This window comes from Symphalangus syndactylus, chromosome 7 (assembly GCF_028878055.3).
Source record: "Symphalangus syndactylus isolate Jambi chromosome 7, NHGRI_mSymSyn1-v2.1_pri, whole genome shotgun sequence".
Lineage (NCBI taxonomy): Eukaryota > Metazoa > Chordata > Mammalia > Primates > Hylobatidae > Symphalangus > Symphalangus syndactylus.
Window position 1 is genome coordinate 76,806,346 of NC_072429.2, and position 121,896 is coordinate 76,928,241.

At 35.1% G+C, this 121,896-nt stretch overlaps 1 protein-coding gene across 4 annotated transcripts; it reads left to right on the top strand.

Annotated features, from left to right (window-relative positions):
• The first annotated feature begins 28,505 nt into the window (after positions 1 to 28,505).
• PKIA (cAMP-dependent protein kinase inhibitor alpha) lies at positions 28,506 to 116,511 on the top strand. Of its 4 annotated transcripts, none has more exons than XM_055286569.2 (4): positions 28,525 to 28,660; positions 83,507 to 83,635; positions 109,602 to 109,779; positions 112,989 to 116,511. In XM_055286569.2, exons 3-4 carry the CDS (start codon positions 109,629 to 109,631, stop codon positions 113,066 to 113,068), a joined length of 231 nt encoding a protein of 76 aa, XP_055142544.1. In that variant the 5' UTR covers positions 28,525 to 28,660; positions 83,507 to 83,635; positions 109,602 to 109,628; the 3' UTR covers positions 113,069 to 116,511. The 4 variants fall into 4 exon arrangements, with proteins under 4 accessions (XP_055142546.1, XP_055142544.1, XP_063499413.1 ...); XM_063643343.1 differs by lacking the exon at positions 28,525 to 28,660 and adding an exon at positions 53,237 to 53,347; XM_063643344.1 differs by lacking the exon at positions 28,525 to 28,660 and adding an exon at positions 75,910 to 76,049.
• The last annotated feature ends 5,385 nt before the right edge of the window (positions 116,512 to 121,896 follow it).

Here is a 121,896-nt window from a genome sequence, read left to right on the forward strand (position 1 = left end):
TAGAGATCATTAATCACAACCCTTTCATTTCATAAATGACTAAATAGTAACCAAGAAATTAAATAACTTGTGTAAGGACTCTCCCAACTTTGCGACAGAAATAGAATCTGACCTCAAGTCTCCCTCTTCTCAAGTCAGCACAGTTTCTGAGTTCCTCTCCCCCATCCTGAAGAAAGCTCTTAACACATAGTTTCTCCTTATCTGCAGGGGATATGTTCCAAGACCCCAGTGGATGCCTGAAACCACAGATAGTATATACAGGGTTTGGTACTATGTGCAAATCTATTTTTTCCTTCCTCACAATTTCATGGCTAGAAGATTCATTCTTACCAAGACTTTAGCAACTTCACCATAAGATATTTTTTCTTTATTAAATTTAGAACTTTTACCTTTTCGGTTAAAAGAAGCACTTTTATGGCTTCTCTTTGGCATATACAAATTTTCAGCATGACTAATCTTGTGCTTTGGGTAATTTTAGGTAATTTAAGTAAAATAATAGTTACTTGATTACAAATACTGTGATCCCTCAACAGTCTATCTGATAATCAGGAGGGCTACTAAGTGACAGGCAGATTGTGTATGCAGCATGAAGACACATGTCCCAGGTGGGACGGAGCAGGATGGCAGGATGGTGTGCGACTTCAACATGATATTCAGAAAGTTGTGCAATTTAAAACTTATGTTTATTTTTGGATATTTCCATTTAAGGGAAGACCACTGTATGTGTGTATATATGTGTATGTACATATTTTCCATGCATTCCCACCATATTCTTTTTTGAAAATGTTTCAGCTGCCATGGAGTTTCTCTATTAATTACTCTCCAAATAACATCTCTAAAATTGCTTCAGATTCTTATTCGAATGTGTATAGGTCAACTATTAAATTGTGGCTTCATTCATTAATTGACATTATTGAGTATCTAGTTTATGCCACACACTGCAAGTAGTGCTTGATACTCAGAAATAATCAGGGAAATGGTACTTGTCATTGTAGTACCTTAAGTCAATTGAGGAAACAGATAGATATTAAAATATTTATCAAAAAAGTATGTGTAATAAAGCATTTGACTCCATTTATGTTTGACTGCTGACAGCTTTTGAAATGTACCGCTTCCTCTTCCCATTCTGCCCTACATCTGGGCAAGCAGATAAGAAAGCCCCAGTGCTCCCCGCTTTGGTGCCAGTGGGATACACCCATACCACCTCTGACACACACACACATTAGGCATACATATATACATGAAAATTGCCAAGAAGAAAATAGACTTCATTTTTAGCAACCACTCAATTATTCTAGAGTATTTTTGAGTACCTCCTATGTGCTGGAAACAGTACTAGTATGGCAGTTAGACAGTAAACAAGACAGACATGGCCTCTACCTTCACAGAATTAAGGAGGGGATTAAAACAAATCATTACAGTGGAAAGATAAGTGTTTTAATAGATACGTACAGAAAACTGTGGGAGCTTATACATAGGCTGGTAAGTCAAGTCCAAGAACTCATATTAGGCTTCCCAGAGGAAGTGATATTCATTTATTTATATGTAGCTTTTAAGTTCAGGGGTACATGTGCAGGATGTGCGGGTTTGTTACATAGGCAAACGTGTGTCATGGGGGCTTGTTGCACAGACTATTTCATCACCAAGGTTTTAAGCCTAGTATCCATTAGTTATTTTTCTACTGATCCTCTCTCTACCCCCACCCTCCACCCTCCAATAGACCCTACTGTGTGTTGTTCCCCTCTATGTGTCCATGTGTTCTCTTTATTTAGGTCTCACTTATAAGTGAGAACATGCAGTATTTGGTCTTCTGCTCCTGCTTTAGTTTTTTAAGAATAATGGCCTCCAGCTCCACTCATGTCGCTGCAAAGAACATGATCTCTCTCATCAACCCAAATGCCCATCAATGATAGACTGGATAAAGAAAATGTGGTACATATACACCAAGGAATACTATGTAGCCATAAAAAAGGAGGTGATATTTAGACCAGGACAAAAAGAGTAAGAAGTGGAGGAAGGATAAGAGAGAAATGCAGTAACTCTTAATACCTCCTTCTCACTGCCCACCCCCACCACCCCTAGCTAAAGTTTATTTATCTCTTGGAATTTTGCAAAAGGAAATTTCCTATAACAGTGTGGTGAACTGTTTTCCTGAGCTAGGAAGGAGGAAGGAATAGAGAAAGTCCCTAGTGGGCAAATGAAGAAAGAGCAGAAGATGAATTTGAGTGTGCCCAAATTCAAAATATAATTTAAAACATTGCTTTAGAGTGATGTCAGTAAAATGGTGGAGTACACAGCTCCAAGCTCTCATCTCTCCACAGAGATTACAAAAACAAGCAGAACAGTCAGAACCAATTTTTTCAGAACTTTGAATAACAGGCAAAGGTTTATTGCAACCAAAAAAAAAAAATGGTGGGAAAGCTTGGCAGCATTTTTACTTGCTTTTGACAAACCCCATCTTCTAATATCATTTAGAAGAGGAAATCTGGTATTCACAGGGTGGCAACTAGAAGGAGCAGAGCAGATCTGATTCACAAATGATTGTGTCTGCTCTAATTTGGATGGGCTACATAAAGAGCTGATGCAAGGTGTTCATCTCTGTATTACCTAATTTAAAACTCAGGCCAAAAAAAAACACTAGACATTGCTCAAAAGTACTGCAAACTGAACGAACAACCATCAGTTGTGTGGAACAGTAATGTTTTGACAATATAGTCAAAGCATTATTATCTTTGTGACTGTCTAAGGCCTGTAACAAGTGAGATTTATCCCAGGAAAGCAAGAGTGGTCCAACAAAAAATGTAATCAATGCAATATACCACATTATTAGAAAGCAGGAAAAACACCCACATGGTAATTTCAATTGATGTAGAAAAGAAATTGGCAGAATCCAACACCCTTTCACAATTAAAACATAAACTGGAAAACTAGGAATAGACAGGATCATCTTCAACATGACAAAGGGCATTTATGAAAATTACACAGCCAAAGTAATACACAACGGTAAAAGACTGAAAGCTTCTCTCCTTAGATTAGGAACAAGGCAAGGATGTCCACTTTTGCCACTGTTATTTAACATTGTACTGAAAGTTCTAATTGTACCCATAACTTATACCATATACAAAATTATGCAAACTGTTCAAAACTGAACTGTTTGTTCAGTTTGTAGTATTTTTTTAATCGGTGTCTACTGTTTTTCTGGCCTGAGTTTTGAACCTAAACATAAAAGCTAAAACCATAAAATTCTTTAAAATACATAGGGATAAATCTTTATGACCTAGGATTTGACAATAACTTTGGCAATAAATTCTCACCTCAAAAATGCAAGCAACAAAAGAAAGAAATACATAAATCTGACTTTGTTAAAATTGAAAACTTTTGTTCGGCAAAGGACATTACTAAGAAAGTGCAAATACTACCTACAAAATGGGAGAAAATATTTGATGTCATATATCTGATGAAGATTCAATATCCAAAACAGATAAAGAACTCCTACAACTCAACAATGAAAAGACAAAAAAAAATTAAAAATGGGCAAATAACTTAAAATATTTTAACTCCAAAGAAAATATACAAACAGCAGTAAACACATGAAAAGATGTACAACATTATTAATTATTAGGTAAATGCAAGTAAAAACCACAATAAGATACCACTTTACACGTACTAGCATGGCTATAATAAAATATGAAAAGGAAAATAGTAAGTAATGGCTAGGAGGTAGAGAAATTGGAACCCTCATATTTTGCTATTGGAAATGTAAAATGGTATAGCCACTGTGGAAAACAGTTTGGCAGTTCTTCAACAAGCAAAACATGGAATAACTATTTGACACAGCAGTTTTACTCCTAGATTATACACCAAAGAGTTGCAAACAAGGACTCAAACAGATATTCTTACATCAGTGTTTTGCACCATTACTAACGATAACCAAAGGTAGAAACAACCCAAGTGTCCATCAACAGATGAACACAATGTAGTATGAAAATATGATGGAATATTATTCTGAAATAAAAAGAAATTAGTTCTGATATATGCTGCACCATTAATAAACCTTGAAAACATGAAATATGCTAAGTGAAATAAATCAGGCACAAAAGGACAAATATTGTATAATTAAATAAAATATATAGAATATGCAAATTCATAGAGACATAAAATATTGGTTACGAGAGCCTGGGAGGAGGAGGAATAGGAGAGTTATAACTTAATGGGTATAGAGTTGCTATGTGGGGTGATGAAAAAGTTTTGGAAATGGTAATGGTTGCTCAACATTGTGAATGTAATTAATACTACAGAATTGTATATTTAAAAAATGATTAAAATGACAAATTTTATGTTACTTGTATTTTATCACACTAAAATATTCAAAATAAAAACATAATGGGTTTATACTATAAGAAATGTACATTTTTTAAGATCAATAGTTAGAGGAATAGGTCTCCTTTGAAAGTCTTTGTCTTCTTACTTGAAAAGTGTCTTCCCAATGTACACAGAAGCCCAAATGCAGTAGACAGTGTGTGTGGAACATAGAATAGAATATATGTAAATTATTTAAAAACTATATGAAGTATTTCAAAAAGAGATGACTAATCCAATGTAGGCTGACAGTTAAATAAAACATGTTGAAAATATGTAGGTCTCTGAGAACTCCTTAACAAGGTCTTAGGATCAAGACACTGAAAGGAATGTTCTGAGTTTTAGTATTGTCCTTTTTTAAAAAAGAATTAATATCCAGATGCTCATTTTGAAATAAAACTATTTATTATTACAAAGACCAATAAAAAGATAAATTCCCCAAATACCGTATTTCCAAAAGTGTGCTTGGCCAAATATTTCCTATAAAATTGCACTTACAAGAAAATCACAAATATAGTTATTATTTGTTATAAATTGTAATACAATTTCTACGTGCTCTGATTTAAAATGTAAAGGGCTTTTTAAAAAATGTTCAATACTGATATCTTAATTTTTTGCATTCTTTTCTTTTTAATCTATAAATATATTTTGACACTTTTTTGAGATATACATGTTTTAAATGTTTCTCTTGAAAAAACTTGTATCTAAACAATAAACACCATGTATCTATACGCCACAACACATTTGAGAAAAATTAATATCAGCAAAATCATACTGTTACTGAATATCTTTTCTCTGTGGGTATATCACTTAAGTCTATGTGTCTTTATGATTCTTAATAATAATGGCAATATAATTTTGTAAACCTATTTTATAAGGTAATTAAAAAGAATTTAAATTATGGCAAAACCACTGATAATGAGCATATGTTTGATAAAATATGTATACCCTCCTTTTTTTAATCAATATTTATAAAATTATAGCTTTTTTTCTTCTTTTTTAACTTTGCTGGTCTAGTAAATTTGGCAAGAAAACAATAAACGGATTTCATTCAATCATTTGTCAACACAGTAACGAATTCCTATATTGCTTCAGGATGTAAACCATGTGTCCTGTGAAGGATTCATTGACAAATGCATTTATGCTTTTCTGCTCTATTGACAAGCTTTTAAACATAAAGAATTGGTCTCTAGGATTTATATTCTGATTTCACATGGGAAGTAGGCTATGCTAGATAAAAATTTAAATACACTTCTGATGCTCGAGGCTAAATGTACATATCCATCTAAATGAAATTGTGCCTTCCCATTAGAATAGGTATGAATAAAACCTAATTGATATTAAAATATTCACAATTAAGGCAAATATTTATTTATATAAATAAGCATATTTTGAAATAGTACAATAAAGATAGCTAGATGGAAAATGATAAAAATTAAATTATCTACAATTTAATCCAGTTATAAAATATTAAGCATTAATCTGTGATAATGTTCACAGAAAGAGGAAAGAAGTATCTCTCTTCTGCAGCTCTCTCTTGGGATTGAAGGGTCGTTTCTCCAGAAGATCCCTTCAGATAAACATTTATTTCACATTGGACAGCACTGTCTTAAGACATGTTAGTAATTTTAGGCTTCATACCATGAAGATTTAAAATTAAAAAAAAAAAACTTGTTTTCTCTGTCACTTAAGCATTTACATGTAGACAATTTGAGACTAGCACAGTGATTCTGGTGTTGAATAAGACAGAGTCAACTTCAGCTTTTTAATCCATTCTCCCTAGGATGTGATTCTAATCCTCATGATCTAAGATTACTCTCTAGCTTTCAAATCCATAATGAATACACCAGGATGGAGGAAATGGGGATAAAAGGACCTGTTCCTCTCTTTGGGACATGACCCAGGACTTCTACAAGTCACTTCTGCTCACGCACTAGTGTCCAGAACATAGGCATAGGGAGATGCTAATTAAGAGGAGAGGCAAAGGGAAGTATCTCTATCCTGAGTATTTTTGTGTCTAGGTAAAAATTACAAATTTCAGTAAGCTATAATAAGATAATAGATGCTGTGGGGAAACCATTAGTCTTAGCCAGCCTGCTCCTTTTGTCATTCAATTATCAATGTGCATCGTTTTTTCTACAATAAAAACATTTTCGCTCCCTTTCTAAGAGACAAGCACCAAGCCTCATCACCTTAGTGCATCCAGCAAGAAATCCAGGATCCCGTAGTAATTCTTCCCTCCACAGATGCAGCTCTTTGTGGATAATTAATTTATAAATTAAACTTATCTGTTCCCAAAACAAATAAAGGATAAGAGTTCACATTTAGAAAAGCGTCATGGCAATTTGTACATCCCACAGGACAGCAGTAGCAAACATGCTCTTTTCTACAAGTAGAATCAATTTCTTTATTAGCTATTTGGCAGCTGCTGGTTCTACTTTCTGCAGATAACTCTTTGCCTATTATCTTCCATAGCTATATTTCACATGACCTTTAAAAAGAATGGTATTTTTAGGGATTTTTACAGGCCACTTACTGCTGGTGCAGGTTTAGGAATCAGACATTGTTTTAAGTCAGGCTTGTAGTGTCATTGGCAAGCAAATCCCTCAAACACTTTGATAGAGTTGAGATTTGTTTCCAGTTAACTCCATGTGCGAATTACCACAGGCAAAGTTCTTATCTAGCCACAACTTTTTCAACCTCAGGACATGTACTGGCCTCTGTATTGCACTCATTCCACTCCATCCCAACTCTCTTGAGGTTCTCTGAAAGTACAATTTTGGCTAGTGTTTTAGGCTAGGTCTTCCCTACCCCAACACAGAGCCCAAGATTTTTCTTATGTTCAAGTAGCTTATTTGGGAATCTGTTTGCAAAGTGCAAACATGAGGGATTGGAAATTGAATAGGGAAGGAAGAAAAGATAGATATGCAGATAGATATAGATGTATATCCTATTAGTTTTGTTTCCTTGGAAACCCTGACTAATACAGGTACTATCAGGCAAAGTGAGTTAAATCTTACACAGAAAGACTGGAATCAGAAGTCAAGTTAATAGGAGGTGAAGCACCTGCAGAGGTGAGGACTGACAACAGTGGTAAAGTACTATCCTTAATCTGATCTTTGCTGCTGAATTCGCTCCCATTGTCTTGTCTTAACTTTTAAAGGAAAATGCTTGAAAAAGTCTTTAGGCCACAGTGATATTTCCTACAAAGACTACTGCTTTGCAGCCGTGGCATGTAACTGCTTCCATTCCACGTAGCAAAACAGTCAGATTTTTGTGCCCTGCATGGTCCTGACTTATCATACTCTCAATCAGTTTCAGTTACAGGCTGCAGGCAGATAGCACCTCCTTTTATCAAAGCAATTATTCCCTTTCATCTCCGTTTGCAGGTTGGCTAGCTCTAGCCTGAGTTCATCTCACTACTGAAGAACTTGTTGCAAGCAATAAGAAACAGCATTCTGAAGATTTCCTTCCATATAGGGAATAAGAGTTAAATAAGCCCATTGCTATCCTTTAAAATGTGAGAAGCAATAGTTTTACTAACAACTTTGCCACAGGGTAACAAATATCACGAATTCTTCAAAACACTGTATGAGTTACATAGGGCAGGGCCTGTAGGTAAAGAGAAGAGGTCTAATGTTTGGAAGAGGAGAACTAACTAATACAAGAGCCCCAGATGAAGTGATTAGTGAAGTCAGAGGGAAACTAAGAGAGGGTGGCATCGAAGTTATAGGTATCAAGTGCTTCAAGGAGGGAGAAAGTGACTGTGCCAAATGCTCATAACAGGTTGGAAAGTGAGTTCTTAGAGCTGACTACCAGGTTCAGCAATGAGATGGCCATGAGTGACAATGATGGGAAATGCTTCTTACGAAAGTAGATTCCTAGGCTCCTTGTTTTTTAGGGAATATTCATTAATCCCATGGGAACTTTCTACACTGTCTCCTGAAATATAACAAAAAGAGTCCTTGCTTTTCAGCATAATTTGAAACAAACACTTCTACTAATAAGATTAGTAAAAAAGAAAAAAAAAGTCAATATTAAACCTAATGGCATTATTTACTCAAAATATAATTTCAAAAGAGCTATATGTGTAAAATAAACTATTGCTAATAGAGACGTTTTTTAAATCAAATATTTGCCAATAACAGGAAAGGGCATCAAGTTTTAAAATTATAAAATTTTAAAATTATAAAATCATTAATATAATCTAGTTTAATGAACCCAGTCAATATTTAGAAAATAGAAATTTTAGTAATGATGTTGACTTTATGAAGAAAGTCAAGCAAACAAGAAACTAAATTCTGATTTTCTAATACTCCTCTAAGTAGCTCAAGAATATTGTGCTATTCACAATTTTTCCTTTAATTAAAAATTTAAAATAATTATCATCACTCAGTATTTGGAGAGGAGGGAAGGGAAATGTATTGGGAGACTAATCAAAGAATTGCAGACTGGATTCCTTGTTGACATTGTATACTTATATAACTCTATACTACATTTATGTAATTACATATATTATGAAAAATTATGGTAGACTTTGAATTGGACCATTAAATGGGTATGATTTAGGCAGTTAGTAGATCTGCCCTACTACATGCAAATAACTCCCCTGGTCTCTCTACTCTTTTTATGTAAAGGACAGACCAGTTTTTCCAAGGGGAATTCTTAAACTCATTAGATACGTGGTATTCATTATAATTAGTTTCACTTAACACCACAAAAAGGACTTGTTCACAGGCTATTTTACCCTCTTCTTCCTCTCTAGTTGATTAGCTGTGTTCATTTTTAAATGGAAGATATACTCTAGATATTTAAATGTAGGGCATCTCTCCCTTTCAAATCTCAGAAAGAAAGGCATGCTTCAGTTTCTGTATGGAGAGCTCTGATATCCTGTCCCTCTTGTGACGGAGGAAGGAATGCTGCTTCCCCTATTCTTCTTTGTCTTCCTCCTTTCTTCAGCATTGAGCCTCTCTACGCTTTTTCAGATCAAAAGATAGTTTGTCTCATTCCGGGACAGTCAATATTGTGTAAAAAGTAAATGGAAAAGGTTAATATTTAATAATAAAAATAGAACAGCGATGGTATTAGTTCTTAAATAGTATAAAACATAGATGCCTTACTACATCAGAAAGCCTTCTTAGGACTTAAGGTTCAATGAATGGCAGTTAACAAAAATGTTTTGGCAACTTATTTGACAGTTTTACCAACAGGTTTTGATTAATGATGATGAATCTAGAGCATATATTGGTGCTAGGCATTGAAAATTAAATAATATCAAGACATTTTAAATTGCCTTATTTACATCTTAAAACTCACCTATAAGGGAAACTATACTTTTACAATTTATAACAAGAAAATCATGGAAACGTGTATATATGCAAAGAAAATGTAATTATAGTACCAACTAATGTTAACTAGTCACTTTGTTAATTGCCTGATGCGTACTCAGCACTAACACGCATTTCTTTCATTAAACCTGAATATTAATACTTTTAACATGTCCATTTTATAAATGAAGAAATTAAGGCAAAGAGAGATAAATGATTCACCTAAGGTCACCTTGTAAGGAGCAAAGTTAGACTCAACCCAGATGTCTCTGATTCTAATTCCCATGCTTTTAATCACTATGATACACTGCAGTTGATTAAAGTTAGAATTTGAATTTGAAAACTTAGATTCCAGTTTCTAGTGTGACTACATCACCATACATTCATGTTCCAGGAAAAAAAACTAATATGTACTGGCACTAATGACAATATTACTTTAGAGGGATGTTCCTGAGAAAAAGAATACTATCCAAATGTATTTTTAAAGCTTATTTTTTTTTTTTTTGGTTTGACTTTGTTTCTTTAGGTTTCTCACACTAGAATAAAAGGAAAAACAAAAACTAAAAAATTAACAATCGTGGGTCGTGTGTGTGTGTGTGTGTGTGTGCATGTGTGTGTGTATGTATGCTTACAAATATGAAAATACAACTTGCAAGAAAAGACAAGATCCAAGTTTGCATTTGTGCAAATAGTAAATACCTGGAAAATCAGTGATCTCCAGTACAATTAACTACCATTTTCCTTTTGTCATGAATCAAACTGAGTGTATTTAAAACTTACTGTATTTCAATTGAGGAAAGTATGTCTATGTTAGAATATTTATGAATGTAAAGTATGTTCATTCAGAAAATTTAGTAAATATTTAAAAATAAAGAAAATAAAAAATTATCTCTTAATGTCCACAATACATGCTATTATTGCCAACATATCATATATACTTGCATGTATAAACAAACATACATATACATAAATGATACATATACATACTTATACATTATAAATGTATATTTTTAGATATTAAAGTTTTATATACTTATATATTTTAAAATCATATTTATTGTGATTTATCTTATTTTTAGGATATTATTAGATGTGATTTTTTAAATTTTTATGTAAGAAATCACTTTTAGAGATGACTTTTAATAACTCCTGTATACGATCTAGTTATGAGCCCTCATGAAGATGTGTTTCAAATATGAAAAAATAAAATTTTCTAACTACCTGTGGTATAGATCCCTAGGAAAATAGTCAGTGGCTCTTGATCCACAGGAGCAAATGCCTAAAGAGCTCTAATTTTTTAGGTTGGTTGAGCCATGGACAACGGTTATCTGTGGGAATAAATTATGTGAACACTAAGAATTGCAATGCTGGGAGTCCAGTGAACACTGGTCATTCAATAAGAGATAAGCAAAACTCTCGAAGCTCAATGTGGTGGGTACACAAAGATCTGGATCAACAGGGGGGTCTCAATCAGTGGATAGCATTACCTAACTGGTGTGGAAGACCATATGTCTGCAGCTACCAATGTGGTATCAATAAGCAGTGACAGGAAGGACCTGATCAGAGTTCATCCTTGTCACACTTAAGCAAATGTTGGCCTGCTACCCTCTTGAAATGCATAAAGTCCAGAGTTTTAAAATCATTCAGAAGAGAAGGTTTCCACAAGAGAGGAATATTGACATACACAATCTGACAAATAGGAACCTGAGTTCATTTTAATGTGAAAAACAAAAGATACATGATGGTATTTCCCTCTCAAGTTAATGAACAGTTCAGAAAATTTATCATATAATGCTTTCACTAATATAATTTTTAAGAAAACTTTTGCTGCATTTTGATATTAAAAAGTATCTGTTAGTCTACACTTTACTGGTGGTAATGTAAAGTAGCAGAGCCATTATGGAAGACAGTATGGAAGTTCCTCAAAAAAGTGAAAATAAAACTACCATATGATCCAGCAATTCCACTGCTGGGGTTAGATCCAAAAGAAAGGAGACCAGCATATTAAAGAGATGCCTGCACACTCATGTTTATTGCAGCACGATATTCACAATAGTCAAGATATGGAATCAGCTTAAGTGGCCATCAATAGATGAATGAATAAAGACAATTTGGTGTATCTACACAATGGAATACCATTCCGCCATTAAAAAAGAATGAAATTACGTCATTTGCTACAACATGGATAGAACTGAAAGACATTATGCTAAGTGAAATAAGCCAGGTACAGAAAGACAAATATTGCATGTTCTTACTCAAATGTGGGGGCAAAACAAATGGTATCATGGAGGTAGAGAGTAAGAACGGTGTTTACCAGAGTCTGGGAAGGGAACAGCAAAGGAAGGAATAAAAATAAGTTGGTTAAGGAATACAAAAATACAGTTAGATAAAGAAATATAGTCCAGTATCTAATAGTATAGAAGGGAAATTTTAGTTAATAATTTATCGTATATTTCAAAATAGCTAGAAGTGAAAAACTGTAGTGTTTCTGACATGAATAAAAGTTAAATGTTTGAGGTGATGGATATCCCAGTTCCTCTGATTTGATCATTGTACATTGTACGCAGGTATCAAAATATCACATATACCCCAAAGTTATGTACAACAATTACATATCAACCTAAAATTCTACATTTTATTACTTCTATGAGCGGCTGAGGAGGACACAAACTGACTAATGAATGACTGAAGGGGTGGTAACCTGTTTCAGAAAAGGTGGCAGCAAAGGTCTTTAGGAGGAGGTGACATTAAAGCTGAAACGAAAGAGTAAGAAGCAAGATAAAGAGAAGGAATAAGAACATTACATGAAAAAACTAGCTACTAAAAAGCCCTGCAATGGAAAACCTTAGAGTGTATCTGGGTAAATAATCAAATACCCGCATGAAGCAAATGCAGACAAGATGCAGTTGGGAGGATTGATAGGGGCTAAAATCTACAAGGCTAAGGATTTTGATTTTATTTTAGATGCAAGTGAAAGCCATTAAATAGTTTTGAAAAAAAATAGCTGAAATGGTCAGATTTGTATGGTACAATACATAAAAATTTCTCAAAGTAGAACAAGGGAGAAATTGTGGTAGCATAGACTAAGATGATGACTATGAAAATGAAGAGAAATAAGAACATATATTTTATATAATATATATATACACTTGAATATAGATTATAGAGAACTCACTGATGTATTCTATGTTGAAAATGAAAAAAAGTAAAGAATAAAGGCTTATTCCTAGGTTTTGCTTTGAGTCAGTGTACAGATCATGATGCCATTCATTGAGAGAGAAAAGATTTGCAGAATATCAAATGATATAGAGTGATCACCACAATACCTTAAAGACAAAGTATATATGAGTATCTACAAATATATCACCTCCCATGTAACAAAAAAAAGGAAATGTAAGAAAATGGACATGTATCTGCTCATCTGTGCAAAAAGAAATGCAGAAAGGGTAAACCAGAAATTAGTGTGATTGATTATCTATAGGAAGCAGATAGAAACTGGGCAGAAAAAAAGAGTAGAATGAGAATGGAGTAGAAGGGATGAAAAGGAATGACATTTCTATTAGTATGCCTTTTTGTATAATCCTGAGATTAAAAAAATGGAAAATTGTACATTTCCAGGTAAACATTTAAAATCAAGCAGGTTTTGGAAAGATCTCAAAATGGAACACAAACCATGACAAATTAGCCTAACTTGATTACAAACAAATAACAAAATTACACTGAAGTGCAGAAAAATTAACCTAAACTTTAGGAAACAGTATCTTGACCATACATTTTTGAGCTTACACATACTGTAAGGCTAAAGACAAAAAGAACTGTACACAAATATTGTACTTGTGTGTTAGCCCATTTTCACACTGCTATAAAGAACTACCTGAGACTGGGTAATTTATGAAGAAAAGAGGATTAATTGACTCAAAGTGCCACAGGCTATACAGGAAGCATGCTGGGAGAACGCAGGAAATTTCCAATCATGGCAGAAGGATGATGAGGCAGCAAGCACCCTCTCCACATGGTGGCAGGAGGGAGAGAGAGAGCAAGGAAGTGCTACACACCTTTAAACAACAAGATCTCGTGAGAACTCACTATCACAAGAATGGCTGGGGAAATCTGCCCCCATAAGCCAATCACCTCCCACCAGCTCCCTCTGTAACACTGAGAATTACAATTCAACATGCAATTTGGATGGGGACACAGAGCCAAACCTTATCAATTTATTAATTTTTTTCACAATTCTTAAATTATTATGTGTATTCTAGGACTAAACAAGTAAGTAAATAGAATGTGGATCAGGAGAATCCATTTCTCACTGTTAATGAAAGAAGTATAAGGTGTAAGGAAGGGGTCCAGTTTCAGTTTTCTGCATATGGCTAGCTAGTTCTCCTAACATCATTTGTTAAATAGGGAATCCTTTCCCCATTGCTTATTTTTGTCAGGTTTGTTAAAGATCAGATGGCTGTAGATGTGTGACGTTATTTCTGAGGCCTCTGTTCTGTTCCATTAGTTTATATATCTGTTTTGGTACCAGTACCATGCTGTTTTGGTTACTGTAGCCTTGTAGTATAGTTTGAAGTCAGGTAGCATGATGCCTCTAGCTTTGTTCTTTTTGCTTAGGATTGTCTCGGCTATACGGGCTCTTTTTTGGTTCCATATGAAATTTAAAGCAGTTTTTTCTAATTCTGTGAAGAAAGTCAGTGGTAGCTTGATGGGGATAGCATTGAATCTATAAATTACTTTGAGCAGTATGGCCATTTTCACGATGTTGATTCTTCCTATCCATGAGCGTGGAATGCTTTCCCATTTGTTTGTGTCCTCTCTTATTTCCTTGAGCAGTGGTTTGTAGTCCTCCTTGAAGAGGTCCTTCACGTCCCTTGTAAGTTGGATTCCTAGGTATTTTATTCTCTTTGTGGCAATTGTGAATTGGAGTTCCCCCATGATTTGGCTCTCTGTTTGTCTGTTATTGGTGTATAGAAATGCTTGTGATTTTTGCACATTGATTTGGTATCCTGAGACTTTGCTGAAGTTGCTTATCAGTTTAAGAAGATTTTGGGCTGACACAATGGAGTTTTCTAAGTATACAATCATGTCATCTGCAAACAGAGACAATTTGACTTCTTCTCTTCCTATTTGAATACCCTTTATTTCTTTCTCTTGCCTGATTGTGCCGGCCAGAAATTCTTATACTACGTTGAATAGGAGTGGTAAGAGAGAGCATCCTTGTCTTGTGCCAGTTTTCAAAGGGAATGCTTCCAGTTTTTGCCCATTCAGTATGATATTGGCTGTGGGTTTGTCCTAAATAGCTCTTATTATTTTGAGATACGTTCCATCAATGCCTAGTTTATTGAGAGTTTTTAAAAATTAACTCAAGATGGATTAAAGACTTAAATGTAAGACCTAAACCCATAAAAAACCCTAGAAGAAAACTGAAACAATACCATTCAGGACATAGGCATGGGCAAAGACTTCATGACTAAAACAGCAAAAGCAATGGCAACAAAAGCCAAAATTGACAAATGGGATCTAATTAAACTCAAGAGCTTCTGCACAGCAAAAGAAACTATCATCAGAATGGACAGGCAACCTACAGAATGGGAGAAAATTTTTGCAATCTATCCATCTAACAAAGGGCTAATATCCAGAATCTACAAGAAATGTAAACAAATTTACAAGAAAAAAACAAACGAGCCCAGCAAAAAGTGGGCACGGATATGAACAGACACTTCTCAAAAGAAGACATTTATGTGGCCAACAGACATGAAGAAAAGCACATCATCACTGGTCATTACAGAAATGCAAATCAAAACCACAATGAGATACTATCTCATGCCAGTTAGAATGACGATCATTAAAAAGTCAGGAAACAACAGATGCTGGAGAGGATGTGGAAAAATAGGAGTACTTTTACATTGTTGGTGGGAGTATAAATTAGTTCAACCATTGTGGAAGACAGTGTGGAGACTCCTCAGGGATCTAGAACTAGAAATACCATTTGACCCGGCAATCCCATTACTGGGTATATACCCAACGGCTTATAAATCATTCTACTATAAAGACACATGCACACATATGTTTATTGCAGCACTATTCACAATAGTGAAGACTTGCAATCAACCCAAATGCACATCAGTGATAGACTGGATAAAGAAAATGTGGCACATATACACCGTGGAATACTATGCAGCCATAAAAAAGGATGAGTTCATGTCCTCTGCAGGGACACGGATGAAGCTGGAAACCATCATTCTCAGCAAACTAACACAGGAACAGAAAACCAAACACCGCATGTTCTCACTCATAAGTGAGAGTTGAACAACAAGAACATATGGACACAGAGAGGGAAACATCACACACCAGGGCCTGTCGAGGGGTGTGGGGCTGGGGGAGGGATAGCGTTAGGAGAAACACCTAATGTAGATGAGCGGTTGATGGGTGCAGCAAATATCCATGGCACATGTATACCTATGTAACGAACCTGCACATTCTGCACATGTATCCCAGAACTTAAAAGTATAATAAAAAAAGAAAGAAAGAAAATAAGAAGTTACAAATAAAGAAAGAGTGAGAGAGGAGCGCAAAATAAACCCTGAGTTGGACTGGAATCCAGGTGTAAGTTTGAACTCATACTTTTATACAGATAATCATACAGATATCTATATATAAACATATATTCACATAAATAAATATAAAAACAGATGTTTATGTGTGTATGTTAGTTTTGTCTGTAATTGGGTAACCTGGTTAGCAATGAATATAACTCATGCCAAGATGCTGGGGCTATGGACTACAGGTGTGTGCCACCACATCTAGCTAATTTTTTGTTTTGTTTTGTTTTTGTTTTTTTTTCTAGAGATGGGGTTTTGCCATGTTGCTCAGGCTGGTCTCAAACTCCTGGACTCAAGCGATTTTCCCACCTCGACCTCCAAAAGTGCTGGGATTATAGACCTGATCCACCATGCCCAGCCTGTAATTACTATCATATAATTCAAGGAACCAGAACTCCTTGGAGAAATAAGGGATTAAGAGCTGGGACAGGGAAAGTAAAAGATAGGACTGGAGCATTTTGTGGTGAGAGAAAGGAAAGTACTACTCAAAAAATTGTATGGCCCTGTAAAAAAAAAAAAAAAACACACAGGAGACGATTTGAAGGAGTCCAATGACCAAATCTGGAACAATTTGAGCAATGATGTAATTAATAATTGTAATTGATTTTAACACAGAGAATAAAATAAATATCCATAAGTATACACTGATATAAATAATATGCAAATGAGGGGAAGGAACAGTGCTTCCTTACAGTTAAATTAATAACTGTTGAAGGAATTATGAGAATAGAAAATGACCATTTGTGAAACAACAAAGTAACTGGTGGAAGCAGAAATTATTGGCAGTTGCTGAAATTGGTATGGGAGGATGAAACAAGAAATAGAATAATTGAGCAATCTAACATTATCTCCCCAGAAAAATCCATATTAAAGGGTAAAATAATAATTTTGCTGCTCTCCTTATAAACAAGTCACCCAAGTTAATACCACCCAGTAATGAGACATATGCATTTCTTTTATTCCCCAATATGGCACACTGAGAAGGGCATAACATCCTTTGGTGCTCCTGCCAGTTATCGCATAACCTCAGTCTAACCATGAGAACCTATCAGACAAACTCAAAGTGAAGGAGATTGTACAAAATAACTGCCTAGGATTCTCCATAAACTCAAGGTCATGAAAGACTGAAAAATTATCCTAGATTGAAGGAGAATGAGGAGGTATAGCAAATAACTGAGATAAGTGAACCTGGATAGGAACCTAGACAGAGATACCATAGGCAGTATTTGAGTACAGTCTGTAAAGCAGTTAACAGAATGGTACCAGTGCAAATTTTCTTACTTCCATAATTGTACAGTGGTTATGTAAAATATAAACACTTGAGAAAGCTGAGTAAACGCTATATGGGAACTCATGCCCTTATGTATGAAGTGTTTTGGTAAATTAAGCTTAATAATACAGTTGGTAAAAACTTAGTTTGAAAATTTCTGAACCTCTTTTAATTTCCTAGAAGAAAAGCATCTTGTTTAGGAATATTACAAATTTGATGTAGAAGTTAATATTTACAAAAGATTCATAATGTGTGGCAGAGGAAAATGTCAGCTTTGAATGATGACTTTTCAAAACCTTATACAATTAAGTGTCATGATGAGCGGAATGCATGAACTACACAAATTTATGAGGAGTTAGAAAACCATAGAATTTTCTCACTGTAAAGACCCTTAGAATTTACTTTCTCAATTTCTTAGCTTCAACCTCTGCTGAAATATTCAGAGACAGGGAGTTTATAATTTTAAAATGTGGTCTAATTTCTTGAAAGGTTCCAGTCATTAAAATGTTCGTCCTTTTATGAACTTAAGCCTGGCTCACGGGTCTAAATTCTGTTTGAAATAGCCTAACCCTTTTTTCATAGGACAATGCCTCAAATATTTTAGAGCTGCCACCTAGTTCCCATCTGGTCTTGTCTCATTTCATCTATTCCCAGTTCCTTTAGCTATTTTTCATTTATTTTAGATTCCAGACACATTATGGCATTGATTACTCTCTTTAGCATAACAACTCATTTGTCAGATATGGTATTTTAAAACTGGAAGAAGTTGTTTATTGTCATCTGTAGAAAATTCAAACATAGTATCTCCAATCAGGCAATAATTCTTCACCTAAAATGATTCATATACACCAGCTGACAAATAAAATGAAAAAAAAAATCCCAAAGGGTTTTATTCCTAAAGAGTTACAGTGTGCAGGTAATGTCAATTTTCTTTCCATGCATCGACAACATTGCCCTGTCACAAAGGAGAAAGGAACACTCCACTGATGTTGCCTAAGTGTGTTAGTATAAATATCGCGCTATGAACTGGAAGTTAGGTATTAGAAAGGATTCTTTTTTGCCACAATACATGCATAATACAATTTTCCCTATTCTTTGAGCATTTCTCATCTTAATTATTCATCCATAAGCCCTTAAGCATGTTCCCTAACCTCCTCATAAATATCAAAGTGGACTACTTTGCTTTGCTTTTTATGAAATTATTATGCTTACTAACCAGTATTTGAGCTCTTACTATGAGCAAATCATTCTAGCTAGCAAAGTGCAGAGGATCAGAGCATAAAGTTTAAAGTGTAACACCTAGGCTCAAGCAAGTAACTTAATCTAACTAAGGTTTCATTTTCTTGTGTGTGAAGTGAGAATAATTGTAATATAAAGTGGATGGTAAAAAACATTTAGGTACTACATATTAAGAGCTTATTTGACTTGTGGCAGTAAGTATGTATTCACTAGTGCCAGCATGATGACAATGATGATGATGATGAAGTTACCAGCAGGTGTACACAATAAGAACTGGTGAATAAGCCACAAGATTACCTCTGTGTATATTTCCTTCCTCAGGCTAAACTCCTCTACTTTCTATCCCTTGGCTCTAACTCTTCAACTATTAAACACTTCACAAGGCAGCTCAGGTCCTCTCTTCTATGATGCTTTCCTTAACTACTCTTCTAGAATTAAAATGTGTTGCTTATATTCATATTATGTACAAAACTCTGCAGCAAAATTTATAACACTTTATTGCAATTTGTTTGTTCCCCATCGGATTGCAACTATTTTGAGGAAAGAAACTGGGTCTTATCCCTGGAATATAAAATAGTTCCAAGCATACAGTAAGTGATCAATAGATAATGTTTTATAAATAAAATAGTAAATAAAAATTACTGATTTTTTTATGCTACTTCTTGGTCTCTAGGAGCCAAGTCACAAATGCTTAGTTAAGTGCATTAAAGATATTTTTTCTAAGATGGTATAGAAAACTATTAATAAAACGTCAGATTTATTGATGTATGCACAATATCAAGAATGAGATTTCTCATAATTTGTATAATTCCATATGTAACCCTAGCAAGTGAAGATTAATCAACTGTGGGCTGCCTTGTATTTATATTTATATAATCTCAAGCTAATTTAAAGAAAGCCATCATATCCTACTAAGTTGAAAAGTTTGAGACTTTTAATGTATAATAATGGTGAGACTAGCTTTTTTAATTCTGTATTCTCATATTATAAGATAATATTAACATTTTAACTTCTTTGACTATCATTTCCAAATTCAGTTAGTGGGGACCTTAATATAATAGTAAATTTGAAAACTAACAGAAGAGAGGTAAATGTCCAACAATTTGAACCTCTTTTGGTTAGTCTCCACATTTCTTTAAAAATAATTCCCGTTTACGACAATATCTACACTTTCAGTCTTTTTTCCTCCTAAAAACAAGAAAAAAAAATAATGTTGACAGTTCCGGAATCATCCACAAGGGGGCAAACTTACAACACATGCACAATGCAGGGAAAATTAGTAATAAACTGGATTCCTTGGAGAAAAAAAATGGAGTCATTAATGACATTAAGCCCATATTAGAAAGAAAACAATGCTAGTATAGCTCTTTGAGGATAAGATTTTTGTTTAATTTCTACTTTTTATTCCTATTTTCAATGCCAAAGGAGGTACGTATTATCTGGAAGTTGGAGTCAAATGTAACAAAATCATATAAATGTCTCTTTAGTGATAAGGAAAGCACTTGAAAACACTGTAAGCTCTCTTGTACTTATTTCTATTCTGACAGCTTTAAATTTTATTTTTAAAATATATTTCTGAGATTACTTTATCAAAAATGTATATATCACCTAAGATGCTATCACTGTCTTAAGAGACAAGAAATTACAGACAGGAATTCAACTAAAAGAAAAATAGAAAATTTCTGTACAACACAGTAAACTGAGTTCTAGTTGTGTTTGCCCTTAACACACTGTTATGAGTCAGGGTTTTCAGCCCTTGTGATTCATAAAGTTAAAATCAAGTATGAGACTATTGCTCACAGTCTAATGCTGTTCCCTGCTTACCCAGATCAGAGTCCATGGTTCCTATTGGAATCATTCGCTGTATTCACTCTAAGCTCCGACGGCCATCATTCTCTGTTGTACTGGCTGACAAGATGCCAACTCCAGTGGAACAGAACCCTAGGTCAACTCAGCACTCACACCAGGCAGCTAACCATGGCTGGAGAAAACCCAGCAACTTTGCTAATTTGTCTCGTTTGAATTCATAATCATAAGCCTAAGTGAACTTGCTAGTACTTATTAGAAAACTCAGTGCAAATCAGTTCTCTTTCACTCCCTTCTAGGCAACTGTTTCAAAACTTCTCTTTCCTCACATCTCCAATACCAATTCATCTTTCTAAATTCTCAGCTGCTTCTTATTTCATTGGGAATACAAGTGAGAGCAAGGCAAAATTCCCAGAGCTCTGAACATCAAGTTTACCAACCTATCTGGGTCTACTTGAAGCCAAATGCTCTGCCTCCCCTCTCTTTTGGGGGAAGAAATACTTGTCCTCTGATCTAAGGCCAAATCCTCTCTCCTGCACTAGAACCCTTCTGAGTATCTTTTTCCTGTGTCATCAGTTACTTGTTCTCTACTAGTTGTTCCCACAGCATACAAAAATGTCCATCTCAAGGAAAAAAAAAATCTTTTTATTCCTATATCCTGCTCTAATTATTATGCATTTCTTGCTTATTTTTATAACAAAACTACTTTTAAAAGGCGGCCTTTTATTTTTTCACTTCATTTACTCATTTACACTTTTTTTTGTTCCTTGATAAGAACACAGAAATTGTTCTTATCAAGGAAATTAGGTATCTCCATGTTGCAAATCCTACACTCAATTATCACTTCTCATATTAATCTACTAGCAGTGTAGGAGCAATAAACCCTCCCTCCTCCTTCTAACCCCTTTTCACTTTGCTTCTGGGACAACTTTCCCTATCTCCCTGCGCACTTCTTTTTATACCCTCTGCTGGATCCTCTGGCATGCCCCATGGCTCAGTCCTCAGACATCATCTATTCTCTTGCTACACCTACCTCCAAGGTGATTTCATCTGATCTAAAGACTTTAGGTACCATGATGATTCATAAATTTTCATCTACGGCCATGATATCTCTCCCATGAATTTCAGACTAGTACATCCAGTTGTCTACTTCACATCTCCACTAAGATCTGATCAGAAACACAAAGTTAGCAAGTCTAAAAACAAAGTCTTAATCCCCCAAATCTCACTGCCTTTTTAGGCTCTAAATGAACATTCACTCACCTACTTTTCTAACCTCATCTCCTAACAATTTCCCCCTTTGATCATTTCACTACAAAGAAACTAACCTTTCAGTTCCTGGAACACATGACGTATATGCTCACCTACTTGCATGTGCTGAACCTCTTCAAGTGTTCACACATCTTGCTTTCACATTGTCTTCAAATCTCTGGCCAAGTGTCCCCTACTACCTTATGTAACTACCCCTATACCTGCATTCTCTTTTTTTTTTTTTTTTTTTTTTTGAGACGGTGCCTCAGAGTCTCTGTTGCCCAGGCTGGAGTGCATTGGCATGATCTCCGCTCACTGCAACCTCCGCCTCCTGGGTTCAAGCAATTCTCCTGCCTCAGCCTCCCAAGTAGCTGGGACTACAAGCATGCACCACCATGCCCAGCTAATTTTTGTATTTTTAGTAGAAATGGGGTTTCACCATGTTGGCCAGGCTGGTGTCAAATTCCTGACCTCAGGTGATCCGCCTGCCTGGGCCTCCCAAAGTGCTGGGATTACAGGTGTGAGCCAGGCCCAGCCCTGCATTCCTACTCTGCTCCTTCATGGCCCTTTCCACCAACTATCATGCCATATTAGTTGGTGGAAAGGGCCATGAACGAACAGAGTAAAAATTCTGTCTCCTTTTACTTGGACAAAATATCCATGAAGAAGAGCTTTATTTGTCCGTGTTTGTACCTTCAGTGATTAGAACAGCAGTACTAGTACACTGTACTCAATAATCTGCTGAATGAATATCAACTTGTCTGATGAACACAGTTCATTGAAGCTTATTTTAAACTTATTTACCTTTTTAGTAGCCTAAATTGTATATAATGGATGAAAAATTTTTTCATTCATGAAGTATGAAAGAGACATAATTCTTTATTAAAATTATTTGATAATTTACTAAATTGTATATGGTAAGAAATTGATGAAGAAATTTGTCATTGATGAATGATAGACATAATTCTTTATAAATATTATTTGATAATCTACTCATTGCAGTAGAAAAGTTTTCATTAAATCATACTTTTCTTGAGAGGGAGATTTTATTGGTTTCATCATATTCTTAAAATAAAAGAAGTGAAAAAAATGTAAAGCATCACCTAAGTAGATTGTTTTATCCCATGCTTTCATAATAATTTTTTAAAGGTTTATTTGAGTATTACTTACACCACAGTATGAAATGCATCATGTGCCATTTACTAGGTATGTCATCTAAGCAAATAGACATTTCACAGTTAAATACAGAGTTCCGATTACAGCATAGTAGCTGTGTTACATAGACCTAGAATTTTATGTCAACTCCTTACCAGTATAAACAAAGTGAATTCTTCCTAATGTCAAAACAGTTTCTGTTCTGTTTATAGTCACTTCCTCTTCTTGCATTGTCCTATTTCTGTTCAATCTGCTGAAACTCTTCAAGATCTAATACCAATCTTCACATAAATGATAGGTTTTTGTTCCCTGTATCATATATCAAAATGTTTTCATATTAGTATAGAAAATTCTTAGCCTACCTATGATTACTTGAATGCAACTGTTTCTATTGCTAGCTTTGCATAATCAGCCCAAGCCTAGCAGACACACACACACACACACAGTACCATTACCATGGAAATCCTTCTCCTACCCTTTCTCTTAAGTCAAAATTATGTAAAACAATATTGATTATTATTCACTAAGTGCCCAATTCTTTCCTAGTAGACCAAGTTCCCAGTTTCAGGCAGACCCCTATGGAGTGATGAGAACAGGAGACCTGGCAGGCAATGGGGTGACAGATGCTGGGGCCAAATCACCCTGACAACTCTTCTCAATAATAAATCTGAGAATCTAATCTCTGCTAAATTGTTAATGGCTGCAAATGAGATACTCAGTTACTCCTCCTGATAGTGTATTTGCATTTAAATGAGTCCTTTCTGGAAGGACTCCCTTAACCCAAAGGAGTGGTTCTAAATGCTGACAGCTCCCAGCACACAGGGCCTCTGGCTCTGGTTTCACATTTTCCCTTGCTGAGACTCATGATATCACTAGGCCATTTGATCTCTAATTTGAGAATATCAGAAAGGAAGCATTGCAGACCTCAAAGTCAAGATCCAAGGTCTAGGGTTTTTTTTTTTTAAAAATTTGTGCAATAACAAGTCATAGGTTAAAAAAAATTACATATTGCTGTATGTAAAGTTCCAAGAAGACAGATTCAAACCCTATATGTTGACATAAGACATTTCCCAATATCTTTCCCCTTTTCTTTCTGGCTTCCCTATGCCTTTTACCATGCTGGAATATCAGAAGCAGTTCAATCCTGCCATTTAATGTCTTTGACTGTTGTCTTTAATACCATCAACACACTGATTCCTTTCCATGAATAAAAAGTACCTGGTAAGAATACTTTGATAGACGAACGTATCTATATTATCACAAGAAACTATCTTCAGTGAGTCTGGCTTCGCAGATGTAAACTACACTGGGGGGTCAAGAAAACATGTTCTGGGACTGTCCCAAGTCGCCACAGTTGCATCCCTACTGCCTCAGGCAACTTGAAGGAAAAGATCAAACATCTTTCACTCTTGAGACAATTGCTGTATTCATCTCAGAAACAAGACAAAGTCAGGCTGTGAGTGGTGGGGATCCAAGCCCAAGTCTGCTCAACTACAAAACCTCTAACCTTCACAGTCATCTCAACCTTCTGGTTCTCTTCACCTTCTCATCCTCCTGCCTCTTTACTTTATAAAGACTTTTATCGTCAACATGAGATACCTAGCAAATCCTTCAACCAAATGATAAATTATGAAGGCTGAACATGTTCTCTCATTCAAGGTATTTATAACTTTCAAAGGAGAAAGGGGACAGAAGCCTGCCCAGGTATGCAAGGATAACACTTACAGAGTATCAGCTCCCGGAAGCTCTGGAGTGGCAATTTCACGCCATCTCATTATAGCCTCACAGTAATAGTCTACAATTTCTATCCTAAGTTTTGCCATGGCTCCCTTTGACAATCTGAAGCAACCTACATAACTCTTCTTAAAATAATGCTTTTAAATGCATAAAATATAATATGTAGAATTGAAAAGGAAACTAATTAGCAAGTTTAAAATACTGTTATCAAAATATTTAAAAACAAAATTCATGATATACAAAGGTATGGGCATTTAAACTCATTAAACACAGTATAGGAGAGTTATATATATTTCTCTAAAAATTGTGATATTGTGGGAAAGGGTTAACAATTTTTATACTGCTTTACATGTACACTGAAATTGAACAATTATAACAGTGAATGGTGGGAGCCATGATTCTCACTATTGGAATAGGAATTTACAGACAAGCAAAGGGAGGAGGCTAGAATGATCTATGTGTTAAAGGATTAAAGTTGGAGACATAAGTATGTGCTCATATTTAGCTTAATAAAGAAACAGAATGGTCACATATAGAAATACTTATGTGTATATGCATGGGTAAGTATATACATATATTCACTGTCTTAGTTGAAAGGCCTAGACAAAATGACCCGCCAATAATGACCATGTCTAGGGCCCAGATCTTGATTTGTATTATCATTCTCCGGTAAAAGGAACAAGGGCTCCATGAAGAAACTGCTGATTCTAGGAATGAAGCAGGTAGTATACAAGTTGAGACTGGAGGAACTTATAATATCATAAAGTAAGGGATTGTTAATGGCCCTGCCACTCCTGCCACACACACACACACACACACACACTCACACATCAAAGGGGGTATGTCAAAGGAGCACAGGAACCTACTGAAAGAGCTTCCAATGGGCAAAACTGGAATAAATTGAACAACAAAATAAAGTAGTAATTATTACCAAAAGCATAAAATATAATACATCTCCATGAGTCTATAATATTGATACCAATAAGTAATTGAATACTTGGTAGAGAATAGACAGATCTCCTGTGCAGAATTCCATATACTTTATGTACACACTCTGCCCTCAGGGAGGTACAGCCAAAGTCCCACTTGTTAGGTTTGGGTTTCATGTAGTTACTTCCTACAAGTACAGTATGGAAGGAATGGGCAATAACGTTACAGTAGAGAAACCTGACAAACACTGCCTCAGTCAGACGATCAAGGTCAACACATCACCAGTCATAAATCACATCGATACTATAGCACCTTGATATGATGTGAGGAAAATGGGACTTTACCTCTTTCTCCTGCCAATAGTTCACAACTCCAGTCTTATCATAAGAAAAGCATCAGACAAATTGCAACAGTGAGGCCTTCTGGCAAATACTTGACCACTACTCCTCAAAACTGTCAAGGTCATCAAAAACAAGAAAAACGATCACAGCTAAGAGGAGCTTAACGGGACATGACAACTAAATTTAGTGTGGTATCCGATGGATGCCTGGAACAGATTTAAGGATATTAGGTAAAAACCAGGGAAACTTAAATGTAGTTAGACTTTATTTATAGTTAGTAATAATGTATCAGTATACATTCATTGATTGTAACCAAATGATATGGTTCAGATTTGTGTCCCTACCCAAATCTCATGTCAAATTGTAATCCACAATTTTGGAGGAGGGGCCTAGTGGGAGGTGACTTGATCATGGGTGAGGACTTCCCCCTTGCCTTTCTGGTGATAGTGCGTTCTCATGATATCTGGTTGTTTAAAAGTGTGTAGCACCTCCCCCTTCTCTTTCTCCTGCTCCAGCCATGTAGGGCCTGCCTGCTTCCCCTTTGCCTTCCACCATGATTATAGGTTTCCTGAGACCTCCCCAATCATGCTTCCTGTACAGCCTACAGAACCATGAGCCCTTCTTTATAAATTACCCAATCTCAGGTAGTTCTTTATAGCAATGCCAGAATTACACCAAGGTACCTTACTAATGTATGATGTTAATAGGAGACACTGGGAATGGGATATATGGGAACTCCTTGTATTATTTCCTCAATTTTTCTGGATACTAAAGCTGAAAAATATAGTCTATTAAGTAAAAAATGTAGTGATGATTTGATTATAACATCAGCGTAGTGATAGAGATATCTATAAAAACAGCAATAAGGAATTAGCTGTTGTTTCTATTGGAAACAAAGTCCCAGGTACTCCTAACATTCTTGTGGTTTGTTGTCTGCATTATGTTTAAAGGACATGCTAAATGCTAAATTTCAGTTAGAAGTTAGTGAAACTAAAATTTTCCCATTATACTTAATTTTTCCCATTATACTTAATCTGTATAAAAGGAGTATATGAATAGAATTCCATTTATACAGATTAAGAATCTCCTGCTCTACGGTAATATTAATGGGCTAATGTTATGAAAGTGAGTCTCAGAGCGATGAATTAAGCTGTTCTAGCCTTCAAAGAGCATACATTCTATGACCAAGAATTCTAACTAAGTTTTGTTGGAAAGCTGTTGGCTACATTACCACCTAACTTTGGGACTGATAGAGGGAATGGAAACATCTCATTTAGCAAAGGTGCTTCCCTGGCCTTGTGCAATTGCACTGTTTAGGTTGCTGGACAAATCCATAGTGTAAAACTGGCCTGTATCAAGTGATGGTCAATTCAAACAGCAAGGCAAGTTAAAAGAGGGAACTCCATTCCACAGAACCCTAGTGTCAAGGAACCTCCCGACTGGAAAATGACTCAACAGCTAGGGGGAAACCCTGGCTCAGCTACAAAGAGAGCAAATTTAGTCCCATTTTTCCTTAAACATTCAACCCTCAAACCTGAAAAGATTTGGGAAAGAAGCAAAAGGAAAGGGTGGGGGAGAGAGAACAATCTTGTTAATAGCTAGTGTCGATTTAAAAAGAGAAGGAAAGGGCTTATATGAATACATGCTTAATTTCATTCCCAAGGCAAATTTTCATAAATCCTTAGGGAAAGAGATAGTCATCTGCTAATGTAGATTCTGCTGTTTGATTTCCAAATGTTACAGCTGTCACCACAACAGTTTGCCCAATTATGTGGCAGGGAGGGGAGGGGGTCCAGAGCAAAGGAAGCAGGAGGAAGAGATCTTAGAGGGAACATCTGTGCACAAGTGCACCATAAACACAACAAAATCATGGGGCCACCCCACTGTTTCTTTGAGCGCTTTCTCCGGTTGGCCCCACTTCTCCAGTCTTTTGGGAGATTCCCGTTCTATTACGTAGGCGAGAGGGTGAAAGGTTCTAGCTTTCAAAATTGTGAGTGGTTTGGCTGTGTGCGTACGTGTGTGTGTGTGCGTATGCGTGTGTCTGTTCGCGGGGGGGCAGGGGTAATGGAGAGAGCTATGAAGGGCTTAGAAAGCTTCATTACCAATTTAAAATGTTTTTGTAGCGCTTGAATGTTTATCTTAAAAGACAATTCTTGCTCTCAAATTCATCCAAATGAACAATGCTGATAAAGAAGATGAAGAGGGTGGGAAACCCACAGGGGCAAATGGAACAGTCCATGCAGCCGGGGTGACAGGGGAGCGCTCGGAGGAAGAACGCTATGCAGAGAGAGCCCCCCTGGCTCTTCTCTCTCAGTCCATAATCCAGCGATGCTGCAGCTGTAAAAGCATTAATAGAAAATCAATCCACAACCTCGCGGGGCAGTGATCGTCGGGCGCCGTTTCCAGGCTGTCTTCCCTGGGGTCGGGAGCGGCCCCGCTCCCCCCGCGGCTGGTGCGGAATGCGGTGATCCGGCCCGGGGCGGGGATGACTTCATGAGGCCGGAGCTCGGCGGCGGGAGCGGAGGCTGCAGCTGGCAGGTGGGGCGCGGGCCGGCGCGAGCTGACCGAGCACTCGGCGGGCGCGGCGGGACTGCGGCCCGTGGCGGCGTGCGCGGGGACCTGCGCTGACTAGGTCCGGGGAAGGTAAGCAGCCCGGCTCCGGTGCGCCCTGGCCGCACTGCGTGGAGCTTTCCGCTTGGTTAATAATGGGGTTCGCAGCACGGAGGGAAGAAGGGGAGAACCCGGCTGCATTCTGCAATGAGAAAAGGAGCAACAACTAGGATGGAAATGTTGGGCGGCCAAGTGCAGAGGTTGGAGGAGCAGTGTTACTGGGCAAACAAAGAAGGCGTTCTTGCCTCTATACTCTTTTGAGCGTGATCTACCATTTCAGTGCCAGATTCGCGTAGACAGTGAAGAGGACTCAAAATGTAAAATAATTTGAGTTACTCTTTTGCTTTTTGTGCCTTTTACCTTCGCTTATTTTGAGGATTTGGAGCAGTAGGTCCCTGGCAGCAGCCTGAGGTAATCAGAAATCGTCCCTCTTCCTGTAGTCCTTGGTCCTCTCCCTTTCCAGTTATCAGAATGGGTCTGTGCCCCTCTCAATGTCAAAACACCTGCTTCAAGACTGAACCTTTAGAAAGAGCCTCTATTTGGAGGGGAAACTTCTCTTATCTTCTGGAGTTCAGCTTGGGTTGAGCAGCACTTGACATCGCTTCTTCCTTCATTTGCCATTTTCTCTGTCAATCATTTCATTGATCTTTTTCGGAGATGCTGTGCCCATTCACAGACCAACTCTTGTCAGCTCTTATCCACCACCTGGGTTCCATGACTGATTTTGTCAAGGTCCCAAAAAGGGCATTGCCTCACACAGATTTCTCATTCGGTATTCTCCCTGTATACTGTTACCTGTGTCCTTCCTCCAAATGCATGGAATGAAATATCCTGCTTGTGGCCCTGTACCAACATGTTATCCCATTAACTCCCTTCGCTGTAGTCACTGTGGCTACTTGAAAGCTAGAGAGGACAGATAGAATCTACTGGAGTGTGAGGGATGTTCCCTATGCATAGGCATAGGTAGAAGTAAAAATGTGAATGCCAGTCCATCCAGTTTTTCTTGAAGCAATTTTAGTCCAGCTAGATTTTGAAACAGCTAGCTGTTAAGATTTGGGACAAATCCTTTCCAAAAGGCAGAGGAGTCCGTTTGCCTCTAGGATTCCTCAAGAACCTCAAAAAGAGTTTCCAGTGAGATTTTCCTCGTAGGCAGTCAGAAAGCCAATGGAGCTGCCCAATCTAAGCCTCTGGTTGAGTATCCTCTAGTCTGTCTTGCCATTTGCAGGTTCCTATCCCTCGTCCTAGGATTTTCCCCACAGACTCCTTGCTACTGAGCCCAAGTGCCTATCCTTGTTGCCACCTGGAGATGTACATTTGAATAATATGCTGTGAAATGGTTAAGATGGCTGTTATGGGGATTGCAAACGTGCCACTTCACCAACAGAGAACAGTTGCAATAAGCCAGATTGTGGGGTATCTGTGTGCCAATGTTCTATTTAAAGGAAGATCTGTTATCTTTAAACTTGAAATTAGAGAGACTGACTCAACAGCCATGCAATTTTATTTTAGTAAATTAAATTAGAAGATCAATGAAAAAGAGGGGCAGAGTTGGTGGCTTAAAATTTTACCTCTGCTTTTTTTCCTCTTCAAATGTTATTTTTAAACAAAGATACTAGTATGGAAAATCATGTTAATCATATTATATATCATTATTGCCTTTCTGATTACAAATTTCATTTTTACAAAATGCACTTTAGAAAGATTTGAATTTGTTTCTTTGTCTCCATCTTCAGTATATGAGGCATAGAGTGGGGGTGGGGGTGGGCAAAGCCCACTACTGAGTGATCCACTCCAGGAACTGCCCCTTGGGGTCTTAATAACCTTATGTCCCTTTTTTATTGTTATTATGTGTCAAACAGGGTTTTGGTTTGAAATATTGACTTCTTGAGATTCTAGAATTTTTACTCAGTCACATTAACTATGAGGTAACAAAGAACAAGATGAACAACAAACCTTCTATTCTACCACCTTTTTTCTAGTATTAAAATACTTAACCATGTACATCATTATTCTGAAGTAATATTAATATAGAATAATGAATTTTAATATAGTTATTCTAAGTAACCTAAGGTATATGACATACAGATTAGTACAATTGATCTTAGAAATACAATGCAGTTTCTGTAATGTTGACAGTCACCTTTCTGTTGAAGAGCAAGTGCATGAGAATATCCTAATGATGGTTAGAAATTCGAAGTGTCTATGATTTAGTTTCTGAAGAAACTAAACTCTTTGGAAAGAAACAGGTTCAGGATTAGGAGACTGGTGCTGCCTAAGGTGGAATAATACTTGCTAGTGATTTTGCAGGTGAGTTGAACCCACTAAGTTATGGACTGGAGTTGGAGAAATCTTGTTGAGAAGAAAGAAAACAAGTTAGAAAATTTAATTTTCATTTTAGTACAACTGAGGAAGATAATCAAACTGAAGGGATTTCTGAATTTGGACTTTGTTATGTTTAAACAAGTTTGAGGAAACTTTCTAAATTTAGAAGCCTAAGCAGAAATATATGTATGACTTTATGTCTGAAACTGATTTATGACTTTATATCCTTTCCTTATAATGTTTCCTAGGGAGAGGAAAAACTAATTGGCTGGTGTTCAGAATTGAAAGAGGAATGAAAAATGGAAGGACATGCATGATTAGATGCTAAATGATTAGATACTAAATGAACTGCAGGTACTTTTGTGTTTGACAAGATAGAACTGAAGTCAATCTACTGCTCTCCAATTGTGTAAAAAAAAAAAAAAACAAAAAAAAAAGTTTAGTCTGCTAGGCAGTGAGCCATGATGGCACCACTGTACTTCAACCAGGGCAACAGAATGAAACCGTGTCTCAAATTAAAAAATAAAAACTTTTTTAAAAGTTCACAGATGTTGAAATGAAGGAAAAAGAATAGCAATAATAAGGCTCAAATAGAAATGTCATCTCTGTCAGCCAGTGACTCCACTGAGAATGGGTAGAAAAAAGTGCTATTTTGAAAGTTGCCAATGACCTCTTAATTGCCAGATTTCTATAATATTTCACCCTGTTCATTTTATAAGTCCTCTTCTATGTTATTCTTGGATTAAATATTTGTGTTTAAAAGGTATTATTAAGTACTATGTATCAGGCACTGTGATATCTCTTATTCTAATTTGTCATTAATTCCCTTAAAGTATCCCATGCCCAACCTAAACCAAGTGGATCTTCTTTCCAATTTGTACCCCATGGTGGCATGCCTATATGTTTTCATTTATTCCCTTAGCCCATCCTCTTACATGTTGAAACCTTGTTCACCTCAGATACTGACTCACTTATGAAGCCTTCCCCATACCCACCTTCCTTCCCCCACCAGATGTGCCCCTCTCTTGTTTAAATTCCTATAGCACATTCTATTTTGGGTTATCCTTTCATGTGAACATGCTTTGTCTGCTCTTCTAAAAAAGCTCTTGAAAGCAGGGTCTGGGAATAAGTTTTTATTACCTGCAACTCTATGGTGTCTAGCTACATATATGTATTATAGGTGTTCAGCAATTTGATTTTAGTGAAGAAATAAGTTATTTTCCAGAGTTATAAATCTATCTACCTACACTCCTCCACCAACCAAGTTAAACTCTTAATATATGTGCAAATGCTAATTTGGTTTTTTAAAAAATCCTTATAGTAATAGTAAATATACTGAGAGTACATTCAAATCATTATAATCTACAAAAGGTCTTATGAGCTTAAATGTCCTTAAATGTATACTAAAAGCATGGTGAGCATAGCAAAACAAATCTTTAATGAAGACATTGTACCTGCTTTCAATATTATTGTATTGAAGGCACCTTATGCATATGAGCATTTATCTTGTTTCAAGCCACTCTTCTAGGGACTTTCATCTTTGGTATCTCATTCGATGTTTATACTATGTGTGAATTTTACACTAAGAAAACTGAGGCTCAGAGATGTCACCTGAGTGGCAGAGATTTTTTGCATATTACCACCCGCTCTGAAGTGAAACAGAGTGAGGGAAAACATTGTAAAAACACAAAGTCAGAGCCATCAGAATAGTTTCAAGTTGTTTTGTGATTAATCTTTCCAGTGCTTTTTAAACTTTTAGGTTAACATCTCAAGTTATCTTCTCCCCAAGTACATACAGAAGCATACACATATAATTTTGCATACAAACGCAGGTGTTTGTGGATTCACTAAAGCTCTCTTTACAGAATAAAGAACATCTATTTGTGCTCCCTTGGACAATATGTGTGTCCATTATTAGCCCTTACATTTCCAGTACTTGAGATGAGGTTTTCCTTCTGTTTTTCTCCTTACTTTAAGACCTGAAATTAGAGCCCTTCACCAACACTGACATGAAGACAGCTGATGACTAGGAAGCAAGTGCTAGTGAAAATAGTGACTCAAAGAACCTTGATTCACAAAAAACACATGGAAAGGGAGCTCCGAATGTTACACATTCCAAATGACTTATTTAAGGTTTTCCAGTCAAAGCCATTTTTACAAAAAAGAAACTGTTCTCAGACTTAAGAGTATTTTACTGCCACATATGTGGGAAAACATTGCCAGCAGTTGATTGGTGTAATCTACTTTGGAATATATTCAGTTCTCTTAGGATGGACTTATTAACTGTCTCAATATTAATATTTCTTTATGGTAATGCCATCTGCAGTAATATATTTGCTTTTGCCAAGTTAAGGAAAGAATGATAATGTTCATCCCTCCTAGGTTCTAAAACAAGTACCAGCCTGAAAGAGCTGCATATCATTTTAGATTCATAAAAATGCATTCAAATTCTCAGCTGATACTTAAAGGGACTGGTACTAGCAAGCATGGTTCCTGATGTATTTAAGGAGCATTCAAAGAGGTGTGACAAGAACAACATTAGTCTGGAAAAAAACAGAGATGGAAAGATAGAAAACTCAAAAGGACAACTTAAGCTGTTACTTTCTTTACATTTCTCAAATACCTTTTTTGTACCAAAATAAGATTATAACTATTATAAGCATCTAAAATAAGTAAAATGTTATGAAAACTTTATAATGTGCTCCATATCAGGTAAGTTCATATTTTATAGATTTTATAATTAAAATTTTTTTTCTGGTAAAATATACATAACATTTACTGTTTTAGCTATTTTTAACTGTATAATTAACAATGTTGGGCAACTATCACCACCACTATCAGTTTTCAGAACTGTGTCATTATCACAAACAGAAACTCTATACACATTAAACAATAACCGTTCATTTCCTCAGCCCCTGGTAAACACTATTCTACTCTCTGTGCCTATGAATTTGTATATTCTAGGTACCTCATAAGTGGAATCACTTATGGAATATTCTGGAACCCTTTCATACATATTTGTTCTTTTGTCTCTGGCTTCTTTCACTTAGTATAAATGTTTTCAAAGTTCATCCATATTTCAGCATGTATCAAAATTTCATTCCCTTTTAAGGCTGAATACTATTTCATTGTATGTATATAACACCTATGGTAATTTTGAATTGCTAAACACTTTCAGTACATTGTCTATTACATTAAACATGGCCAGCATATAACACTGCCATATTATCTTCCATAGATGTCAAGTAATATACACTATGAAGGTGCCATATTTGGTCAAAACCCATTGAAAAACATTTACTTAATTCCAAATTGTTTTGTGACTTCAAGTTATGTGGTAATAAACAGAGTATATTAATACATATGTCTTTATATGTCAATACTTTTACTTTTGATCAAAGAATGCTTGGAGTGGAATTGTTGGGTCAAAGATTATGCCCAGATATTTATAGTTTGAATACTCTAGATACTGTAGACATAGACTATAAAAATCCTAACATTCTACAACAGATAGTATTACTGAATGTTCTGGAACCCTTTCATACTGTCTTAAAAATGAATGCAGATACTATAAGGAAATCAACTGAACATGATCTGAGCAAGGAAATATTCTCACTTTTTTCATTTCCAGTTCATGGAGGAAAAATGCTATACGCAAGTATTGAGAGAATTAAAGTCTCTCAAATCATGCATTTTTTTATCATAGATGACAAAGTGCATCATAGATGTCAGTTAAGCAGTTAAGTCTCGTAATAACAACGTGGAATAGTAGAAACATCTCTAGCTAGTTTTTAGGGTGTTTGTTTGTTTGCACCAGCAATAGGTTATTTGCATCAAACCTAATCTAAAATTTGGTCTGTTTGTTCAAATTTATGTACCTACATTATGGTAAATCTTTTTTTTTCTTAGTTTCTCTTTAATGTATGATTTTTAGTTTATTCTGAAATAGAATAATAAAGCCCAGTGATGAGTGTCTTATTTAAGCTAAACTACAAAATATTTGGCATATGTGAAGTATAAACAGAATTGGCAAGACTTTTAACCATCCTCCTCAGCAGAAGACAGTCTCTATTGCATCGGCCAGGAGAGGAGAAACAGAAGGCTTGCTGGAGATTGCATCAGTTTTTACTTAAACATTAAAATGCTAAAAGGACAAAGATGAAGCAACATGTCTTATAATATATGTTTGAGTAGCTACTTAAAACTAAAGGGTTGCTAGAACATTTATTTAGTTGGACAGACACACTCCATAGTGTAGCTGACCCTAGACATGTCACAACTGCATTTTAAAGTATGCTTTTTCTTCGGTTGATTGGGGTGGAGGGAATTATTAATAAACATTTCTCCTATGGTTTACCTCTATCTTTATGGTTGTCTGATTAAACCCTCTTTGAAAAGCAGACGTAAAACAAATCAGCATTCTGATCTTTGTCTGAATAAGCAACACCATGGCCATACCTTCTTAATGCACTGCTGTGGTATGAGACCAAAGGGTAGAAGCAGCAGTTTTTTGGTCATTGCAATAGTCACAGCAACACAACCTGCTACATTCCTCACTTATATACTGCAGAATCTGACCGAATAAACACAGAAAAGTCAGTAATACCTTTAATGCAATTCTTGCACAACTCTCCATGATCTTTCATACTCAGCTTCTCTGATAGTTGAAATGTAGGGGAAAATAACCAGAATGTTAAAACCCCTTTTCCATTTACAAAATGTAATTTTGCTGGGACTTGCAGAAATAACATTGAATCTGAAATTGGTGGGCATCCAATGGAGTCACTAGAAATAATCTGTCAAAATCACTCAAATACAAATTTCATTTAAAGACCAGAAAATTCTAAAGAGTAACTATGGTAATATATTAACAATTTAGGAAAGGAACATTATATATATATGGGTTTCTACTTATAAGGTATACTCACTGGAGAATAATGGATTTTTAAAAAGGATTCATTCTGAAAAGACTATTTTACCACTTTTTTAAACTAGTGCCATCAAAAACAAATTGTGACAAGTCACTGTCATCCAAGTTAGTCTCTGACGTGGCTCTCAAGGAAGTGAGTAGTTCTTGGGGGAAATGGCTTTCTTCAAATTTGTGCCTTCCTGCAGTGAGTCAAACTGCGATAAAATGGGGCTGATGTTCTTAACTATTTGTTACATGCCCATATTTATTAGAATTACCTAATAATCAGTAAAAAAGAGTTTTATGATAACTAAAAATGTACCTATTAAGACTCTCCATTGATAAAAGTTGGCTAAGATACAGCTGGTGATCCTATAGAAATCTAAATTACATTTTTTTCATCTTCTCCATATTATAGAATAACTCAGGATTTCAAAGCAAAGCATGAAAAAGTAGCATTTGATATATTTTATCAATGTTAAGATTTCTGGGGAGCTTATCAGCATCATATACTAAGATAAGCACTCAATAAACGTAAATTGTTATTTCATAAGTAAAATATCAACAGCATAAAAATTTCTGTAACTCAAGTGGCCACTATGATACATGGCTTTAATATAGGAGATTACAAAATATTAGTTGAACAACAAAATGAACTACTACCATTTATTTCTGAAAGCTACCCCCCAATACAAAATGACTGGTATTCTACACAAGCTCATTGTGATTGCTTTAGTAGATGTGGTAGGAGTAAATTATGGATAGAACTACCCTCTCTCCTGGTTCTTTTAAAACCATACTTTCTTCCCTCTAGGGTATTATAAGTTGGAAATTAGAGGTGAGTCGTATTTTAGTCTGGAATTTATCTAGTAAGCAGTTCAAGACACTTAACCATGCACCGTCTATTTACCCATGGCAGGAAAACATGACACTCCCCTTTTCAACTACAGAAGATGGGGACTTTTAGAAAACTCAGAATGCAAGATAGAGATTATAATGATGGAGGATTAGTCAGCACTTCGTCTGCATCTCTTTTTCAATCTCATTGATTGTAAAGAACACAATCATAGATAAAGTACAGTTACTGTCAATTGAAAATGTTTTCAACCTGCATATAGGTGTGAGATAGTGGGCCCTGTCACATCTTCACGAGATATGTTGGAGTGACTATTTCACCACAAAATTAAAACCTGACACTAAAATTATCTGACACTAAACAGTCCATTAAATAAGATGATGAATGTTGGCATCTTGCTTGGCTATTTGGAAAAGAAAAATCACTAACATTTTTAGGCAATACCTAAATGTTTAAATTTTTTCTAATAAAATGGAAAATGAAATAAAATGGCATTACGGTGTTATGAAAGCAAAGCAATTAGGTTAACCTCAAAATGTCTGACTGTAAAATTGTAACAATTTTATTCTTAGAGCTCTCAGGCAGCTTTTGATCATTTTCAAGTTCAATCAAAAAGCTCTAACCATTATCATGAATATATTCTGATCACTGGGCTTTCCTCCTCCCTTTTGCTATTTAATTTATTTATTTGGGGACGTTTTGGCTACCACTTATGTCTAGATCATGTCTTTCAGGAAATGAATTTGGGCTTTGAATCACACCTTTACCATTTACTAGCTGTGTGATTTATATGTTACTCAACCTCTGTGAGTTGTTGACTGATATTTAAAACAGGAAAATCACTGAGCTGTGGTGAAGATGAAAGAAGATAACATAAAGGAGAACTTAGTGAAGTGTCTGAAATATACATGGTAAAGGTTAATGTTTTCCATTTTTATCATTTTTATTTCCACTGACAACTTACACAGCCAGACCTCATTACTACATCTTTTCCCAAATGTTCATGAATTATTTTTTCTACCCCTCCCCATGTAAGTTAAACTTAGCCTTGAAATGACCCTGAATCTCACTGGAAAATGTCTTAATGCAGATACTGCCAGTGTCAGGAGAGGTTGGGTCCACCATAATGCGAGGTTGTTAGGCTCTGATCAGCAGTGGCTGTGGGAATTAGACCTAGCTTCTATTTTTAACTCTTCAAGTAGTTGATTGGATCACCTGGCAAAAGTCAATTGGCTGGTAATTCTTCATCTTATTTTCTTTGAATTGCACCACATGTCTAATCACTCGTTTCACTGGCTCATTATCAGAAATGATATTACGGGCATTAAATAAGGGTGCTTATTTCAGAATCAAAGTGCCATATAAAATAGGAATGTCAAAAGCCTTTGAAGGTCCTGCTATTTGGCTAACTCAAGTAGTTGTTTCTAATATGTAACTATTGGAGAAGTTTCATATTAAGTTGTCCAAAAACAAAAATTAAACTGTAACTCCATTGTAGGTCATACTTTTGTTGGTCTATGACACATTTCTATTTTATTGAAGCCTGAAGAATTTACATAGACAGTGCAAGCATTATTATTCAGGGACTTGTTTATTATTAGGTGCTACTGATTAGATTTGATGAATAGCAAAACTGTTAAACAAAAGAAAAAAAAATAGCAAGTACAAAAACTGTGTAGGACCTTATATTTAATATGTAAATCACATTATTTACAGGGGAGAATTTTGTGGTGAGCGAGAACTGCAGCCAAATTTGTGATAATTTATTGCAGTTGGTAGAGCCTCTTCATGTGTTCCTGGGAACAGAATAACTTCACTTTTTCAAGTAGAAAGTATAAATCATCAGTGTAAGTTTGTCTTAAATTTCCAAGGCAATATTGTTAATCCCTATTTAAATACTGAATTGATTGGCTGTTTACCAAAGGCTTGAGGGGTAAATTTGGGGCATAGTCTGATTTAAGATGAGATGTTGGAAACAATAAAAATACCTGCTTTAAACATGTATGTACATACAAGTATACACATATATTACACATATTTTATGTATATTATAAACTATATGTATATGTGTATCTATGTATTCATTAATATTTTCTTCCTATTTCAAATATTTGATTCCTTGAAAGTTGGATTTCATTTAAAATAAAGAGACAAGTGCTTGGAAAAGCATGTGAAAAATCTTTGTTTCCAGAGCCAAGTTTAGCAAGGAAAACTTTTTTCACTGGCAGTTTGTTTTTCAAAGTTATAAGAATATGTTTAAGATTTTAAAGTGATTTAATAAATGAGTATGAATACGAATTTACCTATTTCAGATTGCTATATATGCATATTAATTTTAACGTATACATTTATCTGTTTAAGCTTTTCTGAACTAGATCTTACCAGGTTATAACTACTGTCCAATTATGTAAGAACAACAGTATAGTTGCCTTTCAGCTTGAAAAATGCACCTGTTTCATTTTGTTATTTTTTTAACCCATAAGTTATTTGGCCTTCCATCAGCTTTTCTGTCTTGAGGAATAAATTTTCCAATGCATAATAAATTATTTTGTACATCTATGTTTCATGCCACAATTTTTTAGTGTCTCACAAAGTTCTAACTTGGAAGGTTCTCATTTAAATCAAGTTTTTCAGAATATAGACTTGTTCTTTGTGAATTGTCAGATCTGTTTGTTAGGTATTTCTCCCATTTTGGAGAATGAGTAGAGAAAGGGAGGAAGAAAACTGTACCATGGGACATTTCAGTTCTTTTTCTATACTTAACGCTAATAACATGCCTTCTCTTAGTAAAGCGAGAAAGCTGAGAACTGCAGTTAAATAGCCCAAGGTAGGACATAGGTGAAAAATACTAAAATTTGTTCAAGTACAGTAAGAGAACCAAATTTGGTCTGGCATTTAATTTAGTCTTCCTCAGTACCCTAACCCAAGTAGTATACTAGTAACTAGATTTTTAAAAAACAGCCATTTGTTGACTAATGGTGCCTATTTTTGTTTCTGCTTCATTTTAACTTTGTTTCATAACACTGTTATACAGAGGCTTATTTTAACAAATGCCATTAGTTGGATCATTGAGTTTTTCTTCTGCTTTATAACTGATTAGCTCTACAATTCAAAAATGCTTAAAGGCCAGACCTGTCAATTAGAAAATATAAGCACAATAGAAGTGATGTTTCTAAAATTAACTCTGGAATACATCTCTGTTAATGTTAAATACATATAATCTGGGACTAGGTGCAGTGGCTCATGCCAGTAATCTCAGTGATTCAGGAGGCTGAGGCAGGAGGGTCACTTAAGGCCACAAGTTCAAGACCAGCCTGGCCAACATAGTGAGACCCTGTCTCTACAAAAAAAAAAAAAAAAATTACAAGTCCAGGCATGGTGGCTCATGCCTGTAATCTCAGCACTTCGGGTGGCCAAGGTGGGGGAATCACCTGAGGCCAAGAGTTAGAGATTAGCTTGTACTGTAGCGAGACCTAGTCTGTACAAAAAAAAAGAAATTCCTTCTGGATCATTTCTAGAACACAAATATTTGTGACATTTCTTTAGTGTTTTCATTTTTATTAAGTGTTATATACTCATATTTCATATAAACTTTGTATTAATTTTAATACTAGTTTAGAAATTTTAATTTAGTGCAAATACACCAACTAATGTTGAAATTGCTAAAACTTTAGGGTCAAAATTATTTCAAAGGTTATTGGAGTTACTGTTCTGGTTTCTAGTAATTGGTGTCTCCAATAAATGCATCAGAAAGACAAAAATAGCCATGGTTCAGAGTGTCTGCCCTATTAATAACATACCATGATATAGCTTACGGATATGGATATTAACAAAATGATTTATTTTAGAACATCATTTATAGCCTGTAAAACGATTTGCCAACTGATAGGCAACCTTTGACAATAAAATATACCTGCTACTTCCTTTTTTGCAAATTCATTGTACCACATCAGCGTTATCTCAATAGTGTGATCAAGAGATGACTAGTAATGCTCATTCTCTGTAATTCACATCTTACCAAGTATTAACAAAATATGGAGTGGGCAACAATTCTATAGTATTTGATCAGATTTTCGTTTAAACTCAAGTATGATCTATATTCCATAATGCTTTTATATCTACCACTTCACTTAAGTAAAAGAAAGTTTTCTAGAGTTTTTATGTCAGTTTTCAAGTTGATCAGTCTTTTTTAAACATTTTTAACAATTAAAAATACTAATTTGTGCATGGTTAATTAAATATAAATATTGAAATAGTCTATGAAATAGATGAAATGATCAAACAAACAAAAGTATGGGAATATCCTTTAAAACATACAAATTTTCAATGTATTTAGATTATTTATGCTAAACTTTATTCATTTACATAACAGGTCACAGGTGTTGCCTTTACTATTAAATAAGATTCTTAGAGTAGAAAATAACATATAATTAATTTTTTTGTAAAATGTTAAGTGCAAAGACCACAGCATTAAACAATAAATGATGCATATATAGAGGAAAATATTAAAAGGAAATTTAAAATTTAAAAGTCAATTATCAATGGTTAAATCAAGCAGCAGAGAGTCAGTGAGATCACATTTTTTTATTTGCAAATTTATTCAATGTGTATATATTACTTGTAGAACTGCATAAAAAGAAATTCATGTTTGGATGTTCTTTACCATCTAAACATTGCTAAGAATGTGGCTGAAATGTTCACTTTTTATGTAGATTTCTGGAAAATCTAGGCTGGCCTTGAAAATATTAAGTATGGTAGGAGGTAAGTTTTCCCTCATCCTAAAATTATGATAATAAATTATATTTTTAAAGTATCACATAATTTTCAAAGCATTTTTATAGCCATTGTCTTATTGGACATTACCAACTCTCCAAAGTTGGCAGAACTAGAATTGTCCTTATTTTGCAGACAGTGAATCCGAAGTTCATGAAATGTAGTAATTTGCTCTCTTAAGCAGTATACACAATTACTAAGTGTTAGAGCAAGAATTCAAGCCTGTTTTGTGCCATGGCCAATCTAGTGCTGCCCTCTATCCTATAGGAACTGGTATGTTTAAGAGTTAAGTACAAACATGGAAATAAGCCTGGTCTGCTTCTAGTTATAAATTCACTTACAAACCTCACTGGATCCTGAACTAGGAAAATCTGTAAGGGTTATTTACTTTCATCAACCCAAAGATGAACATGTTAAACACGTTCTTAGATTTAATTAAACTTCTTTTATTTTTCACCATATCTTTGTGTCTATCAGCAGCTCCTCTTGAGTATACCATGGCTTCATTTAAAGAGTTGCATTGCTTAAAAAATAAACATTGACATTGCTGATCACTTACCCGTGTTAAATATGCCAGTCTAGTTTGCATTCACATAATGCTGACATGAGATTATATCATTTTATTATACACACACACATTTACTAGGTCTAATTTAAGTAGTAAGTTTTGGTCCTTACTAGAACATGATTTATATAATTGGCAACCTAATTGTAAGATGCAGTAATATAATCTATCATTTTAAAAGATAACTGACATTCACAGAATTCTCTCCTATAACTGCATTGGGAAGTTTTCAGGGATTTCTACTAAGCTTCTGTTAAGGATAAAATTTTTTGAAAACAGGTCACTTATAAGATCTGCTTTAGTTTGTTAATGCTTCCGAAATATCACCACTGTAACCTGCTTTTTAAAACAGCCTGACACCTACTAAGTACCCTTTTGCCGCCTACAAGAAAGCATTTATATTTTTAATTTTAGTGAAGAGTTCTTGATTTAAGAATTAGTCATTTGCTGTCATTTGAATTTCAAGTATGTTGTAAGTACTTGAGGTTCTTTCTGTATGAATTTTCAGCAGAGTTTTTACATTTTTTGTCATTAATTTCATCTTTCACTTGGGATCAGCCAAATCAAAAAGTTTATGTTCTACCCTTTCTTAGTTCTCTTCATTGCAAATATTCATAACCTTCTCAAAAATAATATCATGGCTTGAAACTGTTTATTGACAACCAATAATGCCAGAAATTAGTGATTCTGGTTTTCAGTTGAAAAAGCAAAATGAGAAACTGAAGAAATAGCGTTTTTCCTCCATTTAGCTGATCAGCTATTCACATCAGTGATCATTAGCTTTTGAGGCTAAGGATACAAATGTTAATGTTTTGTATACTCACAGAAGTGAAAAATAATGTAACAGTTATTCTGTTTAGTCTGTGCTAAGCACTATTCTAAAACCAAATGAATTTCTCCTAACAGCAGCCCTAAAAGGTAGGCATTATTATTACCTTTTTGACAGATGGGCAAATTGAGGCACAGAACAATTGAGTAAAGTACCTGTAGTCACACAGCTAATAAAGCACACAGATAGGATTTAAACACCAGGTGGTCTGTTTTGAGACTCCACATTCCACCCCCACAGTTAATATAAGGGTTTGGATCCCTACTCTTTGTTGTATGGCCATTTAATTGCTTTGTGGAAAGAAAGGGAAGGAGGAGAGAGAGGGAAGAAGGCAGGAGAGATGGCAAATTCCTGCTAGCTGGTTGACACAGTGTGCTATAATTTATAATGAAGTTCGACTTAAGGACTTGTAAAGATTTCAATAGAATAGTCTTAAATGTTCACTAATGAAGTATGTGGTAATATCAGATGGAGATAGCAAGTGAATTTCAATTTAGTAATAACCATAATTGAAATATAATAGCAGTCTCATATTTGGAACAAATAAAATCCAAGTAACTTTTTAACTTTTAAGTTCAGGGGTACATGTGCAGGTTTGTTATATAGGTAAACTTGTGTCATGGGGGTTTGTTGTACAAATTATTTCATCACCTAGGTATTAAGCCTAGTACCCATTACTTTTCCAATTTGAGTAATTTTCACAGGAATAATTCTACCTTTTCTTAAAATTATTAGGTATTTTTTCACCCCCAACACTCAAAGCTTATTTAATATTAATAAAATTTTACCTTTTATAAAAGTCCATAAATTTTAGCAAGGTTGTAAATTAGGCTTAAATTATGAAAAACAAAAAACAAACAAACAAATTTAGAGCTTTTAGCCAAAGGAAAGCACCCTCATCCCCCTCCAGCCCACCCCTGCTCATTTCTATCATAACTGCTTCCCTAAGAAAGAAGAAATTTTTCTAGGCGGAGCTTGCAGTGAGCCAAGATTGTGCCACTGCACTCCAGCCTGGGCGACAGAGCGAGACTCTGTCTCAAAAAAAAAAAAAAGAAAAAAAAAAAAGAAGAAGAAGAAATTTTTCTGATTGGTCAGATTCAATTGAACATTCACTGAGCCATATTTTACTATTGCATAGGGTCACTGTATTTAAAGATACAAAGCAGGCTGGACGCAGTGGCTCACACCTATGTAATCCCAGCACTTTGGGAGGCTGAGGCAGGCAGATCACTTAAGACCAGGAGATCGAGACCAGCCTGGCCAAAATGGTGATATCCCTTAACTACTAAAAATATTAAATACAAAAAATTAGCCAGGCATGGTAGGGTGTGCCTGTAATCTCAGCTACTTGGGAAGCTGAGGCATGAGAACCCCTTGAATCCGAGAGGTAGAGGTTGCAGTGAGCCAAGATGGCACCACTGCACTCCTGGGTGACAGAGCAACAGAGCGACTCTGTCTCAGAAAAAATAAAAATAAAAAAAGTACAAAGCAATGGTGCCCACATTCTTATTTGTCCAGAGCCTGGTCTTGTGAGAGCAAGTGCAGTGAGTATCCTTGAAGCCTAGACCTTCAGGGTCCTCTCCTCTCTTTCATTCCGTGCACCAGAGTGGGCTTCATCTAGGAGAACAATGTACTCATTTGTGACTTTTGCCTGTTGGGCCCTTGCAGATGAGTCAGGTTTCATTTGGAGCCCAGCAAATCTTACATGCCCTCTTCTCAACATCTTCCTTTATACATGTCTCAGTAAATATCAACATGCTCTAAATATGCCCTTGCCATAACTCTGAACTCAGGATTACCAGAAAGTAATTCCAAAGCTGAGACATTTTCCATATCTTAATCAGCAGATAATTTGTACTTACATTAACATTGACTTGATTATTCACATGTTCTTTTGCAGTTTGAATCTATTTCTGTCTTCAAGTACTTAAAATAGATATAGATTTTAATCAAGATACTTTAGGACTTTTATTACATATTTATTATGTACCTTATTTCAGGCATTTATTGTACTAGGTGCTGGCAATAGAATGTTAAACAGAATAGTATATAATCTACATTCTAATTTTCAAACAAGATTGTTATGAAAGTGTATTTAAAATTCAAACAGGAAAAGAGGGCTAGGCACAGTGGCTTACATCTATAATCCTAGCACTTTAGAAGACTGAGATGGAGGAATGCTTGAAGCCAGTAGTTCGAGACCAGCCAGGGCAACATAGCAAGACCCCATCTCTACAAAAAGCACTTTAAAAAAATTTGCCAGGTGTGGTGATGCATGCATAGTCCTAACTACTCTGGAAGCTAAGGTAGGGGTATCACTGAAGCCTAGGAGGTCCAGCCTGGGCAGCAGGGCAAGACCCTGTATCTAAACAAACAAACAATACAAAGCAAAACAAACAAACAAAAAAAAACAAGAAAAGGGGTACAGAAATTGCATGCAAAAAAACTCAGTTTAATATGCATGTTTGGCGTGTTAGAGATAGAAAATATCTAACACAGAAGCTTTACAAGATTAAAGATGGATTGTCACTTCAGCTTAACTTTGTTTTACTTAAAACAAGCAAGTGTTTATTCAAACCAAGCCACAAACCCAAATAATAATTATCCAACTTTACAGTTTCTCACTTAAGATAGAATGCTTTTACTTATGACTTGTAGTAATATTAACATTTCAAGAAACTAACCATCAGCATTTTCAAAATTAGGTTATTCCAGTGATAAAAATTTCAAGTTTCCCATCGATTTTATTTCATGTCTCCAAAATTGGATTAAAATGTTACAGTTTTAAGTAAAAAACTAGTATATTGACTATTGACTCGGGTTCCAAGTTCTATCAGAAAGTAGGTCAAAGAAATTCCCAGCACAAGAACACACCCAAATTTTAATTCTGAAATTCTTTCTTGGTGGATTAGATGTTGGTATCTCAACATCTGCAATGCCAAAGGACATTGTCAAGTTATTATCAGCATTCAGTTCAGCACTAGGTTTTGAGAATTTAGAAGTTTTTTCACTACTTTTTCTCCTCCTACTCCATGACAGATTGCTTCCAATGCTGAAAGTATCTTGACTCATTCATGCACCATACATTCAAGAAATACATACATTTGAGTTACTGATCACATATACTATTCCAGATATGGTACTGGTCACTAAGGCATCAAAGATGACTAAGACACAGACTTGGCTCTCAAAGGGTCCCCAGTGTAGTGAGACTCTGCTTCTTATTCTTCAAGTAGTATCAATTATATGCAACCAGAAATAACAGGGAGTTAAGTAGCATTTGTATCATAATTTGTATCATAATTAAATGTAGATTGGGCCATGTAATTTCTCAAAAATCAGATTCAATCAAGGCAAGCATAGACTATTCTTTGGGATTTGCCCTTGATGAGTATCATTATGTATTCTTGAGACGTAATAATAGAAGTTAGTGAGCAATTCATCAAATACAGCCCTATGGAAGCCAAAATGAATATTTTCTTTTTCAGTCATTGACTTTCTAGACAGTGCTAAGGCATTTAAAGTTTCCCTGCCAAGAAATCACCAGTAAACAGCAGTGATGGTAGGTGCAGGCTATTTATTGCCATGAGTTGAAAAAATTAGTGAGCTACCTTTTGATTGCTTGTCAAGCATTTTGACATGATAGGACAGAAAGCACTGTTTAAATGTAAAGAGCAGTTTGTGTAGAATTGCTGTAGGTCATCCTAATGAGGAAGTGATCTATCAAGAGAAAGACTGGAGTATGGGAGAACTGCCATGATGTCAGATTGATTTCTGCTAAAGAGAACTTAAATTTGGCTGTGTTTTAATTTGTGGTTGCTTCCAATCGTTTGTAAATTACTCACAGTAAGTACCCAATATAAAAAGCTATTCAAATTTACTTTCCAGCATACTCACATTGGGGATTTTTTTTCCTTCTTTTTTCTGTTTCTCTCCCAGATCAAAAGAGGAGCAGTGGGTCTCAAGGTTTAGGGATGGGGTCCACTTGGAGTGACTAACTCAGTAAGCCTGAGTGCAACCTTGGGCCTTCCAGTTTTAACAAGTTCCTAGAAAATGCTTTTGCTGCTGGTTTGTGGTTCACATTTGACCAAATCACTGCTGAAACAAAACTGTTGGGGGAGGAGGAAGAAAGAACTATGCAACACTAAGCCAGCCCCTGAACTTGCTCACCAAACTGCCCAGTCTGCTGTGAATGTAATCACTGCTGCTCAGGAACCTACTGAAAGTACGTTCAGCCCTCCGAATCTGGGGTTCTGCATCCGTGGATTCAACCAGCAGATTGAAAATATTCAAGACAAAAAAATAAGAGATAACTATTACAAATAAAATAATAGAGTATAACAACTATTTACATCGCATTTACTTTGAATTAGGAATTATAAGTAATTTAGAGAGGATTTAGAGTACCCAAGAGGTATGCATCCCTGAATTTTGGTATCTGCAGGTTTTGATACGCGGTGTCCTGGAACCAATTGCCCCGTGCATGCTGCCAGGTGATGACTGTAAATGGTCCTCTGAATCAGTGACTGGCTGAGGGAATCAGGAAGAACAATCCTTACCTTTCTGCTCAAGCTCAGGCTCACAGTTTAATCTTTTAACCTCCCTCTGCATCAGTCTAAGTTTCAAATAATAATGGTAATTTATTTCCTCTGTTATTAAAAAAAAAGGCCAAAAAAACTACAAACAAAACCTTATCAAGACTGGTGGGGTATGACCTGTATATTTTTAGCTTCTGAAATTTGTCCTATTACTATTTAAAATTAAAAGAATATATTTTTCTATTTATAAATATATTTAAGACTGCCAAATGATACCTGTTCCTTACCCAACATTAGTTATAAAGAAAAAAAGCAATTCCAAACAAAAATGGTATTGCAACAAAAACATGATATATGTATCTTGTGAAAGAAGTACAGCTGCCTCAGAGACAATGAGAGGCTATGAAAACAAAGGAAAACCATCTGAGCTCTGGTTAGAGACTCTGGAAGTAGTGAGCACAAATTTCTTTGAAAGAAAAAGGAGTCTGATGCAGGTAGACAATCCAATTCTAGTTACTGTCTTTGTTTATTCGTGATAGTCCATAGTCTAAAAAGGTGCAAATACTATTAACTAGCCTGAGGACAAGGTGGCAACTGCATTTCATTCTGAAATGGAAAAATCCAAGGAAGGTAGAAGAAACAATTGCATGAGAATTATTACTCAATTATTTTTCCTCAAAAAGCTGTGTATCTTTTTTTTTTTGAACTTTGAGAAAGCATATATAAGAGTTTCTATTGACCCTGAATAGTCCATGTATTTACCCAGAAATATTTGTATATCTTGCTACTGCAGCAGGATTACAAAATAGATTACAATTTTACTGTAGAAAGAAAATATGTTTTTATATAATCTATAACTTATCTGGGTAGCTAGAAAACATACACAAACACACACACACACACACACACACACATACACACACACACACACACACTACAGTTTAATCCTGGCATCTCAGTCAACCCCCAAATCTGAGTGGTTCTTTCAAATAATGCTTCTGAGTCTACAACTTTACCTTTCCTTCTCTAAGAAGTGTCAAGGCATATGGCTGAAGGAACTTAGTACATAGACCTAGATAGAGCTTAGGGTTTTGGGGACGAGTCATGAAGGGGCTGAGGGATCTATAGGCCACTTCCTTTGATAAACCTCTGTACCAGCTCTTCCCAAAATTTCCCCAAGTAACAAGGTTTAGTTGTTTTTTTTTTTTTAAGCTTCTTACTCATAACCTTCTTTCATGGCATACCCTGATATTTTTTTCCTAGGTAGAAAATTATTTGGATTTATCCATCTAATTCTCTGATACAGTAAAAGATAGCTATAAACTTTTAGCAGAATTTATCTCTATGAAGATTTTAGACTTTGAAGCTTAACTGACTAAATTTTTCCAAAACTTACTCTCTATTGTCTGAAGGGTAGACATTTCCTTGCCTTTAAGAGGTGGAAAGCCACAAGGGAACAAGTCCTTAAAGAGATCGTCTAAAAAGCCCTTTCTAATCTACACCACCTCCAGCACCACCAAAAGTCTTCAATTTTATCCACATATTTGTTTCTATGTGATAATCAATATATTTTTGAGTTACTTTATTTTCTAACCCCCTCTCCGTCTCACCCCCCACCGCCAACAACTAGAATGCAAATTCCATGAGATCAGGGTCTTGGCTTTTTATTATTTTTTCATTGCAGGACCTACCTACAATAATTACTGGCACATAGGAGCCACTCACTAAATACTTCTAGAATGAAAGAAAATAAAAAGGTGATGTATCCTTACAGTACATTATCCACTGCAAATTCTGGTTGCTACCAAGCATGCATCTTTTGTGCTACTGCCTCAAATGCGCCTTCTACTACAGCCATACTTATCTATTGACAGTTCTTTTGAACCACCATTGCTCTTTATGTTTTCTTGCTTTAAATCATGGTGTTGCCACTGCCTAGAAGGTTCACTTCTGAACCTTCTTGTCTTTCACACTCCTACATTTCCTCAAAACATAAATCGGGTGTCCTGCTCTCCAAAAGTATTTCATGATAAACTTGTTCTTTCTCTAAGTCCCTGTGTTGACATATAACCCTCACACCCTATGCTGGCCCTAAAGTTGTTCTTTCTCTAAGTCCCTGTGCTGACATATAACCCCCATACCCTATGCTGGCTCTTAACCCACTCTTTATACTATTCTCTCTGATGGAAACTCATTATGGACTTTGTTAAGGGAGCCAATGAGAGCAGGGACTGTTTGCTATTTCTGGCATCAAAAGCAAAATGGCTGGTGCATGACAACTATTCATAAACGTTGAATAAATGAACAACAACCCACCTTATTTCTCTCTCATGGTACTACTCTTTATTGTTTTAAACTTCGATAGTTATCCTGGGGAAGTATGAGAGTAATAAGTCTTCTTGAAAGTCGGGTGCAGGGGCATTTATGGCAATACCTGGCTTGAAGATCAACTACATCAAAGTTTCAAGACTAACTAGAATAATTCTCAAGGAGAAGGAAAGAGGCATTCAGGCTTATTTTGGAGTAGTAAGTAACAGCGATTCTGGTGTCCAAACTGTCACAAAGACAACCACTGCCATATTAAGCTTCTATGGTAGTAGATCCTGATGAAACTCTTCAGAAACTGTTTCTGCACTTTACCTCATCTGGCAGCTCTTGGTGTGTGCTGAGGTAATATATTAAATTTATGGTGTAATTAGTTTAGAAATTATTCCCCTAGGGGACAAAGATGGTCAAGAGACAAAGCTTGATCTAAAGTTGACAGCCTGGGAGACAGGCCGAATTTGGAGGTGTTACAGTAGCATATGTGGCTTAGTATTGAATAGGTCAAAATATTAATGACCCATCCTACACACAACCCAGAGAAAAATGACTGGGCATTGTGAGAGAGTGTGGGTGTCTTGGCAGAAAGGTATTACATCTGTTTCTTCCACATCTATGAGTGAAGTATGCATGCTATGACAAGGAGGCTTTTTTAAATATGAGAAATTTGAGGCAAAAATGATAGACAAAAAAAGTGCAGAGAAACAAGGTGAGTAATGAAAGGCAGAAGTGGTATATTGACAGGCCTGGAAATCAGCTGTGAGTAATTTGAGTTAATTAAATGTGGCATAAAACATTTGGAGGAAAAGGTTGATGAGATCCAATTAATGGGCAAAAGAAATAATTTTCTGAACAGTAACATTTGGGCTATATCAAAGATGAAAGTGGTATGTGATAAGAGATTGAGAAAATCAATATGATAATTCTTTTGTCACATGAGGAAATCTGAGGTGAAACTGAGAACCCTGTCTCAATGTAAGGAAGAAATCATCTTCAGGAAATGGCAGTTGCATAAAACAAAAAGGGAGACTCAGGGGCATGAGGAAGTGGATAAAAACTTGTCTGATTTATTCATAAATGATCTGACTCCATTTACTTCTGTTCCTCAGATTTCTTGGGAATTGATAAGTATATTTTCTCCATAGTACTTCTTGAGATGTAGAACATCTAACATCAATACTGATTATTGAGTTTTGTTTTTCTCTAACTCAGAGATTTTTATTTTAAAGCAGCAGTAAGCAATCTATAATTCACAGCAGCAAACTATAATCTACAAGCCAAACCCATTCTTAGCTAAGAATGCTTTTTACATTTTTAAAAGGTAAAAAAAGGAAACAAAATGAAGAATGTGTGATTATGTAGTCCACGAGGACAAAAATATTTATTACCTGCAGGGCTTACATTTAAAGGGAAAAATTAATTAGAGAAATCCTCACATTAGAATTACATGTAATGTAATTATATGTAATAAACATAATTATATTACATATAATGCATGATCCTCTAATGTAAGAATTTAATCTGAATGTGAAGATTTCTCTAATTGCATATATATAAACATACACGTACAGTTTTATGTGAGAGAACAATTCTGTCTTACACATTGTATGATTTCACACCTTTGAGGATAGATTGCTAGATAAAAGAGATAGAAAATATTTAGCAGTTTCCTAGTTCACTGGGGTTAAGAAGAAAGAGGAGTGTGGCAAGTTCATTTTCTTTTTACAATTACAACATCAGAGAAGAAATGAAGTAAAAAAAAAAAAAGTGAATCAGAAGCCTGATTGTAGGAGATGCAGGGAGAGAATGAATAAGGCAATAAAAGGGTGTAACTCGCTTCCCTATGAGTTCTAATGCTAGGAGGAAAATGAAAAATAAAAATGTAGGTCCCGATGGTGCCAGCTCCACTGCCCCCGCTGCCCTTGTCCCTAGCACGTATTAGGGAGGGTAAGCACTCTATCTGCTAAGCTTTTGCTGGCTTCTCAAAAGAGACATTGTATAGATAGTCCCTCAAATAGACATAAATATATATCCACATCTATTTTGGATGGTAGTATTTAGCTTCTTACGATTGTGTGTATAAAGCACTTCAAGCATACTGCTCCTAGTCAAATCCCTGCAGGGCCAAACAAATTGGGGCAGTTCAAAGCCAAGAGAGATGGGGGAGGCTGTGACATACTGGGAATAGATTGTGTGCCCTTTCTAAAAGGATTAAAATTATATTAAATTAACAGCAAAGAATATAAAGCAGTCAGAAGTCACCAGTTGCAACTCCTGCTCTCTTCTTCCTGTGAACCATTCCCCTTTTTCAGGTAGAGGGACAGAGGGGGTGGGGCAGGGACTTCTTTCAGTTGTTACCTTCTGGTTTTCCTTTTTTCACAAATTTTTTTTTTTAGACATTCTGTATGTGTTCATAAAAGTCACACATAGGTATACTCTAATAACAATGATTCCATCTACAAAAATCTGTATTACATACAATTATTACATTTTATAATTATTACATTTGAGAAAAATTAGTTTTCTTCCCAAAGGAGGCCTATATAACTTTAATCTATTAAAATAAAATTAATTTTGAATAGCACATTAACCAGATGTTTTGCTAAGCTATTTCTGGATAATTTGCAAACTAAATTGGCAAATTTTATTTATTTTTAATTGACAAAATTATATATATATATATTTACAAGGTACATTTACAAAATTTTAAAACAGTTGTTACCTTCTTGAAACTGTTTATTCTAATTCAATTCAGCCCAACCTCAACATCTCTGCATTTCCCCTATGAATCCATCTACTATCATCGTCTACTCTCCAAATTCTTCCTGATAAATAATATTCTTATATTTTTTAAGCACTTAAATTTATACCACTTACTATTTATCAGTAGCATTTAACTCTCACAAGTATTATCCACATTTTACAAATAAAAGTTGCACAGTTGGCAAGTGGCAATCTAGAATTCAGACCCAAAGGCTTCAACCTGTCTAAGGTCATGCTCTTAATCATGAAGCTAAACCCACCTCAAAGAAGTGTGAGGGAAATGAAAGGCAGATACTGGATCCCATATATACAACAGCTGTCAGGTGGAAATATCTGACAGAAATGTATTTCCATTGAACTCTTTTATTTCTCTAACCATTGAATTAAGCAATAGCACATCCTTATTAAACATAATCTCTCTTTAAACTTTTGATTATTTCATAAATTTACATATATATAGTAATGTGAACTTTTGTTAAAACATTGCAAAGTATCAGTTGAATTGTATTTCAAATAAATGTATCACTTTCCTCAACGTTGACTTAATGTGCACTACTGTTCATATTTTTGTGGATAGTCCACAATTATTCAAATGGTAATTCAAGTGTCAAAACCATGTTTTAACACTTGTTTTTATGTCCATGCTCCTAACAAAACAGCCCTCTTTCTTCTTCACATTTTCTGGCTTCTTCAGCTCAACTGAAATTTGAATTTTTTTTTTTTTTTTTTTAGATTCCCTCTACCATCTCCAACAGAAGGTTAGCTTTCTCTTTCAAGAGTATAAGAGCCAGGAGCTGGGTGCGGTGGTTCAGACCTGTAATCCCAACACTTTGGGAGACCAAGGTGGGTGGATTACTTGAGCCCAGGAGTTCAAGACCAGCCTGGACAGCATAGTAAGATCCTATCTCTACAAAAAATATATTTTAAAAAATCAGCTGGGCATGGTGGTGTGCACCTGTAGTCCCATCTACTTAAGAGGATTGCTTGAGCCTGAAAGATAGAAGATGCAGTGAGCCATGATGGCACCACTGCACTTCAGCCTAGGCTACAGAGCAAGACCCTGTCTCAAAAAATACAGTAAGAAGAGCCATGCCGTTCCTTGTATTTATGCCACTTTGTTTTTGCTTCTACTACCATACTGCACTGCCCTAGTTTGAACTTAATGTTAGGAAGTACTATAGCCCCCTCTGTTCAGCCCACTTCCTATTCACCCAGAACCAGTGGCCATTTGTAGTCAACTACAGTTCACCAAGCTTTCTATTATTTCTTTAGCTCCAGCACCTATATTCATCTATCTCATAACTTCATATGTCATCCACATCTCAAAATTCGAGCTTCTAAACTCCACTGCAACAATAAGAGATCAAATGAGCTTATGTGAGGTGATCAGAAATTAAGATATTGTAAACGTCAGAAATGTAAAAGGCCAACCACTATCTGTTCTGCAAATATATTGTTAATACTAAAATTTGTAGTCCCAGCAAACAAGTTTGCTTTTTTTCCAGAATTTGTTATATCGCTATCATATGCTAGGCACTGATTATTTGGTTTCATTTTTCTTCCTATTAAATAGTGACAATTTTTTTTTAAATTTGTTTTTCAGACACAGAGTGACAGCTTGACAAAAAAATGTTATGGTGTGTACCAAATACCAAGATGCCCCTCCTACCTGTACTCTTTTGTATTCCCAGTCATACCACCATAGTTTAGATTCTATTTTTTATTTCGACTTTTACAAAAGTGTCTTATCTGCTTCCTGTCTCTTATCCATCTGAAGATGCAGAGTGTTGGGCTCTTCCTTCAGGGGAAGGCTGTCACCACCTGCGGAATTATGCCCAAGATTTCAGCAGCTAGAACTTCCTCCTTCAGAAATGAAGAGAACCAACACAGGAAGTAGCATGAAGACGTGCCATAGAATTAAAGCAAGGTGATGCTTAATGAATCTTTCAGTGCCCTCTCAGAAATGTGCACAGAAATATACATGTGCCCAAGATTTTCAGTGTAATTTCAAAGGGATTCTCAGAACTGTATGCGCCTTAAACACTGAGGTCAGATCCCTGGTTCCAGATATTTTAAGATTTGCTTTTAAATAATGCAACCCAGAGAGCTGTGTGCTTGGATCAAATTGTTCAGATCCTTCTAGCATTGCTTCTATCTAAGTGTCCCACCCTATGCCTTTGACTTGCGTTAATGGGCAAACTGTAAGTTTCTTTTCTGTCTTCTGACAGAGGTCATCATCCATCATATCCTTCGTATGTGGTCTGTATAAATGCACACAATGTCTTACATATTATTTCACCAGCTAACAGATACCTGGAGTACAAACTAAAGTTTCAGGGACTCCAGGCTAGCAATCTTCTATAAAGAATAAACTAGCTTTCATAAAACAGACCTTATTTTTCTCATACTCTTTTTTCTAGTTATTCTCTTATTTTCCCATAAATTCTTTAATGTTTCAACTATATCATATGTACTGAAGCGAAATAATGCAACATGCTTTTGTTCACCCCTCAACCCAGGCATTAATGTGGAGGCCTAGAGGCTGGCATGGTGGTGCCAGTGATAATCAAAACAAGAGAATTCCTAAATGGATGCAGTTTTCCTCCGTCACCTACCTGGAGATTGTTTTCCAATGCTAAAATCAGGCCAGTTTCAATTTTGCTTTAATTAAGAGAATTGGTGTTTTCTTTCATTCTTACTTTGTTTTCTCTAAAATTATGATGTCATGTTGCTGCCCATTGAAAACATCCAGAGTATACTCCGTATCCTGGCACTTCAGGTATTTCTACTGTTCCAACCTATGGCTGCAGCTCTGTCATTTCCAATTCCCCTAATCATAGGCCTGTGCTGCTGTCAAACTCCACAAGTCTGCTTTCGAGTGCTGGGAAGTTTCTGATCTCTGTGGCACTTTTCATGCTATTAACTATGCCAGGAATTTGATGTTCTCACATGTAATACATATTAAAACCCATTTACTATAATATACTTATATAGCTAATAAATCAGACAAAAATTATTAAATGACACTTAAGGATTGCTATGTTGTTATACAATGGGTACATGTATACTACATTCTACCTCGTGGCAAGCAAGTGCCTTCATGTTTTTGCTCCAACTTACTTCAACAGCCTCATGTCTTCTAACACTTAGCTTTAAATTCTGTGTTCTCATAGTACTTGAAATTTCAATGTGCTTTGCTCTATATTTTCTAGGCCATTGCATGTAGTACTCTCTTTGCCTGAAGTTCTCTTTTTCCTCCATACTTCACCTGCCCACCACCCTTTCCCCCTGTAATGGGCCACAATCTACTTTGGGAAAGGCTGGTTTCTGTCCTTCTCATGGGTTCACCTAACATCCTATTCTGAATCATATTCCAGCACACTATATTTTGAAATTCCCTGTTCATTGTCCTATTGCACTGTTCCCAGTGCCTACACTGCACCTAGCACATGGAAAACACTTGAATGAATGTTGCTGACATTGAAATATAGGTATCACTGGTTTTGAAGAGCTATTTCATATAATTGAAAGCCATAAAAATATTTTTCATCTATTAATCCAGGAATCAAAAACTTAAATGCTTTCAGAGGTCAGGCAGGTCACGTAAATGTCCAGTGTAGTGCAGGAGATAACAACAGAGAGTACAGACTAATGTACGTACCTTATCTAAACACATTCAGATTCATATTTTTATAATTACTGTCCAAGCCAATCAAATTATAACCCCTGTCTTCAAATAATTTCTTAGAAGGAAAAATATATTTATTAAAATGTTACCTGTGGATTTATTTGTAATAAGGAAAAAGTAAATACACATTAAATAGCCAGTAATAGAGGCCTGATTAAATATGGATTATATCCGTTATATGTCATATATTCTTTATTATTAAAGAATCTCCCAAACGGTAATATATAGAAAATGCTTTCACTATTGGAAATAGTAAAAAGTTAAATTACATGGTTTCTATAATTGCAACTATGTAAAAATATGCTTCCTTATTAAAATGAAAAGACTTGACAGGATTATGCAAAATGAAAATACCTATATTAGGGTGCTCAAAATAGAAATGATTTTTTTTAAATTCAACATTTAGTAATGCTATTGTTTTTCCAACCCCAGTCTTTGGAGAAAATGTTGGGAATATCTTTTGGAATCTTAGAATTTGACACCTAGCAAGCAAAATCATGTTACTTTGGGTAAGAACTGAAGAATCAGCTGTGGGCTGAGATAGAAATACCATTGTCATGGCAACCAACAAAAATTTCATAGAAAAGGCATAGCTTGGATTTTTTTTTTTAATGGAGATGACTAACAAGCTTGCTTTTGAAATAGTTCTGATATAGTGTGGGATAATATACAGTAAGTCTGATAAACAATTTTGCTGGAAAATTGAGATAAAGTGGCATAACCTTAAGATCAGAAGTTAGAATCCCTAGTGTAAGCTTAGCATATTTTGTATACTAATTAGCTTTTACTGACATAATACTAATATACCAGTCTGTCTTCCCTGCATATAAAAATTATATATTTAGTAATATTTTAATTCTATAATGATAGTAATTCTCATTATCAATAAAAGAGCTTGGGTTTTCCTGTCAAGGGAGATTTAAACTATTTTTCTGATTCTTTATGAAGACTCAATTATGTGTTTTCAGTGTTCCTCTATGATACTATATATAACCTACTGGAAACAGAAGCTTGTGGAAATACTGATAGCATCAATAGAAATCATCGTGACTCCTTCCTTGGAAAGGGCATGTTTCATCAGTCCCGTTTGCCTCATTTATTAAGCTGAATTGCCATCTTAAGTGACAGATATTTTCAATGTCCAAACTTCCTACACAGATTTATGTATTTTATCCCATTCTGTTTGAATTTAGACCAAGAATGGTCACTAGATTATTTTGTGAGCCCAGGTTTGCTAGAGTTTACAAAATCTGCCTTAGCTCACTAGCCACAGAGAGGCTATCTTCATACAATGAAGGTTTCCTAAAGAGTGAATGAAATCCATGGCTTTATCGAATACATCAGCTAATACACTGAAACTGCTAATTGTGTGATTGTCCTGGGGACATGACTAGTTTATTTGGAAACTACTTGCAAAATCTGCTTTGCCTTGCAAAATTGCTTCCCCTGCAAAATTGCTTCTTCAATGGCATATCCAGTGGAGACCTTTCGGTATCTTGCACAACTAGTCAGCCTAGATACAGGACCATATAGTTAAGAAGGAAGAGATTGTCAGTAATTACAATTTTAAATTATAATTACAAAATTGTAATTATTTTAAGGGTGAAATTCTAATTGGCATTTTTTGTTTCATGTAAACTTCTGTAGATCTGCATTTATTATAAATAGCCACATATCCAAAGTATCACATTTCTCATGTCACATACAAACTTTTGACTCTAGCATTCAATGTAACATTAAAAAAAATCAAATCCTATTACCTCAAAATAAGGGCTGTGTGCCAGGATTGGGCAGCATTATAAAGTCAGTTAAAATTAAATGAGATGTGGAGCATTTGGATTAATCTGGGAAACTTCACCTGGATTCAAAAATTAGTAAACCTCCTAATTTTTGAGGTGGAGAATTTCTACTGTCTGGCTGATTTTTTAAAGGTTGACTAGAAGAGGGTTATATAAGTCAAATTAGTGCAAACAACATACTGTCTAGTCCTCTCTCAGTCACCAGTCATTTTCCTAATTAAATTTCAAGGTCATTAACTACTCATCTATGTCTCTAGGAGGTCATTAACTACTACATATAGAGCAAAACAAGGTCATTAACTACTCATCTATGTCTCTACATCTACAATATATGATGAAATAAAAGATATAATTATAAAATACCATACTATCATACTCAATTCACTGAGATAATAAAGTACATTCTAAGCCTTATTTAATGGACAAATACATGCACTATCAGGTGGTTACATGAATCTCCATTATATTTGAAAAAGGTATATGTGTTCACATTAAAACCACATTTCTACTGTGTCTTAAATTATAACTACATAAAACTAACCCATGCTGTTAAAACCTCATAACTGAAATTGGCACCTGATTGTTGTTCATTCAGCTCTCAAACCAATTAAATAGATACCATAAATATGTTGATTCTTGTAACCTGTTTAGTCTATTTATTGTTTTCTGAAGCCACCAGTAAAACTAGTCTTTTTCACCAGCTACTGAAGACAAAGGTCATGTTATAAATCAAATGGAATTATTAACTTCTGTTTCCATTTTTAAGCATCTGACCACAAAATTAAACCTTGTATTTCTACATAAAAATCCAAGCATTATAATGTGAATGAGATCTGTCCACTCATTCATTCAACACCCACTTACTAAAATGCTATTTCAAAGACTATTCTAATAAGTTAAAAACTGTTTGAGGATCTTACTGTCTAGTTAGTCATACAGTTAATCATCACAAATACTGAAGGTTTGGATCAGAAAAGAAAAAAGAAAAAAGAAGAAAACCTTTTTTTTTTTTTTTTTTTGAGATGCAGTCTCGCTCTGTCACCAGGCTGGAGTGCAATGGCACCACCTCGGCTCACTGCAACCTCTGCCTCCCAGGTTCAAGCAACTCTCCTGCCTCAGCCTCCCAAGTAGCTGGGATTATAGGCGCCAGAATGCCCGGCTAATATTTGTTTTTTTAGTAGAGACGGGGTTTCACCATATTGGCCAGGATGGTCTTGATCTCTTGACCTCGTGATCCGCCCACCTCAGCCTCCCAAAGTGCTGGGATTGCAGATGTGAGCCACCGCACCTGGCCTTACCGGTATTTTTTAAATGTTGCACACAAATAGCCATAAAGAGCACAGGGGTAGGACTTTTTCCATTGAAAAATATATGACTTCTCTATAATTAATTTATATATCTTAACCACTTATGTTACAAATGAGGAAAATATAAATCTACCAAAATCATTCCGTAAAATCATTCCTGCTTTGAGTCATATGAATACCTGTTGCTAATTTGAGGCTTTCTAAATTTAAAGACATAGATGAGTAGTTAATGACCTTGAAATTTAATTAGGAAAATGACTGGTGACTGAGAGAGGACTAGACAGTATGTTGTTTGCACTAATTTGACTTATATAACCCTCTTCTAGTCAACCTTTAAAAAATCAGCCAGACAGTAGAAATTCTCCACCTCAAAAATTAGGAGGTTTACTAATTTTTGAATCCAGGTGAAGTTTCCCAGATTAATCCAAATGCAACTAAAATGTGATGAAAGATGAAGCTCATCTTAGTTTTCTTAATATACATGACCTACTTTGTCCAGTTTACTTAAATTCAGAATTTTCCTGTTCACAATTTGAACCAGGAGAAGTACCTCTTTAGGTTCACTTTTCTCTAAAATTCTAAGACTAAATAAAATATTAATAAAATGTCTCAATTATCTCACAAGCATATTGAGATAAATAGTATGAAATAACAAGTTTTAAAAATATTAGAGTAACAGAGTATTATTAGAAAATATATCTTAAAAGGGATTAAACTACACACATACAAGGTTTGATGTATTTTCTTAAAAGATGAGAACTTACTACCAGAAACATGTAATATATTAATAGCCTCATTATGGAGGTGAGATTCTCTCTTTAGCAGAAAACAATTAGGGAGTATGTGAGTGATGTTTTATTTTTTATACATTGCCTTATTATGCATTTCCAGTCATGATCTCCTAGTGTAATTGCATTTAAATTGTGTTCTTAATCATATGTTAATTAAATAAACTCAATGTAAAGACCCAATCTAATTTTCCTGAGTAATGTAGAGTTAATAAAAACTGCAGCTCGTTGGAATCTAGAGTATTACAGGATCTTTGCATACCTAGCTCTTAAACTGATTTGTTTTGGATTCTGGAAAACTTAGCACCTTGGTTAAGTGGCTTGTGAAGAAATTTTGATCCACCTCACATAGATCTAATAGCTATGTGTTTGGAAAGTATTTTGTGGAAACAAAGAATTAAACAGCAAGGAAATTTGAATTTCCTTAAGAACACTGAATCGTATAGAGATAGGGTAATTTCTGGAGACAAATAGGCCTGCCAATAAAGGTCAAATATATGCAACTCCCTCCTTTTGCTGAAAATCTGTCTGCTATTCCATGTTGACTTAGATATTAAGAGAATATTATACTTTCCAATAATTATATTGTTATAATGCAGGGGATATATTTCCCACCAGTGACTCTACATCTACAATATATGATGAAATAAAAGATATAATTATAAAATACCATACTATCATACTCAATTCACTGAGATAATAAAGTACATTCTAAGCCTTATTTAATGGACAAATACATGCACTATCAGGTGGTTACATGAATCTCCATTATATTTGAAAAAGGTATATGTGTTCACATTAAAACCACATTTCTACTGTGTCTTAAATTATAACTACATAAAATTAACACACTACCTTTAATTATCACTTATTTACACCAATAAAAGTCTGTTTCCAAACAAGAAAGCTGTACTGGGTATATGTATATGGGTGTTTATGTGACTTAGATGACTGGCATATTTTTAAAAACTGTCCAAAGGAGTTTGAAGTAATAATTTTAATGTAGCAGGAAAAGATAAAGTCATTCTCCCATATTTCCTTAATGTTCAGATGCTATGTGCTGTATGACATGATGTATATAATGTAAGTTACTAAAACTTATTTTGGAAGAGAAAAAGCTAGAATAGCAGATGTGCACACTAAAAGGCAAAAATCTGGTTTTACAAGTTTTATAATAAAAAAGGTGGCAAGATGAAAGTTTTTTTTAACTTAGAACTAAATTCAATTTTTTAAAATTTTATTATTATTATACTTTAAGTTTTAGGGTACATGTGCACAACGTGCAGGTTTGTTACATATGTATACGTGTACCATGCTGGTGTGGGTTAAGCTTAACTTTTACAGCAATCTTTAGAAAATTTTGCTATATGGTCTTTCCTGAAGATTATTTGTAATTTTGTATAATTGATTTAGAAATTCCCAAATTTTAAAATTCAGAGTTCTAGATAAAACCATCAATTATTTGAAATCCCTTCTCAATCAAGACTGCCCATGAAGCCAAGTGCCTTATTTGATCCTATAATAAGCTTCATTGAAAGTCAGCAGTCTTTATTAATTTATAAATGATGGGCATGATTTATTGGTCTCAAGTTTGCTCACAATTCTGAACCCTTGGAATCATTGAAATACCAAAAAAAAAAAAAAAAAGTAAGAATAAAGCTATCAGGAAAAGTGATTACTTGAGCCTACTCACAGTCTCAGTGAAACAAAGATCCATTTTGTGCGTAAGTGTAAAGAAATATATTTTTGAAAAAAATATATTTACAATTAGAAAATGATGAACTGTGAGGTTTCATTTATTGCTAGTCAGAGTTTAGAGCCATTATAAATAGTTTCCTCTAGACCGTAATACGATGAGTTTATTTTAGTTAGCAATTACAATGACAAAATGCTAGGTATCATTGAGTAGAACAATAGGCAAAGATCCATTTCTTCCTCTTGTATAAAATCTGGATGCATCCTATTAAAGAACAGAATAAAATAGGCAAGCAAAGATGTATTCAAGACTATTTCAATAGGGGAGAAAGACTGAACTCAACTCTGCTGAAATAAAAGGGAGGCAAGTTTTTAAATGATGCCATGAGCTAGTGAAAAATGCTGGAGGATATTAGGGTAGAGTTTGTCAATGTGATTAGACATCTGTGTTTGCTAATGGGTGCTTAGCCAAGTTAGGGTCCTATCCTTTCGTGCAGTCTGGGAAATAGGAACATTATCTTTCTTGATTATTACATTTCAAAAAGATGGTTCCCAGGTCTATCAGAAAGACATTCCTGGGTTGTAAAATATTTACAGCTCAAAGAGTCAGAGAAAGAATTTACAATTGCAAGTTTTCTAAAGTAAGTGATCTTGAAAAAGGGTAGTTAGAGGCCTAGGGTCCCAGAAGGAAGAAACCTGCCGGCAGTTCATCAAGCTAAGTGGGATCTTTAAGGCTGTTTTGGTCAATCCAAACCTGGAACACAGATTCAGATCTGATTGCCAACGCAAGAAAAAAGCTTGAAAAGACAGAAGCTCCCCGATCACCCATCCTCCCTTATCTGAGTTAAATATTTCATTTATTTCTGTTATTTCTTTTCATAGGTTTTTGGGAGAACATGTGGTATTTGGTTACATGAGTATATTCTTTCGTGGTGATTTGTGCGATTTTGGTGCACCCATTACCCAAGCAGTATACACTGAACCCAATTTGTAGCCTTTTATCTTTCACCCTCTTCCCACCCTTTCTCCCTCAAGACCCCAAAGTTCATTGTATCATTCTTATGCCTTTGCATCCTCATAGCTTAGCCCCTACTTAAGAGTGAGAACATACGATGTTTGGTTTATGTGTTACCATGGAGGCACAGGATTGCCAATGTCACAGATTTTATCTGGATGAATTGCAAGTTTTTGTCTGTTTATTACTCTTGACAAGAGACTATGAAATTTATGAGGGCAAGAATCTTGTGTGTTTGTAATCTCAGGATTTACAGTAATGCCCCTCACCTCATAGTAATTCAATTAATACTTGTTAAAAATGACTGAATTTTAAAGATTTCAGAGAATAAGATAAGAAATAAGGATGTGGGAATAAGAGTGTGGATATTACAAAAGAATTAAGAGTCTTTAGTTTGGTAATATGAGTGCTATAAAGGAATATGATCAGAGACATGTTCCTGGAGGTATGAACTGTTCTAGTAAATCCTAGACAACTAAAAGTGGGCCATACCCAGTGAAGATAGGAAAAGGAGCTTATGTCTAAGGTATGGTATATGGTAGACACCATGTTAGCATATCTAATTTAGTCCTTCGTCTGGAAGAAAAGTATTACAGGCTCCACTTCATAAGTGCAGAAACTGACAGAGTAGCCATATAGCTACACTCACCCTCACCTCTGTTGCCCAGTTATACAGCCATTAGACTTTGTTGCTGTAAACTTAAATTGTAATCGTTTAATTTTTAAAGAATAGAAAAAACAGTCAGAACTTTTAACTTTATATATTAGATGACACCCCCAAGAAAGGATCATCCACAAAATATAAATAGAATCTATGCAGTATTAGATGCATATTTAAATGCTAGCGACAGGGAAGGATAAAAATGGGTAATGTTTTAGGGTACCTTCCAAAATGTCTGAACAGAGTGTCAACACAAGGAGAATCTGTTTCTTAGCAGAACCATCAGCAATTAAATTCTGGTTTGGATGGCCATTGAGATGGAAGTTAGTGGGGCTCTTCCCGGTATTTAAAACATTCTCTGTGATTCTTTGCTAATGAAATATCTCTTTGTTTCCTTGGTTTTATTATCACTGGAAAGATGTTTAAGGGAACAATCTTTCTGTGTTTTCAGATGTGCATTGAGAATGCTATTTAACTCCTATTATGTGCTGGAGAGGTATTGATAGTTCCTGTATATGTCTCTGTATGTCAGGACAAGAAATATTAAAGCTGCTTGGTGCCAGTCCTGTCTGGTTAAAAAAAATTATAAAGGAAGATATTCCTGAATTGAAGGGAGATGTCTGCTACAAGAACAAGCTAAGTGGAGAGAATTTAATTAACAATTTAGTTCAATCTGAAAGTCCCATAAAATTCAAATACCCATGTTGGGCTGATATGATACTTATTTTCAAAACAATGTGGCTTGAAACTTTTTCTAAATAATTTGTGGTGAGAAAAAAACTAATGGTCATCTAGTAAATAAAAGAAATATCTATTTTCCTAACAATTGTTTGAAATCCTTGACTTGTCATTTGTCTGATTTTATCATTTTCTCAAAAGAAAAAAAAAGAAAGAAAGTTGCATACTGGAAGGAAGACTTAGTGCTTTTCTGGTGCACTGTTGGCATTCTTCCAATTCTTCTGGAAAACATCATTCTATCTTTTATGCTCCTGTGAGTCAAAATGAAAAAGTCTGTATAGCCTCTTAGACAGAAGTATCAGGATATTCTTAAAGGGGCCTTATCCAAACAGGCATATTTAAAATAGTTAATAGTTTATCATTAAGCCCCAACAAGACTGCAAAGTTGCTTAGCAACAGAATCAGGCACCCTTAATAGGAACATGCATGGGAACAATGGTGAAACATAATTGAGCCTTAAAAAGGCAAATTCTTTGAATTAAATCTGAAAAGACAATGTATCATGGGAAGAATGAGTAGTTTAACCTAAGACTTGTTCTGTGAGCATTATTTTATAGCTAAACCTAAGTGTCTTTCTACAGAATAATGATACTTTGTCTTTATATAATTTAAGGCACTTAAAAAAGATTGTTTATCCAGGTTAGCTCAATAATGCATAATATCTCTATTTTGACCCATTAATTATCTTCAACATTGTAGAGGTACATAAAGAAAGGGAGGCTCTTACAAAAATAAACACTACAAAATATCTGATGAACTGCAAGGGTTTTATTTTGATGTTATGTATAATTTAAACTATTGGAAACTCAAAAACTGTACTTTTATTTCTTAAATTTGAATATACATTTACATATACACACATAACGTATCTAATTCCCATTTGCAGGAAAAAAAAAAAAAAAAAAGCCTGAAAAGCACTGTCTCTTTTAGAGTTCTTTTGACTAGTTTGACATTGGCTGACTTTATACTCCAATAGCCGTAAAAGCACTGCCTTGCTTCATTTAGTAATAATGGAAACAAATCTAGTGCATGTGGGCTGCATAATGCATAAACACCTAAAAAGTTCAGTCAAGGAATAAACTCAGGGTCCCGTCTGTGGAGGCAGAGAATCCCAGCTTGGATCCTAGTCCTGTTTCTGGCTTTATCAAATCACTTACCCACTCTAGACCTCACACTCCTCATCTATAAAATGAGACTTCTAAGATCCCTTCACATCTAATACTTCTGAGTCTATGTCCATCAACTCTTAAGTGGTGTCATTCTTTTTTTCTCATGGAAGAATTGTTTTATTGAATTGGTTATTTGATTGCTGTCTCTATGTAAATACTAGAAGTAGTAGGCCTATTTACCAACACTGTTAGAATATCAGGCAGAAAAAATTCCCTACTGGCTTCTTTTCGGCTTTCCTTTATGTCTGATTATATGTTGCACTGCTAATTTTTGGTCCCTGAAAGCTGAAAACGTGCATATGCAGATGTAATATGCTGCAGCTTTTTGTATCAAGCCACTCTATTTTAAAACAACTGAATGTTTTTTTTTTTTTTTTTTGCAGTCTTTAGAAGAGGGTTAGATGACCAAATCTGTTTTCCTTTTCTTGAGAGTTTTATAACATCACAAAAGGTCATCCTTAAACAGTCAGATAAGATTAACAACAAAATCTTGGAAAACAGCCAGTGCATCAACAAAACAAACCCAGTGGACTGTTTATAAATGTTGTTTAAACAGGCAGCAGAACACAGGATGGGGAGGAGAGAAGAAATACTTCATAGACATAGCAAAGAAATAATTTCCAGAGATGACCCATGACACTGCAGTGTTGGGAACCAATATCAACAAACAAACTTGGCATCCAGCAATATGTAGAGTGCATTTATAAAGATGTTAGAAGGAGCGAGTCGTAGATCACAAGTCATAGAAGCAGAATCATGGGCCATTCCCATACTGGGTTCTTCATGCCATTTTTAATGAAAAGATAAATTGGTGGAAATATTTTAATTGCAAAGAAGTGAAAAAGTGATTTTTAATGCCACCAGCTGACGCCAGGCCAGGATTTTCACTATGCAACCTAGCATGTAGCCCTAAAAGTCCTGACAGCTAAATAGTAGGGAAGACACTGTTCCCTTCCTTGAAAATACCACTTCCTTTATTAAGGATTCTAAAGGAAGAGAAGCCTTTAACAGAGAACACCTGAGAGGAAAGCCACCAATATTTAAATCCAGGAACTTAATATTGACCTAAGGAGCAAGTAGGCTTAGGAAAAGGGCAAGCTACAGAAATTGTTGAAGGCCTTGCACATTTAGTTAAAATTTTTAAAATTCTGAATAGAAATAGAGAATTATCTGCAAATTGTATTTTATCCATGATTCGGATGTGGCCTGTTAGAAGTTTACCAGGATGAAAAGTAACCTGCTGAGGATTGCAGATGATACTAATACAGACATAATAACAAGCAGAGACTGATATTTGTAACAAAGGATTTCACCAGCTTTCTAAGAAAGTCTTTCATGGTTGACACAAGAATTATAGTTATACCTGATATGAATTTTAGATTATGCAGTACATAAAGATGCATTTAGGAGACATACTCAATAAATTGCACATCATATATTGTAGTAGTAAATGTTACATTCTTTTCAATGAATAACTTTACAGTATTTTGTGGTTTAAGGAGACTAGTTTAAAAAAAAAAGATTGTTTTAAATTTGAGAAATGAGCAAGTTAAAATAAGATGAACCAGATTTCTACAATCCACTTTCTGAGGTTCAAAGTGGAGAGGGTACAAAATGGTGCATGACTGAGTCTATGGGAATCTGCATTTTCTGCACTGTGTGAATCATATTATACATTCTGTAATATGAAGGGGTACAAGGCACTTACAGGTTGCATTTTTCGAACTTTTACAAAGGAATAGTAGTCACCTTCAGAGACTTCTCTTCTAACTAATTAGACCTTAGACAAACGTATATTTGCATAAGTTTCATCAAGCTGCACTTTCTTAATTTCTTTCTCCTTTGAGTCTATTTATTACTCAATTCACTCTGTTATCTAATACCTTTTATAGTAACTGTATGCCCTAAAATTCTCTTCCCTCCTCCACATCATCAAAACTTGCTTTTGGATCATTCAGGCTGAGGTAAAAAAAAAAAAAAAAAAAAAAATGACTAAGATCTTAAAGTACAGATATTTGAATTTCAATGGAAAAGAAAGGCTAAAGGATTGAGGTTCTCAGGCAAAGAGACAAGAGTCTGCCAGGCATCAGAACTTTTTGGCTTCTCCCAGTTATAAGACTCGTCTTATAAGACATATAGTTGGAGAGAAGTAGTCACTCAAAAGGCTCAAAATATAGGAAAACAAAAATAAAAATCACTTCTTAGTTCATAAATACAATATAGGTCTATTGAAGAGAACATTACAATTGATCCCTGTTTTCTGATCTCAAACTGGCCAACAGTGAAAAGGAGTTGGATAAAGCGGCCTTGGTGTTGGTGAATGCAAGAAGAATTGAGTGTATAATTACAAAAGGAAAGTGAGTGTCAATGTGTGTGTGAGAGAGAGTGTTTGTATAGAAACCACTCTAGAAAAAGACATTTAAAACTGCTAAAGTTATTAATGCACTGAAAAGAAACTATTAACTTCAAAATCATTCTATTGCTATATTAAGTCATATTTGAGGGACAAATCAATAGCCATGACTTTCTTGAAATGTCTCCCAACACTATGATTTTGTTTTATGGCACTGGTGGGTAAAGGGGTTTGGTCTGAAAGGACACAAACAGGTAATACCATCAGTTAAGAATGTTGGCAGTAGTTGAGCAAAAAAATAAAATATGATAGAAAGCACAGTTTGTTTCCTTTGTCCTTTCCTTTTATGTTTAGCAGTTATGTAAATTAAAAGAAATTGATCTTACTACCTATTATTTTTATTCAGTTACCAAAAGAACATTTGCTTTGAATGAATATGGATGCATTTTTCTTTTAACAGAATCAGGCAGCCAAACATGACTCCCTGTTATTTACATGAGTCAGTATCTACTTGCCCATGTAATCCTGTTTCACTGACTTTACAGTCAGATAATTCTTGTTATGATCAGGGAAAAAGCAAGCAAGAATAAATGTGATGCCAATTAATATAATTACGAATTAGTATTTAGTAGTAGTTATTGATCATTTTACATGGAAAGTAAAAAAATCAATTAACATTCCATTACTATTATTTTTAACAAAAATGGGATTTTTTTTTATACAATGTTCTGTTCTTTGTTAAGAAGTGAGGAAAAAAGCACTTACTGATCCTAAGCAAGTCAGCTCCTCGATTTGCCTGATGACGATGAATATGAATACAGGCTTTCTCTCCAATACAGTTGCTCTTCATCAAAAACAGGCTGGCTCTAACATATTTCACAAACAGAGAAAAAAAAAGTGTGCCAAGACACAGTCAGCAATTCTTTTTAATTTTTCAGATTTAAAATATTACTGTACTTTGTATGAATTTTACATTTCTCATGGATAATTTTACCGTGAAATGTATGATGCTATAAAACTGTATTTATGAAGATACTATAGTAGGCTTCACATATCTCCATATCTTACATTAGTAACATTTAAATTTGAATACTCCATCTTTATTCTTTCATAAACTAGGAGATAATTGTTCTGATGCCAAGCAGAAGAAGCTGGCAGGAACGATAGATTTGCCACTCTTTGCTTTCTGTTATTTGTGAGTCTAATTACTCTAGTTGGTCAATTAATGGCAACACATGACAAAATCTTCCTACTAATTGACTCTAATTTCACTATTTTTTGTTACTGCTGAAGCGTCCTCTAATTTTGTATGTGCATATGTTACCCTACCTGTCATTTTTTTCCTCTCAACCTTATCAGAAAGCCCATCTTACTGACTTTACAGTCAGATAATTCTTGTTATGATCAGGAAAAAAGCAAACAAGAATGAATGTGATCCAAATTAATATAATTACTAATTGGAAGCCACATTTTGAGGTCATTAAAACAGAAGAAGAGTAGAAATGATAATAAGTTGGTTTTAGGGAAGCTGTTAACATATAAATAGAACCCAAAATGGCACCACTGGTAGTTTTCCAGGGACTTAATATTTCTGACACACACTCAATTTGTGCCCATGGATAAGACATACTATTATAGGAGAATCAAAGAGTTACATATTTGGAAAAATCAGGTTATCAAAAAGAAGTAATGACATTGTTTAAACAATAATGCATTAAACTTTCCTTGTTTATTATGCTAGAAGTTGTATGAGATTATGAGTAAAAGCATTTCAATTACTTCAGCATTGTGGGACATGAAGTGTAAAAGAGAACTCAAGACACGGAAAAAAAAAAAGGAAAAAGAGAAAGGAAATGGCTGAAAGATTAATTACTTGGCTGTCAGCTGCTAGGGGAGTTTATTTATGTTCTCTTAATATTCATAAGGCTCTTGTCAAAATGGTATTATTAAATACCCATTTTATAGAAAAGGGACTGAGGCTGTTCAACTGCAGTTTATTTGATGGCTATTTATGCCTGTGATGGGGACAGCTATGTCAGGAACTTCAATCCCAGTTAAAGTGAAACCTGGCAGAGACATAGTTTTGATCCAAATGTTGACAGTAGTACAATGTTGTTTGTCCTTCTCCAGGATGGTAGTCTGTATTTCAATAACTACAGTTCTTTACCCTGTAACATTTTTTCTGAGTTGTTTGTACCAACTATTTGGTTTTGTAAATTTATGTGACACGTTGTTTTAAACTAATTATAAATGTAAATTAGACTAGCTCTAAGATGTCTTTTTTCAACTGGTTTTGTAGTAGCAAAAATTTGAAATTACATGCAAAATGCTGTTTACAGTTGTTTTAGTAAGGGGATGCAGAGCAGTCAGAGTGAGTTGTCAGATTCTCAAAACAAAATCAAATTATCTAATATTTTACATTAAATCAGGTAATGAATATCGCTTCTAGATCCAAACATTGGTTTAATTATTTATAATCTTTGCAGTGTCCCTAAAATATCTATTATCTCCAATTAACACTAAGGAAACTGAGGCATACAGAGGTCCAAGTAAGTGGCAGGGATGGAATTCAAACCCAGGTCAGTTTCAGGCTTGAACTCCACTAATTCTATACCTTTCACTGCCTCTCTCACTGTAGGTAATTGTATTAGTCTGTTTTCACGCTGCTGATAAAGATATACCCGAGTCTGGGAAGAAAAAGAGGTTTAATTGGACTTACAATTCTACATGGCTGGGGAGGCCTCAGAATCATGGTGGGAGGCAAAAAGCACTTCTTAGGTGGCAGTGGCAAGAGAAAATGAGGAAGAAGCAGAAGCGGAAACTCCTGATAAACCCATCAGATCTCGTGAGACGTATTCACTATCACGAGAATAGCACGGCAAGACCACCCCCTACCCCCTGCCCGACCATGATTCAATTACCTCCACCTGAGTCCCTCCTAGGACGTGGGAATTCTGGGAGGTACAATTTAAGTTGAGATTTGGTGGGGACACAGCCAAACCATATTAATAATCAACAAATGTTCACGTATTTCCTTTACATCAGGTGGAGTAAAAGAACAGGTGTGTGAAAGAAACAGAATCAATCATTAAGCGATACTTAAACCAGTGCAGATTAGTTTTAATGTAAATGTTATAATAATAATGCTAGTCAGCAGTTACTGGATATTCATATTATGTTAGAAACTGTGCATTTAATACATTATGGGTTTATTTGTTTGTTTTGAGACGGAACCAGGCCGGGCGCGGTGGCTCACGCCTGTAATCCTAGCACTTTGGGAGGCCGAGGCAGGCGGATCACGAGGTCAGGAGATGGAGACCATCCTGGCTAACAAAGTGAAACCCCGTCTCTACTAAAAATACAAAAAATTAGTCGGGCGAGGTGTCGGGCGCCTGTAGTCCCAGCTGCTCCGGAGGCTGAGGCAGGAAAATGGCGTGAACCCCGGAGGGGCGGAGCCTGCAGTGAGCCGAGATCGCGCCATTGCACTCCAGCCTGGGCAACAGCGAGACTCTGTCTCAAAAAAAAAAAAAAAAAAAGAAAGAAAAGAAACAGACGGAGCCTCGCTCTGTTGCCCAGGCTAGAGTGCAGTGGTGCCATCTCGGCTCACTGCAACCTCCGCCTCCTGGGTTCCAGCGATTCTCCTGCCTCAGCCTCCCGAATAGCTGGAATTACAGGCATGCGCCACAACACCTGGCTAATATTTGTATTTTTAGTAGAGATAGGGTTTCACCATGTTGGCCAGGGTGGTCTCAAACTACTGACTTCAGGTGATCCACCCACCTCGGCCTCCCAAAGTGCTAGGATTACAGGCATGAGCCACCGCGCCCAGCCCTTTATGGGTATTTTTACAGTTAAATCTCACATATATACTACCGACTCTAGGAAGTAGCTAAGGTGATCAAAACATCAACATGACCAGGTGCCAGCAATTAAGTGGAAAGGGGTTCCTGGGGGATGGTTTTGACCAAGACATTAAGGAGAGAAGGGATGGGCAGTGGTGGGAAGACTGAGAAGCTATTTATAGCAGGGAGATAGCACTACTGTAAGTATGCATTGCTTGCTTAAGAACTGTGGACCCTGATAACCTAAAAAGTGTGGTTTTGATGAAAACTGAAGAGTAATACCTTTATGCAGTTTTTAAAAAATAGACTGATATCTATCCATCCCTTCATATTTGAACATAACTTAACTGGTTTGGAGATGTGTTGAAATGACTGATCTCAAGTTCCCTTTCAAATCTGAACTAAATGTCTGTGTGATGGAGATAGAGGCTATGGAGCTGCTTTCCCGAGGTCATAGATACAGCCCCCTCACTTTCGCCAGTGTTTTACATTCTGGCAAACCAGCATAGTTCTTTTTATCTGTAGTTATTATACATCTAGTTGAGAAAACCCAATTTGATCTATTTGTACCAAAGTACAAATGAAATCTGAATTCATCTGATTAGTTCTTCCTGTAAAATTATGTTCATTTCTATCACATATGTTGTAACATAAAGATTTTTGGTGATATCATAGTCCCAAAGTGATAACCTAGATCATCTGACTCTACATTCTCCATAGGAATAAATCATACGAATCTCTCTGAAGTAATGTTATAATTAATTCCCAAAGGTAATTTATAATTATATATGCTGCTTTCATGCATATTTGATATCATTTCGACTTTCACTATTCATTTATCATGTTTGCAAGCCTTTTGTTAAAAATAGCTGGTACACAAATCATTTCCTGATTGCCACATCTGGAACCCTGATTATATTTGCGTTTCAGAGTCGTTAGCCTTTAAAACTAGAGCAGAATCTGGGAATTTGCAGACAAAACAGTGCTTCCTTCTGAGAGTTGCATAAAAAGACATTTTTAAATCTGCATTTCTGTTTAAAGACAACTGATTTATTTTCATTCTAAATTTATATGACACTTTCTTTAAACTAATCATAAAATGTAAATTAGGCTAACTCTAAGCTGTCTTTTTCCCCCACCAGAACAAATGACAGTAACATTTTGTACAAAAAGAAAATGTTTTCCTATTCACACCTTGAATCATTGCTCTCCCTGTCTTTGAAAGTTAATTCTGATCAAGATGTACTGGTAGCTCATTGAAATCTTTGACAAAGCCGGTTTAGCTATTCTCTTGAGTAATGATTTACCTTACATTAAAATATCTTAAATATATGAACATTAATAACTAAAGTGATGAATATTACTAATATTGGGACTCAATTCATCAAGGAGAATACTTTGGGGAAGCAGATGGACCATGAAGGGACAGGGATAATTTTTAACTATGGCCTTGATATTTAGACCAATGGCCAAGGAAAACCATGAAGAACATGAGAATGGGCTTCATTCCTGTCAAGGAAGCAGAGTATTTGCCGATGGCTTAACATTTACTGGGCATGTCCTAACAGGATAGCCTGAAAAGATGTATAACATTTTATCTGAATCATTTAATTTAACCACATCCCTCCGTGTTAGTGTTATCTCTATTGGTAGATAGAAACCAGGCTCAGGAAGATTAAGAATGTTACCTAATTCTAGTAAGCTGCAAAACCTAAACTGATTTAATTCCAGAGCAAAGATCTTTCTACCTTATCAGCATGGGTCTTTATCTCTTTGAGAATATATGAGCTCTAGGAGCCTTCTTCCAGAAAAATGCATAAATAAACAACATGAGACGTGGTATATCAGTACAAATCTCACTAAATGATTGGTGTGTTTGGACTTGCATCTGCTGGTAGATCTTTTGTGAAATTGTCTTTCTCTGATATAGTGGGCTTTAAGTATTTTTTCTGAAGACACTCCCAAATTATACATATAAGAAACTATTTTCCTTTCAGGCTAAAGATAAATTAAAATATATTTAAACTACATATAGATGCCACTGTTGGTCTAACATTCTACATATACCAGGATACAAGCTAAGATGGGTCCAAAAACTGTCCATTATACTGTAATTTGTTTATAATATTGTGAGCTAGATATAATTTAATCAATTATAAGACAAGAAAAAAGAAAGAAATGCTCCTTCTTCCTCCTCAACATCATGTAATTAGCCTACCCCACTGCTCTAGGCTAGGCCAAGTTTTGTTTTTTTTTTTTCTCCTAATACAGGGAGCATATTTTAGTGACCCTCTGTCACAATCTTCTCCACTTCAAGTACATCCCACATAAATCTAGTCCGTCCCACAAAGTTTGTGCCAGGCAGTCTTAGGGTCAGTTGTACCCACGTATGTATAATTTTGAACTTCTCAAGTAGGGCCATTGTAGTCAGTAGAGCACAGTGGTTGGTACTGATGTCAAACTTTCTGAGTCCAAATACTGCTTCCATCTCTGACTAGCTATGTAACCTTAGATAAATCACTTAATGTTTTGAAAAGCATCTGTTTTCTCAGGAAAAGAGGATAATAAATACACCTACCTCACAGGGTTAATGTGTAAATTCATGTAACATGGGATAATGCACGTTAAGCATTGCACAGTACCTGCCTCTTGTTAGTAATAGCTGCTCTATTATTAATTATCCTCTTTGTATCTCCATTCTTAGCTCCCTTCTAACATATGATAGTTCTTCAGCAAATATTTACTGGCTTGAATTAGTTCTAAAACTTAGGCAACGCACCAACAACAGAGTAATCGCCCTTAACCATCACTTCTCCCACTGAAAGGGAGAATAGACAGAAGCCAACTATCTACCCTTTTTCTACATAAAACCTCTTATCCAGCCTCCAGTTAATAAAATAATAGTTCTGAAACCCCAAAAAATATTAGCAATTGTTGAAATCATGCTAGTTTGAAAATAGTTGAGTTTTCCTAACAAAGTATGTCTCAGGATCCCAGGGTCACCAAGCTTATATTAATATAGTCTAGTTGGGACTAATGGTAATAATCAGTGAACTAGTCATTTTTGAGCTTCTTGGGCTCTTAAAAAATTTGTTATCATTAAGCCCACACTTCATAGAGTCACAGCTATTTTATTTTTATAAGAGACTCAACAGTCAAAGTAATCTCTTTAAAACCACAAAGCATATGATATCTTTGTCCTGCTTAAAACTTCTAACTTTTATCTAGTGCAAAGACACTAAAACATAAACCACTTAATAAGACTTATAGGGCTCAAGTGCTCTGGCCCCCTTTAGTATCTCTTCCAGACCTTCACGGGTTCCAGGCATGTTTGCCTTTTTCAAGTCCTCGGATGCAGCAAGCTTGTAGCTATCGCATGGCCTTGCATTTACTGATTCTTCTGCTTAGATCAGTTTTCCTCTAATAATTTCAGTGTCGTTTCAGATGCCAACTCTACTACCTTGGCCAGAGAGACCAGCCTGCTCTGTGTCTGTCTATCCCATTAACCAGTTTCACTTGTCAATTTGTTTACTTATGTACTCCACCACCCTCCCCCAACCCGCTCCCAACAACTAGGGCATTTGCTTAAGAGCAAGGACTTTGTGTTCATTCACCACCAAATCTTCCAAGGCTTTCAACAGAGACTGGTATGTGGTAGATGTTCAGGAAATGAGTGTTGAATTAATGAATGAATATGTGAAGGAATGAAAAAAAAATGAGAGACACTATGACAAAAATATTTCTCTTTTGAAAGAACAATGTAACAAGGAAAAAATCTTCAATTAAAATCAATCATACATCGTTACTAAAATCACTTAGTAATTCACATGCAGTACAAAATGTTTCTCTACTTTCTGGTTCTATCCATGTAATTAATTAAATTTTGCTGACTCTAAGGCCAATCTGTGAGACATTATTTAACTTCCCTACTCTAAAATTTCAGCATTAACTTGGCAAGAGGCATCATCAATTAGTGGTCATCTGATCTTGCATAAATTGTAATTAACCTTTCAATGCCTCAGTGTTCTCATTTGTAGTGTGAGAATTATACAAGATGTATAAGTTTATAAGAATAATCACATTAATAAAGCTCTTGGAATAGTGTCTTGCATCTGCCAAACAATATAGAAGTCTTGCTACTGTTACTAGTGTTATTATTAGGAGAATTAAATGTGGAGAATAATCCTTCCTACAGTTGCATATTCCATTGAATGTAAATGGGACTAACAAAATATTTAGAAATCAGATTAAAGGTGGGGTGATAAAATATACCAAGGTAGAAGATTATGAGGGTATAAAAGCATTAACAGTATTTTTGTCTTTTGTTTTACTTTATTTTTTAAAGAAGGGAAGAGTCTAGAAATAAAAAGACAAAAACTCTCCATTGGCTGTGGTGACATGGAGATCACTGGTGTCCTTCATAAGTGAAATTTCAGAGCAGTGGACAAAGGTGTTGGAGTGAGGGAAGCCAGAAGAAAGTAAACTATTGAGTAAGTAGGACATGAGGTGTGGAAAAAAAATCTATAAAGATAACAATTTTGAGAAGGACAGATGTGAATGAGACAAAGAAGATATTCGATGACCAAGGAAGGTTTCATGTTGCATATATACTTTTTACTATTTTAAATAGGAGTTAGTGGTCTAGAATATGTTTGAATTTTTATGGGAATAATCTATAAGGAGTAGGTCAACTGTGGAAGACTCAATGCTGTGAAGTTCTTGATCAGATGAGAGAAAATGGAATAACCACTACATACAGCGTGAATGGCCTTTCACATTAACTCTAACAAAAAGGGAATACGAAGATCACTGAAGATGCTAACGGATAAATGGATTTGACAGTGGGCCATTTACTGGCTTCTATTTTCTTAATGAGATAGAAAGCAACACATCAGCTGAGAGAGGGAAGTAAAGAAGAAAGACGGGAATTTGAGGAGAGTGGGGAAGCCTTATTTAAAAAAAAAAATAGGGCCGGGCGCGGTGGCTCAAGCCTGTAATCCCAGCACTTTGGGAGGCCGAGGCGGGTGGATCACGAGGTCAGGAGATCAAGACCATCCTGGCTAACACAGTGAAACCCCGTCTCTACTAAAAAATACAAAAAAATTAGCCGGGCGTGTTGGCGGGCGCCTGTGGTCCCAGCTACCCGGGAGGCTGAGGCAGGAGAATGGCGTGAACCCAGGAGGTGGAGGTTGTGGTGAGCCGAGATCGCGCCACTGCACTCCAGCCTGGGGGACAGAGAAAGACTCCGTCTCAAAAAAAAAAAAAAAAAAAAAAAAAAAAATAGAAAAAAGAAAAAAAATGGCCCTTAAGTAGAATGAGAAAGAATTTACTGGCTAGTCAGAGCAGTATTCCCAGTCTTGGAAGCCCGTTTGTGGTTGGTGTTCATTAATTTATTGGAATACAGTTGTGCCCTGTCACGTGATTTTTCTCCAGTTACCTAGGAATAAGTTATGAAGGCAGAAAAGAGAGAAGACAATTAAGGGAAAATACAATTAGTATTTTAAATATATATGTGATGTTCGACTTTAATAGTTATCAAAAAATTTAAAGAAATGGAACATGAGGGTCCAGTTTATTAATTTATGAAAATCGGTAATCACATATCACAATATCTTATTTTGGTAATGTACTTCATCTAATTTGGTTCAATAACTTGAAAAGTAATTTGGCAATGTCCAGTAAGATAAAAGTGGTCATAGCTTTTTACCCATTAATTTTAATCCTGGAAATTTACTAAAATAATTTATATTTAGAAAATCATTATATAAAGGTGTTCATTGTCCTGTCATGTGTAATAACAAAAAAAAAGGAAACACATTTAATTTCAACAATAAGAAAATGATTGAGTAAAGCAAATTATATCCAATTAGTAGAAAATTAGAGTCATTAAAATTATAATTATGAGACTGCAGCAAAATAGAATAATGCTTACTGAAGAGAGGTGATTTCAAATTTGTCAGCCTTGTAACAACTATGTAAACATATGACTATTTATTAAAAATCAAACAAAAATAAAAATTTAAAAGCTCTGCAACAGTAATGGGAATTTTTACTTTTGTTTTAAAATATTTTTAGTATGGTTCTTTTTTATAATTTTGCTCTTTAAGAGGAGTGTTAAAGGAGATTTTTGTGGCCCCTTTTTAAAGACTTTCTGATTATTACGTCTCACATTTTCAAATAAATAATTATTTTACCAGAAAAGATCAGACTTATTTAACTGATTATACTTCCACATTATTTGGTAGAAAAATAAGAAATATCATTTTTAAGTGTTTTTAGAAAAAATTTCAAGATTTTTTTTCTTTTTTGCTGTATTTTTCTTGGAATAGAGATTAAGCAAACTGCCTAAAATTCTAGTCATTATTTTTCATTATTTTCATTTTTATTCATTATCCTGCCCTTCACAGGAACAGTAATGAATCTGCAGGTTGCATCTGCCAATTTCTTGTCTCTTATCCGCATGATGAAGCCATGCTGATATGAACACATCCACTATTTTAAAAACTCTTCAGTTATTGAATTATAATTTGGTCTTCTATTATAAGGATTTTATGTAAGTGTAAAATTTGGACTGAACTTCTGGAAGCGTTTTGTCTTCTTAGTCTAAACCTGAAAGATCCTTAATATTCACCCATATGAAGAATAATTATTTGCATAGTTAGAAGCTCCTAAATTATTTATTAAGGATACCTGGCAGTGCTCTTACTATTTCTCAGAAGCCCTTTATTGAAGTTTCTCTATCCCTCTTTCTCTTATACCTACATACACAACCATAAAGTAATTAGGGTTTTTTTTAATGAGGATTGCTGGTATAATGTTTATAGTTTCTTTTACAGGGCCAGATACAAAGCAGGCACTCATTGCATCGTTAGTAATATTATCACTTTTCTGTTATTATTTAAGTCTTCATTTTCCTGACTGTGAGTTCCCATAAGAAAATACAATTTCCACTACATAGAGTAACACCTGTTATCTGGAGATATTTTAATTGAGCTCATTACTCAAAAAAAACCCAAAAACCAATAGATCAGTTGTCTTTCTTTTGTGTTTGCCTTACATCAGTGTTCGATAAAGATTTAATTATTTAATTATTAAGTTCTACTTTTCAAGAAAGTAGAACAAATTGATATGGTAAAAGACATGAGAAAACTGTCCGCGGAAAAAAATGATCAACTCACTTACGTGCTCAAAACCCACCTTATGAGAACTTTTGTTTTGAAAAACACAAAGGAAAAGTGTAAAAATGTATTGAGTAAGTTATAGTAATTATTTTTAAGAGCTAAGCACAAAATTTCCTGTTGATTTACATATTTGGTACCAACAAAAATCGTATGGAATTAGTCATATTAAGATAGAATGTCAAGCTACAAAACATAGTCTAATTTATGAAACATGTCTTTGTTGGCTGATAAAAAGTAAGATGGTGAGTGATCTCTGATTAGCAGAAGGCAAAGAGAAAAATAGCCTTTTCTACATTATATTGTACTTCTGGGTAAAATGTTTCATAAATCTAGCTACAAAGCTATATGTTCTACAGCTTTTAGGTACCTGTGTCAAAGATTTCCCCTGTGGAGGTCAGATTTTGCCAAGGAAGGAATTTGTAAAAGTAATACAAATGCCAGTATCATTGGCAACCACCAGTGCCAGCAAAGTGAGCCTCCAATTCAAACTGATGAGCATACTATCCTGTAGTATCATTTCCTTGTAAGTTTTCTGTTTTGGAAAAGGTGAATAGAAAATGTATTTTAAAAAGGCTTTTAACTACAATAACAATACATCGTTTTGAAAACATAAAATACTTTAGCTAAAGTTATTACAGCATCTTACATTAATATTTCACTGTACATTAGACATCGCCTACAACCAATGTTTATGATAATCACTGCCCTCTGAAGTGGAATCATGCCCGTGGCAAACATTAATCTTAAAGAAGATTAAACACCAAAAAGACATTTAGCATTTAAAGACACTTTGCTTTGATTTATTCAGTGAGTTCTTCCAAAAACATGTTACCAGGAATTATTGCATATTGAGTTGAAATTACCAATCATTTTAGAGTTATTTAGTTTTTTTCTTCAACATCAATATCAGTAAGGTAAGGCAAACTCAAATATTTATTGGGGACTGCAGAAACACAACCATAAAACAAGAAAACACTTGACTTTTTAAATAGACTTTATATTTTAAAACAGCTTTAATTCAGAAAATTTGAAAGTATAGTATAGAGATTTCTCATATATACTATACCCATTTTTCTCTATTATTAACAACTTATATTAGTATGTTGCATTTGTTTCAATTAATGAACAAATATTGATATAGTATCATTAACTGAAGTTCATACTTTCATCATGGTTCCTAGATTTTTACCTTATCATGTCACATTTATGTTCCAGGATTCCATCAGGATACTGTATTACATTTAGTTGTCACGTTTTCTTAGGCTCCCCTTAGTTGTGACAATTTCTTGTACTTTCCTTATTTTTGAAGACCTTGACAATTTTGGATAATACTGGTCAGGTATTTTGTAAGATGCCCCACTGCTAAAATATGTCTTATGCTTTTCTCAAGATTAGGAGTGTGCTTTTAAGGAAGACCACAGAGATAAAGGGCCATTTTGTCAAGATGACTTACCACTGCTAATGTCAACCTTGGTCACCTGGCTGAGATAGTCGTCATCAGGTTTCTTCACTGTAATGTTTCTCTTTTTTTCTCTTTCTGTATTATACTCTGGAAGGAAATCACTACGCTCAGCCAACAATAAGAAGCAGTGAGTTATACTCCCGCTCCTTAGGGTGGAATAGCTACAAAAGCTATTTGGAAGTTTTCTGCACTGGAGACTTATCTATCCCCCAGCCATTTATTTATTTAATCAGTTGTTTACACCAGTAAGAATCTGTGGACATTAATTCATCACATAAATCTTTCAAAAAGCAATTATGTATTTCTTAAAATAAATGAAAAAATAGAAAGTATAAGCGACAAAATAGATGTTATAAAATAAAAACCAAGTGAAAATGATAGAACTGACAAATACAATAACACAAATAAAAACCTTTGTTGGGCAGGCTCAAGAGTAGAGTGGAGATGACAAAGCATAGGATCACTGACCTCAAGAACAGATAAATAGAATTTACCGAACCTGAAAAACAGAGAGGAAAACATAGGCTTAGTGAAGAAGTGGGCAGGAACTCAGGAACCTGTGGAACAAAAAATAAAAAGCTAACATCCATATCATCAAACTCCCAGAATGAAAACAGAGAGCCAGTGAGATGGAAAAATTATCTGAAGAAATAATGACAGAGCAGTTCCCCAAACTGGCAAAAGACAGAATCGTACAGATTCAAGAACCTAAGCAAAACTCAAATAGGGTAGACACAGAGATATTCACGCCAAGGCACATCATAATTGAACTTCTGAAACATAAAGAGAAAGGAAAAAAAGTCTGAAAAGCAGACAGAGAGAAACAATGCATTACTTACAGAGAAACACCAATTCAAATGACAGCAGATTTCAGATATGAAACTATGGATGTCAGAAGTATTGGCATAACATTCCTCGAGTACTGAAAGCAAAGAACTGCCATGCACGAACTTCATATCCAGTTTCTTCTTTGACTTATATTAGTGAACTATTAACTAATCTTTCTGTGTCTAAGATTGCAACTACCCTTCTCCAACAATCAAGCCCCAGTATTTCCAAAGTGACCTTTCTAAAACAAACAAATATCTGATCATGTTATGCAAATAAACCTTTCTATCTTCTTTTCTTCTAACTTGAAATTTTCTGTTAAAAATCATTCAATGGCTTTCCATCTTCCTTAGAATTAAATTCCACACTCTTTTCATACATACACAAACCATTCTTTATCTGGCTGCTACCATGCTCTCTGTTGTCTTCATTTTTTACACCCCTCTAAGCACTCTTTATACCAGTTGTATATGGCATTTCTTTCTGTTCTGTTCCTTAACCATTCTTTTTCTTTCTACTGTGAATTTGTCTTCTCTTTGACTCAAAAATTTACCTCTCCTTCACATTACACACCCATCTCCAGTATTGCCTTCTACAGGAAGGCCTGCTAATATTTCTCACTTATTATTGGTCCACAGAATGAATTAAGACTGCTCTCTCTTCCATTACACTATGTAATAATTTGTACTATCTGGATGCCCCAATAAAGTAAATTCTTGATGGTAAGATTATGATTTTAATAAAGGTTACACTGAAGTCTAGCTTAATCCTTGGTATACATTAGGGGTTCAGTGAGTATTAAATGAGTGATGAATGAAATCTTAATTTTTCCTTTTTTTTTTTAACTAGGACTGTATCAAAGATACAAAGTTTTCCAGGAGATTAGAGCCTTAGGACCTTTGATTTGATTTAATAGAGGACATTGTTATCAATGCATTAGTATTTAATGACCTCAAAAGAAAACTGTCAACCCAGGAACTAAAGTTTATCCATTTGGACTTACAAGATAACCTTTAATACCCCACTGCCACTGTATCTGATGCTGTCAGAGGCCCACCTACATCTCCCCCTACACTCAGCATTTCAGTGCATACTGATAGAATTGTGCCATCACCTGCAAATACCTCTTTAGGGCAGGCCAGAAGTGTGCAGGAGATAACATATCTGGTTGAAACTTTCAATCCATGACAGAGGGGATTTGGGATATAAATACCTCGACTTTCTCACCCACTGGTGGGGATAACCCTGAGGAATGTTCTTCAGGGTTTCACAGGACTCCTCTGCGGGACTTGTAACAGTTCCCCGCAAAAGTAACCTGTTCAGTGCTGTGCCTCTCTTTGCTTCCTTTCATGCCTCTATTCTCAATTCCCACTCTTCTCCTGAGTTTCCTTGCTCACTTTCCAGGAACAGTTTGAATTCAAATTCTTCTCTCAGGCTCTGCTTCTGAGCGAAATCAGTCTAAGACAATCCCAAATCACTTCTAGTCTCCTAATAGGCCAATGTTCCTTTCAGGGCCATCACTGGTACAGATGCTGAGGGCTGGCTCATTGTCTGTCGCTCCTAGATCCTAATGTTTTCAAACAGATGGAAAAGAGTATGACATTAAACATAGAAAATATGTATATGAAAATGGCCAAGAAGTGGAGGGAAAGAGAGATCATGTCATTTGTTTTCCATAAATGATGAATGATAGTATAGAATTTGTGAACAGGTGTTCTATAACAGGTATGAGTATAATTTGAGAAGGCTACTCCTTAGTCACCCAGAAGTCTGCTATTATTGTTTCAGAATCACAGTGTTGGAACTTTATTGCATAATTTGCTTCACTTTACCCTAATATCCATCTTTCTAAATCTGTCCATCTTTCTAAATCTCTAAGTAGTAGTCAACAGATTTATTCTCTCCCACCATCTCATCACAAGAAAAGCTACACACACACACACACATTTTGTGTGTGACAAAGTTTGAACAGACATTCAAAGCCTCTGTAAAATATCCTTCAACAAATTCCAATGTTTATGAATAACTAAGTTTAGTCAAATTAATTTTTTGAAGATCTAAGTGAAAACAGAAGAGAAATCTAGATGAAGACTGAAGAACCAAAGTGAATATTAAAGGAAAAACAGAAAACTTGCCTTTTTTACCCTCTAAATCACTGACTAGTAGTCAACAGATTTCTTTCCCCACCACCCCATCACAAAAAAGCTGCACACACACACACACACACACACACACACAATTAATTAACAAAGGCTAACCAGGCCTCTTTTGAAGACTGCTTGACTTGAAATCCCAAAATGCAACCAATACTCTCATCACATGTTTGTGTTGTGAGAATTCATACTCATAACCATGAAAGTTCCTGAAGTTATGATACTGTTCAAATGACAGATGCTTGAACATTTGCTTAAAATTTTTAAAAAGTGAAACTTATATGTACAGATAATTTCCCTTTCTCTCGCTATCTCCATTTCAGTTTCCTGACTTTCTGAGAAGCCCTGGTTTCCCCAAAGAAGCAATTTCTGATAGAAATCTGAAGGTCATCTCTGAGAAAAAAGAGATCTAGTATAGTCAATGAATTAAAGACAAGAAGGTTTCCAATCAGGTAGGAATACTAATTCTCAAACATTTAATTACCTTAAAATAAGTATGCTGAGAACTGGTTATGGTGTGACTGTCTGAAAAAATAAGTATCTAACCTACCCTACAAGGAACCTGTTCACAATCCCCTTGGAGGTTGTGATGTTTATCAGACAAAACCTTAGAGGGAAACTCATACAATAACAGCATGATGCTTTTTTCTATTTTTAGCTTGTTGTTACTAAGTACACTTAGTGAGCTCCATGCCTGTGGTTTAATCCTAGGAGGTTAGGCCTGTGGAACAGCAGATTAACCCTTTCAGTATTTTCTTTTAAAACAAATCATTTTCATATGTTGTCTCCGTGACCTTCTATGAAGGTCATGAAAATTATGGGTCATGATGGCATTTAGTTCTATAAGAGGAACAGTCCTAATGAATGATGTAAGGAAGTTGTTTTGGTTCCTATGGGGCACTTCTCGTCTTGGTCTTGGGACAATCAAAGTGAGCGCGTATAGAGAGTTGGAAGGGAGGTGAATGGAGCATGTGAAAGGGGAGCTCTGTTTTCATTTATCTATGCACGTCAGCATCCCACTGAGAATTTTCTTTTCATTTGCAATTTAAGACCAAAACTTGGGGCAAAAGGACATCCCATTTTATGAAAAGAAAAGAGAAAGACAGCAGTAACATCATAATAAGTGGCTCATCTTCTCATTTGCAGTTATATTAATATATACTTAATAATATATATATTTAGCACAGCACTTGATCCCTAGTCAGCACTCAAAATGAAGACACATATTGAATAATGGATGAATGAAGGGAAAAAGTTTGTCCTTGGATTGCTTTGTGTGTTGGCTTCTGTTGTCTCAGAACCCAGCACTATAACTAACACATAAAATGTGGGTCATAAAACTTTTTGAATTAATGAATAAGTCCCCATGATTCTAAGGACAATTATAAGACCAACACAAAACACATATTTGCCAAGGTCTGTGACAGAAGTATCTGTGACATGAAAGCCTGAATCTGAGTCTGCTGATATAGCTGACAATTTATCTAGTTCTGAGACTGCTTTTTAATAATTTACATATTATCCTTTACATTTAGGCATAGTACCTTCATTAGATTTACTATTCAATGATTTGGGCTTGGGGAGAAAATCCATCAGATAAATTTCTTAACTATATTACTTGCAAACTTTTTTTTTCAAATTAATAACTGATACAGTAGTTGTACATATTTATGGGGTATAGTGTGATGTTTAATGCATATATACATTGTATAATGATCAAATCAGGGTAATTGGCATATCCATCATTTTAAGCATTTATTATTTCTTTGTGGGGATAACATTCAAAATCTTCTCTTCTAGCTATCTCGAAATATACAATACATTGCTATTTGCTATAGTCACCTTACTGTAAAACATATTTGTTAGAGCATTTTTATAATGACACACTTAAGGGCAATTTCAGAATCACTAGCTGCTAAGATTGTTATTTATACTTTTCCATGGGTAGTACAGCTGCAGCAGCTATTTCTCTACATTCTGCTGTTGCTATCTGCTGCATTTCCAAGAGAGAACAAAGTCCATTTCATTAAAGAAGGAAATGTAAAATTTAGCATAATCCAGTTACCACAAAACCAAAACACTCACACACACTCTCCCAGGTGTGGAAATGAACTAGCGATCTAAAATAGCACACTGAAACTCGTTTCAAAATAAGAGGACATTTACTCATATTTGATTATTTTATTATTTTATCAATTATGATATTCAGATATACTTACTAATAACAATTCTGAATTGCTAGACGGAGCATTAATTAACTATGTACAATTTTTGTCTTTGTATGTACTTAACAATAAACTATGAGATTGTCTCCCACACCTTATTCTTTTCTTGCATTCTCCTGGGAACAGGAGATGTAGCTATCAGTTTTTTTTTAAATTTCTACACAGCCAAAAGACTAGTATCACTTAAATAAAGACACAAAATTGCCCCAAAGCAGGGAGCTTCATTAGGTAGCATAAAGTTCTTATGTGAGAAAGGGAGAATTTCTTTTCTTAGCTGAAAGGTCTCTTAGTACAAAATATTCATAAATAAATATATCCGTGGTTTGGGATTAGATCTCCATATCTACAGTTAATGTCTAAGGGTTATCTTCGGTAACCAGGAAATTTTTATTTTAAAAACATTATTATATAGTATTTGATACATGCAAAGTAATGCATGCAAATCTGTTATATGTAAGTTATGAAACAATAAAAATAAACTCTTGCAAACACACCACCAAAACTAAGAACTAGAATCAACACTACTGAATCTTTCTTTGTGCTTTTCTCTGGTTCTTTTTTTCTGTCATAAAAAGTATAACTCTGCTCTTGGTTTTATATTAACATTCATTTAATTTTTATGTATTTTTTACTAAGTATGGGTTGTTTTGTGTTTTATAAAATTCGCATCATGCTTTCTGTAACTGTTTGCTTTTTTTTCACTCAACATTATGATGTTTCTAAGGTATATCTATTTTGTTTTAGCTAGTGTTTATTCGTTGTTATCACTGTATATTACTATGTTGTATAAATGTAAAAAATGTATATATTATCCTGTTGATGTTATTTGAGTTGTTTTGGATCTATTATTAACAATATTTTATGAGTATGTATTTTAATGTCTCCTGTTACACACGTGCAAGATTTATCTTAATGTGTATAACCAAGATTAGAACTGCTGGGTCATTGGGAATTTGAATATTCAGCTTTAAAAGATAATGCCAAAATGTTTTTCAAAGTTACTGAATCAAGTTGCGGTCCTGTGATTCTACAGCCTCATCAGTTAGATCAGCCAATCTAGTTAGTATAAAACCTCAGTTGGTCTTTGTGCTAGTTTGCTAGGGCTGCCATAACAAAATACCGCAGAGTCTATGGATTCAATAACAGACTCTATTTCTACACAGTTCTGGAGGTTAGAAGTCCAGAAAGGTGTTGGTAGGTTTAGTTTCTCCTGAGCCCTCTCTCCTTTACTTGAAGACTACTGCCTTCCTGCTGTGTCATCGCATGGCTTTTTCCCTGTTTGCATGCATCCCTGGGGTCTTTTTCTTCTTATAAGGAATCCAGTCATACTGGATTAGAGCCTCATGCTTAAGACCTTATTTAACCTAAATAACTTCTTTAAAGGGCCTATCTCCAAATGCAGTCACATTGAGGATTGAGGCTTCAACATACGAATTTCTGGGAAACATAATTCAGTCTCTGATAGTTTTAGTTTGCATGTGTCTAATTACCAATAGGTTGAAAATCTTTTCATCTGTTTAATAGTCACTATATTTCCTATTCTGGAAAATTCTGAAGAATATCTTATGTTCATTTTCTATTTATCTTTTCATACTTATTTCTCATTGTTATTTAAGTTCAATCAAGTTAAACAGCTTTTGGAGCTTGAGCTGGTATCTACCATCTTGCTAATATTACCTGTTAATAAGAGTCAACTTTCTTAACAAAGAAGAATAAATGTAAAAAGTTTTTAAATGTTGTAGATCAGCTTTGTTCCATAGAAGTTTCTGTGATAATGGGAATGTTCTCAGTGCTCTCTAACGCTGTATCCATTAGCCATGTGTTTTTTTGAAAAAATAAATGTAAATTAAATTAAATTAAATTAAAATTTCAGTACCTAGGTCAAACTAGCCTACATTTTAAGGGTTCAAAAGCCACATGTGGCTAATGAGTGAACTGTGCAGCTTTAGGTGGTTAGACAATGGACCTCTGCAGTCCCAGGATTTTGTCTTTGACAGTGGCATAGTGAGATATTTTATGTAACAGTTATTCTGGCATTAAAAAGAAAAGTTAACTACCATTAGACCCAGCAATCACATTACTGGTTTTATATATATACCTAGAGGAATATAAATCGCTCTATTATAAAGACACATGCATACAAATGTTCTTTGCAGCACCATTCACAATAGCAAAGACATGGAATCAACCTAAATGCCCATTAATGATAGACTGGATAAAGAAAATATGGTACATACACACCAAGGAATACTATGTAGCCATAAAAAAGAATGAGATAATGTCTTTTGTAGGAACATGGATGGAGTTGGAGGCCATCATGCTTAGCAAACTAATTCAAAAGGAGAAAACCAAATACCATATGTTCTCACTTTTTTTTAATTTGTTTTATATTTTTTAAATTATACTTTCAGTTCTAGGGTACATGTGCACAACATGCAGGTTTGTTACATATGTATACATGTGCCATGTTGGTGTGCCGCACCCATTAACTCGTCATTTACGTTAGGTATATCTCCTAATGCTATCCCTCCCCCCACCATATGTTCTCACTTATAAGTGGGAGCTAAATGATGAGAATTCCTGAACACAAAGAAGGGAACAACAGACGCTGGGGCCTTTTGAGGGTAGAGCGTGGGAGGAGGGGGAGGAACAGAAAAGATAACTATTGGATACTAGGCTTAGTACCTGGGTGGCAAAATAATGTATGAAACAAACTCCTTTGACATGAGTTTACCTATATAACAACCTGCACATGTCCTGCTGAACCTAAAATAAAAGTTTGAAAAAAAAGAAAAAAGTTAGTTAACCTGGTCATTTCTAACTTTTCAAAGTAACCTAACATAACTTTCATGACATACCTAAATTTACTGAGTCATATTCATATACGACTATAATTTATATACTAAACTACTTCTTGCCATAAATGTTCACTTTGTAGTAAGGTTCATTGTCCCTAAACGGCACATACCGAAGTATCAAGAGGTATCCTTATTCTTGATATGCTGTAATAGAATGAAGACCTTATCTGGTCTTTAGTGTAATTGGATGTTAATCTATACCAGTCTTCATATTCAAAAATTTATATGCAAAATTATATGCTAGTCCCATGATGGTTGTCTTTGTTTCATTAAGCTAATATAAACATGTATAAGTAAAGTTTTGATTGTTTTCTCCTAAAATCTCCTATCTGTCCATGTGGAAATGTATCTCTTACTTTTTCCCCCTCTTATAAGCTCTTCTTACAATTTAATCCTCATGAGCCTTATTTCTCCTAGCTCTAATTACTTAGAATTTTATTGTAAAATGTAAGATATCACTGATAAGCCCCTTTTTAGTCATTTTATAGATGACTTATAGATGGTTGAAAGATATTCAAGACAGTGTGTTAAAGTAATAGATACTCAGTAATCAGAAAACCTGAGTCTTAGTCTTCACCCATAAAAATGAACCATGTGAATTCAAGTAAGTCATTTTATATGTAAACTTTATTCTGATTCTAAAATTGTTATGATCGTTTATAAAATTCTGTTTCACTTATGACAAGTCTCAAGCCTATTTTTAAAATCTATTTAAAAATTATGAAGACTCAAATATTTTCCCCTGAATTTGATATTAAACTGTAATCATTCATCTTCATTTACAGCATGCTGTAGCTGCAGTTGATTGACAAAATATTATGTCTTAACATTGTGTACTTGTATCTTAAATGAACACTTTTGTTTAAAATCATGTTCTACCTAAATTCTTGATGTCTTTTTCACATTTACAGTTCCTATGCTGTTACAATCAATCACTTGTAGTAGAAAAAAAATCATTCTTTTTTTCTGTTTGCTAAAAGCTCTCTTTAGAATATCAAGTTTTAAGTTATTAATACAACAAACTTTGGAAAATAAGCTCTCATAATTTCCAAAATTGATGCTTTGTTTGACTGGCTTTTAGAACATCATACTCTCCTAGTTTTCTTCCTTTCTCACTTCACATTTCTTCCTGGTCTCCTTTGTGATGCCTCCATTTCTTAGTGTTTATTGCTAAAGTGCCCTAAAACTCATTCCTGGCCCTCTGCAGTTTTCTGTCTGTGCACATGAGTTTTATTCCAGTCCCATTGCTTCAATAGACAGATGACCATGACTCCCATATTCATACCTTTAGCCTTCATCACTCACCCAGGCTTGAGACTCATAATTCCCATTTCCCACTAAATATCTTTACTTTATATATCATAGACATTTCAGAATTAGCAAATATGATGAAATAGTTTACTTTTTTCTATCACTTTCACTCCAGTTGTTTCCATCTCCATTTGCTCAAGCCAAAAGCTTGGGATTCATCCCTAAACTTTCACTTTCCATCAATTTCTACATCTAGTCCATAAGAAACTCTTTCCACCTCTAACTTTAAAATCTATCCTGGATCCCTCTACCTCTCACCGTCTACACCCTACTGCAAGCCATCATTGCTTACCTCACATAGTGCAACAGGCAGTCTCTTACAGGATCTTCCTCCTTCCCCTCTTGCCACAGTCCTTCTAGTTTATAACAAGTACAATAGCCAGAATAATCTTCCAAAGAAATTTAAACCAGGTAACATTCCTATCCAAAACCCTGGCTCCCATCACTTTTAAAATAAAAATTAAACTGCCTTCTTTGACCTACATGGCCTTAGTCAATGTTCCTTCTGCCTTACTCTCCAAACTCATTTACCACTTTCCCCCTCACACACTCGCCTCTGGAATGTTTTTCCCTAAAAGACTTTTCCAACATTAAGACCTTTGCACTTGTTATTTTCTGAACCTGGAAGACCTGTAAGATTCCTCAAAATACGATCTCAGAAGATAGTTGCATTTTCATTTTGTGGAGACATTTGGTGAGAGACATTTTGCAAAAGATAGATACATTTTACTTGGGAGGGTATTTACACATTTAGCAATGAGCAAGTTTATTAAATAACAAGTGCAAAAATGATAGAACAAAGGAGTGTATTTTAAGCAGAGAAATCCGAGGAATTGTAGACATGTGAGTTACATCATGGCTTCAATATTTAATGCATAAGAATCACCTGAGTTGAGTTCCAGACAACCATTTCCACCCATAAAGATTCTGAACAGGAAATCAAGATGGCCTGGGGACCTGCCTTTTGACAAGGTCTTCAGGTGATTCTGCTGCATATGGTTTACAGACAACCCTTTGAGAAGTACCAAGCTGGTATATGTGTTCAGATACCATTTGTTCAGATAAACATGGGCTGGTGCAGAGCACCAGCGGGATGCAATTGAGGACCAGCAGATTACATGAATCCTGAGTGGCAAAAGAGGAAGACGATCCAATAAAGACCACTACAGATACTATCCCAAGCACTCTTGGCATGGAGACTTGAAAATCCATTCATAGAAATGAACTGTTAATCATTGAATTGTGCTATATAATTTTTTAAGTTGCAAAGTATTAAAATATTTAGATAAATATTATAAATTTTGTCACATATATTTTATTGCTATAAAATGATGCATACATATGTCATAGGTATAAAGATACAGAGCATATAGATACAGATATGTAAAGAATATGTAATCTAGGCTTAATTATTTAGCTGATACTGCATATTGTCTTTATAACTTCCTAAAGAACCACTTCTAATATTCTCTAGGAAAAATATTGTTTCTCTCCGTTCTTTATGACTTTCCTTTCCTCATCCTCTTCTTTGTCCTTTCCCTTCTTAAACAATTTAGTACAAAAGCTATTCGATGAGGCCTAGTAAGGCTTTGTCACCGTGGGCAGGGTGGGTATACAGGGTATTGCAATGGTTGGGCATTCGCTATTAAAGCCCAAGAAGTAGAATGAGGGTGTCTGCACAGAGGAGCCTAGTGTGAGCTGTTGCAAGTTATTGGAAGGAGAAGGACATCTACATGGGGGAGTGGCCACAGCAACCACTCAATACAGTTAGTTATAGTCTGTGCTAGGTGGGGAGAATGTTGTATGGGGTAGAAAAGCGGTAGCAACAATAATTTGTTAAAATACAGGGAGAATGATCTAATAAGTGTGAATATTAAAGATGAAGGTAATCAGTGTTTGTCATTGTCTGAGGAGGAAGTTAAAGCATGATATAGGCAAAAGGTAGAAAGAATTCTGGTGCTGGATGAAAATGGGGGAATGAAAGTGCTGGTTTTCAATATACTTAGCAAATATAGAATTAAACATAGATGTAAGGTATATATGTGTGTGACTATATAAATGTAGATGAATGTGTTTTCACATGTATGTATATATGTCTACATACACATAAATCCCATAGCTCAGTCTATTGCAAAGGACTGGGGCAGCTATTCCCCAATAGCAATGAGCAAACCTAGTGTCCAGATCTTGGTGTCTAGATACAGTTCTCCTAGTGAAGGAACCAGAGCTTTCTGGAGAAATGGCTGATTCAGAGCAGAGAAAGCATAAGATGACCCTAGAACATATTGTTCCGAGAAGCAAGAAACATATCAAAGAATGACAGGGAGATGTCAAAGGACACATTGGCCAAATTGAAGGGATTTCCCCTGAGCAAATCTCGAACAATCTGAGCTTCAAAATAAATAATAATAGAAACTCGTTATAGTTAATTTAATAAAATGGTCAATGAGTTTTTATCAATATAAATAAATTGAATGCATCATGTTTGGTGAGAAATAGGATATTTACATAAGCACAAAGTATCTTGCCACAAAATGTATTAATGTTAAAAAAGAAATAAATAACTTTATAGTGGAGAAGACTGGGTGGCACCTTTTGGTCAACTGAGTAAAATTAGTATCCCAATAAGGGTACAAATTAAAAGTTTGCCCAAATTGTCTGTTGATAGGATGTGGTGAGAATAGAGCTTCACTGTGATTTTCCTGCCAAAGAACACATCTGCTGAATCTAATCATGAGACAAACACAAACAGCTAAATCCTACAAAATAACTAGTCTGTATCTTTAAAGGTTTTAAGGCTATGAATTTCAAGGGAAATCCAAGAAAATGTACCAGATAAAAGAAACTAAGACAGGACAACTCAATGAAACGTGATTTTAGGCTAATCCTTTTGTTATTAAGGGCATTATTGGGATAATTGACAAAACTTGAACAAGTCTGAGGATTAGACAGTACTATAGTAATGTATCAGTGTTAATTGTCAGATTTTCTTGTGAATATTTGGATATGTTTGTAGGAAGTGTTTGCGGTTGACAGGGCATTGTGTTGACAGCTTACTCTCAAGTGGCTTGAGAAATAAGCCATTTTTACTGTCTTTTTTACTGTCATTTCAACGTTTTTGTAAGTGTGAGATCGTATTTTTTAAATTATGAACAAAAGACAAGTCATCCCTGAGTCAGATAATCTTTCTTCAGGCAGCTAGTATAGTTAAAAGCTGTTTACAATGGTAGTCGGCTTCTAGCCTAGTGGTGCTAATCTCTCTTGCTAATACCATGTAATCCCAGCAATATTTCGTGTTTTTTTTTTTTTTTTCTTTTGAGGCTTTGGGATTTTTTTTCTAATGATGTTTGTATCAGTCCATTCTCACGCTGCTATAAGGACCTACCCAGGACTGGGTAATTTATGAAGGAAAGAGGTTTAATTGAGTCACAGTTCCACATTGCTGGAGAGGCCTCAGGAAACTTAAAATCATGGTGGAAGGCACCTCTTCACAGGGTGGAAGGAGAGAGAATGAGTGCAAGCAGGGGAAATGCCAGACACTTTTCAAACCATCAGATCTTGTGAGGACTCACTATCACTATCACAAGAACAGCACGGCGGGAACCACCCCGATGATTCAGTTACCTCCCTCTGGGTCCCTCCCACAACACGTGAGAATTATGGGATTACAATTCAAGATGTGATTTGGGTGGGGACACAAAGCCAAACTGTATCGATGTTTTTGTTTTCTTTTGATGTTCTTTACAAATGTCTATAAAATTAGTAAAGTCCTCTGTATTACAATAAATTCAACAAGATTCATAAGAATGAAAATACATTCTTCAAGAACTTTATATATATCTATCTGCATTCAAATTGGAATAAATGGGCATGGAATTCATAAGAAAAAACAAACCATAAGGAACATTCACACTCACAAACTCAAAACAGTTGAACATGTTTACCCTGTAAGAGGGCGATGATAAAGCAGCAGGGTGACAATTATATATCCAAACAGAAATGCAGCCTTTTAAATCATCCATGTCAGGCCATGTAACAACTGGGCAATTCAGCAAACAAGTTCAAAAAAATTCCTGTTTTCAACAATTTCTCAACTCCACACTTAGAAAAATGAAAAACTTCTCTTTAACTCTCAGAAACTTGGGCACTTACTTAGTTAAAGCAAAGCTGTTGTCTACCGGCCTATACCTGGTTATAAATAGCAGCAAGGCATGAGAACACCCAGGGACACCGAATGAGCTTTCTAAATATAGGTTTTTCTTACTTCAAAGGCCTTTTAGAAGAATACCATACTTTGCAAAAACTTGCCCTTTATGAAGGGCACACAGACACTAAGGTCAGCAATTTTTAGACCTCGAAAAGTTTTGAAATATGTCTTTAGTTTGAGAACCCACATTTTGGAGGCATGAAAACTGAAGTGCAGATAAATTAATATTTTTCCCAACATCAGATGGCAAGCAAATACTGTAAAAATTATGGCATTGAAACTCCTGTCTTCTAGTCAATTGAATGCAGCTTGTAACAGATTGCAGTAACTGCTTATTTCCATTGCCATCAGTGCCACGTTCCTTCTATGCCTCATCCCTCTTGCTTTTGTGAGGGATGATAGCATTACCTGCAAGTATTAGCTGTAAGAAATATTTTTCAATTTTACTTTTTTGTAACTCACTCTTGAAATGCTGTTTCTGTGTTAAAAAACAGCATAAAAAATTAGTGAGAGCATTTTCCTTTCTTCTTCTTTCCTTTCTTCTTTAAATGACTCTGCTTGCATTTGCAGTCTTTTACAGTTGAATTACTGTATAACAATAAATCTAAAAACACATTTTAGTAGAGGAGACCATAGTTGGAGACTGGAGTTGTCATACCTTAGAGGGAGATGGGAGAGAGACAATGTTGGCTAGACCTAATCTATTATAACCTTCCTTAACCTGTTTATGCCTAGTGTTCCATTATCGGAACGATAAGCTTGTGGGAGTCATTTATATCCCACTGCTCAAAGTCATCACCAAAGTCTGATTTTTCAAAAAAGAAATTTGCAACCTCTGTCATCAATGGGTTAATTGAAGTCCCAGAGTGATTTCTGTTGTTTGCATTGCCACAGGCGAGGGAGTATAGAAAGCAACAAGATTTTCATGTTTTCCCATTTCCTATTAATTTCCTAAAGATTTCTATAAGACTTTTAAAAATATATGTAAAACAGCTTATCTTTAATTTTCCCCTACTCATTTGCATTTTAACATGTTGATAAGTAATATTTAAACTCAATAGTTATGATTAACCCTGTTCTATAATTTCTAAAAGTACTGGGAAGTGTGTGTGTGTGTGTGCTGCCTTTGCCACCAATCAAATATAGCTCTCAGTTGAAAAACAATTATTATCATGTAGACAATAATTAGATTTGATAGTGGGGCCAGCCATTGGTAAGTTTAAAAGTCACCCTAGGTGATTTATATATGCAGCTGGGTTGAACACCTCTATTCAGATGAAGCACTTAGATGGAAGTATAGCCAAGCATGGTTATAATTTCACATCTGAAACCTGTTTTATCCTGAGTCATTTGCATAGTGCTTATTATATGTGTTTATAGAGTCTTTGGTTGTGTTATAAAATATTAAAAGTTGGTGTGAATTAAAGAAGTGACATGCAATGATGAAAGCCTAGAAGATAAGCACCAGATCTTCTAATTATAACTCAAATGAGTTTGGTTGACACAAAATATTATGGGAATTAGACACAAACATTACTAATGCATAATGCTGTAATAAAAATCTTAGAGGTATGTAAATATGAAGGACATTCTAATTTGTACCACAAGGTAATATGTTCAAGCATTTTTATTTGTATGTATTTACTTTGTACCCTGAATTGTGCAGAAAACACTTTTCTAAAATTTAGAGTGCAAACTAGAAAATATAAATCTCAAGTAGTTTATATTGTAGTCAAAGGAAAGATTTTGAGATCTTTTAATGTCTCAGTTCATGGAAACCTCTTCCTCAGATGGATTGGTTTTTATTTGTTAAAATTAATGTTTACCATTTTAAATAGTTTCTTGAATATTCCTGGTAATGGAATAGAGTCATAATAATAATTTCTAGTCCTGATAATAGAGTCAATAGTACAGCTGCTCGATATTGATAGTAATTTTGATAATAAACAACATGTCATGATTTTCCAGATAATAACTTGTCTCTTGGCCGAAATAAATACACATATTGTTTATCTTGTTACCTTATAAAAATTTCTTTATTTTGTTAGTATAGTGATTTGACCACTTTTTTAATTAATATTTTAAAATAGTTCAGTGGATAATCTCATTTTGAAATGTCTATTAATTGCTATATCCATTATATATTTTATATATATGGGTATATTTCTCATTAGCCAAATTGATACTTTCTTATTTACACTTACATTTAAATCACATTTCTGCTCTTCAGCATTTTCTTTTCTCTAGAGCCTATTCTACTGACTTAAACTAGCCTGAAAGATTTGAAAATTCTATTTAAAACAAGTATATGGAAAATCTTTGAAATAACTTATAACAGTGTCAGAGAAGAAGAGTATTACACATTGCACTGAAGAGCATTCCATTAATAAAAAGATTAACGAAAAATTCTAACAACATTCAGACATGTAATAGCAATGAAAAACATTAATTATAATACTGAACAATTACATTTTCGGTAGTCAAAGGGGATAAAAAATGCTATATAGGAAATTAGCATCTGCAGAGAAGGTATTATAAATTGGCAGTGATAATGTGTAGATTTAAAATATGTTGAAATATGGTCATAGCAATTGTTTTTCTTTTTGGCTGAAAAGAGGCATATTGAAGTGTTTAACCACTTTTTCAATTGGAGTAGATATTTAGACACTGTACAGAAAATACCTGCTTGCAGAATAGCAGATATTAACATGTGTATGAAATGTGTGTTTTTAATTAATGCATTTTTATTCATTCAGAAAGGATCGCCGAGTTTAGCTTAAATGTAGCATTGTGACATATTAAAGTGGCATTCTTAGACTTTCCACGTTGCTGTTCCTTTTGCCTTCGCTAAACAGCACTGGCCTCTCATTTATCCAAGTTAGAAACCTAGACACAATTCTAAAATTGTCAACCTAGAATCCTCTACCTTCATGCTTTCCACTCAATAAATCACTAATTTCTGACTCTCCTATTTCACCAGGCAGTCTTGTTCACTGTACCCCTGCTCCCTTATTCTCAGGGCCTACCATCTCTGCCTCAACCTGCCGATCAAAGTCACTTCTAGTTCATTATGAGCAGGGCCATTTTTAAGCTTTCCCCCATCCTGGGCAATTGCACTTTTGGAAGCTCCACACTACATTTTATCAAATATATTAAAATGTACCCAAATCACATATTTAATATAATTTATTACATAACTAAGTAGGAGATGCATTTCATAAGTTGTAATATTAGTGCTGATAATATTAATAAAACATGCTTTTAATCTCACTTTTGCATTTTTAAAAATACTTTGGAAGCTTTTTTTTAGGTGTCAGTATTTTCGTAGGTCTTTCTCAAACTCATAGTCTCTAGAGAGTGTGCTTTTACTATCACAAGGCAAAACAGCCCTAACAGTGAGGCAACTCGAATATGAGGACCATCACCTGGATAATTAAACCAGATTTGTGGGAGATGGAATAGGAAGTGTTTGTAGAACAAATACAGAAATCAAGAAAAAGATGTTGGTGTCAATTAATACTCTGCATAGCAGATCATAATATTCAAAACCCAGATACTGTTGAGATATCAATAAACTGTCACCCTATAGAGTAATACCTCAAAACATAATGTAAACTACTTATATCTTTAAAAAGAAATATTGATGGCAAACCATTAACAGAAAATGAAGTAAGTTTATACCCCAGTGCAAACATTGGAAAATGGTAACCGTAAATGGTTAAATCACCTATTAGTTTCATGACTTAAGATTTCTAAACCTTTAATATTTCATCTTTTAAAGTGAAATAATGAGAATACTGTTTTGAGAGAGTTGTTGAGAAATTTAAATTATATAATCCATATACACAGAGTGTGATGTCTGGCACATATGTGATATTTATTTTTGTTATTGTTATTATTCATAAGGCACTATTAAACCGTAGCTGTTTTGTTATTCTTATGGTCATTATTATATCTTGGAACAGACCAGAAAATATTACTGAGCTTGATTGGATCCTTTTTGTGATTTTAAAGATGAAAAAGTTAATATGAGTTATTCTGATAACTGTGTCAGTGTTCTAATATCCTTTGAAAATCTAAATATTTATTTAACATAGGAGGGCAAGTCATAGATTAATGAGAGGTTATAGATTTTAAAAGTATCTTTCTTCCTTGGACTCTTACAGAGCCAGTAAAGGAAAAGATAAAACAAATAATTTGGCAAGTATTATATAACAAAGAACACCACCAGCCCTAGGCCCTTAATGCTTTTGTGATTTTGATGTGAATAAACCCTGGTCCCCTTTCTGACGTCAGTACTGCTGCTGACTGGGTAAGACATTGGTCAAGTTGAATAACCTCTCACTGCTTTAGTTTATTCTTTTGTAATGTGCAGGTAACATTACTTGTCACTTGCCAACCAGCAGTACTTCTGCAGCTAATTGACTTTCTCAGCAGAAGTATTGCAAAGATTAGCTGATAAATGATTTATAAACCCTTTGAAATATTAAATATATGATATAAAAAGCCCTAACAAGAAGACAGAACAAATTATTCCGTGCTTTAATTTGCTACTTTCGTCATATATATTTGATAAAAAACTTAAAAGAGGAAGCCATCAACAAAGTGAAAATAGGTTAGATTACTCGAGATTCTAGATGCTTTCTATTGCTGTTATTTTAAAAAATCTTTTGTTATAATTGTGAATATAAGAAAAGAAAGTGTGCTAGAGATCATAATTGTATTTATCTTCTTAAGTTTATAAAAAATATTTTATTAGGAAAATGAACTGGGTAAGAATAAGGACACATGCTCTTAGCCTAGTTTTACTATGAACAACTGTATGACCTCGATCAAGTTACTTAAACAAGGAGGATCTTGAGTAAGATCATCAAGAACAATCTACACAATACATTTTGTGGATTTAGGAACGAAATATAAAACTCTGTGCCATACGTTGTAGTGGATTCGAAAATCAAAGACCCAGAAATATAATAGAAAGAGGTCAACATGAAAATAATAAATTCTCACATAAGACACAATTAAATCAACACAATAACAAAGTTATTTATTCTACCTGGAGATGGAGAAAGAGTGTGACGGGAAAGATGAGAACAGGTTGAGAAGACCAATAGGAGAATACCAAGAGCATTGCATGTGCTGCTGTGATTGGACCTTATTATGAACAGGAGAGATATTGTGAGAAAAGAGGCTAGTAAAGTAGATTGGCTTCAAACTCCTAAGGGCCATCAAAAAATTGAACTATGTTTTGTGGGTTCCTAGGAACAACTGAAGGTTTCTGAGTACTATTTATGTTTTATAAAGTTAATTCTGCTGATACTTTAAAGAGTAAATTGGAGAAGAGGTTTAAATGAGTTGTTAGCCTACAATTGCAACAGTCAAGGAAGAGATGAAGGCTGTTGCCAGAAGAATGGAATGAAAAATATTTAAGAGACATTGAATAGATGGAATTAACTACTGAGGTTTGAGAAATGATTGGATGTGAAGAATTAGTGAAAGGAAGTGATTGAATACAATTCTGAGATTTCTATCATTGATGCCTGTAAAAATAGTGGAGATATAAACAAAATAATAGAAAGAATGAACAGTTTTGTGAGCAGAGGTGGAGATGAAGAAAGCAAGAGATCCCATTTTGAACATACTGAATTTGAGATTTTAAAGACATCCATAGTGGAGTATTTCATAGTCAGTAGAAATTCTCCAGTGAAGCTTTAAAAAAATATCAGGCCCCAGAATTATAGATTTGAGTAGCATCAATTTACAGGTGGCAGTTAAGGTTATTAGGGTAAATGGGATTACCAGAAAGAGCATAAAAAACAAAAAGGAGAATAAAGATTTATTTTAAGAGGTAAGTAGTGGGAAGAGCAAGAAGTACAGGAAGATTATAAAGCAACCAAAAGAGTACAGTAACTACGGCAGCCAAGGGAGAAGGACATTTCAAAAAGAAAAAAAAGGCCAGGCACGGTGGCTCACGCCTGTAATCCCAATACTTTGGGAGGCTGAGGCAGGTGGATCACCTGAGGTTGGGAGTTTGAGGCTAGCCTGACTAACATGGAGAAACCTTGTCTTTATTAAAAATACAAAATTAGCTGGGCGTGGTGCATGCCTGTAATCCCAGCTACTCAGGAGGCTGAGGCAGGAGCATCGCTTCAACCCAGGAGGCGGAGGTTGCTGTGAGCCGAGATCACACCACAGCACTCCAGCCTGGGCAACAGGAACAAAATTGCATCTCAAAAAAAAATACAAACAACAACAACAACAAAAAAAAAGTGCAGTGTAAAACGCTAAATACAATTTGATATGGATGACTATTCTGAAAAGACTATTGCATTTGGTGAATAATCTGTAGTGATAGTTCCTGAGAAAACAGTTTTCCTAAGTTAATAGATATATGTGTAAAATTACAAGGGGAATTAAAAATAAAGCAGTGTAGAGGAAGCAGGGAAAATTAGTATCTACCTATTTTCCTATGTGGGAGTAAATGAAAGAAAAAGAGATGAATGTCTTAAAGAACATGCAGGATTGATTGTTTCATTGCAATCCAGCCTGGGCAACAAAGCGAGACCCTGTCTCAAAACGAAAGGAAAAAAAAAAAAAAGAGAAGAAAGATTTAAAAAATGCAGAGTTAAAAGATAAAAGATTTTATAACAGGGAAGATGTAAGCAATTTGAAAGGTGTTAAAGAAGTAGCTGAAGTAAAATTGTGACTCCAGAAGCAAGAGGCAGAATTGAAGGAATGATAATGAGGAAGAAGATAGAATCAAGAGCACCAGTCAGGTATTAATAACGGTGGGCAAAAGGACTCTTGAGTAAAGAGATGGACGATTTTAAATGTGATAATAAAGAAAGAGGATTGAAGATGAATGATGACCTTGGTCTCCACAAAGTTATTAGGTAAGATTTGCTATGGAGAGTAAGAAAGCAAGATACAAATAAAATTTAAAGAGCATACAAAAAAAAGAAAGAAAGAAATTGTTTTTATTAGAGATAGTATAGGGGTGAATCAGAAATGAGTATAAGAATTTATGAGTAGCTTTGAGGTCACTCGTTGCCCAATTATAAGAATATTTTCTAAAGAAAGATAGTACTTCTAACATTTTAAATATTTACAGGTAAAGAGTTCTCATTTTAAAGTTTTTACGTGTTAAACATTGTAGGGGGAAAAAGTATTTGAGTCTGATCTAAAGAAAGTTTGAGAGGAGAAATTAAGTAATGATGCCATTGGAGGGGAAAAGAAAAGAAGGCTGACATTTGCAGGAATGATGCAAAAGCAAGGCGGGGGTGGGCAGGGAACTGCTGGCACTTTTGCACTAAGCAAGTCAGTGGCACTGAACTCTCCTAGTGATCTATGTATTCTGCACCCCTACACACTCACAATTAGTATTTTTTTAGTTCCAGGTTTACCTAAGAATGTACTTGATGAAGCAGTACAAAAAAATTCATTTTCTTGAATCTCAACCTTTGAGTACACATGTTTTTAATATTCATGTGATGAAATGGGACATCTCATGAAGCACTTCTGTTGTGTATCAAATGTGGTTATCACAAGTAAAGCACCTTGTGCAACTGTGGGTTGAGAGCTGAGCCAGACACTATTTTCATGGATCACCATTTTTACTTGAAAGAACAAGTGACAGGCAAACTGTAGTTGTTCAAACTTGGACATTTGGCAGAGATTTTCTTGAAAATGAACAAAGCGAGCTTGTCACTTCTAGGAAAGCAAAATCTAACAGTATCTTTCGCCAACGAAAAAATCTAAACTTTCAAACAAAAATTATAATTTCGGAAAACTTATTATCTGCCCCTGTGAACTTGTCAGTTTCCCAATCCTTAAAGACTTTTCAGATGAGATAGTTGGTGTTGCTAACAAATGTGATATTGTATAATTAAATGTGCTACCATTTGGGAAATTTACATAATCCAGTGTACCAATATTTTCCAGATGACCAATGTCTGATAGTTAACAAAAAAAAAAGAAAAAAAAATGCATGGACAAAAGACCATTTCAAACTGCAAGAAAGACAATGGGAACTTTCTAAAGGAAGAGTATGGAAAGCATATTCATATGACTTTAGATTCCACATTGAAAAAAAGCCACAATTATCTGAAAAGGCTATTAAAATTCTCCTCACTTTTCCAGCTAAAAAAAATAATATCTCTGTTAAGCCAGATTCTCTTATATACTTCAACTAAAACAACATGTTAAGAGATACTGAATGCAGAAGCAAATATGAGAAACCAGATGTCTTTTATTAAGCCAGACATTTGCAAAATTAAGCCAGAGAGTTGCAAATGTAAATCAATGCCATACTTGTCACTATTTATTTATTTTTTTTTGCTTTGGAAAATGTATTTTATTTTCATTAAAATATTGATAAGAAGTGTAATGGGTTTATTCATAGTATTTGAGGTGAATTAATAATTATTTAATTTTTTCAGTTTTTCTAATTTCCCATATGTTAAATATTGGTAGATTTATCCCTGGAGAATGAAAGCTAAGTGGGATTCTTCATAATTTTTGAGCACGTAGTAGATATCTGAGACCAAAACAATTCAGAAATACTAATGTAGACCAAGCACTAAACACATAGTAAACTACTCAAGGGCTTTAAACATACTTCCCATGATTTCACAAAGTCAAAGTTGAGAAGTTATATAATTGCATTTTGTAATAGTGGAAAAAGGGGAATTTTCTTTCTTTTTCTTTCTTTCTTACTTAAAAGAAATCATAGTATTAAGATTAAAGAGAAGTCTTCAGTGCATGCTGATGACATTCTCTCCATTCTTTCCTCCAACTCTGTGAGTCTCATTTCATGTGTCCCATTTACAGGAGTAAAATTAGCATGTTATCCAGTCACCATTTGGCTCATGACTCAATGTCACTATAAAAATCATTTTAGCAACATCATAGGCCCAACTTGTAGAATCCATCGATGTGGAACACTTCAGTTTGTTTAACATAGGAGACGTAAGTACATGCTTTTCATAGTCTCTTGAAATCTATCTAAATCTGTAAATTCTACTATAGTAATACCTTATGCTTTATTCTCTCAAATAATTTGTGTGTATGGAATTTTAAAAAGATAGCACAAAAAAGGAAAAGATCAACACAGATCATGAGTCTCCGTTTTGAAATCCATTATATAAAGAATTTGTAGAGCAGCAATATTGCTTCTGTTGCTAAAGAGTAAGAGAGTGAGGCTGTTTTAAGAATGGGGAAAAGAGAGAGCAAGCTTATTTCTAATTCATAGATTTTGATTGAATTTTTAGATGTCAGATTTATGCTTTAAAGTTTAATACAACTTTAAATAGTTCAGTATTTAAATAATAAAATGTCAATTTCTCTCTTTTCCCTATCCCATAAGGCTGAATATTAGTATAATTGGATCTTTTGTATAACTGGATACAAAAAAGTAACACCATATTACCTTGTCTGTATTCAATACTATCATTTGGTCATGTCTACAAAATTCCAATTATAGCAACATAGACAAGAAACTCTAGTAAAGAATCAAAGTCTACTTTTAATAAGTTTTCCAGATTTTTTCCTGATTATTTTTATAAAGTCAGAATATGTGCTAGTTGCTGATCTATTAAACTTCCATCTGCTGCTGACTTTTATTTGACTTTTTTTGAATTTTGTAATTTTGGGGGGTGAATATCTGTCAAACATAATTTTTATGGCTGTTCTCCAGAATTTCAAAGCAAAAGTACAAGTCGTCTATACAGGTATGCTTGACGTAAAAGATATTTATCTCTCAGAGTCATATTACTAAATTAGAAGACCTGTGTCTAAATGCTTGACTGAAAAAGCAAATGGCCACCAGGCAAGTAAAAATATCTATTTTTGAGCACTTAAGGGGAATTCACTAAAAGCACTATAATCATAGAGAAAATCTGGAATATACAATATATTTTTTGTTTAAAAATGTAATTGCATGTTTTCCTTCATTCACGTATTTGGTGTGTGCTATTTTTTAGCTATTGTTCTTTTATTGGAAAATAGATCTATTGTCTAGAGAAAGAAAACAATAAGCAATGAAATATTACTTTTATAGTAATAGCTATTTGCATTATAATAATTATATTGGCTACTGTAATTGGATATGCAGTGCTTAGTTTCCATATCACTTTAAAGGTGCAGAATTGGATGCACATGGAACTAAAATTATATTTCAACTTTACAGGAATAATCTCTTCACACAATTGTCCCTATTGTCTTTCATTCAATTTAAATGAAAGCTATATATGAAGATTTTAAAAGTAAGCCCAATATACTTTTAGGTCTTTCATAACCTCATTTCTTCCTTCATGTGTTAATTACTTGAGTGCACTAAATGAAAATTCAAAGTAAGTTGTTGCTTACCCTCATATAAGTAGAATTGCCACCAGGATCTTTTAAAATTCCCACACAGATAAATCATAATACAAGACACTTTCTTTTATATATACCTTCTCATGGAAAATTTTACCACTTTTCTCTGCCTCATTTTTGTTATTTCAAATCTTTTAAAAACTATTTTCAGCAAGGAGAATTAAATATAAACCCCTACAAGGATATGTATTATTATGGCAGTTAGAAATGATAATTGGCAAAAAAACAGGGACCTTTACTGCAAAGCACAATGCCCTTTACACAAAACCCAAAGACATATACCCATAGTTTAAGTCATGGTAATATGTATGATTTAGTGGTTACTTAAAATCTCTCAGACTTCTTTTCTCCATCTGAAAAATGAGGATTTGTTTTCCTACTTTACAGCATTGTTATCAGATGAGAAATAATAGCACTTGTGCTTTTTTTAAGCCTGTTTGTTTGTTGGTTTGTTTGTTTGTTTGAGACGGAGTCTCGCTCTGTCACCCAGGCTGAAGTGCAGTGACCCGATCTTGGCTCACTGCAACCTCCGCCACCCGGGTTCAAGCGATTCTCCTGCCTCAGCCTCCTGTGTAGCTGAGATTACAGGCGTGTGCCACTATGCCCAGCTAATTTTTGTATTTTTAGTAGAGACAAGGTTTCACCATGTTGGTCAGGCTGGTCTTGAACTCCTGACCTCATGACCCTCCTGCCTCAGCCTCCCAAAGTGCTGGGATTACAGGCATGAGCCACCATGCCCGGCCTAAGCCTATGTTTTTAAAAGCCATAGAAAGAGACTAAGAGTGAAAATCATTGTGAAAACAGCTTGAATATCTCTTGTGACTCCACCTCTCCTTAAATATTTATAAGATGTATTTGCTAGATTGATGTGCATGTTCAGTTCTAAACCTTGAAGTAATGCGAAGCCAAATACTGTGTTGGTTAATGGTAACGCAGATAATGAAAATATCTTTACAATTAATAACACTGAATTATTCCAAGTTCCAAAAACTTTATTCAAACTCTGACTTACTCATAGACAGGCTGCCTGGTAAAGTAAAAAGCGTAGGCAGGAACTTTGCAGACTTAAGTTCCAAGTACTTAATTCATTAACTATGTGAATATGGGCAGATTAATTTATTAACTATGTGAATATGGGCAGATTAATTTATTAACTATGTGAATATGGGCAGATCACTTGAATTATCTGGTACTCAGGTTCTTCATCTATAAAAACTTCTAGACTGAAGTAGATGAATTTTTAGGATTTAGTAATTTAGTACAATCAGGAAGCAGGAAAGTTTTCTGTGGCCACTGATCAAAGGTGATTAATATATTTCTTCCTCATTGGTCAGTTCTATTTAACATATTCTTATTTAACATTGGCTATGTGCAAACAACTCTGCTAGAAATTGTATGTGATTAAAATATTAACAAAATGCAGTTTCTGCCTTATCAGAACCTGTAATATATTGAGAAGGAGAAGTAACTATAAGGCTTGTTAGAATTTAAGTGCCCTGTACAGTACAAATCAAACCTGTAGATCACTAGCTGAAGAGACACGGAAATTAGTTAAAAGAGAAGATGGTGTTTGACTGAGTTTTGAGCGCTAAATCTACTTTAACAAGAAAGTTTGTTGGGGAAAAACTGTTACAGGTGGAGTAACAGACTTGAACCAGCACACCAGCAGAGAAGCTCTGGAAAAATATTGCTCATTATTCTAAAACATACCATGTATGAGAGCAAGTGGTTGAAGTTAAAAAAAAAAAAAAAAAAAAAGTGAGTCCTTTCCAGATCACGGAATGCTTTAAAAGAAATGCTAAAAACTTCAGAACGTGTTGTATAGGCTGTGCAGCAGGCTTGGAAGGCCTTTGAGAAAGGCAAAATGGTTAACACTTATCGCAGCATTTTGGATAGGTTGGGACATGGAGAAACTTAGGGAATAGAGAAACTCAGCATTTGGTTGATTTGCATGTTCCTATGTTTTTCCTGTTTTTTACAGAGACTAAATATGAGTGGGATCAAATAAAAATCAATATGACCTGGCAAGTGATTAGACATGGATATCAAGGGAGAGAAATGAGGGAAAATATATTCTCCAACATGTGTCACGTTAATGAGCAGTGGGTTATGGCGTTAGAGGTGGAAGGAAATAAAATCAATAGCATGTCTTAAAAAGGCAGGTCAATTCATCCAAAAAAGAAAGAATGGTGATTATACAGAGAAATGTTGTTTGAAAAAGGAAGAATTTTTAGAGAATTTGTAACAGATGTACTGTATCTTCTCAGAGGAAGATGCAGAGTCATCTCTTAAGGTAGGTGGTGTCTGGTGTGTAGACTGGAAAGGGTTTGGAATCCCTCCCAAAGAGAACAGCATAAGGAAGAGTCAACTGGAGGTGAACAGAAGAATTTCTGAGCAACTCCATCCAAGTGTATACTAATAATAGAGCCAGAAATTTCTAGTTGAGCCAGTTGGAATAATTTTGTGACTTTTTCTGGTAACACTCAGCCACCCAGTACTGAGATCAGAGAAAATATACTATAGTGTTTTCCCAGCAGTGAAGTGTAGGTACGAAAGTAAAGATAACAATAGATCAAAGGGACTTCTTGATGCTAATAAAAAAACTACATAAAGTAGTGAGTAACTGATTCACGTAGGACTGGACCTAGAGGAAACTAAAAAGTGATTCAAGGAATTAAAGACAGCATCAGTATAAAGAATTGGGTTCATTGACTATAAGAGGAAAAGAAAAAGAAAAGGTGGCTGTGACGAGCGGAGAGAATTTCCAGATTCAGAATTTTACAAATGAGGTGGTTTTGGTTTATTTTTGTTTGTTTTACCTTCCAACTTTTATTTTAGGTTCAAGGGGTACATATGCAGGTTTGTTTCATGGATAAATTGCGTATTTCTGGGGTTTGGTGTACAGATTATTTTATTACCCAGATAATAAGCATAGTAACCTATAGTTTTTTGATCTTCACCTTCCTCCCACCTTCCATCCTCAGATAGGCCCTGGTGTCTATTCTTCCCTGCTTTGTGTCCATTTGTACTCAGTTTTTAGCTACCACTTATAAGTGAGAATGTGCAGTGTTTGGTTTTCTGTTCCGGCATTAATTAACTTAGGATAATGGCCTTCAGCTCCATCCATGTTGCTGCAACAGACATGATCTCATCCACTGTTGATGGGCATTTAGGTGGATTCCGTGTCTTTGTTATTGTGAAAAGTGCTGTGATGAACATACGTGTGCATGTGTCTTTATGGTACAACGATTTATATTCCTTTGGGTATATACCCAGTAATGTGATTGCTGGGTCTAATGGTAGTTCTAAGTTCACTGAGAAATCTTTAAAATGCTTTCCACAGTGGCTGAAGTAGTTTATATTCCCATCAGTAGTGTAAAAGTGTTCCCTTTTCTCTGCAACTTCACCAGCATCTGTTGATTTTTGACTTATTAATAATAGCCACTCTGACTGGTGTGGGGTGGTGTCTCATTGTAGTTTTGATTTGCATTTTTCTAATGATTAGTGATGTTGGCCAGTTTTTTGTATGCTTGTTGGCCGTGTGTGTGTCTTCTCTTGAGAAGTGTCTGTTCATATCCATTGCCCAATTTTTAATGGAGCTATTTGCTTTTTGCTTTATTTTTAAATTTTATTTATTTATTTTTTTGAGACGAAGTTTCACTCTCACCGCCCAGGCTGGAGTGCAATGGGCATGATCTCACCTCACTGTGACCTCCGCCTCCCGGGTTCAAGTGATTCTCCTGTTTCAGCCTCCTGAGTAGCTGGGATTACAGGCACTCAACACCAGGCCTGGCTAATTTTTGTATTTTTAATAGAGACGGGGTTTCACCATGTTGGTCAGGCTGGTCTCGGACTCCTGACCCCAGGTGATTCACCCGCCTTGGCCTCCCAGAGTGCTGGGATTACAGGCATGAGCCACCACTTGTTGATTTAAGTTCCTTTTTAGTTCTGGATATTAGAATTTTGTCAGATGCATAATTTGAGACTATTTTCTGCCATTCTGTGGTTTGTTTGTTTACTCCGTTGATAGTTTCTTTTGCTGTGCAGAAGCTCTTTAGTTTAATTATGTCCCATTTGTCAATTTTTGCTTTTGTGGCAATTCTTTTTGGAGTCTTTGACATAAATTATTTGCAAGGGCCTATGTCCAGAGAAGTATTCCCTATGTTTTCTTCTAGAGTTTTTATAGTTTTAGGTTTTACATTTAAGTCTTTAATCAATTGAAATTGACTTAGTCCTTGAGTTGATTTTTGTACATGGTGAAAGGAAAAGGTCCAGTTTCAATCTACATGTGGCTAGCCAGTTTTCCCAGCACCATTTATTGAAGAGAGAGTTCTTTCCCCATTGCTTGTTTTTGTCAATTTTGTTGAAGATCAGATAGCTTTAAGTGTGGCTTTATTTCTGGGTTCTTTAAGCTGATTCATTGGTCTCTGCGTCTGTTTTTGTACCAGTATCATGCTGTTTTAGGTTACCATAGCCTTGCAGTATAGCTTAAAGTTGGGTAGTGTGATGCTTCTGGCTTTTTTCTTTTTCCTTAGGGTTGCTTTGGCCATTTGGGCTCTTTTTTGGTTCTTTACGAATTTTAGAAAATTTTTTTTCTAATTCTGTGGAAAATATCGTTGGTAGTTTGATAGGAATAGCATTGAATCTGTAAATTGCTTTTGGCAGTATGGCCAGTTTAATGATAGAAATGAAAGGGTTTTGAGTAATCAGTTTTTGTACCTTTTGACATTTTATTTCCAAGATTTAATTAAGAGTGTTTGTTACTCCTCTCAAGTAATGACTTATCAAGGGGAACGTGGGGAGCTGTTTTTGTGGACTGGGAGCAGAATTTGATCACTGAAAATATTTAGAATTGCTGGTGCATGGTGCATAGTGCATAGCGGTAATAAAAAGCAAAGAATTTTGGTTCATTTCATTAGCAGACTGTACAGACAATGCTCTCACTTACTGCTTACTCCAAAGATGAACCATTTTTCACTTAACACTCCCCAAGTGTCTCAAGTTCTCTTTGGAGTTGAAGAATGACTAAAATAGTATTAGAGAAAGATAGTTTTATAATGTAAACTAAATATCAACAAACTATGGCATGCAGGCCAAATCTGGCCCATTCCCTATTTTTGTTAATAAAATTTGTTTATTATATTTGTTTTATGTATTGGCTATGGCTGCTTTTGTACTTTAAGGATAAAGTTGAGTAGTTGGGATAGAGATCATATGACCCTCAAAGCCTAAATATGTACTATCAGGCCCTGTACATTAAAGGTTCCCAGACCTTTGATCTAAATTCTTAGGACCAGAAAACTCATTACTTGTTTTTTGAATCTGTAAACAGGACAATTGTTTCACATTCATATACTAGGTCGGTAGTTTAACAGTTGTCTTTGTTAAATGTTTAGCATTGACTACCATTATATTTACCTATGAATTTTCCTTTCTTTTGTAGTCCCTGCTATGTGGATATTTGGTAGCAATGACTGATGTGGAAACTACATATGCAGATTTTATTGCTTCAGGAAGAACAGGTAGAAGAAATGCAATACATGATATCCTGGTTTCCTCTGCAAGTGGCAACAGCAATGAATTAGCCTTGAAATTAGCAGGTCTTGATATTAACAAGACAGGTAAGTCATCTGGCACACATTTCCCTATGAGCATGGAATGATTTGCAGCATTTTACTAAGTGGGATTAAGGCATGAAAAGCCATCTTTGAAAGTAATCTAATGTAAAGAGTTTTAAACAATCCAAGGCAAGATGAAAGTCTGAGACTAATCTCTTAATCACTCCTGCTCTATTTTCAATGATGTCTCTTTAGAAGCCTTCCCACTCAAATGCAGAATCCTTAATCTGATTTTATTAATGCAATCAATAAAACACATGGTGTGTTTTTTTTAAATCCTAATTTCTGTAAAAGCTGAAATTGCTAATGTACAGTACTTAACAAAGTTTGAGCTCCTACCTTTGACAATATTGGCCACCTCTTAACATTTACTAGATAGACATTTAACAAGATTCACAGGTAATTCTGATAGACTTCAATTCTAAGAACAATTTTACTAAAAAAAGGGTCTCCAGGGCTAATTTTATTAAGAATGGAAGTAAAATGATCTGTTACGTTAGTAAGTCTTAGGTAAAAGGGTCTTTGGTTTCCCATTCCAGATAGAATGGGTTTGTGAAAAATTTGTCTCCTTACTGGGCCCTGAATTCTTACCCAAGGAGTCTATCTTCATTAATGAAAAAGAAAAACAAGTTTGATGGATTAAAATACTTGACAGTTTTACTTCTGAGTATTAGAATAAGTCCCCTGATAGTCCCTCCACTCATAGCTTTTGCAGATATCAAAGCTGAATGTGTTTCCCTGAGAAGACTTGTGTAAAAATAACCTTAAAAAGTAAAAAGAATTCACGATTAGGGAACCCTGATATTATGTGCATGGAAAGCACTTATCACAATTTCTGACTCTTAATTATTCAATATGTCTTCGCTGTTAGAATTTTTAAGGTAAAACCTTTAGATTATTAGAAAACTGAGTCAGAGTATATGTATATATAGATTAATGAAATGGCTCAGCAACATTACTTTAAAATATATAAGGATAGTATTTTATTCAATGGCTAAAGCTCAGTATTTCCCAGACTGGTCTTTTCAAATTCAGATTAATAATAAAACTTTAATATCACCACTTTGGAATATGTAGACCTGTGTATATCTTAGGTTTCATTGTTGTGCTATTATTGCTACCAGTAGTTACTTCCCAGAACAGCTCTGAGAAAGACTGTATAGGGAATTATTCCAATTTGGTAACATGAGATGGATAAATACATTTTTGCTGCAGTCTTTCATAAGATTTATATTTTATTTTTCATACAAATACGGTGCTTTAAATAGTCTGCATTAATTTTAGCCGCTCTTAATATTAGAACATTTTTATTCATAGTACAATTTAATTTCTTCTTTTTCTATTTTTCCTGAAGTTGAGAATTATTAGCCCTAAGACTGTTTTATTTTCCTGAAAACATTAAATTATTATAAATTATCTAAATGATAAATTAAAATTTAATATTAATAAAAATAAATAAAATAATTTTATATGCATTATTTTATAATTAAATAATTTAAAATAATTTAAATTATCTTTACACTTCCAATTGTCTTCTTTTCTAAATATTTTTGCATGTTAATTGCAATTCACTAGACTCTTGCAACATTTTGTGTTTCTCTTAAACTTATGAAGTCCAAAACCAGAAACAGTATACAAAGCAATAACTTTCTTTATTCTAAGTACAAAAATCTAATAACTGTATAATATGAAGATCTAAAATATAAAAAATGGCAAATATATAATGACAAATTCAACATCACTAAGAATTGTGAGGAATTTTTTTTGTAATTGGTAAATGTTTCAGCTTCATTTTAGTTTATACTCAACAATATTGTTGCTTCATGTTTACCTTTATTTGTTAACAAGCACCTATTTAGCAACAGTCTCTATGTTTTCAGCATAATGCTAAGCCCTGAGAAGTGTCCCCAGACACCTAGAAGGTCCCAAGCCCGATGGGAGTCAAGTTCCTCATCTTGTATTTATACAATCACTTTCATCCAGAAATATTCTACTGTCTTACATATGCCCTAATTTGACTTCATTTCTTTGATTACCAAAAGCTTCTCCTGTTTACCAAGTTCTTGTTGCATGCTTAATTTACACATCTCAGAACCAGGCCATCTGCACAACATGTGAGCCTCTCACAATAAAATAGTGCATGAAAATTATATATAATGTTTGGTCATACCCTTGGTACTGCTTTAGAAGAAAATATTTTTATGTGGAAGAATTGGTTTTAATTTCCCTAAAGATTTAATGTTGTTGGAGTATGGTGAGGTGCTTTGTGTGTACTTGCTAAGAGTAGAGAAGAAACTGCCTTATAACATTATGGTCCAAAGAATAGACCAGCCGACTTACCTGCTTTTATTTGAATTATGATAACAAACCCTTAGCAAATATTGATGCATTTATATTATTGCAACACCTGAAAACATTTTGTCTGCCAAGCCATACTGGCTGCCTGATAACAAAACGTCACATGCAGATATTTGAATCTTTGAGTCTAGAATTGCCAACAGCTTGCACTTATATAAAGTGACCTAATATGGAGTGAAAGCATTGAAATGTTTGCTATACCACTGGCTAAGATTGCTACTGAGGGTGCAGTTATGAGGGTCGTTTTATTGGAATTGTGCATATGTTCTCTAAGGGCAGACCAGGGGCCATTATAACTATTTGACAAGGGACTGGCCAGCTGACATAGTGCCCTTTCATTTTCCACTATTGCTTTTACTTTGAACTAATAGAACCTCTGAGAAATTAGCTGGGTTATCATCAAGTGCTATAAAAAGGAGAAAATGCAGTTTTAAAATATTTCTTCAAATAAGACAATCAGGCATAAAAAGGTAAACATGCTCCCACTTCTGATTTCTACTTAAATACATTTCTGATTTCTGCAACCTGTGAAACTATATCTAAGTGACATGACCTGGCCGTGAGATTTCTGAGCTATTTATCCAAAGCTTAGCTGATCACTAACTACTCTGAAAATTTGAATATTATTTTGTTTTTGAGCCATGCTGTCCCAAGTTCACAGAATTAATCAGTCCTTGAAAACTTAAGCTGTTTTCTTAGTGGTGAACTGACTACCAAGAAAATATACTTGTTCCTTAGAGAGTTTCAGGCCTGTTTAGTATTTCTGAAGTTACCAATATGACATATTGAGAGTTGGTAAATAAAAGCAATCATTTTTATTTTGCCTTTATTCTGATTTCGTTTTTCTTTTGCAGAAGGTGAAGAAGATGCACAACGAAGTTCTACAGAACAAAGTGGGGAAGCCCAGGGAGAAGCAGCAAAATCTGAAAGCTAACACCCCACTTTGACCCTCGACCACACCTGAAAATGTCTCAAATCTCCAGGAGTGTCTGGAATGCATTTGTTTCCATGAGTGAAAAGAGGAAAAAGAAAATGGCTGTGCTGCATTGCAGGAATCTGCTCATTATCATGTTAAAAATGAGGGCAGAGGCTGTGGCTGCAGGCAGACTTTTCCCTACCTCTGTCATTAGCAATGGTTGAAATCATGTGGCTTGTGTTTGGGCGTCATTTTTGTATGGATCCTTTCACTTGATCATATGATGAAATGCTTATAGAGAGTAGCACTGACCTAGATGATGATTCTTCCTGTAGCATCTGGCCCCTCACAATGTCAGAGGATTTAATTGTGTCTAATTGCGAAGGGTTGATTGAACCCCAGAGTTTAAATATCTCTGGCTCAAGTGTTCACCCAGTAAAAGAAAGATCCAGAAAGCACTGTTTTTAGCATTACATATCTGTGTGTTACTGCTGTGTTATTTACACTGTTTTGTATTGTACAATATATATGCTCAGCACTGCCCACTTCTCTGATTGCTTATGAAAAACACAATGATGTACATTACTGTGAATTTTTATACCACTCATTTTTAAAAGGGCTGTCTTTTTATTTTAGTTTTCCATACTGTGGTGGTGTACACAGGATAGAACACCCTTTTTTAAAACACAGTCTTTCCCCTTGCTTATTGTATGTTGATGAGTTGATTAAGTCTAACAGATTCAACAAGACTCCATTGCTTTATTATACAGACATTTGAAAATATCCATTAATGTGAATATCACCTGAATTCAGTCTGTTTGGTGTCTGCACAGACTGGAATTCAATCTGTCAAGTTTGCTTTATTCTCAAGTGGAGAACTTCTCCCACCTAATATATATATATATATATTTTAAGTTATGAGAATTTTGGACAATTGGAAAGGTAGAAAAGAAAAGCCAAGATCATACTAAGGACTGGAAATATTTTGTTCTGTGGAATCAAATTTCTCACAATGCTGTATGATACTATTTAAATTTGGAGGACAACTTATCTTCACTAAGCTGAATAAGGTGGAGAAAGTAATCTCCTTGCAATCATGTGGACACCAATCACAAAAGTAAAGCCCTGGTGTTGTGTTTTCATGTCTTTTTTCAGCCCTATGAGATCCAAATGTTATTATGCACTTTTTAATGTTTGTAAACTTTTACTAATAATTAGTGTGAGTTGCATTCTGATACAATAATGATTATCATTAGAAGCTAACAAAATTCTCATTAATACTGTGTTTGATGGCCTCTGCTGTGTTTTAACATCGTGCTTCTTATATGGAAAGTTTTTGTGAGCTGTGTAATCCCTCTGGTCAGTATTATGAAATCATTTGTCAGTGGTAATAAATAAGGAACCAGTAATATGCCAATGGTTCATGAATTACTGGACAAATAGCAGGCAATGGGAGTCCCTTTACAATAGTGAGCCCACTTAGCTGTCCTTGAGGGCTTAGATACCTTTCCACATGAAGTAGATAGAGCAGCATTCCAATAGGTAATTTGTGTGGTTGTGCCAGAAACTCAGCCCTTCTATGTAATTACATACAGGATAAAAGGTAAGTCTGCTCACTTCTCCTTCCACAGGGCATTTCAACTGACTGGAATAAGGGCATGGGTTGCATTTAGTACTCAATCAGATATTACTAGAAAAAAAATAATAATGTGAGCCTTTCCGAGAGCAGAAAGAGGAAAGATTAAATTTTAGAATGCTTCCTTCTGTCTAATCCATCAGGGGCCAAAATGCCCAGTAAAATTCAAACACATCACCTACTAATAGACTCACAAGTGAGAAAAGAGGTTCCTAGGGTTATTTTAGGCAATCCCTGGTAAACTGTTTAAACCATCGAACCCCTACAGTCAGTTTTCAGTATCCTCATTAAATATTTTAATAGGTTTCTTGTGAATTTAAATTTCTCTTCTTTCTTAAGGTTGTGAAATTCCAAACTGATTTTATGTGATTTTGAAAATTTTAGAACCAGTGCTGAGTCTATGTGGAGGGTTTATATTCCTATGTGATATACTATTATTAATGCATGTGGTGCCATGCTTGTCTTTAAATACATAAATAGTGCTAAATTGCAAAGTCATATGGAGCTTTGGATTTAGTTTGACTTCTTACTACTGCTTTGTCTGCTATATTCAAACCCAAAGGCATTTCCAAGCTAGGGAGATAAAAATTAATTTTCCAAAATGTCCACATCCTATACATTTTGCTTATTCATGGCATCTTTCAAATTTTATTTTAGTTTCCTTTATTTGCAAGTCAAGAATACACATGGATCTGAATTTTTAAGGAGAGAAGGAAAGAGTAGGAAACCAGGGCGTTGGGTTTGGTAATAGGCATTGGATGCCTATTAACCAACTATTCCTATGCTAATGGCTTTGCAGCTCGTATTCTCCCATTTGATCCTCAAACAATTCTATTAAGAGTGGTATTTTTATCCAATTTCACAGATTAAAATATAAGCACTCAATAAAATATAACCTTTAGAAGCTTTAAAAGCTAGTAAGTGATGAACTGAGGATTTGAACCCATGTTTGTCACCAAGGAGCTTTCCAGTGCACATGTCACAAAATTAGAGCCAACTGCAGAGCTGTAAGGGAACTTTTAGAGATGAACTTCTTCAGCCTCCATATTTTACAGAAGGAAACTGAATCCCAGAAGGAGAAATTGCCTTTCTCAAGGCTCCCTAGATGGGTAATAACAGATATGAGTAGGTCACATAAAGTATATCTTTTTTTAAAAAAAGAAATTCAATTATGTCTTATTTGGGGGGTATATTTCCCAGAAGATATTTTTCTGGCATGTGGTCTGTAAACACAGCATGATTCACATTTTTTATGTTTCATGCTACTCATTTTGTTTAATTACCAACAAACATGGGGACTTTGGCTTTTTGACTTATTTGCAACAAGCATGAAATTGTTAAATTTACCTTTTATCAATTGTAATCATCCTATGCCAACATATTATCATAAATTCATAGAAATATTTTTCCAATAAATAACAGACATTGAAATCCAATTCTTAGATAATACTCCCAGAACAGCCAATGGTAAATGCCCTATACTTGAGTCTTACTTAGATACAGTGGTAATGCACCATTTTAGAAGATGAAGGATACTGCTATTTCTCTTCAGGGAAACAATAATGGATAAAGAAATGTAACTGCCGGGCAGCAAAGCTTCTAAGTGAAACCTGTAGTAGTAGTAGCAGGGAGAAAATGTGTAGTCATCAAGTGAAAATAGGAAAGGATCTATGATTTATGATGTCTTAATAGACCCTAAATTGTTCTTTAATTACAAGAGTGGCAGTCTCTGAAGTCATTTGTGAGCTTGTATGACTTTTGTATTTAGCAATGTTGCATGCTCACATAATTGATGATTAAAAGTAACACATTTTTCTGAAATGTACACAGTCTATTAAGAGTATTTATTGAATTCACACTATGTACTTGGTGCTAGAGAGTGCTGCAGGTGATAAAGGAGAAATTCTATGCCTCAGTCATCCTGCAGTGGACAAACCCAGGACTCCAGCTTCACTCTTTCCTGGCCTTTATTCTAATCATTTTCAACTCCATTCCACTCGTGTAGCCCACTTCCTGGTCTTTGTCATCTACGAGAACCATCCCACCTCCTAGATCTTAACCCCCAATACCATGCCTATGGTTCTTACTTGCTCATCTGTAGGGAGATGACTTTCAGTCAAGAGAAAGACAGGTGTTTATCAGAATTCTTGGAAAGTTTTTACAGCACCCACCCTACCTACCCCCCACATAGATACATTCATACACAAGCACTCTTTCTCTTAAAATAACTTTCTACATGACTCTGATACCTTTCTTCCACCCACCTGCACCCCCACCATTTTAGAACCACTGATCTAGAAGTTCAATGCTTCCTGATGCACCCACCCTGCCCACTCCACTGCAAGGCTTTGAAATGAGTCAGGAACAAAATGCAATCCTCACATGGTTTTACTGCATTAAGGGTAATTTTTTGGGGTAAAGAAGCAAAGAGAGCTCTTCTTTTATCCTAGTGTTTCTCTCTTTCCATCATTTTATTTTTATCACACACAGGCAGTAATGACCAAACAGAGACCAAGGTGGAGCTTAGGAGAAAGTAGGCATCAAACAGCACTCAGCCTGAATCCAGGCAAGTTCTTCAGTCCAAAGAGCAAAGGGGATGTAAATACTTAAGTTCATCTTACTCAGATCGCAAGGATAGAACACCACATAGGGACTTGGGACCAACAAAATGCTAGCCAGTGAAATAAGTTGTAGAGCCTCTAGGGTCTCTACTCATTGTATATTTCTTGTATCTATCTAATTCAGGTGTGGGGATTCGGAATCATTTTCATCTTTAATAGTAAAGTCAAAATTAACAAAATTATATGACTATAACCTATTAACTTTCTAAATTTGCACCACATCTTCTTTCTGATTGGGTTAATATGGATGCTTCCTCAGCAACCTTCCTGCTAGTCTGGACTCCATTCTTCATCTTTCTCCTAGGTGCTCCTCAGGTTCCACATTTTCTTGCCTTTCTGCCATCTCTGCCCCATCAAAGTCAATTAGGCCATCTCACTTCTCTTTACTTGTCTTCTGGATGACCGTAAAAAGTTTAAAACAATGCTTATTCATTGTCTGCAACCTCAGTCTAGACATAAGTGCTGCACAGCTCTCTCTTTTCATGTCCCTGGGGACAGAGGAATCTTTCCACTTTCAGGCTAAGATTTATTCTTTCATTTGATGTTTTTAAACCATTTTATTCTGACTTTAACAGGATGTGTTAATTATCCTTTTTCTTTACTGACTTTGCCCTTTTTCACAAATGTGCTCAAGTTTTCTATTTCCCATTCGCTTCATTACTTATGTTTCTCAAAATAGTAATGTATACTCCCTATTTTCATGCTTCTTCTCCTCATTTCTTATTCTTTTGCAATTTGGCTTCCAATAAAATTTTTCTCATTATCAATGACATCTTTAGTAGCTCACCGTCTCTGTCATTGTCACTGAATCTCTGACCAATGTGGAAATTAAAAGGTGATGATGATTCAGAGGACTCAGATTAACCTAAAATAAAATTTAACATTTTTATATTTTTAATTGATACTAGTATGACAGGGTATCACTGAATAATAAAGTATTTTTCAACTATGTAGAATCGACATATATGAAGAAAACGTCAGCTTTCTCTCTAGGATAGAACTTCCATAATGTATGGATATGTCCTTACTCTATGACCACAATCTCCCCGTAATGTTTGCTTGCTATGTACTCAGATCCTATAGTGCTCATTTTTTTATAGGAGTGGTTGGCACATATCTGGGCACCAACACGGAGCCTAGACATTCACAGATGGGCAAGATTATCTTGTGATGTTGTAAAGTTCTGTGTTCCATTCTATTCTTGGATAAACGCTTGTGATATCACTTGTTCCTCTCAACAGCAGCCATATATGTGTAAAATCCCAGTCTTGCTCTATTTCTCTGAATTATACCTAAACAAATATATCTACCCGAAATAGAGTGGATCATTTTTGTATATTTTATTAGCTTACTCAATGACATTTAATCTGGTTCACCATGGAATCTTTTTGATATGCTTCATTTGCCTTCCTTTTTCTTCCAGGTGTTTTTAGTTAGTGATTTCTTGTTTGTTTCTCTCTGACACCTCCTCACTAACCTAAGACTGGTTCCTCCTTGTCTACCTCTCCACTAAATTTCATGGTTCCCTGGGTTTTCATTCTCATTCCTCTCCTCTAATCTCTCTCTCCAGATGACTTCCTCCACTCCCACATCAGCAACTGTATTCCTATGGTGAATCTCATATCTTCATCTCCAGCCCAGGAGTCACTCCTCATTATCTGACCTATTGGATAGTTGAACATGGATTGCTCAAAGAATCTTAAAATTCAATGTTCTAATACTAAATCCAATGCATAATCCCATTTTCAAACCTGCTTTTCCTTACATGCTACAGATTTCAGATCATGGTAGCACTGATTTTGCACTGACCTTAAATCAAAATTCTTGGAGCCCTTTTAGCTGTTACCTCTTCCTCTGATTTGTGTGTTTGTTTGTTTTTTGGTCAATCATTCTAATTCTTCACTATTGAAACTGCCCACTTCTTTTTATCTGCACTCAACCCTTAAATCATTACTTATCTATTATTACACAATGGCCTGCTCAGCATGACCCGCCTCATCCAGCACTCTTTCTAGCCATCTTACCACCAGATGTATTGCTCTGATACATGATTTTGATCATGTATCTCTCCTAATTAAAAAAATCCTTAAGTTTAGCCAGACAAACTTTACTGTATAAGTACCACATTGTATTTGTGTATAACTCCTTGCTCTGTGTTAGCTTTTATCCTGTTCCTAAAATGTGCTTCATGCTTGTGGGCAAAGTCTCACTGATCCTTTCAGACTAAGCCTCATTTCATCCTTTTCGGTAGAGTCTTTCTGACTCATCTCCATTCCCGAGCCCTACCCTAGGAAATCAGCTGTTCCATACTCCTTGCTTTCTAACAATTTATCCACAAATGGATCTCTATATCATAGCTATTTATTTGCATGCATATCTCTCCACCTTGATTGTGAGCTTTTTGAGGGCATCAACTCCGTTTTATTCATCTTTGTATACTCATTGTTTATCTATGTAGGTTATTGCTAATCAGTACAAACATCAGTAGATATTTGTAAATAAATAATATCTGCCCTCTTGAAGCTCATAATGAAGTTAAGAGACAGAATCTACACATAGATTGATTAGGGAAAATGCAATTCAGAGATAAAATTCATGGTTGAAAATAGTGACGTCTCAAGAATATTGCATTGCAGAGGATAAAAACTTAATTCCTATCACCTTTTTTTTTTAGTTTATACAAGAGTAACTATTTTAAAATTTGTATCACAAATTGGTGTGCTGCATTTGTACACACACACACACACACACACACACACAAAGATTTGATAAGACATAGAGAAATGAGATGTCCAATAGGACAACACATAACTAGATGGGCAAATTAAGGTAAGCCATCCAGCTAAAGAAGGCTTTGGTAAAGGTATTTCTGGGAATTCTGTAGCAGGAATTATCTTCAGTTTGCTGGAATTAAGATGAGCCAAAAGGGGGTTATATCTTACTCTTTTGGCCTAAGCGATACATTGTTCAGAGAGGAAGATCTCCAGGAAGGATCTTGCAGGCCTTGAACAAAAGTTCACTGGAGTTTCTGAGAATATGCCTTACAGAAATGCACTCAAACAGCCTAAAGAAATGAGAGTTCTAATAACAATAGAATAAACCTCAGTGTCAGGAATTCACAGAAAAAAGGGGGAAAAATAGTAGAATGGGATTAAGAAACACATTTTTATATACTCAAGAAAGAAAGCTCACTAATATACATGTATAGAACCTTAAAGACTTTTTCCTGAATAGTGTTATCTTTTAAAAAAACACTGGTAATAAAATTAACTTTGGAGATCTAACAAGACTAAAGAAGTACTGTGAACTTTTGGAGTCTGAAACTAAGAAAAAGACTGACAAAGGTGATGATGTAGGTTACTGCTAATAGAACATGTTTAAACTTTGGCTGCCATGATTCATTTTACACATTGCTTGAGTAGGATGGTGTGACTATTATGACTGTCCTGTTGAATTTCTAAGTTTTCTTTTATCCCACATCCTCTTTGAAATTCACAAGCCAAGATATAATCATGAAGTTTTAAGGGTAAAAAAATAGCTATAGTTAAAGAAAGACAACTTAAACCGATTCTGCCTTCTCAGATAGCTGTAAATACAATTCAACAAATCATCAAATTTGTCTAGGAAATAAAATTTGAGCATTTATTAAGTTTAAGTCTTTTTTTATTAGGTGTAATAAAAGTGAAATTTTTAAAAGACCACAGAATCCAATAGACCAATAAAAACTGAAATTATAATGGAGACCATAGTTTTTCTATCAGTATTTCCAGTCTTCCCCCATCACCACTCCATCTTCCTTTTAAGAACCTATTATTATTCTACCATCTAATGAGAATTTAGTTTTTTCTCAGCTGATTCCTAGGCCTTTAGCAACAGAGAATTGGGAGAACAGATATACAAGTTAGAGAGATAAGAGGAAAAAGAAGATTCTCAGATAAATAATGCTAGAGGTTTCCTTCATTGAGAATAAACCAGGTAATGATTGAAACAGAGTTTTAAAAAGTTGTTTAACATGTTTTAGTCAACATGCGTAATTTAGAATAAAGAATTACAAGGAGGATTTTTAAAGCAGTGATATGGGTTTTTAAAATAAGTTTGAGAGGTTTGACAAGTAAGACATTTAAATGAAAATACAGAATGAAACAAAATTGGGATGGAGAGAAAAGGGCCTTTTATAGGTTCTGAATTAGATCTTCTTTAATATCCTAAAAGGTATATAAGTAAATATTGGGAATTCTCTTCAATTATTTCTGGTTTTCAGATGAAACTTCTTTGAATTAGGCTCTATAAAAAGAGGAGGCCACAGGGGACCTGATGGTTTATTAAAGGATATTCATTTAATAGAAATGGTAAAAGAAGCACATACATATCTATGATAAATGTCTGAAACTGCTAAATAGTAGCAAATGAACATGGAACATCCTATACAGATTCTGGGAAAGAAACCTCACTTGACAGGATATATTATGAAAAATGAATCACTGAAATTATTTATTGGAATAAGTATTTCACTGAAGAAAGAAAAATTAGGCATTCTGTGTAGAAAAACTGACATAAACTAAGGTACACAGGTAGGAAAACAAGGTCAT

Bases quoted from the DNA above. Each gene is read 5' to 3' on its own strand.
- PKIA (XM_055286571.2), top strand. From the start codon at position 109,629: ATGACTGATGTGGAAACTACATATGCAGATTTTATTGCTTCAGGAAGA. The intron at 109,780-112,988 runs GTAAGTCATCTG...TTTCTTTTGCAG, and splicing joins TCTTGATATTAACAAGACAG to AAGGTGAAGAAGATGCACAA.